This window comes from Rousettus aegyptiacus, unplaced genomic scaffold (genome assembly GCF_014176215.1).
Source record: "Rousettus aegyptiacus isolate mRouAeg1 unplaced genomic scaffold, mRouAeg1.p scaffold_m13_p_13, whole genome shotgun sequence".
Classification (NCBI taxonomy): domain Eukaryota; kingdom Metazoa; phylum Chordata; class Mammalia; order Chiroptera; family Pteropodidae; genus Rousettus; species Rousettus aegyptiacus.
In genome coordinates, this window is record NW_023416288.1 from 28,479,616 (window position 1) to 28,623,479 (window position 143,864).

The 143,864-nt window shown below is 33.2% G+C and overlaps 1 protein-coding gene and 2 pseudogenes across 5 annotated transcripts; all 3 read right to left on the reverse strand.

Moving 5' to 3' along the window:
• Positions 1-441: 441 nt before the first annotated feature.
• On the reverse strand, positions 442-113,116 carry SNX13 (sorting nexin 13). 5 transcript variants are annotated; one of them, XM_016139473.2, is made up of 27 exons: positions 112,898-113,116; positions 94,267-94,396; positions 75,065-75,177; positions 71,495-71,597; positions 69,766-69,855; positions 68,568-68,689; positions 54,098-54,219; positions 53,906-54,007; positions 52,570-52,658; positions 48,832-48,915; positions 45,349-45,487; positions 44,877-44,965; positions 41,635-41,734; positions 40,614-40,807; positions 35,703-35,807; positions 34,978-35,110; positions 30,888-30,925; positions 26,717-26,786; positions 22,479-22,651; positions 17,743-17,850; positions 15,893-16,003; positions 11,691-11,852; positions 10,306-10,377; positions 7,742-7,887; positions 7,421-7,489; positions 5,650-5,762; positions 442-4,676 (listed from the first exon to the last, which is right to left on the reverse strand). In XM_016139473.2, the coding sequence occupies exons 2-27, from the start codon at positions 94,288-94,290 to the stop codon at positions 4,429-4,431; spliced, it is 2,919 nt and encodes a 972-aa protein (XP_015994959.1). In that variant the 5' UTR covers positions 94,291-94,396; positions 112,898-113,116; the 3' UTR covers positions 442-4,428. The 5 variants fall into 5 exon arrangements, with proteins under 5 accessions (XP_015994959.1, XP_015994960.1, XP_036086285.1 ...); XM_016139474.2 differs by having other exon boundaries at positions 22,479-22,618; positions 112,898-113,115; XM_036230392.1 differs by lacking the exon at positions 53,906-54,007.
• LOC118611149 lies at positions 98,157-98,262 on the reverse strand (annotated as a pseudogene).
• On the reverse strand, positions 101,730-101,848 carry LOC118611065 (annotated as a pseudogene).
• Positions 113,117-143,864: the final 30,748 nt, after the last annotated feature.

A 143,864-nucleotide genomic window follows, 5' to 3' on the forward strand; every position in this document is an offset into this window, starting at 1 on the left:
CTAAACTGCACAGTATTACATTTTTCTCTCCCTCTTACATTTTCCTAGTTCTCTCTTGATCACATCAGCAAGGTCCTTGGCAAGTATCTCACTTGTCACGAGATGTACTCTATTTCCCCTGAGTTGATTATTCTGATACTCAGAGGCCAAATTCAACTCTAATATCTGCTATATAATTAGCTGGTGATTTTTCATATTCTTTTTCCTCCTAAAAAACTGATCTTTCCATTGGAAAAATAGGCTAAAAAAGTTTTAAAAAAATCTGTGTGCCTCAAATCCATTGGTTTTTCTAAAACTTATATTCTGTAATTAAAGATTCTTCACTTTTATTTCTCCCATACTGAGATTTTCAAACCACGCTCCTAGGGAACATTATCCTTAAGCTATTAATAAGTGTTTATGACAAAAGATTCTGTGGTTAACTAAGTTTGGGAAGTTAGGTAAACAAAGTTAAACAGATTTATTCATGATAAAACTTTTCAGAACCTTTGATACAATCATTTGAATTGTGAAGAACACTTTAGGATTTTCAATAGCATGCAGATTTGTATAAGTTACATAAAAGTATAAAATTATTCACCCAGTAACATTTAAAAGGACCAATGCTTTACAGTATGCATTTCGAGGAAGACTATGCCAGGCGCTGGCAGGGTAGCAGTAATCACACCTGATGTCTGAGAAATCTGTGGATACAGGTCCCAGGGGCTGCGAATATTATGACCAACCAGACCACAGCTGCACTGCTGCATACTGAGTCTACTGCTTTAAGAACTGACAAGTCTAAAATATTAGTCAGACTATGAATTAAAAATGAAATCAAATAAAAATTGTTAATGGATTATTATAGATCTCTATGGGAAAATTATAATTTTGAATGACAGGGAAGTATGTTTCTTTAACATTGTGGTAGTTAATTCCTTTCCCCATAAAAGAAAAAACTAAATTCAGTTTAGTTGTAAGTCAGTAATCACTCAATAGCTCATCTATCAACTTGTAACTTGCATTGCTTGATTTCTAAAACGAAAGGAAAGAAAAATACACAAGATATACTGAAAATAAGACCACTGAGCAAGCATTTTTTTAAGTAATAAAAATACATCTCTACTAAATAAAGTCAACAGAAAGGTTTGTTAATACTTTATTAGTATTTTCTAATGGACAGAAGATAACACAAACCAAATAAAATTTTTACTCTTCTTTTTAGTTCAATAAAAATAACTGACATTCTGATTGTTTCTTCTTTGTTAAAGAAGGAAAGTATTGACAGAATAGTTAGGCACACAGCTGACACTTACTGTACAATGATATGCACAAGTTACCTTTTAACAGTTATAATCCTAAAATGTGCTCTTTATATTTTTCCCTTGTAATACAGGAGTCATGCTCCTATAGCAAAATTTACTAACAACAAAAGAACTTTATAAGGAGTGACAAAAAAGACTTTTAAAACAAGTCCTTAAATAAAAGGATGCAGCAACAACGGAATGTAAGTTGTTGGGGTAAGAAGACAGTTTAAACTAGATGTGAAAACATTAAAAATTCATTTATTTTACAATTACTCAAATACACATGCATTAAATGAAAATATTGCACAAAAATTAAAATTTTAGATTGTGAAATTTATATTGTTCTTAATTTTTAAAAAATTGGTACACTTTCTGGTAGCACTTAACTGTTTGATTTTTTCCAAACACCAGCAGCACAAACTTAAATTGAGCAAACTGAAATATCCAAGAAAGTTGTTTTTGTTTTTTAAAAAAATTAAGGCTAACCAAGTGCATCCATTGGTCAATGGCACAATTGTTTCCAGCAACTATTCCAAACACCCTAATAATAGGAAACATCCATCTAAGCACTATATTTAAATCATACAATCAATTTTTTAGGTGAACGAACTATTATAAGTTAGTAGTGATGGTTTCTAAATAGTTTGTTACCTGAAAAATCAGAAAACCCAAACAAAGAATAATTAATTTTGATGGTTCCTGCCCAAAGGCACCACTGACTTAAAAAAACACATTCAAAAATCAAATATCAGAAGTCATAAAGCCTCTTCATGTATATTCATATATGCAATAAATGTATTAAATGTAATAATTTTATTAAATATAGTACACTGTACTTATGGGTTAAATATTTTACACACAGCTTGACCAAGTTATTCAAAAAGTATCTCTAATTTTGGCATAACCACAGCTCTCTCCGATGTAAAACACGGATGTGCATAGAGAGGATGCACAAACATTTACACAGACTACCATTTGACATTTCTGCTTTTGAAATATAAACTCTTTTAAACAAAAATTATTTTAAAAACCCATTTACTCAAATATTTTTTGGTATGATGCAGTTTTCTTGCAGGGCTGCTATGAAATTTGCAATTTTGCATGACATTCCTTTCCCTGATGGCCAGCATTCTTCACGTTATTTAAAAATCTTTCTTCACATGTACACGCTAGATTCTTACATGAATTCTTCTGTTTACTCTTAGATTTATTTATGTCAAAAATATACTTGAAACGGGCAGGGGCATAATTAAAAATCATTGCACTTATGGCCATGCTGATGCTTTTTACAGACACGTTTCACATAGCCTCACATTTAAAGCCTGGGGCATGGGGCATGGGGAGGGGCCAGGGCAGGGAGACACACTGAGACGAAATATTATTTCTTCCACCAGAGTTAATAAGGACCTTTTCTCATTTGCAAGTTGCAATGAAAGAGATTTCATTTGTGTGATTCTGAAGACATGCAACACACGCTGAATATATGCATACTACAAGTATGCACAACAGCGTTATTAATAAATATGATTATTATTATAAAGCTTTAAAGGAAGGCTTTATTCTGTTATTAGGCTTCACTCTATATGTAGGATCTCAGTGAACACAAGATAGTAATATCTTGTTCCAATCTTAAAGCTTCCAAATAACTGGATACCAATACTTTGTCCCTTTACCTTAAGCATCCAGCCGTTCTTTTAACACCAGGATCTTGGCTCAGTGGTCTGATAAGTAGCTTAACTATTTTAAGGTTTTAGTGTTAAATATTTTTAAAACAAAAAATGTTGACACACCCAAACCCTCAGTCCGTGGAAGTATTTACAGCTACGCAGAAATCCTGCATACAAGGGATATAAAGACTTCCAAGATGGACATACATGGAAAATGAGAAACCTATAGGAAATGCAGAGGCTCCAAAACTGGAAAAGGTATTTTGTTGTTGTTAATATAAAATTATCTTAGGGACTTAAATGTATACACTGAGGGGTTTTGCCAACTTGCTTTATTTAGTAGAATTTTACATTATGCAAAATATAAATAAAAGCATATTTTAAAAAATATTATAGTTCTGTTTTCATTATTTTCATGTATGTACACTACTATAGAATTAGGAATTTGTATGTTTACATATGACTAATAAACTCATTTAATCCTTTGATCTGCTATTTTTGCAATCACCTAAGGTATGTCTAGATCACACAATTTAAAATTATCATCTGGTAACTTTCAATAGAGTATTGTTTTTTTTTTTTTTTAATTTACATATTTTTAGGACAGAATTTATTTGGCAGTTCTTTCAACAAATTATACCCCCTACTGTATAAACAGTAATCTCTTAAAGGTAAAGAAAACTGTAATAATTTTGAAACTTATATGAGAGCCACCATACGCTTTTTTTTTGCATTCAGAATGCCAAAAGAAATCTTAGGATTGAGTATCATAAGAGCAAAATAGAGTCCTCAAAGCACATATGAATCAATTAAAATTTGTTTTATACCAATGAATAACAAATCCAATCAAACTGTTTCTGATTGGTTTTATTATATACTAGGTTTCATTTTATATCACGAAACTGTAATTTGGGTATAAGGTTACTTCATACTTTAAGGGTATTCTGTCACTTTCCCCAGACCCAGAACAGATGTTCCAAAGATCATTCACCTGGCTAATCCACACTACATCAAAATTCTAACACAGACCTATAAAATTTGTATGCAAAACAATCCCTTCAAATCGTACATTGCACAATCTCCCACTGTTAAACAAATTAGCCAATTTATCTGTGAACCATTGTTTTGTGCTTTCCTTAGCTCTCATACCTACACTCTGGCACTTTGTCTTTGCTGGAGAATGCTGATTAGTTTGAAACTAAAGAGACCAGCGTCATTCTTGCTTGAGATGGGGGCAGCATCCTCTCAATGTTGCAAAAATACGCACCAAATCATTTAAGACACAGCGACTCTCTTGGTAGTGGCTGATTACAGACGAGGATGAGAAGAATCACAGTCTTATGGATGTATTAATAATCTATTTTGAGACACTAAAAGATTGGTGCAGACACAACAGTATATGAGTTAAGCCCCAGAAGATGTGTCCATACCATTAGTTCTGGACAAAATGAACAACAGCTTCATAGATTGGAGTGTCACCTTTTCTGTAAAGAAGGCGCTTGAGTTGTTTGAAGTTTCTGTTTATATTTCTGCATCTGCTTTGATCGTGAATGCAGTTTGTTGAAAAGTTCACGGAATTTATACTGTGGAAATAAGGTTTCCAAAAAGCCTTCCAAGAAGACATAAACCATCCTTCTATTTAACTGGTTGTGCTGAAACATTTCGAAAACACGAAGAATACCTTTCCGTGTTGTCTCAGCCCCAATAATGTGCTTCAGTTCATCTAAATGAAGGGGGGGAAATAAACACAATTTGTTACTCAAATAAAGGAAACTCAAGGCCTAAATTATGCTCTAAGTTAACTAAGGTAGAATACACAGCAAAGTAACTGATACTCAGTTAACGTGTTTCGGCTATGTACCGTAACTGAGGCTTAATGTTCATATGTGCGTGTGCATGCATCCATCCACTTACGCAACAGGGACTGGGAGAACACAATCTGGCTTATTCTAATCATTTATTAAATAATATTCCGTTGTTACTTTTTTAAAATGTTACTTCCACAATTTGCTTTTATCTCCAAATGCAACAACATAGTCTACAGGGCAGAATTAATAGCCATGAGGCAAATTTCTAATTTAACTGACAGAAGAGAAACTTGATTATTAAAATCCATGATAAAAATGTAGTTTTAAATTATAAAAAAAATAGGAAAATAGGCATTATATGATATTAAAGAACTTAACAAATATTTTTTCATTCTCTATATCTACCATTCAAATGTGTAATGACGATATCTAGGTATTTTCAAAGACATTCATAACCAAAGAAGGGTCAAACCACCACCCTGCCGACACATTTTATTTATCATCAACTTTTTTCTCAAAATGGTTTCAAGGCAACAAAAACAAATGGTTAAAAGTACCATTTTTTTCCCAAGTGGCTGATAGCAGTGGCTCTCAAATCATTCAGAGTTGAGTTGGAATCCCGATAGTCTCTTACTAGCTATAAACACTGGGTGGCTTACTTAAATTCTTTGAGCTTCTCTTTCCTCACATATAAAGCTGTGACATTAACAGTGCCTAGCTTCATAATATTGTTATGATGCTTAGGTAAGAAAAAATGAGAAAGCCTTAAACAGTGTCTAATATATGGAAAACAATCAAATGGTAGTTATAATTAAACCAGCATGCTCAATACCAAAAATTCAGAAGAATTACAAATTTATGAAATTTTTAGCACACAGGTTCACTTACCTGGCATAATTGAAAGTAATTTAGTTTTCCCTGCAATTCTTGTTCTCATTCGAATAGCTTTATCTCTGCATGGAACGGTCTCTGCTAAAATGCCATTTGGCCAAAAGGCATCTCTATTTAAAAAGATTAAATAAATTTTGTAATCATTTTCATTTTCTAATGATAAAAGTTGGTAAAATTCTAATTTTCTACAGAAAACACAAATACAAACAGAGAGAGGAAACATTTCTGAAATTTATACAAGTACGACATTCAATTAATAGTAATGAAGTATGAGGGTTAATTTTAGGCATTAAAGGATATACACAAGAAAGATAACAGATGTATTCTGCCCTGAAATAACATAAACACTAACAAATGATAAAGGAAGCAAACTGAAATACATGGATGACTACATGATGGCTTCTCATCTCACTGAGATGGAACATCTCACCTAAACACAACCCAGATATCCTGAATTTGGATACCTTAGTGATATCCCTCAGTTCCCTTATAAATAAGCCAATATAGAGCAAATTCTGCATCCACGCCTTCTAGCTGGATTGATGACAACGTTCCTTTTACATATATATACACATTTTCCTTCACTTTCACAACATCGCTATTCCTTAGTTCTTGGGCCAAAGGCAGGAATTAGGCGTAATACTTAAGCTTCCATGTGGGAATTTGGTCTGAGGGAGAGACTCCCCAGAGCAGTTGTTCTTAACTCTGCATATAAGAAACACCTGGGAGCTTTAAAAAATCTTAATATCCAGGCCTTCTAACAGATTAATTAAGTTAGTCTCCCTGGAGATTGGGCCCAGGCAAGTGATTCCAATGTGCCGTCAAGGTAGAGAAACACTGCTCCAGAGGAACAGCATTTACCTGCCCTGAAACCGAGCCAGCGTGCAAGGGCAGGTGGTTCAGCTCTTGGCAACAGTATGGTACAGTGAGAAGGAACTCTGCTTCCGAGTAGAGAAACCGGCTGCTTACTTTCAGCACACGAGCCTTTGTGCAAGCTGCTTAATTCTCTAATCCTCAATTTTCTCATAACAAAATAAGATAAAAATCTCTATCTTGTGAAACATGATAAAATCAGAAAGTATACATACAGTAGTTGGCCCAGCACCAAGCAAATAGTGTTCAGTACAGATAGCTCCCTTCTTGTTTCTGTTACTTCGAAACACACAATGCCATGAATATTTATGCCTTGCTTATCTTTCGCTTCTAGAAAAGAGGTTTCTTTCTCTGCTATGTTGTGCTTTCCTTGAAAGGACTGCGTTGCTCAGTCCCCAGTGACTGGCAAGGGTCTCAGCATATTTTTATAAAATGAACATATGATTTGGAGTATTGCTGCCTTTTCAGAGGTTTAAATAGTTAAAAAATTAGTCTACGGCCAGAGACACATATATTTACAATTTTTTTATCATTTAAAATTAAGGTTAGCAAATACAACTGGGAAAAATTAGTCCTCAACACTAAGTATTCTATTAGACTGACCATGCCTTATCTATGCTAACATTTTAATTATTTTAAAGTCACATTACTATAATAAAATGCAGCTTAACATCTTAAAGAATTTTCTTCTACACTTTTTTTTCTGTTCTGGTTTTAGAGAAAACAAAGATCAAAAAGTCCATGGGACAAAAGTTTATTATAATTCAAGTCTTTTTGCTCAAGAGTGATGACTAAAACCAACTTTACAGTCAGGAAGAAAAGCAATCAAAGTTAATCAGCGATAAAAATGTTAAACTCTGTACTACCGGAAAGAAGTGACTGTCTTAAAATATACCTGAAACGTTTCACTAAGTCAGCTACTTGCTCAGGGGAGGTCATCCAATCAACATGGTCAACTATTTTTCTGAAAGTAAAGAAATTTAAATGAGTAAGGTCAAAATTTTCGAAGATGAATAAAATAAAGAAACATTACTTTCATGTAGTAAATAATTTGTATGTAAATTATCTCTAAGAGCAACAGACTGCTTAAATGATCTTAAAAGGCCCAGAGAAGGAAATTCTCCCATAAAGGCTGAGGAATCTACTTCCAGAAGTAAAAGTTTAAAAGCTAACTAAGACCAGCTCTAAGGGGTGGAGGGAATAAAAAATGTGGTACCTATTGATAGTATCACCATATGTGGCTCTAATAAGCTGCTGGAGTAGGTTTTTGATATTTCTTCGCAACCACTGATTTCTCTCTTTTAGGTCGAATACTTCATCCATGAGAAGCAGCATTACCCTAAGTGGGATATTGTCATCCACCTGACAAAATATGGGAAGAAATAAGCACATGTTTGAGTTACCTATCTATGGATACTTTTGCTGCTTTACAAAATAACTGCTATCATTTCACAGGTCAGAGAACGAATTATAACTTTCATAACCTGACATTTCATTCTAATTTAAGGAAGACATTTTTAATAGTCATTTTGACAGAATATGGAATTTCACAACCCTATAATGATGAGTAAATTCCTTGGATATAACAAAAAAAATTTCTCAGAGTGGATTCATAGCAATCTTAGAGAAAAATGATTTGGCTCTTTTGGCAGAGTCTGTTCTGGTTTGTCAAGAAAAATGCTAGTCCCTTGGCCTATTTCCGGTGGTATCTTATTCAGAACAACAAAATATTCTCAACATTTCTCCTTATTTAATACAATGGAGATATCTATATAAAATAATGTGTTTTGCTTCATTAGTGAATTGTATGTATTTTGGTATTTTTAGGAAAGACAACTAAATAAAATCTAGTACATGGCTAAGTTAACATTATAAAAGACATATTTCAATAGACCACTAGAATTTTCTTTTAGCTTTTAATAAGTAAAAATTTGAACATTTTTATTATGGGAATTTTCAATTAACGATGTAAAAAAATAAAGGAAGACAACTAGAATGCTTTGATGTGGAAAAATATATATAAAGCCAAAAACAGGTGCAGATTTAGAACTTCAACAAAACTGCACATAATTGCTAGTAAAGTTTATAATTCTTTCATCACTAAGATACTCTTTCCAATTATTTCTTCATCAGTGTTGTAACTTAAATACAGAGAAAACAGCATGACATATACGTTTTTCACTGTCATGTTCTAGACATTTTCTTAGCCCATCTTCCATTTCATATACTGAGAGATCATAGCTTCACCAAAGAAGAGGCGATGGGGACACGGTGGGGAGGGAGGGATGAGAGACACACTTCATTAATGAGGCAAAATAAATACTGTTTTAGTCTCTGATTAAGTATATTCATGAGTTTGGTGCCACAGGACAATTCTTATAAAGTTAAATTGTAAATATCTTTAACAAAAGGTATGATGTTATGGATATTACAGCAGCACGACTCATAATAAAACATTCTGAAATAGTCTTGAAAAACAAATAAAAATATTATCTTTTTAAAAGACAGTTTTATTATAAAGAAATTCAATGAGAAACCAAAGGGAGACAATTATAACTTTAAAATGAATCTGCCTAATAGAGCAAAATACAGAGTCCATACCCGAACATACACAATAATCTGATTTGTGATAAAGGAGAAACACAGTACAGTGAGGAAAAGAGGGCTTTCCCAGTAAATGGTACTTGGGTAAACTGGACGCCTACTTCACTCCATACACAAAAATCAATCCTAGATGAATGGCAAATCTAAATTTTGGCATGGTAAAACAAAGAAAATTTTAAAAGAAAATCACAATATCTTTATGACCTGGCAAGAGGCACAGATTATATGTAGAGCGAAAAAAAAAAAAATACAAAGAAGATATCTGCAATACATAAATACTTACATCTGACAAAGAACCAATATTCAGATTACATAAAGCATTCCTACTAATCAAAAGACAAAAGACAGCCAAGCCAACTGAAAAATGGGGGAAGGTACTAAACACAGAAGACAAGACACCCAAGTGGCCAATGAACATATGAAAAGGGGTTTAACATTTCAACAGTCATCAGAGAAATGAAAATCCACAGGATATATAATAACCAGAATGGCCCGAAGTTAAAAAGACACAACACTGGCAGGCTGCAGAACACTGGAATTCTCATGCATTGCTGGTGGCAGCGTAAGTGGAACAAACACTTAGAAAAACTATGTGATAACACCTATAAAAACTATACTTTTGCAAACCCTCCAACAAAGCAATTCCATTCCTCCATGTAGACCCAAAAGAAACACATACTTATTTTTTAAATCAAAAGACATGTGCCAGAATGCTCATAGGAGTACTCTTCATAACACAACAAATAAATTGTACTATATTTACAAAATGGAATACTGTAAGGGCACGAGAATGAAACTATCACCACACAAAACAACATGGACGACTATCACGATGTTGAGCAAAAAAGCCAGACTTGAAGGAGTACGTACCTTATCGTTTCATTTATATAAAGTATAAAAGCAGGGTAGAAGTCAGGATAGTGATTATCCTTGGTGGGGGAGAGGATAGTGACAGGAAGAGAGCATTAGGGGCTTTCTGGGGATATGGACAACAATCTGTTTCTTGTTTACAGGGCTGATTATATGGGTATGTTCAGTTTGTAAGAATTCATCAAACTTAACACTATATACACACATTAACTATATACATAATTATATTTCATTAAAGAGTTAAAAAGATCTGCCAAGTATGATCTGAATTACAACTCAATATTACCCAAAATAAAATCAACTCACAGTATCATCAAGTTGAGCTGAGACTCGACAATGCTCAGGATCTGAATCGGTCTTTGGAATTAAAGGAGGCATCTACCATTTTTAAAAAAAAAAGAAAGAAAAAAAGAACAAAGTAAACACACTAGAACGCAGTGAAAGAACACTGTATGACAATAAACCAAAATTAGGATCACACAAATAAACAGCATTTGATTTGATTTTTAGGACAATATATAAACAGAATTCTTAAATATTAAAAAATGGTAACAATCTATAATTAGAAACCAGATATAAAGGGCTGATTATTTCATTATCGAAAGATTTTTTTTCCCTTTAAAAAAGGATTAACTTTTGAGTTGAAAGGGAGATTACTCCCATATTTAAAGTCAGGAAAGGTCAAATGACTTAAAAGCCAAAAGTTAACGGCAAGGCCAGGGAACAGAACTCCGGTCTTCTTTCTTTTTTGCCACGGAGAGCTTGATAGTATGTTATCAGGCTGAAAGAACTAATTAACCTACTGCTATGTGTGGGGGAAAAAGACAGAAAGACCAGTCAGGGTTAGCTCATCATTTGTCAGCACAGGAAGAACCATCCAGATCACCTATTATAACCCCTTCATGTTACAAGAGAGGAAAAAAGAAGCCTGGAAAAGTTCAGTGACATCTGCATGAAGTCATATGGGTAATTATTGGCAGAAGTAGCACTGGAAAATCCTCATTTCAGTGTTAAGTGTACTTTCCCCACGATTAGAAATAAAATTGAACCATCAGAGAAAGTTAAGAGAATTGATAGAAAAGTAAAATTAACACATTATTTAAGGAGTTGTCTCTTATAGTACAGAAATTCTGTGTTTCTATACATTTCCTCTTCATTCAAACTAATCTAACAAATAGAAAAAATTCTAATAGCTATATGTTTTATAGTCTTGATAATAACCTTAAACAACTAGGTCAAAATTATAAAAAGTGCAAATTTAGGAAGCAACAAACTTTGTCTCCTACCTGTATTTGCTAACACAATTAAAAACTCCCAGGAAACTCTTCTACGCCATTTACAAGTATATATATACTCGCAAGTATGGCCACAGAGACATAATGGTGAAAGACTTCTCACTTTGACCATGTGACTCAGGAGAAATTAGACTTTATGTTTCCTAGTAAATACCAGTATAACTAATTTTCACAACAGTACTTACTTACTTTGCTATAAAATTTAATAGCATTAGAGCATAAAAATGACATAATGGAATAAAACAGTATAAAGAATGTTCATTTTACAAATTTTAAATGTTTTAAATGGTTTTTGGACTACTGGAAGGAAATAAGGTAAATCTAAGCAGGAGCTCAATAAATCTTAGTTGACTTAAAAATAGTTTGCTTTAAACATTACTGAAGACATCTTCTTACCTTGAAAAATGATTGCTTTATGTCTTGACCTAATCTTTCTGACATTTTGCCCATGTTGTCTGACATTTTAGTCATTCCCTCTGCCAAGCTATCAGGAAGAGATTTAACTGCATTTGAAACATTCCTCATAGAATTTCGAAGTGGATTTACAAAAGTGTCCATCTGAAAGGGAGAAGATATTATACCATGACTTTATTATATCAGATTTGTTATTCACCTGAGAAGCCTGGGAAAATATAGAGTATAACATATGAAAGATGCAAAAGCTCACTGCTTTTTAAAAGTATGTAACTGTTGCCTCCAATGTGTCTTAAAAATGTATTTTCACATGCAAATACATGATTAAAAAATGTGAGTAATAAGTTTATTGCTAGAAAATGAATATTAGCTTTGGCTGCCTTATTTTAAAAACTCTGAAAAAATGGTTTTCCAAAACAGAAATTGATGCCTGTAGAATTAGTCACAATATACTTCTGCCACAATTCAAAGCAATGAATCGGTATTTTAAGGAGATACTGAAAAGAAAACAAACAGATGAATAGAAACCTCAAATAACTACCAAGTAACTATTTTAAATTAATTTAAAAAAATATTAGGATTATTTTTACATGCTCAATTAGAATCCATGGAGCAAACTTGGGATCCATTATGAAGAAAAAAAAGAGAAGCTGCAAATCAGACATATAAATCACATTTTATAAGGGAGAATGGAAAAACTATAAAAGAAAATATGACCAGAGATGTAAAAAGAATAATCTCCAGAGAGTTTGGATGGATTAAAACAGACATCTGACTGTACAAATGTCAGATAATTCCAATTAAGAAAGAGAGAGACATTTAAAGAAACCAAAGTAGCTGAATATGGAACTGTGTGAGATAAACAGAAATAAACAAAAAAAGAAAAATACAAAAAGGGACACAAAACCAGTCATACCGAACTATAAGGATATTTTTCAAAAAGTGTTGCGTCTCATAAAAACTACCACAGAAACAAATTATGCTCCAAGTTAAAAGAAAAAAAAGTTAAAAAACGGAACCCCATTATTTAAGGAACATAGCAAAATGTTAATAGATGACATCAAGAAGACAAAACTCCTTCACTCTAATATTCTTTCATAGTTTTCATCAAGAAAAGCTTTCTGAAAAGGAAAAATAAGTACAGTAATAACAACAAAAAGAATTTCGAAATAACCCTAAAAGGGTTGAGAGTTTTAATTACTCCCTGGCTTAGGCTGAGCCAATAGTGCTACAGATACACTTGACAGAATATGCAACATATGTGGGAACACTGTCACAGTATGAATCAGAGGACAGAAATGAGGATGAAGAAGCATTTGAAAACACTACCACTGGTGAAGAGAGATAAAGAAATAAGAAGGACAAAAAGATAAAGTCAACTCTTGTGTGTTTATACACGTGTGTGTGTAAAATTACATATATATGTGTGTTTGCGTATGTGTGTGTAATTCTAATTGTATATGTAGTTAATTTTTGGTTAACCAGAACAGTGTTCAAATCAATCAGAATATTATTTCCAACACTGACATTTTTGCCAAGTGGTTTTTAAAAAAACTGTAATAACATTATAAATGAACTAAGTCATGAGAAGACAAGCAGATTTCTTGAGAGAGATAAACATGAGAATACCACATTTAATATGCACAGCTTGAGGGAAAACTGCCACCTCTCTATAAATTATAAAGTTCACAGAAGAAGAAGAATTTCAGCATAGAAGGCATGAATTTCACTTCAATCCACAATCTACATTAAAAACCATTGGAATATCCTCAGAAATATTTTAGAATTTTATATATCTTACTCTTCACAGTGGAAATGTGGGTTCAGCTAATATAACCTTTAGAGTTGGTTAAATGAATACAACTTCACATGCTAGCAAGGTTATGTGGCTAAACTAACACTGATATTCTTTTAAGAATTAGATATCATGAATTAGATATTTAAAATAGTTGCCTGTGCCCCATTCCAGACCTACAGAATTGATTTCCTTTTCTTTTCCCTTTTCCTTTATTTTCTCCCTTTCCCCAACTTCTGAGGGTAAAGCTCAAGCATCTGTCTTGAAATGGGGGGTGGAGGAGCCACGGAGGATGGAAAACCTCCACAGGAGATTCTGATGCCTAACACTATAAAGGATAATTTTAGAAGTATAAAAGCAGAGTCCATCACCATATGATAACTTCTCTAAAAACAGGATTTGTCTTAAAATAGATATTTAAAACAAAAAAAAAAAAGGAAAAAAAAAACGTGCAAATCACCAAGCAAAGGAGTGACTCATGAACCGCTGGCCCAAGTACACACTTAGCTTGACTTACACAGATGTGGCCTATTCATTCACTTCCTACCCTAGTTATTTGTATGGGTAACAACAAAAACAAAGGGATTTTAACAAATGTAAGCCTCTAACTACAGCTTAAAATGCCTTCACACCATGACATAAAATTTGACAGATCCTTAGTGTAAAGGGGAAAGCTGCTTGTTAATTACTTTTTCTAGGAATTGGCCCATAGATTTAACAAAGCTAGACAAACTGTGTAAGATAAAGTATTATTTTATATTGAAGCTTTTCAATAGTCACTGATAAAATGTTTACAGATGATTTTCTCTAATAGCTATGTAATTTCCATTGAAATATAATTAAGAAATACAATTAAATTATAATTTAGCCAAAAAGAAAACCCTAATTTTTGATATGCATATAAATAAGTTATTCTGACAGTCTAAAAGATGTCAAGATGACCCTGGTAATTACCAAGATGATTTATGAAAAACATATGTTATTGTGGATTTCCAGAAATAATTCAGAAGGCACTTTAAGACCAGCAGTAATTTTTTTGAAAAGTGATATACAACTATTTAGATAGCTGTATACATATATATATATAATCTACTGTTGGTTAGTAAAAAGATATTCTGTACATTTAATATAATGCTTCTTTTATCTCAAAAAGCTATATCAATTTATCAGTTTATCTTAAATTGATACAATCTGGAGAGAAAATAAGATAAACAGAAAAAAGATGAAATACTGAAATGCATCTTTTTTGACAATAAAATCATTTAGTGTTAAAATTTAAACTCAATCACTTCAATCATGAAATACAATGACCACCATATTTTTTTTTACCATACGGCATATAACCTAGAATTTGTTATTAAAACATTTCACTTAAAATGTTAATATCCACTTGGATGTTAAAAACTAACATCTTAGAGAAATCGCATAAAATTCTTATGCGTAGAGTTGTTAATTCTTATTTATTTTGTACCAATTCTTTAATTTTTTTAAGTTAATTTTTTAGGGGGAGAGAATAGGCAAGGGAATCTTTTTAATTTTCATTCTGAAATAACTTCAGGCTTTTAAAAAGTTGCAAAAATAACAGTTTGTTTCTACATACCCTCCGCCCAGCTTCTATTACTACTCCTGCTACTAGTGCTCCTTCTACTACTAAGACCCAACATTTATTCAGAAGTTAGTTATGTGCCAGACACTGTAATACAGAGATTATCTCATGTGATTCACATAATGCTCTAAAATGAGGATTAACATCTTCATTTCTTGATAAAATTAAAGAATCAAAAATGTTAAATAACATGTTGCAGGTCACAGCAAATGGCAGAGCAGGGTTTTGATTCAAAGGTTACTTGATCCCAAAATTTGTGTTCACACCCACTAAGATATCTTACCCAATTTGGGCACTTATTTATTGTCTTAATCCAGTATGTTATTCCAAGTAAAGATATTGTATAGAAAAATTAATTTTAGATAATAAAGATTTCACTTAAGAGGCATAAAAACAAAACCTATTTAATACTTTTCCTATCCTCACTCCCAAAGTAAGAGACATTTCCTCCTAGTAAGAACTAGTTTCTTCTGCAGCTAATGAAAAACTTGTGACCTGTCACAGGCAAATCTTCCTTAATGCATCATTTCAAAGGTTTTTTTTTCTTTCTTTGAAGCTACTGCTGGATTTTAACCTACATGTAAGGACAGGAGTTTATATTTGTTAGATATAATACCTATCAACAGCAGGCTTAATAAAGCATAGAAGATAAACATGCCAAGGAGCATTTAATAAAATTTTCTAGTTTTAAAAAACACATACAAATATAAATTAATTTTCTTTTATCAAAAACAAAGTATGAAAATAGATTTGTAAAGAAAACCAACACAAAAGTCTGCTTACCTTGCGAGCAAAATCCCCTTTCCCTTTACTGTAGGCTTTGTTCTCGAGGAAATCATATACATAGTGAGCCAAAGCTGGGGATGCTTTCATCATTTCAGGAGTTAATAGTAACTAACAGCAAAAAAAGAGGTATCTTACATTGATAGGATACTGGAAAGTAACTACTACTTATCATTTCATATGGTAGAAAGTTAAGACTGTAAAAAAGTTTTTCTTTAAAAAAACAATTATACAGGTAAAATCATCAATAATTCTATGACGATCAACAGTTAAGTGTATATTCTCCCCAACTGATATTCTGACTTTCAACGCATCTAATAGGAAAGTTGTCCAAATATACTTACTATTATATTTTTCACGTAATAGTTAGTAAAGTTACATTATTCACATTCTATTTTAAAATTTAACATTAATAGAAAGTACATAAAGTAATCCAGACAAAAACTTGTAAGTGTTATAAAACAAAATATTGCTTTTCCGATTGTTAATGATATAACCTAACATTCTAGCTTATTTCCTTCAGTGTAACATGTTTTGACATATTGAGTTTATTAGCTAAGAAGTATACAGTACAATCACATTTAAAATATACATCTATAGCATCCAATTTGAGGAACAATGGTTATTTTCTAAATCTTATAAATGACTGATACAGATTTTAATGCAAAACATTTAACAAATCAATTAATGATATCAGACATTGAGATTTAAGCCAGGAGATTAAGGTGAATAACAACAGAAATATATATGTTTTTGCTATCCTTTCAATAAGTAATAACGCATGGAAATTACAACCATAAATAATAATACCACGAAAATTACAATTATGGTTGTAAAGAAACCCAATCAAACATACGTTTAAAAGAGAGAGAAATCTTCCAAACAAAATATCTAGTATAATATTAGCTGAGTTATACTAAATGCTATCAGCAAACTTTTCTGTAAAGGTCCAGATAGTAATTATTTTAGGTTTTGTGGTACAGTTTCTGCTGAAACTACTCAACTCTGCTATAATAGTGCAAAAGCAGTGAGAGACAACAGTGAACTAAATAGGTGGCTGTGCTCCAGTAAAACTCTTAATAAATACAGGCGGCGGGCTAGATTTGGTCTGCAGGCTTTAAATTGTTGACCCTTGTTCTGGAGAAGGGAGTGAGGAGCTAAATAATGAAACTATCTGCATATCTGGGCCTTGTCTAACAGATGAGAAAACTTTATAAATCATTCATTAGTGTAAAAAAACTATAATAATAATATTATTATTATCTGGCATCTGGACACCCTGGTCTAAAACAAAGTTATTTCTGGAGGTCCTAACAGCTTATGTAGTTAAGTAACTTGTGAGACATGTTTTATTATTCCACGAGAGAAATCTATATGCCTAGAATGCTACACATTAGAAATAGTCCCTCAGATCAATTCCTTTCTTGAATTATCCTGTAATTTTAGAATTGTTAGACTCATTATGCCATAGGAGGCAGCTACACAATTTACCTAAGAATTAAAATCAGCTAACTTTGGATATATCATAAAGAACTACTATCTACTAAATTAGAAACATTTATCTGTTAGTCTACTACAAAAAACCTAGCCTTTCCAGTTATGTAGAATGGACATGTGTGCCTATGTATGCGTATCATCTAAATCCAAACAACCAAAATTCCTAGCACTTCTTATCAATAAACAGAAAAATATTATTTATAAATTACTGAGTAGACTGCATGTCACATCTGACATGCTACTCAAAATTACTACCAACTATTATAGAAAAACATTCTTTAATAAAGAAATCTGCTATATCTGTGTGCTATATTAAAATGAAAACCTATGAGTAATAATAAACATGAACTTACCTGCAAATATGCATTTAGATCTTTTTTTCTCTTTTCTAAAAAATCTCTATCCATATTATTAAAAGTCTTTTTACCAGGAAGCTTCAATATACTTGACAAATTTTCAAACTAGAAGGCAAAACATTTGATAATCTTAATTTTTACATAAAGAGAAAAGTATTTTCCAAGCAACAATTTTTCTACATATCAAAAGAATCTTGAACAGGTCTTTCTGCAATATATTTTACTAATAAAAAATCAAAAAATAGAAAAATATTATCCAAATATGTCTAAATCACAGTTCCAATGTTATTTGTTTTGAAGTATTTTCAATTAAGAAGGACAAATATACATAACTGATGAAGATGGGTAATGTTCATATGGGTTTCATTTTAATACTCTAATTTTAAGATTGTTCAAAATCCTAATACCAAAAGTTCCTAAAAAAAATTATCCTTAACAACTCCTTGATTTGTGAATGAAGTATTAGCAAACAAATCTTTAAGGATCAAAGTTATGAGTTCCTGGCTTGTTTAAAAATCACATAAAGAAATATTTTTTATATTGATGACTTCAATTCATCATTGTATTAGCTAATTATTAAAAGCAGAAAAGAAAATTTAAAATATAATTTACAGCTATATTACAACTCTGTAAATATACAAGTGTAGTACAACACTAATATTTCTTCCCAACCACATGAAAAATAAACTTAGATTACTAACCCTCCCACAAAAAAAAAAATTAAGAGCCATCAGCATACATCTTACTTTTGTAAAACCACAAACACAAAGTAAGTGTTCATACTCTTAAGGTTAGCATTTATAGACTTAACATTTGGGTGTACCTTCAAAGGTCCAGATATGGAGTGATCTACAGATGTGCCTTGCTGAAGTAAATATTTTAACAATACTAGCTGCTAACAGTAAAGTCATTTAATAGTGACTGTACCTGGCCAACAGCCTAGAATCTTAAACTTCAAGTAGCTTCACTGCTTTTCCTATGTGATACTTATTCCAAAGTGAAACAAACTTTCTAAAACCCTTCTTTGTCTAAAAACTCATTAGTTCCTGGTGCAGAGATTAAAGAGAAGAGAAAATGGAAAGGTGCAGGATAATTTTCATCTACAATCTGGAAGATTCTGATAAATTATTACATGGAATGGCAAATCGGATGGTTGCTTGGAGCTATAATGTGAACGAGTTTATGTTCCATGTAAAAGGTAAAAGCAATTCTTTTGCCCAACCCAGAGCAAGGAAAACAAAAAAGTTGAAAAGCAATTTACAGGGAATTGTATGCTGTAGTGATATTCACACCTTTGGTGATTCACACAAGTATTAGAATGGATCCCCGCCTTGGACAGCAAATACCCAATGCAGAACACCTGGTTTTATGAATTAAAAATTTTTTTTAAATCGCACCTTATAGAAGTAAATTCACATTTTCAAGGTGTCCTAAAAGATATTTCCTGGAATATTACTTATCCACATTATCTTAAATTACAGACTCAATTTTACAGAATTCAGAATTTATTCTGGTGTTACTAATATGTTATAGACTGAATTGTAGGCCCTCAACAAGAAGCCCTAACCTTTAGTAAATTCAGAATGTGACTGTATGTGAAGATAAAGTCTTTGGGGCAGGGGGAGGGGGGTGATTAAATTAAAAAACCCCAAACCCTTAGGATGGGTCCTATCTAACCTGCCTGTTGTGCTTATAAGAGGAGGAAATCTGAATACACACAGAGACATAGAGGATGAGAGCACACACAGAAAAGGCCACCTGAGGCCTCACCGCAGTGAGAAGGGCAGTCAACTGAAGGCCTCAGGGGAAACCAAAGTGACGGACACCTCGATCTTGGACTTCTAGCTTCCAGAACTGTGAGAAAATGAATTTCTACTATTTAAGCCACCCCGTCTATAGTATTTGTTATGGCGGCCCTAGCAAACTAATACCCTAAGGGAATACAACAGTCTCCAGCAAAACAACATTTCAGAAACTTTAAAATGTTAAACCTTATTAATAAAAATTTTTAAAAAATGTTACAATAGAGTTATTTTCTTAAAATCTAAACTCCTTTTTAAATTATCTGTCTGGAACAAAAGCATGTATGATTAATAGTTTTATCAAATATTGTTATAAAGAAATGGGAAATGTTTACATTCAATATATATTAACTCATAAGCTTGGTATTTAAAAGATTATTTATAAGTACAAGTACAAGGTAGCCTATTCCTGAAAAAGCAATGTATTTCCTCTGCCAAAAATTCATAAGTTAGAAATTTACCTAAAAAACTCACAAAACTTAAAACAAAGTATCTCCATGTTTACAAAGGATTCAAATACTTACATGTAAATCACAGAAATTCTAAAATCCAAGACTTTATCTTTCTACACTGACTATATCAAGTTTAGATTCCTAATACACCTCTAGAAAATTTTAAAAGTGAGTTTGAAATTTTATATTAGATTCAAAATGCATTTCTAACCAAGTACATACTTCTACTCAGTTACTTCAATGCACATTAGTATCTTTTAAGTCACTAGTATTTTATGTAAACTTACACACATTCACCCAGTAAAAGAGAAGTACACAGTATCTACTGGAATGCAAACTCCTAGGGGCAAGGCTTGGGTCTGTCTTGTTCACTGTTATACTCCCAGCACTGAGAACAGTGCCCGGCACATAGGAAAAGCTCAATAAATATTTGTTAAATAACTGAATGGGTAGTTCAGGCCACTTCTAAAATAACATGACATTTAACATTTTAATTATTTTCTTTTAATTTTATAAATCTTAACCGTAAAATACCCAATTAGACTATTGAAAATCTTTAAAGAAAATGATAGTTCATATATTTAAATTGGACAAAAGTTTACACCACAAAGTTTATCAATAAAATGAAACCTGTTTTAAAATAAAACTAATACTTTAAGAGCTCTATGGAGTTAAAATTTGTGTCAAAGGGCTGTACTGTTACCAACTGGTGCATTATAAGTCTCTACATTTTCCTTCTGCTATTTTATAGGGGATTTGAGTTTAAAAAACACAGGTAAGGCAGAGCAAAAGGGCAAACCACCTGAGTCTTATTTATAAATGCTTAGTATTTTTCTTAAACCTAAATTTTAATTCCCAAGTTTAGTTTTTAATTTCTTAAGCTCTGTGAGCAATCTAAATACTTAAGTAATCACAAACTACTGTGACTTTATAGGAAATACACAGTCAAAACACTCGCACTTCACCTGCATGGAGCCCTTTCAAAAATCAACTGTGCTTTATCAGTTTCATTAAATTTCTGGTGCTGTACCGAAAAGGGAAATTTCTGTATGAACTGTTCTATTAATAAAGCTTTTAAAAAGTATGTCCTTCACTTATATTTGTCAATATATAAACATCATATTTACATTCCTAGCCTAGAACATTTCAATTAGGCGATGATCATTCCTCTTAATAGTAGAAATTAGACCTATTCACACAAAGAAAATTTTGTATTACAGCAAATCCCCATTAATTTTTAAGTAACTAAAATTACTCTTAGCGATTCTTAAAATTATCTTAAAATCTGTCATGTTTGCTTAAAGTGAGGATGAGAAGAAATATATGAAATATGAGATTTTAAAATTATATCAAACAAAATATTTGAAAAAGTAAAGCAATTATTTCTTCAATATGGGGAAGAACATTCTTTTACTTCTGCAAACAAATCAAGTGAAGCATGAAAGATGTACTCAATAAGAACAAAAAGACATGTCCAAATTTATTAATTTCTTTCTGAATATAACTCAGTCCTTTCAATATGAGCTTCTGAAGTGAGTCAACGCTAACTTTCTGTTTTTAATTAGTTTTAAGCTATTAATAGTTTATTTCACACTCATTCGAAAAATATTTTAATGATATTACCAAGCATATTTTTCCCACTATCTTAACTGAAAAAAATATTTTCTGATTAGTAAGCTAATACAATGTAATTTCATAGTTGTAGACCATCCAATCAAATGTCATCATTAATTATAATTTTTGTCAGTTTAATACCATGTGTATATTTACAAACCTTGAGTAAAATCGAAACTTCTCAAGAGTTAAAATAAATTTCATAGATAACCTACTTCAATTCATCTGTTGATAGTTTATTTTTTTCTAAGGACAATAAAAGATATTTAATAAAAAAAAACAGAAGTAATTTGCTTATATTATCTTTTTATTTATGATCTTTATACTTCTATAAAACAAGATTGTTGTACTTAGTAAGGATTACAAACATGATTTGGTTAATGTTAAATTTAATTTAGGTTGTGGTTCTTAAAATAACTTAAAGAATCAAAAATTTAACTGTTACATTATTGGATAAGACTGCCGTTTAAATCAGAATTACATTGCCAAAAAAAAAAAAAAAACCCACAAAATGTCCAATGGGGATCTCCATCTTTACTTTAAACCAAACCCAAATACCTTGCAACACATGCACACACACATGCACACGCACAAGCACACACTGTTACAATGAGAAATATACAATCATTTTAATTTTCCAAGGTATGCCACTGATATTTTGTCTAGTCCACAATGGTTAGGACTTGTCAGATTTACTGGTTATATGCTCAAAGTCATTATAACATTTATGCTGATTACACAAAAATTCTTACCTAATTTTCTTTTATTATCTTTGACCAGTACCTTAGCATCCTCAGAACTATGTGGAATCAAATACTGAATCAGAAAACAATTTAAAGTACATGAACTTTAAAAACCTCATTACCTGTTCAGTGATTCTCATGTGGAAGTCATGGAAGTCACTGTAACGACGATAGGTTTTCCACATCTCCTCACTGTTTAGATTACGCCGATGTACAGTGATGGCATATAATGCATATGTCTTGCCATGATCGTTACAAACGCCTGCCACAGCATATGGGTCATAGTCAGCATATACTAGTCATTTAAAACAAAATGAAGAGGAACAAAAGACACAAAAAGGAGGAAGATGAAGAACAAAAACAAAACGGACAACATGAAATGAAGAATTTGAAATGACAGACTGAGACAAAAGGATGTCACCATAGGACAAAATAGATCCCCATCCTTTCTACTCGTATCCATAAGGTGTTATAGATGATGGCAACATTGCAAAATAAACTACATGTTTATGACACTACCAACCACACATGGTGATGTCTACTTTGGACTGTTATCTCAAAGAGCTTTTACTTATTATTCATTATGATACCACAGTACTCCTTCACAGTATAGTTTTAGAGTCTTAAATTTAATAGAGGAAAAATAACAGAAACAAAATAATAGCCTTTACTATTTAGTTGTATTTCAATTAAAATCTCTTCAACTAACCAGAAAGCAAAAGCCACAGGATAAGATTTATCCACTCCTTTGGCAAGTCTTTCTCACTTACAATAGTCAACGCTTTACAAGTGCAGTATCTTCTGGAGATTTTTTTTTTTAAAGACATTCTTCTACAAGCCTGCCACAAACCATCCAAGTCTGGGGGTCTCTAAAATCAAAACCTGTTCACATTTTGTACTAATCTTAAGTAAAGAGATGCCCTTCGAATCATTTTTTTAAAATTTGTCTTTCCTATTTTCCATTTTCCAGTTCTTTGTATTGTATTCTATTCTAGATCATTTCATCAAGTCTCCAAAAGTTTAGTGAGTCTCCACTCATCAGCATTTGGTCTATTTTTTAATCCATCCACTGACCTTAATTTCAATCACTGCATTTTTTGATTTCTACAATTTTACGTGGTTCTTTTTTTTTTCAGTGTTGCATTCTTATCTCTGTGAGTATGGAGACACAGCCGCAGGCTGGGAGACATGTGGACTACACTCACCCAAGGACAGCTGAGCCTCGGCCTCCCCACCTCGGTGAACAAACAGGCATTCAGTTTCCATTCAGATTCCATATCCAACCTTGATCTTTGCTTTCTTTGTTTTTTTTTTTTCCCCCTCAGACAGTAGGCTCAAGTTCTTTAGTTCTGCTTTTCACAACAAGCCACCCTTTGAGACTCTGGACTTTTAGTAAAGAATTGGGTTCCAGCTTCCCATGGCCTTAGCCCATCCTGCCTTTTCTAAACTCAAGGACATAAAAGTGCTATGGAGATGAAGACAGTAGTCCTCGCACTCCTATGAGGCCTATGTTTCAACAACTCTTCACTTCCCTAAATTTGTTTTTCCTTATGGTCTATGATGGTCTGTAGATTTCCCTCTTTAGCTATTTTTATTTTATTGTTTTCGCCCTTTCCACATGTGGGAGATAGTATTTCCTATACCAGTTTAGCCTCCACGTTGACCAAAATTACTCTTCTAATAAAAGATTACATTGATCCACACTGTGAATAAAAAGGGGGCCACGTTTGAAGCTGACTAGATTTTTTCTATTTCATATATAATTAAGAAAAGAACGGTCTGTTTAGCTTCTCAATAGATTATTTTAATCACATAAAAGCTAGAAATCTTTACTGGCAAATGTAGTTGGATAGAAACCTTTCTCAGGCTTCATCAAAATTTTTCTAAGATGTGCACTTTCTACTCAAAATTGCCTTCTTTATCTTCCCATCTAATATCAGTGTTCCCTATTTGACAAAGTATAAAACTAGGAATAGACTTTGTCATGTTGCTCTCAGGGGCTTTAACTATAGGTAACACTAGTTTTCACTGTTTACTTCTTCCAATTACCCTTCCCTCGGAGACCTAAGCAGAGCAAACTGCACACTTTCATCGTGTCAGAGAATGGACGGCTACCACTCAATGGAGTCAGCATTGCAGCCAGGGAATGGCATTACCAGTTGAGTTCAAAATACGTTTGGAGAGGAAAAATAGAAAGCAGAAACCAATAAGGTAGCAAACCATACCAATTAGGAGTTAACAAGAGCAAAGAGAATAGCAAGGAATAGAAAAAGAAAGAAAATAGGAATATAAGAGAACATCCTGAAAAAGAATAATCAGATTTGTCACAAACGTAAGCGGGGGAGATCATGACCAGAATGCATGCACAACAGGAAGAATAATGAGGTTATTATAAAAGAAGTGGAGAAGACAAAAGGTAATTTAGTTCTAAAGGAAGATAAATGAGGTTACACATATTGATTTTGAGATGATGACTGAGATAGTATAATGGAAATAGGTTCTGTTTTCATTCAGACAACACAGCAGGTGATGTGCAAAATACCTGTGATTAATCCATAACCAGATAAGAAACAAGGACCAGAATATAAATCAATCTCATCACTAAGCACATTGCTTCATTTAGCCAATATTTTTTTAAAGCAAGGTTTCTCAAGGAAGGAAGCAGTAAGCACTAGTCCATGGACTGACCACTCCCTGAGTAGCGCTGCACTAGATTCTCAGTTCTACTTCCTTTAATAAAGATATTAAGGACACGGGATCTAGACTCAAAGAGATTCTGGAGTCCAATTGGTAAAATAAATGTTTATAGAATAGTTATATATCATACTTACCATGTAATCACTAATGCAATGAGTCAATGAGTCCCATAACAACCCTATGAGGTAAGTATTATTTATTATTTTTATTATCCCATTTTATAGATAAGGAAATTGAAGTACAGAGAAGTTAAAGAATGGGTCCCAAGTTCACCCAAGTATTAAGTGGTAGAACTGGAGTTTGATCTCAAGCACTTTGGACAAAATATTGTGCTCTTAACCACTATACCATGCAGCTTCTTTAGTATTTATACCTATTTAACAGAAATAACAATTTACTAAAAATGCTTAGCATAGTGCTTCCATACATTTTAAGAAGCTAATAAATACTTGTTAAATAAATGGAAAAGGCAGCTAGAAAAATCAGAACCGTTAGAGAAGAGAAAGAGCCACCTAACAAATATGGATATGACTGTCTTCCTCTAGACATAAAAGTTTAAGGTCTTTAAGAATGAAGTAAAAGGAAAATACTAAACGTTTGTACTTTAATAAATGCGTTCACATTTGGAAGACAGGTCAACAAAGAAAATAGAGGTTTTTAAAGGACTTAAAACTTTAAGGGAGGTAAAAGTGAGACAACTGTAACAAAAGCTAGAAAGAAAAGAAACAAGACCTCTGGTGTTATTGACAAGGGTGTTAGGTAATGACCTTTAATAGCAGAATAATGTTTGTAAAAGACAAAGGAACAACTGAGACAGCAATTATAAATAACTTATTCCAGAATTTTGCAGAGAACAGAATGTAAAATGAGATTCCAGCTCCAGTAAGAAGCAATAGAAAGAGAGTAAATAAAAACAGATGCAAATTATCTTTCAAACTACACTATAAATCTCATTTCCGTATCTAAAATGTAAGCAATGGAATTGAACTGAGGTATATACCTCAGTATGTTTACACTTTAATATGTAATCTGACAAAACACTCCTACATTCTAGGATTAGTAAGAGGCCAGATAAGAAAACCATCATTATCTACTACATATTGACCTTCTCTAATAACCCAATGATAATGATAATAAAAGTTGTTTTCTTTCTCAGTTCCCTAACCATTTTGCACATGTGTTGATTGAGACACAAAATTTTAGGTTTCTTGCCTCATCCAACCACAGTCTGGAATGTCTGTAAACTCTTATACTTAAAAGCTTCATTTACCCAGTTATCTAATCTGGCTTTGCATGCATAAAATAAATACTGAACTAAAACTGCTCCAAAATGATTTAATGAGAATTATGCAGATGATTTTCAGCTAGACGCAAAGAGGAAAAGACTGGTTTCAGAGTTTATTAGCAACTGACAAATGTTTAGAATTTGAGCTTTTTAAAATGTTTAACAGTGACAACTTTTGAGAAAGGAAATACCCACATACACGAGTAAATCAACATCATAGAATTTAATGAAGAACATGCTGCAGGAAAAAAAAAAAAGTAACTTAAAAATACGACTACAGAACAGAAGAATGATTTTTAAAAATAAATGTGAAAAATAATGTAAGGGTAATAATAATTAATAGTTTTTAAGTAATAAATATAACACAAAGTCTCTTACCAGTGTCTGAGATGTAAGCATGAAGCTGTACTAAGTCATCAGAAGATACATTTGAAAGGTCATCTAAAGACTGGGGGGGAAAAAAAATCAACAAACATGTTTTTTTAATTTTATAGGAAAAAAGAGTTTAAAGAATCCTACATCATATATGCATTATTCATCTTTGCCCCATGTAAGCTTTATAGTATTTGTATCCTTACTCCTCAGCAATAATCCCACTATTTATAGGGACAGAAGAGAGAAAAGCCAAGATGAAGAAATTATAAAACAATTTAGAAATCGACTTAATAAATCAGATTATTTCTTCATTGCTTGTTCATATACTATAATTTGCTGCTTCTCAGTTATAGTCAATACATGGCAAAAAAAAATGTGGATAAAAATAAGTGGATATATTCTTGTTAATGTTTCAATTTTTTAAAATGTTGAAATAGAGCCAACTCTGTATTAACACTTTTGTTAACTTAGAAATCATTTTAGTTAATTTGACTAATAATAGCACCTACATCATAGGGTTATGTGAGGTCTAAATGAGAAGACATGTAAAACATTTAAGACTGTCTAACTCAAAAAATGTTAGCTATTATTTTGATTACTTAGTAAATGAAGTGAATCTATAGCTTAAGACAGATTTTACATAGTTAATTTATAAAATTAATTTCATACAATTATTACTGATTGATCCACAATGAATCTTTTGTAATTATGGCCTTTGGGTCTAAATTTAATTTTTTTTTTTTTTTTTTTTTTTTGCCACGTATACATACACCCACACGTACAGAGAAAAGAACATAATCATATAATGAAGACAGAAAAGGGTCAACACAATAGGCTTAAAACTGCTTTCCTTAGAAAGGACAGCTTGCAAGGCTGGCCCCTGGATGGCATCTGAGAATTCAGATTTAGGGAAGGCTGCCACCATTCCCTAACTGCTAAGAGCAGCTCGTATTGCACAAACTGTATGTACAACGTGGTTTACGCTGAACATTTGCTTTCCTTCTTGGAACCTGGAATTTTGGTACATGCTAGGCAGAGGGTGTCTATGTGACCTGGTTCCAATAAAAACTCTGAGTACTTAAGTCTCAGGTGAGCTTTCTCAGTGGCCACATTTCACATGTGTTGTCAAATTCATTGCTGAGGGAATTAAGTTTGTCCTACATGACTTCCATGGACACTTCTTGGATACTTGTGCCTGGTTTCCTCTGGACTTTACCTCATGCACCTTTTTCCCTTTAATGATTTAGCTTTATATCCTTTCGCTCTAATAAGTCCTAGCCATTAAGACTACGCTAAGGCCTGTGGTTCCTTTTAGTAAACCCCTGGACATAGGAGTGGTGTTGGGGAACCTCTGACACACTGACATTATGTGATTCGGATACATTTTACAGTTTAAAAACCATGGGATCTGAATGAACTTTGGAGTTCTCATGTAATATTACCACTTATACTAAAAGAGTCATCTAAATGCCTTTTATACAGCCATATTTATGACATAAAGCCACTTAAGTTAAGGCAATTGCATTCTAAGAAGAAAGCCAAAAGTGTATCTACTGAAGACTGATCGTTAAGAGAAGAAAAATGTGTTAATTTCATACAGATAACCATAGTACTTCTCTGGTCACACCTGGTCACATCAACTGGGAGAATCATTAAATTAAATCGGACCTACGCCAGGCTTGACCTCTGAATACCATATGAGACTTTAGCCATATCAATTAGTCTTTCCTGCTTTTCTGCATCTCAGTTCTCCCAGTGGTATAATGGTATAATACCTGCTCTATGACTCTGTCACAATATAATGTAAATGAAAATACATTGAAAAGAAATAGAAAGCACTATTTTTAAGTGCTCATATGACCTACAATAAAACATAGGGATAGAAAAAGCCCAAACACTGCTTAGATATTATTTTTATGTGAAAGAAGATACAGAGGAAATAGAGTAGTCTACCAAATTTAGATTATCTACTCTGATTTTCTTTCAATTACAAGCCAGCACAGGAAACAAAAAACAATCAACTTTTTCACTTGATCTTAGCCAAAAGGCTGAGAGGTGATCACAATCAACTTTTTCAAAAAGGTATTATTATTCTCATTGGTAATCTTCCCTTGTAAGTAGCATTTAAACAGCTAAATGCTACTTGTTATTTTAAATATGTCAGCATCCTACACTTTGCAACCCAGAAGTTAGAAAACTTTGTATATAAATGTCTTTTTAGCATACTTAAAATATATAGTGAATATTATTTTCATTAAATATAATGAAAACAATGTGATAAAATATCTCTTAAACATCGGTCACATAGTTATAATCACATGTAAGATCAAGTAGACTACATAAAGTTACAGTTGGTGAAAGAATTATTAACTATAGAACTATGTTCTGATTTGGTACTGTTAAGTATTGATTAGTAAAAGAAAACTGTGATTTCTAAACAAGTGCATTAAGGCTGTCCAGAAATAAAACGCAGTGTGTAAAGTAACCCTTGGGTTATGAGGTGTTGAATTTGAGAAAAAAGAAAATGAGAAAACTGTTTGTTTTTATATTATCCTAAGACAAAAACAGAAGATTCAAATTTACTATGATTTCGGCAAACACCATTATAAAGGCGTTGCTACAAAAGCCAATCTCAATTGCAAAATGAGTAAAGCACCACACATTAAATATTTTCTGTGCTTAGTATACTGAAATAAACTACATTATCTAAATTATAATCTTAAAACTATTTTTTAAATGCAGCTACCCACTAAAATTTGTCTATGTATTAAAAAATGAATCCAAAAATCTCCACCTGCTGAAAGGCTGAATTTAAGTGATATATCTGAAAAACAAAATATCACAAGTCACTGACTTCAAGTTTAACTTTTTCGATCCAGAGATTGTTCTGGCTTATATCTTAATGTGACAAAATGGATTTCTCTCATTTGAAAAAGTATTCCAGGTAAGGAATAAAGAAAAACGTATGTTTCACTAAGTCAAAAACTTGTTTTACTAGAAAACTGCAAATCAAGAAAAGTTTTGTCACATTGGAAACTTTCTATATAATGAACACTATTGCTCTGGTATTTTAAAACGACTGATTAGTGCTACTGTAGGCAGTAAATTTGTGACATAAAAATGTCACATTTTCTTCATGCTCTAGGAGCTTTTCCTTTTTGTTATACGGCTTTGGAATATAACAAGTAAATAGTAATGATACCAAATGATTTAGGAAAACATTTTAAATGTTACAAAATATCTGATATAACACTATGGCTGATATGTGTAGTATTCTGTTAAAGGCTATAGTTTCAACAGTAATAGAACATTTAGTCGATAAGATTATTTTAGATGTAAGTATAGTAGTACAGAAAACATAAGATAATGGACCTCTAAACCACTTAACTATTACAAAAAGTCTGAAGAATAACTTATATAAGTAGAAGGAAAAATGAAGCAAACGATCTCCCCCTATATCCTGCAACTCTGGACTAAAGCTTCCATAAAACATTAATATTTTTTCCTGGAAGCGTTTTATGAAATGTTATTTAATGATAAGGATGGATATATACTATAAAAGAAATGAAATGTTTATTATTTCATATTTTGCCTTGTACATATGAAACACCAATGACAGTTTATATGCTAAGGAACATGTCATTCTTAAGGCTGTAATCATATGATTTAGCTGCTCAATTGCTTAATTCACTGTAAAACTAATGCTTAAATTTTTTTTTACAACCAGCTGAATTTATTAGTGTAGCCTTTAATAGCTATAAATTTTCACATATCTTAATTAATTTTATATTTCTTTTCTAAATACAAGAGAAAAAATAATGTAAACAAATTTACAAGAGAAAAAATAATGTAAACAAATTTACTGCTTATAGCACTACCTGGTCATTTTAAAATACTAAATTTTGAGACTGAAATAATGAAACCAATTTTTTTATTGAATGTAACTGATGTTGTGACCTATGCTCACTTTTAAAAATGAAAATAAGTTTCCTTTTTAAGTTGTAATTTACAGATGCCTAATATGTGAATTTAACATTTCTTTAAAAGCTTAATTTCTTAGAACATGAAAGGATGATTTAGGGGCTTCTAATATATCATTTATTTACATATGTTAAGGCTCAGCCTTTCATATTATTTTCAAGTCACTTTAATAAGTAATTATAATAGTACTTACCAAATTTATGCTTCCTGTAGGAGACCCATTAAAAGATTCTGTAGGAAGGGAAATTCATCTTAGTATATAGTAAAAAACTTTTGAAATGGTTGCTTTATCTAAGTTTCAAACACCAAGAATGAAAGTCACACAAGCCAAGACATAACAGAACGGTATGGAAAATTGTGGTACACTACTTCCAACCACCTGTTCCCCTAAGGCCTATGGTTTACAAAGCCAGGAATTTCAGTGAAAAAAAAATATACATGTGCATAAGTTACCTACATACACACGTATGTGCACATTCATGTACAAGCAAGCACTTATTAAATATTTTATCCTCGTAGTACCACATTAAGTTGTCTAATACAATGTAAACATGAGGAAAACACTGCAGAGTGAAATCCATTAGGATATGACAGATATTTTGTTATTTCTGTCTCAATAGATAAAAAAATTTAAAAATAAAATTATTATTTAGTGTGAAGAACAGGTTGATTTTTGATATAGCTATTAAGTCTATTTATCCTTGGTAGATTTGGCTCAAAAACATTAAAAGTCTAGATTCTTAAATCGATATATAACTAATAGAACGACAGATATGTAAAACTCCATATGCAATTCTATTTGATTAAAAAGCAACACATACTATTTTTTTAAATGAATATTAGAGAGTAAGTCAATTATACATTATTAAAATTAATGTCTTTTCCTTCGAGGGTTTACCTGTATCTGAGCAAATTAAGTTACCAGTTAAGATGCCCTTCTGTTAAAACGACAAATAAATATATAGGAAAGCAATATTCATATAGTTTTAATGTTAATGTATGGTTTCTAAGCACTTAACAGATTATTTATGAATTTGGATCTGTAAGGGGGTCTTCAAAGCAAATTTCTATGACTTTCAGAAAAAGCAATTCTACCCAAGAACATTTCCTGGTTCCTCAGATCTTTGGTCACAAAAGGTAAACAGGAAATTTCACCTAGGATTACTCCTTGGTTAACAGCAAAGTGATAATTAAATGAATAAACAAACGGTACTCTACTCTCCTTATTCAACTATCTGCCTCCTATTTCTGTGGCCCATCTCTTAAAACTTCCCACTAAGGACAAGTCGAATTAAAAGAGAAATCATAAGTAAAAAAAGGCACAGTTTAATTTCTTGATCAGCAATAAGAACATGCAGTAATAGAGTTTAAAATCAATCTAGGTCCATACTTAATAAGAATTTGATAACTGCCTATATATATTAGAAAATTTTTAAAAATTACATTTTGACATGGTGAGAAAAATGTGATTGAAATAAAAATTTTAAATAGAAAGCATATTTTCAATATTTTTAAAAGACTATAATATCTCATTTTCATAACAAAAAGAAAATATCTTCTTTTAATATAATTTAAAACTGAACTAACTAAAGAAAGCAATCACAAATAAAGAGAAAGAGAAGCAAGGGAAAGAGGAAAGGAGATAAGAGAGAGAGCAAGCCTTTTAACTACCTACCTATTGAAGTTTGGTTAAATAGGAATGAAATTTATTCCCCAGAAAAGAAAAACCAGCAGAGGATACTATCCATCACACATGATAAGACTTGGCCCATTAATTTTAGGCTCAGTTGTGGCCTGCATCTTTTAAAAATGAGCTGAACATTAAACACTGGATTATACAATTATTTTGAAATGTTTGAAAAGTAGCCAAAATTTCGGAATGTCTAAAACACAAAGTGTCAGGAAGTTTCATTTTAAAAGTTAGGAAGTGAATTTATAACATTTTTGATTAAACAGTCTTATAAAGAAAATCATAAGCATTACTATCTGAAAATGTTGTCATAACTGTCTAAAACCTAAACACTGACAAAGACAATAAATCTAACAGCTATTTTTAATAATGTTTCATATTTTACCCATCATTCAATGTACTTTTTTCAAAGGGTTTGAAAAAAAAAAGGCTAGGTAATTTCTCAGTGATAAAACATATAAAAGCTCATCAATTAGAGCACTGAATATTAAAAAGCAATGTCCTAGAAAAACAAAAGATGCATATGTATGTAATTCCAAACTACAACCAATGATTCCAGTGTGAGGGGTTACTCAATGACTGATGTATACAACAAGTACATTTTCTTCAGATCAAAATCATTTGCAGAAAAATTTTTAAAAAATCTACTTTGTGTTTTAAATATGAATGAGGTTTTGGGAAGTTTGAAATGGCTTGTAAGTAATTTGCTTCCATTAGTTGCATACAAAAAGACTGGCTAGAAAGATATTAATGGAAGCTAAAGGTCAATTTAGAAAACGGTGGAAGAGTTCTTACACTACAGCATTAAAAGCTACTCTCGAAGAATACATTGCTACTATCACCATTTTAAATTACATATTACTTAGAAGTTCATAAAATTAGCTGATTATGATTCAATTTATCTTTTTTTTATTCTGGATCATATAGCGAATACATTTTACAATACCAAGAAATCTCTGAAGTAAATAAAATAACTAAAATATTTATAGTATGTCCTTTCTGGAAGTTGCTACAGCAGATTTCATAGTACTCTTTCAAAGATATTTCCACAGATACTAAATACAGATATACTACATAGTAAATTTGTGGGCCACTGAATTTTACTATTTAGATCCCACAGAAGTAGTCCTTTAAAAAAAAAAAAGAAAACCTTCCTTTATTATGCAATCAAATTCGGTTAATAAAATATTATTCCAATTTTACAAATAAATAAGCCAGAAAGAGTATTAATTTAAAAACCTAAGATAGTAGATCGATAACTAATATAAAAGTTATTAAACTCCAAATGCAAACTTCTGTAACTAGATATCTTAAGTTATTTGAAAAGTAAAATCTCACTAGTGTAGACAACATGGAAGGGGATAGAGAAGGGAGGCGAGGAAACTTCCAAAATAGAGGTATTTTTTAAAACAGTACTCACTACCTAAAAGATCTATTGTATCTCCAACTCCAAATGGCCCTGTTCATAAATCTATCATAAGTAAATGATTATAATTAAAGTACTTTCCTAAAATATTAGTCAAATTTTTCTCATTAACTTTTTATTTACATTACTTATTTGCTTGGTAGAATATACCAGAAAGTTTATCAAACCCTAGATATTTAACCAAAGATTATGTACTTCTGAATTGGATCACAAGTAAAATGGACATTGGGCTGAAGAACCTGGAGACCCAAGGGCTGCCTTTCTCACTATTCTTAGATAACTGATTATTTACTACCAATAAAACGGATATTTGTGTTTTAGGTTATAAATCATTTTCATATACGTAATTCCGTTTAACTCTGACAATGACCCAGAGGTAAGATATTATGAGAGAAGAATATTATTCCAGATTTACAACTAAGAAAAATGAGGCTTAAAGAAATTAAGTGTTTGGGCACTGTCAGACAGCTAATAAATGGTAGACCAAGAGTAAAATGTAAACACTCTTGACTCATCTTCATTTGAAAATGAAAGATTGGAATAAATGATTGTTATAGCTTCTTCCAGCTTATACTGTACAGGATTTGGAAAAGGCTATAATTAAAGAGAGGAAAAACTACATATATATTTTCTAACACTTTTATAGCTGATTGTACACTCTCAGAATCCTTTACTTGTTATTCACATTTAATCTTCTCAAAAATTCTATTGTTAGTCATAAACGTTACTTACAATAAGAATATCTCGGTGACAAAACTGAAGAAAACATTCTTAAGAGTTCAAGCTTTTATAGTTATACATTCTAATCTGTTACTAAATTTTCAACATTTTATTTTAGTATGGTAATTACACTATCATTCATTTATAGTTTTTTAAATGTATTAAAATTTATATTTGGGCTTCAAGAACATCTTTTGGGCTTCGATAACATCTACATTTATATCGATCTATCTATATCTATATCTATATCTATACAAATATAAAATATGTATGTTCCACCCATGTCCATATTTGGGCTTCGAGAACATTTTTTGTCTTGTCTGAAGGTTGTTTTTTTATTTTGGTGATACATATATGTCTCATACACAAAGATATAGATATAGACAGACCTGAATATATATGTGTATATATATATATACATAAAAATGTATTATATGTGCCACCTACCTCCATCACCATCATCTGAGCCTCTGAAACTAGGATCTTTTAACATATCCAGCTCAGCTAACATGCGTACATAAAGTGCATTTTGTCTGAAGGAAGGATAAAATCTTTCATCTCGTAGCATCAATTCATATACCTATTGAATAAATGAAGATATTCAATCCGTAATACAGATAATGTACTGATTTACACTAATAAGATTTCGCCAAAAGCTAGATTGAGGTCTTGGCTATAATGAATCACAGGCTTCAGATTTACAAGATGTCAGCAATAAGACGAAGTCACAACTAATGACTTCTTCTGGTTCCTCCAGTACCTAAATTGCACTGAAAAGAATCCTACTGCAACACAAGTAACAAGACAGCAGTAAACAATGTTCTAGGAAGTAGTGTTCTCTAAGAAACAAGGCCACATAAAGGCTCAAGGCACATTATTAAAATAAATTTAAGTGATGTTATTTACACATCATCAATTCATGAAATTCTAAGGTTGTATATCTGTCTCTTCATCAAGTTTGAATAAAACAGCCCAAAATAAGCATCTTCCTCATTTGTCAATTAAATAAAAAAAAACTGGACTACCTTTTTGTAATTAAGATTATTACCACCACAACTCATCTTTTTAATCACCTTTCTTTTATAATTTGCAATACCTTTTTATAAAACTAATTACATACATATAGATACACTTCTTTTCAAGAAAGGTCTAATAATAAATGTATAAAATACCTTTCTTTGAATGTCATCAAAGATTTCAGGAGTTGGATCTTCATGATTCAAAGTATCTGCTAATTTTGCTACCAAATAATCATCAACAGTAACTCTTGGAGATGCCTAATAAACAGAAAAATAATAGTAGTAATTATCTTTGGAATTTTTAAACACAAATTAAACCTTGCTAGATAAAGAATTAAATAATGGAATTATATTTTTGAAAGTAAATGGCAGAAAATCTTTCCTTTTTAAACGATACCTTGATGTTTAAGAAGGCTGAAACGAGCTAAAACCTTCTTATCATCTGCTATTTGGCAGACTGGTAGACATTTACTCAATATGCAAAATGGAGATACTACTGCATAAGGTTATTATAAACAATAAAAGGCACACAAGCACAATGTCTGGGACACAGGAAATGCTGTCAGTAGGAGTTAGTTTTTAGCACTCAGCAGTCATGGATGTGTATTTAACATAATAGCTAAAAGAATAAGCCATATTTGTTACTTATCATTTAACATCAGAAACGATTGTTTTGAATGGCCTTTAAAAAGACTATGCTTATCCTAAATTTAGTTTTATAACACTGTAGCAAAGTTCCAGTGTGATACGAGAAGGAAAAATCTGAAAAGTTAATCTTTCCAATAACTTCTAAAATTTAATGTTCAAAGTGAAAAATTACTTTACTGAAAGAAAAAAAAGACTGAAAAGCTAGGAAAATGGCCATCTTTAGTAAGTCAACTTTTGAATTTTCTGAAAGCTCTGGAAAGTAAAAAGGTGATACGGATGGTAACTCTTAGAGAAAATACCAAAAGAATGCATTGTTTAAAATTACTCCATGCTATTCAGTATCTAAGGAAGAGAATAAATCAAGAAAAGAAAAGAAAAAAAAAAGAAGTAAACAGCAGGATATAAATGCGTATAAAAGAGTTACGGAACTTCTAATGCTCCCTTGTTAATTCAACATCCTTGTTAGTAAACCCAAGGAAGTTGTGTAGTGGTTTCATTTTGGAGGGGGAGAGGGGACTTATTTGTTGTTTGTGTAATGGCATGTGGTTTATATGTATGTTTTCCCCTGAAAAAGGAACAGGAGAACTAAATAACTCCAAGTATGTCACAAAGATTAAGAGAGGAAGATGATTTTAGTTAGTTTTGTCCTTTCATTTACCCTCTAAGCTCGCTAAACTCAATTTCTAATAAGAAGAGACAAATTTGAAAATAACATTTTATATATATTTAATTTTTCTTATGAACTCAAGTGCACAGATTTGTATTAAGCATCCCTGGTATAGAGTAACCAAGGTATTTGAAGCACTATCATGGGTCACAACTTACCAGACTTCCTCACTATAAAAAAGTAATATAGAAGAAATGTTTACATACATTTATTATTTTCACATAAAAATACAAAAATGGGTGTTTTTCCTAAATTATGTATTAATGGAATTTTTGTAAATCAAAGTATGTAAGAGCTATGGAAAATATACTCACATTGCCTCAATTTGATATAACACAATATACTACAGAAAACATGATTGCTGGTAAGATCTGAGAGATAAAGTTCTAAACTTTAAAGGGCAAAATCATCTGTTATTAAAATATCCTCTCTCATTTACCTACAGGATATTTCAGTTGAAACCTCTGAATCACAAAATATAACTACTAAGATTTACAAAACAATCAAGAGAAAGATAGGCCAATGTGTGTTCACTTGTGTAGTATGCCCAAGCTAGGTCGATATCCACTATTTTCAACTGATCATTGGGGTCTCTTTGGGAGATGAACTCTTTATTGATTTATTCAGTTTCCATATATGCTTTCATACCCCTTCATCACCATGAACAATCCCAAAATATGTTTTGCACATTGTGCAGTATTGTCTATTTGGTTATTCACTCTTCCTAATCCAGTTATATGGTTCCTTCAATCTGCCATTAAAATCACTCACTCATCTAGTCTTCTTTTTTGGTGATGTCTGGTGTTGGTATTGTAATCATTCTCATTTTCATTATCTTAACTTTTAGAAAACATAGCTATAATATTCATAATGTTAAAAATTAAACAGTCCTATCACAATACAAAGCACAGGATTGCATGAAAGATGAACTGTTAACAGTCATGACAACAATGCATTTAAGTTGTACTTGGAGTGATACACAATGGTGGATCCATTATCATGAAGAGGAAATAATGGTTGTCAACACTAGAGGTCAAGGGAAAAACAGCAATGACTACAGAAGTGCATCATCAAAGTTATAGTCATTTGACACAAAAACATGTTGCTTTCAACCCTTAAGTTCTGGAATCGTACGATAGATTTTATACTTTTTCTCAACCTTCTGCATCCATAGCTAAAACCTGGGACTTTTGGGGTCCCAAGGAAGGGTTTCCTGAGACATGCAGTATCTCTCAATGCTAAAAACAGATTACCTTCAAAAGAATAACAAACTCATACTGAATTTCTCAATGGAAACAATGAAAGCCAGAAAAAATGAAATGGTATCTTTATAATGCTAAAACTGATTTAATTTTCTGATTTTTCCATTATAATTGTAACCCATACTATTGGACAATAGAATTTATAATTTATTTTAACAATTAACATGAAAAAGACTTATGATATACACTCTTGAAGCAGTGTCTTCAAACATCAGCAACCCCTGAATATGTGCACAAAGAAACATGAACAACAATATTTATAGCAGCAATATAACAGGAATAAAATGGAAAGAAACTAAACGCTCATAAACATTATCAATAGTAAATAAACTCTTATATACCTGTGCAATGAAATATTCAGTGAAAATGAACTGTACCTGCATGCATCAAGATTATGGATTTCAATATAATGAGGAGGAGGAGCAATACATATAATACCATTCCATTTATATAAAGTTTAAAAACAAAGCTAAGAAATATACTGTTTAGAACATACATGTATAGCAAAACTGTATGAAAAAGGAAGTGAATATAGGAAATTGGCTTCATAGGAAGTAAGGAAACAGATAAACCTGATACATGGGGACACGTGAAGAATTAAGTAGGGATCTTTAAAAGTATAGTGAATATTCTATTTCTTAAGCTAAATGGGTTATATAGGTGTTTGTTATACTAATTCTTAAAACTGTTCACTATTTTAAATATATATTTCATAAGGCAAACATGTAAGCAAATACATGAGTTTTCAAATAAAATTCATATTTAAAATTCAAATACAATTTTTGTGCTAGTCAGTATAAATTAAAAGGTATTATAGCATTGCCATTAAAGGTACTGGAGTATGAGTAATCTTGAATTTTGGAGATTTTTCTGTTCATACTCATGGCATTGGTTTGTAGTTTTCTAAACAATGTCTTTGGGTTTAGTATTCCAATGACATTAGCCTCATAAAACAAGACGGAAAATGTTTCTTTTTTTCCTCTATTGTGTGGAAAAGTTTGTAAAATACTGATATTATTTCTTCTTGTAATGTTTGATAGAATTCACCAGGCCTGGGCTTTTCTTTGTGAGATGATTTTTAATTACTAATTAAATTTCTTTATTTATTATGTTATTCTTCTTGAGTCAGTTTGGCAATTTGTCTTTCTAAGAATTTGTCCATCTCCTCTAAGTTGTATAATTTGCTATCATAAAGTCATTTATAATATTTGCTTATAGTCCTTTTAATTTCTATAGGGTTGGTGGTTTTTCATTCATGACTATGGTGATCTGTGTCTTTCTTTTTTTCTTGGCCAACCTAGCTACAGGTTTGTCAATTTTGTTGTTGTTTACAAAGAACAAATTTTTAGTTTCACTGATTTTCACTAGTGTTTTTCTGTTTTCTATTTCACTGATTTCCATTAGAATCATCACTGTCTCCTTCCATGTGTCTTAGGTTTATTTTGCTTTTCTTTTTCTAGATTTTTAAGGTGAGAATGTAGATTGATTTGTTTTATTTTCTATTGAGGTATGTAAAGCTACACTTTTCCCTCTAAGTACTGCTTTAGTTGTACCCCCTAAATTTGATACTGTTTTTTCATTTTCAAAATTCAAAATAATTTCTAATTTCCTTCTGATTTCTTTTTGACCCAGAGGTTAGAAACACACTGTTTAATGTTCAAACAGTTATGATTTCCTAAAATATTCTTGTTGTTTTCTAATTAATTCTGAGAAAGGACATACTTTGTATGATTTTTTAATACTTTTAAACTGAGAATTATTTTAGGGCCTAGCAGATGGTCTATCCTGGAGAATGTTCATGTGTATTTGAAAATAATGTGTATTCTGCTATTGTTAAGGGAAATATTCTATAGATGTGAAAGGTCTAACTGTTTTAGTGTTCTTTAATTCTTATATGTCCTTAGTGATTTTTTAATTGTTCTATCAATTAATGAGAATGGGTACTGAAGTTTTCAATTATTATTGTTGAATTGTCTATTTCTCCTTTTGATTTTGTCAGTTTTTGTTTCATGTTTTTGGGGCCTTTGTTATGTTTATAATTGTTTCATTATTCTAATCAACTGACCCTTTTACTAGTGTAAACGTTCCTCTTCTCTCTAGCAACAACGCTTATCTTAAATTCTATCGTCTAATGCTAGCGTAGCACCTCCAGCTCTGTTCTGGTTCTGTTTACATGGTTTATCTTCTTCCATTCTTTTACTTTCAACTATTATGTCTTTGAATCTAAAGTGTCCTTGAACCTTGACTTTGTCATTTAGTATTTTTATGACTTTGGCCAAGGTAATGCAATTTTCTAAACATTATTTTCTTCACCTATAAAATGAAGATAATAATACACAATAAAACTGTTATCAGGATTAAACGAGACAATGTTTGTGAAGCAGTTGTCCCTAGCATGAGTAATGGATATTTACAATTACTATAAAAATTATTATTAATGGTACCACCAAAGAAGATAAAAACACAGTAACCAAGATATACACTAACCTTTTCTGATAAATACTGTTCATAAATTCCAACAGCCGCTGCTCTTAAAAGTCCTTTGGTTTGGTTGGTTTGATGTTTTCCATCTTTCTGACGACTTAATAAAACTTCTAGCTGCTGTTGGGCTGTAACTCGGTATCCTTCCACTGTCATCCAGAAGAAGAGATGTGCTTGACCTCCAGTTTGCTGCATGTAATCTACCAAACAAAATACGTAGATGCTAATATCACACATTTCTGGGTGCATAGACTGTGTGATACGTAAGAAGGATTAAAGTTTCCATAACTTAAAATTCTACATTTTGAAATGTTTAGTAAATTTGTGAGGTGAAAACACAGTTCTATCATAAATTGATTCAGCTAAAAAGACTAGTTATATAGGAAACACAAATAAAAGCACTTTTTCAAATCTCATTTTTCATGATAAAATCTCTAGGAGATAAAACTGCTACACAAGGCTTCGTCAGAAATAAACTACTTTACCAACATTCAGCTTTTCTTCTCAATAAAAATTAGTAATCATAATACATATTAATATTTCTTTAAATATTAAAATTAAGAACTGAACTTTCAACAAACCATGCAATTATGTTTTTGATCATGAAAATGAAGAATCAGGGAGTTTTGCTAGACATATCCTCCAACTGAATGTAATTTTAAGAGTAATAAAATTAATAAATATGTATATATTAAGATGGCATAAAAACAAATTCCCTCTCTCTTTCATACACAAGACTGATGCAAAAAGTTATATACACAATGTTATCCTCATAAAGTACTCTTTCTCAATTTAAATTCATAGTAGACTCTCCTAAGGTTTATTTTAAAAGCGTTTAGCATATGCTCATTAGAGTTATAAGCATTTATTTCTTTCAAAACAAAACAAATCTCTACATCTATGTTTTCCAAAGAAATGGGAGTAGAGGACAGATTTGGCATGTTGAGCATTATTTTAAATTTAATAACATTTACGATTATTAAAAATTTCAAGGACCATATTATTTTCATAAAATAGATTTACATACCCATAAAAAATTGTAGTGCAACATTGTCTACAAGAATACTGTCCAGAGGGACTGTGCAAAGTTTCCCAAAGTTTGCCGCCAGTTTCACAGTATTTATTTCCTATACATAAAAGTGAATGTAGGTTAATGTTTCATCTATTCACTCATTAGGTTAAAGATCTTTATATAGGTCTAAAAAAAACACCAAATTAAAGTGAAATAAAAATAAAGTTTTCCACTCTTGTACATGTGGGTTCCCAATAAAACAGTTTCAGCTCAGTGAATGGTATTTTCAGAGTTGCTGAGTAAATACACATTAAAAGTAAGATAAGCATCATTTCTTCCAACACAAAATAAATGTAAATGACTGTATTTTCAATTATTCTCTACGTACTCTAAATGAAAATGACTATTTTAAGGGCTAACGGAGATGTTTAGATCACTTAATATGTACAAGAATAAACAAATCTCTACATTTTAAAGTATAGATTACGATCTATCCACCAGGAAAACAGAAAATATTCCCAAAGAGTAATTTTGCTAAGACAGTCAAAACTCTTATAATGTATTTCATAGAAATATGAATGCTGAAAATATATTTCTTCTCAGACTATGTAAATAATAAATTATACATACTTTTCAACATTATAAAGTACAGTAACTACCTACATATGAAAAAAAATTTTTTTTTTAAAGTGTTCAAAATTTAGAGAATCTACAAGTCAAGCACTGTGCTAGGTACATTACACACATTACTTCATTTACTCTCTTTAGCAATTGTATTAGATAAATATCACCAATGCCATTTAACAGATAAGAAAGCTGAATATCAGAAAGGCTGCCTGTGATCCCAAAGCTGGTAAGAGTAAGTCTGTTTGCAAAGCCTGCTGTCCTTTCCTTTAAAACCCGTGATTTTTCTAAGAACTATTTTCACTAGTGTCTCCGTATATATTCTCAAATCCATATCTCACCACCTTCTACTTAAAAAGGAAAGACAGTTAAGTTTCTGAAAGTTAGACAGGCTACCTTATTCAGGGATGGATAGTAAATTAGGCACAGGTGATACATAAAGGAGAAGGAAGATAATTTGGAGGAAAAAAAACTTCTTCTGCAATTAGTATCTTCCTTCATGTAAGTACTGAATAATTAAAGGTAGCTAACTTAAAATGTCTGGCATAAAGCAACCCAGTGCCAGCACATGAAGTGACTACATTAAAAACTGAAGGTAATAAATAATGTTTTTTTTTTTTTCTGTTTTACAGCCCCAAATCTCTACTCTCCCTTATAGCAAAACTCGTTCAAACAGCTAACTATAATCACTGTTTCTGATTCATTTCTCTCCATTTTCTCCTGAACTAGCTCTAATCAGGGGTTCTCTCCACTGTTCCTTTCCATCAGAATGCTATCATCAACCCCCGTGGTGGTCGATAGTAAGTTTCACCTTACTCAACTTATTAGTAGCCTTTGACATACCTGATCTCTCACCTCTTTAAACACGTTCTACATTTGGCTTCTAGATAGTACGTTCCTAGGTTTTCCTTCAATCCCACCAGCCACTTACCCTGTATCTTTGGGGAGACAGTCTACTTTGCCTTAAAGTCTAATAACTAAAGTACCACAGGACGAAGTCCTTGGTATCTTCTTACTTACTTTACACTCACTCTTTTAGGTAACCTCATCCAGTCTCTTAACTTTAAACAAACATTTGATAAAGCTGAGAATTCTCAAAGTTTATTTCTAACATTAACTTTCCCTTGAGCTTGAGTTCACTAATTAGCATGTCTACTTGAATGTCAAACAGGGATCTCAAGCTAAAATGCCCCAAATTAGATTCTTCTTTCCAAACCTCCTCCTCCCTGTTTTATCCATTTTATAGTAAAAAGCAACACTATTCACGCTAGCCTAAAAACCTACAAATCATCTGTGAGTCCTTTTTAAGTTTCTCACCCCATATTAATCCATGAGCAAATCCTGTTAGCATTATTTCCAGTCTCTAACTACTTCTCACAATCTCTGTAGACATTTCTTACTGGATTGAAGCAAGAGTCTCCTAAATAACCTTAGTTTCCATTCTTGCCCTCAACACTCCATCAAAATCTATTCATCATAAAGAGTCAAAGTCATCATTTTAATTCATAAGTCACTCACCAGAGAAAATCTCCAATGAATTCCCATTGCAACTAGAATCTTTAAAAAATCTTACTATGGCAGGTAAAACAGTATATGATCTAATCCCCAAGGTTCCTCTCCAATTTCATTCCTACTAACAACCCCGTCTGAGAATTCATTCCATACTAGCCACACTAACTAACTGCCTCTAACTCACTAATCGCTTTCTTATCTCAGGACCTTGCTCTCGCCTTGTCTGAAATGTTCTGTATTTTCTTTTTTAAGAACTCATAGTTTCTACCATAGGACTTTTGCATAGACCATCACCTTGCTTGAAAGATTCTACTAAAAAAAAATGTACAGGACTCTCTCATGTTATTCAGGCTCTTTATGCTCAAATGTCACCAAATCTCTCGGCACCTATCTACAACACTCCTAGACATTTTCTATCCCTCTACTCATTTTTTTCACATTTCATTTTTTACTTTCTTTCTTTTTCTTTTTTTTGTTTTTTTTACAGCATATATCAATTTACTTATTGGCTTATTTTCTGACTCTGCAACGAAAACGTAAGCTCCATGAAGACAGTCTGCCTTTCAGGTCAATCTAACACAGTGGCCAGTGTATAACATTCAATAAATGCTGAATCTGAATAAATAATAGATGAATAAATAAATCAAAAAATTAAATAAAGTCTTCAATAACTTTCGTGTTTTTCATGAAATGTTTTAATCTAAGTTGGTTAACAAATACTAATATTACATTGTAAAAAGAAGTTTTTTCTAAACCTTTTTTGTACAGTACTGCACTAGTTAATATCTTTTCTGTGATTTGCTAGACATTTTTACAATTTATTTTTACATTACATTTGATGTACTGTATTATTAGTTTCAAATGTACAGCATAGTGATTAGACATTTACATACCTTATGAAGTGATCACAATAAGCCTAGTAACCATCTCCCCATACCGAGTTATTACAAATTACTGACAATATTCCCTGTACTGTACATTATTTTTCCAAGACTTATTTTATAACTGGAAATTTGTACTTCTTAATCCTCTTCAACATTTTTGCCCATCCCCCTAGACTGTCAGACATTTTAAAGAATATATTTATAAATAAATGTTAAGTTCAAAAGTACTTTACTTACTTTGCCTGACTGCAACCGTTGTATTCTTGAGTCACATACTTTCTTTACAAATAATAAGCTATTTATTTGATTTTTGATAGTGTTGATATCTAAAAACAAACAAAATGATTATGAGCTACAAAATGGTAAGGTTACTTTGAAATGTTTTAAACATGCACTCACTGTAATTTAACATAAAAACCGATGCAGAGCAATTATTTACTTAAATAAAGTTACCTAAAATTTCATAGTGAAATTACTTAATTAAAATTAAAACATGCCAATTATCTTAACTTTTAGAGATAATTTCAATAATAACAGTCTTAATTCAGAAAACTGTAATACTTAATTCTTAGCACACGTTAACATGTTAGGAAAGATTTAAATTTAGTTAAGGTAAAAACAATTAATAGCATAAAATGATATTTAGGTAAATTAGTTTTGTTTAAAGACACAGTAATCAATAAAACAGTCTTATACTTAAATAAATTACCATCACCAGCTGTATCTAGAGATCGAAGATACTGTAATTCTTCTGCTGCCTTATCTCTGACTGCTTCTAGCTCTCCAATATTGTCACTCAATTTAATAATGTTCATAAAGGCCTCATAGTTGCAATTAGAATCACGGATCTGAAAAAAAGTTTAAAAAACAGGTGAGAGGGGGACTTGCTTATTAAGGAAAAACAGATTTTTGCGTGACTACCCTGTAACAGGCACAACTTGCCATATCCCCAGTGCTGCAACAAAACAAAACTACAATTTCTGTACTCATGGTGCTTACATTCTTGTGGGTCACAAACTGTTTACAAGGTAAGTGAAATACACAACGCACTAGAAAGTAAAGAAGCATGGTCAGAATGTTTGATGACAGCAGAAAGCCAGGAGCTATACCAAGAAGAGGCAGAGGAGTAGAAGACAAGATTAGTGGTAACATAGGGTGAACCTGGTAGGGTATAGTAAATGTTCTAGCTATCACTTTGAGTGGAATGGAAAGTTAATGGAGGGCTTTTAACACAATAGTAGAATTCTCTGACCTAAATTTAACAGAATCATTCTGATGATATAAATTACTCTGTTATTTTGTTTTTTTCTTCAGCCACTTGTTTAAGAATAGGAATAAAGTAGATAGCTAAGCTGGATTTAACCAGAGTGTTGTTTCATCAAGCAAATAAAGTGAGAGAGGGAAAAAAGGTAGTTGAGGACATTGTGAAGGGACAAGTCATTATGACTGCTCATAAAATTTAAGCCAAGTAAAGCAGTAAAGGGAGCTATGAAAAGGAAACAGTCTTGAAACATTTTCCATCCTCAACGAGTCAAAGAACTCGTTGGGGATTGTATAAATCCTGAACTATAAACTGGCCAGTAAGCACATGAAAAGATGCTTAATATCATTAGTCTACAGAGACATGGATGTTAACTACAATGGATTCCTATATCTATACTAAAACGATAATGCCAAATGTCCAGAATACCGAGAAAACAGAACTTTCAAACAGTGCTAGTGAAAATGCAAACTTGTAATACAACTTCAGAAGACCATTTGGCAGTTTTTTTCACTTTATACAAATTTTACCTTAATAATAAAAGAAAAAGGTTGTTAAAAACTTAACTTTTCTAAAAATACATAAAAAAATAATAAATTGCTCTTCATTTATCTTCTCTAGTTGGAGATAACAATATGAACCAATTAGGTAATCTATTCCACAGTCAAGAAATTGGACTTAACATGAACTTAATAAGAAATGAAGGAGAAGTAAAATGTATATGTAGAGATGACTAATACAATCCATTCAAACTATTTTTAGAAATGACTTAAAAATTTAAAACTATTGTTGGGTAACACTAACACTTTATATAGAGAGAAGATATGTTACTAATATACTGTCTAAACCTTTCCTTTCAAACAGAAATGAACTATAACTTAAATATCATTAATATGATAATTTAACTGAGTGAAAAAAATAAGAACAGAACTCATTTTAATCTTTACGATACCTATGCATAAAGAATTTTCCATACAAATAATGTCAAGTATAAACTAGACAACAAAGTAGGCTAAAAATCCATGATTAAATTTTTCTCCTTTAAATATATTTTTTTGATATTATATTGCAAAGTACGATAGTGATCAATTCCTGTTCATTAAACAGAAAAACACTCAAGCACCATACATAATAGTAGTACTAGGCTAACTATGGGGAAAACAAGTAAAATTTGGTGGTTTAATTCTTTTTAGAATATTCATTAAGTCCCCTCAAAATGTTTACACTTTGTAACTAATTATTACAGTTAATGTAAGCTCAGCGAAAAATTCCTGAAAACTAAAGAAAGCTGTAACAGAAATGATTCCTAATCCCATGAGTAAGAGATACCTATAACATTCAGGTAATCATGCATCCTTTTTTGTAACACAGGTAAGATTATAGAGTACTGTATCCTGATTATTTAAGGTTAGTATACAATATCCATTTGTGTGTGTGTTACAAAAAAAAGTTTTACCATTTACCCTTACTGTATTATTTAAATTTTTTAAAGTTTTATCTGTTTCCTTTTTTAAAAATTACTTTTTATTATATAATCCATACTCCTTGTAAAGTGAAATATATAAATGAGAGAAAATTAACTTTCATAACTCTATCTCTCTATTAACATTTCAATCAGTATATATCCTATCAGAATTACGGTCATTCATAAATTATATTTATATGTGTATTAAAAGGATTACATATCTATACACATCATTTTCCTTATCCTTTTCACATAAAATATAAACATCTTTTCATATTCATAAATATATACTATCATCATTTTTTAATGGCAGCATAGTATTCTATTGTATGAGTATGCCATAAGTTATTAAACTAATCTTCTACATTAGACACTTACATTGATTTCAATTTTTTAGTACTATAAGCAATGTTTCCATTAGAGGACTTAAATATTGTTGCAAACTTGCTTATTTTCAATTTAGAATATATTTCAAAGGTAGAACTCTTAACCAAAGGAAATGAATTTTTAAAATTTTTAATTATGCAAATATGCATGTTTTAAAGCTCTTGGTAGCTTTAAAGCCTACTAGGACTCTATGAAAGTTGACAAAAGAAGAATCAAGTTCTGTGACCTCCATGAAAGGGTCTAGAAATACAAAGTTAGGAAATTAATTTCTGCCTGCAAGTAACCCACAATCTAGTGGGAGAGATGAACACTGCAGCATCAACGATGGCAAGTCTGATGATGGTTATGGAAAAAAAAAGAACATTCGAGTAGTTCCTTCTTGGGAAAGCTAGACTGAGTTAATAGAAGACAACTGTAGAGAAGAAATTCCAGATTCAAGAAAATGAATCAAAGATCTAGAAGTATTAATCAAAATATCCCTGGCAATAGCCCATTTACAACTCTTCTTGGACATGAATTTACTGAGGAAAACCATAAATAATCGAAAGCCATGTATAACAAGCAAAAAAATGAGAGCAAGTAAACTTAGCATGCACTAACACTTCGATATGTCTGATGAATGAAAAACTATGAGTTATCTGCTTATAAACACTAAGCAACTTATGAAAATAGATCTAGAACACAGATCTTCTCATTCTCTACCATGCAGTGTAAAATGTGAAGTACATATATACTATTTAAGTAGTTCAGGTCACAAGTTGTATTTAAAACCAAATAGCAGCTTTAAAAAATATTCATCATCTATACATACAGGCAGTAAAATATCCTTTTTTAAATTTAAATAAGTAGTAACAGCACCAAAACTGTAAAGATTATTTTATCAACACACTTCTTACAGAGAATCTGGATAGCACATTCAACATATTAGCAAACAGAAATACTGAAAATATAAAAATTATCTTTAGATCCATTTTATTTAATTTAATAAATTATTGCTTACTCATCCTGATCTCCAAATCATATCTCTATATTTTAAAAAACCATTTTAAAAATAGAGTTGTAATTTAGAAAGTACATACCATCCATATGATATATTGATTAATATAATCAGGATCACTGAGTTGATTTATTAATGGAAGAAGAATTCCTCGTGCAATGATTTCCTGGACAAAAATTATAAAAAAAAAAAAAAATTAATCTAATATATTTCTCAAATCAATAGCATAATGTTAACTTCCTAAAACAATACTGTTATTTAAGAAAAGTATAACACATATAAACGTAAAACTTGAAAACCAACATAAGCTTATAAACAGATGAGCTAGTATGCCACGACGACAACTAGAGTTGAGTGGAGAAAAGCAAAAAGCTACCTGTTATGTGTTAGCATTTATGTCAGTTTTTAAAAGGCAAAACATGGCAGTAAATGTGTTTATGGATTCCTATATCTATACTAAAAGTATAAAAATAAAGAAGAGAAGGAAAAGATACACACTGATTTTAGAATAGTGAGGTTACCTTTAAGGGAGGAACTGAGCAACTATGGTAAAATATTAACATTGGTTAAATTTGGGTAGTTAGTACATAAATGTCTATCATATTATTCTCTGTACTCGTCTGTTTGAAAATTTTCCTAATAGAAAATAATACAAATAATAAATATGTTAATGTAATTAATTATTCACCATTCTCTAGAATATACCTTCTCATTCTTTCTAGCTGTTTATGCTCCTATTAAAATTCTTCCCTTCCTTCAAGGACTACAGAGTCAATTCTCCAATTATATAAACCCTGACCATTCCAGCTGAACACTTTTTTAATTTATATGTTTAAAATACACATGCCTGTATTTACGGCATTTATCACTTACCATTCTCTATGTAATTGTCTATCTTCTACTTCTCTAATACACTACAACCTTCTAGGAACCTTTTGTGTATGAGTGAGACTCATCAGTTCTATCAATTAAACATGTCTTAAAATTTTTATTTAGTATTTACAAAATTCCTTCCTTCAAATTATGTCTCTGGCCCCAGATGCTCAAATTTTAAAATGTACTTTGTAAGGAGAAAGTTCACAAACAAAAAACCATTTTTTTTTTTAAGTTTCTTTTTCCGAATTGATTTAAAAGAAGAAAAACACATGGGGAAGAATTTTAAATAAATTTAACGATTCTTATCAGTAAATGCAACTGGTTGATCTGTTTTAGAAAACTACTTTGATCTCCTAATTAGTCAAGATGTAATCATGACACAATAATTCCTCTATAAGTATAAGTAAGGCAAAGGATCCACATAAAGAAGTCTTTAATCTGTTATTTAAGCTGAACAAAATGTCTTTTGAGAATACTTTTATTTAATTAACAACAAAACTTATAAAGACCTATGAAGTTAAAAGAAAAAAAAAGTAATTTGCTGAATTATAGTGCTCTACAATTATGCTCACTCGATTAGATTCTACCAAAAAGAAATACTGGTCTCAAAGAGCAATTTATAGCAAAATATATTTGGTCTTTAAACAATTCTAATTATTCTAAACTATAACCTAGTTATTATAAACTATAACAAAGATCGATCCTAAGAGTCAGCTTAATCTTCAGGGAGCTACAGTAACATGTGCACTGCAGTGAGCAGGGGGTCAAACAGGTTTCCTCTTACATTAAAACTGGTTTTCTAATCTATGTGCGCACTCCTTTGATAACCACCAAGTACCAATGATGTAACCACCAATGATGATAAAGAGAGCTATATGGCCTCTGTTGTTACGGGACTTACAGTTCTATTAGAGGAAAGCATCAAGTAAGTAAACACAAAAACCACACTATCATCTTAAAATACAATAAATGTTATGAAAGAAATTAAATGGGTACCTACCGACGGTAATAGGAAATAATGAGCGGGCTTTGAATTGGGAAATCAGGGGAGGCATTTCTGAGAAAGTGAGATATGAGGGATGAACACAATTTAGCCAAGAGAATAAGGAGGGGAGAAGACGGCGCTTCTGGAGAAACCAGTGGAGAATACTAGCTGGAACAGAGTGACCACATGGCATGAAGGCCAGAGAGGTAAACAAGGCCATGTCACACAGGCCTTGTCAGCTTCTGAAATGACCGGAGATCTGAAAATTCTGCTAGATGGTCATACCATTTCCTGGGATGGAGAAAATATTTAAAAGGCAGACAGGCTATGGAGGCAAGAAGATTTCCATTTTGGATATTTGAAGTTTAAAAGGGCTATGAGTCAGTGGGTAGCTGCTGAGAGTAGCCTGGAGCTCAGAAGGGAAGTCTGGACTACAGATAACAAATCTGGAAGATATTAATATTTGGTTGGTGTGGTGTTAAAGCCAAAGGGATGAATAAGCAAGAAGGCCCAGGTCTGAAAAACTTTAAAGTAGGAGTTAAAACATGTAAAGAAGACTCAAAAGGAGACCAAGTGAGAATGATCAGAAAAGAGCAATAACATGGAATCTAAAAACAGACAGAGTTTCAAGAAGTAAAAGATGGGCGGCCACATGAAATGTTGCTGAGACACTGCCTAACTGTGGCTGTCTGGAGTACCAGGTAGGCAAACTTTCTGAAGCCAAACAGATACATACTCAACATAAACGAGGGCTACAACTGATTAGCAATCCCTTCCTACAGTGGTAGATGTGAATTTAGTAATAGATATGCCAGGTATTTACTTCCCTTGAAAATGACTAGCCCAAATAATTGGTCTTAACAATATAGAACCTATCGGACTCTTCCCATCAAAACCAAGCACTTTTTATTTACTTCACAGTACCATTACCCGACCTGAGAAGAGCACTGAACTCAAGTTAGGTAGGTATTAGGAAGTTATCTGGTGTTGCTTAAGCAATAGCATGCAAGCATAAAAGCACACCTCAGGAATTGGAATCTGTTTTACAGGATCTCTTTAGTCTTAAAGAGATCATAAGCTTTCATTTTTAGAAAAAAACAGATACTTTCACTTTACCCATTTATCCAGGATGAGGACTCATGTAGCTACCATTTCTCAATCATAACCAACAGCCAAAGGCAGACTATTAGTCCTTTAACTCTAAAGGTTTATAGTCAGGGGAAAAAAGTCCAAGACCATTGTTCTCCTCCAACTTATCCATTTTCCAATTACAAGTAGCAAAAACATAGCTACCAAGTTTTTTTTAAAGTTTCTAACCAGAAGTATTTTAATTAGCCTAATTTAGGTAATTTTATAGGTATTGCTATATTAAAGAAGATTTTAAACACATCTTTGTTATAAACAAAAATCCAAGTCCTTAACTCTACATAAGGCAGTTCTCAAAATGTTGTCCAGTGATAGGATGAGACACGCATAGAGTAATATTTTCAAGAAGAAGCAAGATACGATGATATCCATCAACTAATAGAATGTGTGCTATGTATTGTTTCAAAATTTCCTAGTTTTAATTTGTAATAAATCAAATATTAGTAGATAAAATAGACAACAAAAAAGCTCTTGGAGGTCCTTAATGATTTTTACAAGTGTAAATATACCTTTTCCTATTTCTCCTAAAATTTTGGTCAGTCAAGAGCTGACTATATTATAGTCACTACATTAGCCTGCTACATTTCTTAAATTTCTTTCTCCCCACTATATTATTTAAAGTCCCCTTGAGGAAGAAAATATTTCTGTTCGAGTATGCATCCCTTGCACCTAATATGGAACTTATCAATCATCAATAAATATTTTCTGAATGGATAACAAGCAGCAACAGAATGGGTCCTGAGACCAAAACTTTTAAGAAATACTACTCTAACTTTCTTTACAGCCATTTATTTGGTATGAGTTTAAGCTTACCCTGACAAAGTATCGCATGATCTTGTTCTGGAAATCTCCAGGAGGTAGCAATAAATATAATAAGACCTCACACAAATCCCTTAGGAATCCTAGAAATAAAAAGGGTAGCTATAACAACATTAGAAAATATAAAATCTCCACCTAATATAAAACACATAAAGGTAGAAATAAGCAGTTTCTTGATTATAATAGATTATGATTTGAGTAATACATATTCATTAAAAATTCCTTCACTATTCTCCAAATAACTATTCATTAATCAAACAAGTATTTTTTAATTCTATTTAGTTTTATCCCACGTTTTGAATCATTGAGAAGTTTCCATTACAAATGTGCCCACAGAACAAATTCAGCTGTATCCCTGTAATATGCACTCCTACCACACTAATTATCTTTGCATACTTAAAAGTTATTTGTACATCTTTAAAAATATATACTGGAAATTCTTCTTTCAAGAAAGAACCTCCACTAATTTGGCAGGTAACAACATAAGGAAAAAGAGTATGTTCTTCTATTTCACTGATTTATGAGGTCTTGATTTACATAAAAGTCCTGCACATCATGGTATCTATTCCTCACATTTAGTTATTTCATATCAGTGCTAATGAAATGACAATTAAAAATTGAACTGCACAATAAATATAAAAAGGAAAAAAGAAAAAAAAAGGGAAAAAGGAAAGGAAAGAAAAAAAGGTTAAGCACGTTTTAAAACTCAAGGAAAACAATTTCCACAACTTAGAAATGCTTTTCGGTAGTTGTGCCTATGCTGACACTTCATGGGACTATAATGATACAGCTGATCCTGTTCATCGAAAAATGTGCCAAGCAGGAAAGAGTCTTAGTCATTGCAAAACTAGGAAAAGACAACATCTTCAGCTAAAACCTACCCGGTCTAACCTCCCACAAAGAAGATAAGTATATTCAACTCTATAAATTTTATTTGACATCATTATAATCATTCCCTTAGAAAATATTTTAGGGTAACAGATGTATTCTTAAAGTAAAATTAATAAATTAATAAATTCAAGGTGAAGATAAATTAACTATAAAATGTTTATGCCTGTTATATTTTAAAAGAAGCCAAAAGAGGTCATCTTTAATTACCATCTTTAAATTTTAAAGATGACCTTTATAACAGGAAAAAGAACTGGGAAACTACTTTTAGGAATTAAAAATTAAAATAAAAAGAATAGTAACAGAGTCTTTACTATGCTACCTGTCCTGTAAAATTTCACTCTTAGATTTTACCCTCATATTTGTTCACTGTTTCCTACAACTTGTCTTTAACCAATGTGAACAGTCACTATTCTCAAAAGAGTTAAATTGAAAATAAAACCTTCTTCATCTTTGGGAGAAGTGCACACTAGATCACGGCAAACATCCTTCTCCATTTCAACTTCAACTTCAAAAAAGGTATCTACAAGATCTTCTGCTGTACCTGGACCAAGAAAGGAAAAATACAAGATACAATGAATGATAAAGAAAACAGATTTTAAAATTCTGATTTTCAAATGGAAAGAGATATTACCTGTTACTTGATCATCTTTCTCTGTTATCTTCTGTTGAGCCTTTCTGAATACTCGTAGGTGTGTGCCAAAATCATCTACAATGCGTGTAGTAAAATAAGGTTGCCAGTCTATTTCTTTTGACCTTATGAAAAACACATTACACAAAACATTATGTAAATGCTTTTTAATCAAAAGATATAAATTCATTTTGAAGACTATGGAAAGACAACATGGTTATCACAGAGACTGAATTTATTTATATTGAGGTTTCCTTTAATTAGCACTCCCTTTCACAAAACCTAAAGTGTATCAAATCTATTTGACTAAGTCTTTGAGCAATATTACTTGAAGTATTTTATGTGTCAAAATTTAAGATAATATTTAAGTACTTAAACAGAAAAAAAAAAGTTTTTTTCTGCTTAAATCTGAAATGAGTCTAACAACAGGTATATCATGCAATTTCTCATCCCAGACATAAGAATACATTAGGAATTCAGAACATTTTTATTTGCTTTTCAAAGAGCATTTGAGACATTTCTTGGTTCCTTCTCAACCATTTCTGAATTCTCCACATACTTCTTTTTATAAGCCAAGTTCTGAACTAAACATGTTAGGTATGAGTTTGATTGGTTTCTGTTTGCATATACTAGCACTTAAAAACTTTATCATTTGAAATAATACAGAAATGGTTTAAAGAATGTGGCTACACTTAGCTATGAAAAAGGTGATTACCAATTTTATTAGGTTATTTAGTACTCTATCTCAAAAGCAACAGAACAGAGACCTCAAGAAACATTGCTAATTTAGACACTCATGGAACTGATAACAAATACAATAAGCCAAAAACACTTTATGCCTCTCTTTAAATTAAGTGATATCTTTAAACATTTTTTAATGCTTTGTCCTTAAATAAGCACTAAAATTAATTCACATTTTTAGAAACATATCAAGTAGATAGAAGACAAAGAGTCTATTCATGAAGATACTAGGCGATGCGAGAACCAAAAAAAAAGTACACCATAATTCATTATGTTAATCACCCACATAAGTATACTAAAGAAGCTAGTGAAGAAACTGACTTGACTACTGTCACTTTTTGAGAGAAAGCTTTTAAAGGTGGTGATGGCATTGAGGAATATAACAGATAGCTGTTTTCATATAAAAACATAAGTTATTAATACTCATATACTAATTTTTAAATACATAATTATGATTGTTATATACATGAAAAAAGAGTAAATTTTAAGTATAGGAACAAAAAACAAATTGACATTAAAAAGTCACTGGAGCTCAGGGATCTGAGGGGAGGTTAATATTATTAGAGTATAAGAGCCATGTATATAACTTTATACTAAACTTGATAACAACATTCAGCCTCAACATAAAAAACTAAAATAAAAACTGAAACCTAGCAGTCTCTAGAGTCTTTTCTTATTTAAAAAAAAAAAATCACAATCTGTATAAATATCTTTCAAAGATCTTTAACATGAATATTTGAACAAAACCATACATACTTAAATAAGCCATTACCTCATTAATCCATCAAAAGTTCCTTCTAACAAATTTAGAAGAATGCAGAATATATAATCTTTCAAGCTCTGTTTCACAGTACAATACCATACATATAATTTACTGACATTTTCGAACAAAATAAAATTTACTAATTTTAGAAGGCATTTAAAATCCATCTCAATTCCCTATAGAGCGGGAATCCCCAATCCCCAGGGGCCAAGGTCTGGTGGTATCAAGGGGGGGTGGGGTGGGCGGGGGCACACAACACAGCAGGAGGTCAGAGGCCTGCAAGCCAGCAAAACTTCATCTGTATTTGCAGCCACAACCCCAGGGCGAGCATCGCCTCAGCTCCACCTCAGATCATCAGGCACAAGATTCTCAACAGGAGTACCAGTCCCTGGTGCCAAAAAGGCTGGGGACCATTGCTATAAAGGATGTAATGACATTTAAAATGAGTGAAAATTAAAGAGCAATGCAAAAATATAAAAATATAAAAATTATTTCATATTTTAAGTATAGATTTCCATTTTTAAAATACAAATACATAAAGGGTGGGGAACACAGTATTCTCTCTCTCTATCCAAGGTCACTATTTTCCCTCTGCTTGACTCATTTCCTTCAAATACATGCAAACATACAGTAAATTTCAACTCAAAGGAACTTTTCTAGGTTAGGAAGATAAGAACAATGGTAATACATTGTTCCCCATTTATAAATTAGGAAAAAAACTACTACCAACTTCTAGTAGTACTTGTATTAACAAAATTTGAAAATATGTTGATGTAAGTAAAGTACTTTCTTAATTGTGATGTATGATAAATATGTAATAAAGGAAACATGAAGATAAATCAATTTAAAAAATCATTCAATTTATGTAACAGCCACATTTCCTTCTATTGATACACATGTAGCTTTTTAGAGCTCTTAATATCAGTTATTCTTAAATTATGCCTAGTCAAGGCCCTTTTTCATTTGTTTAAAATATTCCCTCACATGATTCCTATTCTAACACCTGTATTATTACACAATGAATCCTATTATGTACATTTTTATTTTATTATTATTACTTATAAGCTTCATCTCTTAAATTTAAAAATAAAACATTTCCTATATGACCAACAGAATAAGTCAACCTTACCTTGAAAATATAAAATTTATAATAGATCCTGAATCTTACCTATCTGGACAGTATGGTTGCAAGAATTACAAAGGTTAATTAAGAATGCAAACAAACCATGAAGTTTAAATTTAAGCACAAAAGCAAAAGACAAACTATAAAGTGTACCTCTCTGAATATACATTTTGTATGCTTTTATCTCCATCTCAAACACCAGCATCCTACTTGCTGCCTTTTACTTGGTCTCCCACACCTACCCTTGTCTTTCCTCCATTCTATTTTTGATAGAATAGCCAGAGTGATCTTTTTAAAATACAGATATGACAGTACAAAAGCTTGAAAAACCCTTCAATAATTCTCCATTAACCTTAGGCCTAAGCGCAAATACTTTTTCTAACATCTTGCATACCCAGGACACTGGTTACTTCCTCATCATCATCTGTTCCACCCTCTTCCTTCCTTCTGTTCTGCAGACTCACAGGCTTTCTTTCCATTTCTCAAACTCAAATATGCCGCTTTTTATCTCAGTGCCTCTGGACAGACTCTGCCAAGTTAGCTCATCCCTGCCCTCTTTCCATAAATTTCCCTTCTCTTCTCCACACCCACCCCCATTCACTTGACCATTGCCACTTATATTTTAGAGTCCATCTAAAAAGTTAACTCCACACATCAGCCTTCATTGATCTTCTCCCTTATTTCTTCAGACAAGGTCTGGATATCCGGTTATATTTTCTCGTAGTACCAAAATTTTCATTTTTTATAGCACTTACAACCTGCGGTTAAATAATTCAATTGCAAAAATAAAAATTGCAGGAAATCAGGGACTTTGTTTTATTCTATTGTGTTCATTTTATTCACAGTGGTAGCCCCAGTGGCTAATGTGTTAAACATTGGAGGCTCTCAATGCATATTGATTTACTGATGCCTTTTTCAGGGTCAGAGCATTGTTAACAGATGTTTGGAAAATGGCCACATGAGACACATAACAGTTACTTCTTTACTCTTAAAAGTTCTAAAATAAAACATAAACTGAGAAACTTTTTTTGCTTCTCTAAACCCCAAAGTTACTTAATGCCAATGCCTAAAAAAGGTAATGAATGTCCCAAATATGTGGGCTGAGATTATATAAACTGCTTCACTGGGTTCTATCTATTCTAAGCAGTGTACAGTTAACCATCGTAAAAAAAAAAAACACACACCAAAATCAATTAAGTATTTCTGTACAGAGTCCTGGACTAGCATATATGCTCTTGATGCAAGTAACAAATTCACCATTTTATTAGTTGTGAAATTTAGCAAGTCACATCACTCACCAGGGTTTGTTTTCTCTAAGGACACTTAAGCTTTATGAGTATGATTATATAAACTAAATACCTATCCCAACAAATACACACACACACACACACACACACACACACACACACACACACACAAATTGGTAAGTTAAGAACCTGTAAATCAAAATGTTTGCTCAAAAGAGAGAATCACAAATATATATAATTTTAGCTTAAATCATAAACCTTTAATATAAAGGCCTTTTATTTGACTAAGTTTTTCCTCAGTGATATTAATGTAGTCTTTGTCTTGAATAAACCATTCTCACACCATGAAAGTTATAGCTTCCAGTTTCTTTTACATGGCATGACAACTAAAGACATTTGTGAACAAATATGAAAAATAGTTCTTCAAGACTTTTCACCAATGTTTCAGAGTTGTCTTTTATATACCTAATTCAACTGCAATCTATTTAGCAACTAGCTTTGAGTAAAATTTCAAAGCAAATGACTTACTTTTCATAGGAATTACCTTGCCATACTCATATTTCTTCATTCTATGTAGTATTTAAATTATATGACTATATAAACAGGTTCAAAAACAACTTTTTAAACACACTTGATAATCTTTCTCCTTTAAATCACACCGAACAAATGTATCAGATTATAAGAGGCAAGGTTGAGGCAACATACAACTGACTTTTGATAAGCTTAAAACTCAAAAAACAGGAACAGAAGTGGACAGAAGTACTAGAAAGTGACCTATTAGCCTAGCATTAATGTTAAGGGCATGAGTCAGTATGTTTTACGAAGGGAACAGAGTACTGGCTAACTAAAGGGAAGTTAAGCAAATTTCTACTACAGTAGTACACGATTGGTAACATTCCAAAAAATAGCTTAAATTTCTGTTGACAATAACCATACACAGAAATAAGTACAGGTTAATTAAGTGATATGTTGTAATTTAAATAGGATTAATTAAAGAGGCTACAGATCTTCATAAATGAGTAGTATTTAAATGAGGAAAGAAAGGATGTAGGAATGAGCAGAAGAGGGGAATAAGCATGTTATATGCTGGGTCATCATTTAGATTTGCCTGAATAGAGAAGTGAGTGACCATTTGGCAGTAAAGCTCAGCTTCGCATTCTTGGCAGAATATTTTCCTGGAACAGGTCCTTTACGTCAAAATGACGAAAATAAAAACCGATTTTCCCATAGAAACCATCTTATAGTAAGTGTTATGTTCCTAATGACACATTATTTTTTCTCAGAAACGACCTTATTTAAAAACAGTTAAGAAGAATGGCACAGTACACTGTTTACTGCAGAGTGTATGTATATACATACAAACACACACACATACACAAAGGTTTTTAAAAGATATCTTAATAATGGCAATACAATAAACAATCACAGAAAATTAAAATACTATGTATTAATTTCCTATATAAAGTTTTTTTTTTATGTAGAAAAGATCAGATTTTTTAAAAAAACCATTCGTATAATAAAATTCATAGGTTTTTTGGGGAAGATTTTGACAAGCACCTTTATAGAAATTTTGAGAAAGGTTTTATTCCACTAGAACAAGTTTTGATCAACTGACCCACAGATGTTTTGTTGAAAGCGGGTAACCAATCTGTGAAGAAAGTCCTTCTTCCTTGAGCCGCTGAATCAGGCAGTAACTTCCCCCTCATAATTCACAATTAGAAAGGTAATACTCTTTAAAATACAAAAACCATTTTTTTAATTTATTTTTTTATTATGGTGACAATGATTAACAAAATCCAGTTAAGTTTCAGGTATACAATTTAGCAGTAAGGCGCGCGTGTGTGTGGGGGCAGCAGCCTGCGTTCACCACCCATCCTTAGATTTCTTTCTGTCACCACATATTTGACCTCTTTCACCCCATCTCCTCCCCCTCTTCCCTCCCCACTCCCACCCTCTGGTAACCACTGGTCTATTGTCCACGACCATGAGTCTCTGTTCGTTTGTTGCTTCTAAGTTTAATTTCCACATATAAGTGATATCATGTGGTTTTCAACTTTTTCTGTCTGACTAAAATACATAAGCTTTTACTTGTTTCCACTCTTCTAGAGTCCTTGAGGGACTACTTTGTTACAGTGTCGAAAGCTTCAACCTAAAATTGAATTTGAGCAAAATAAAGGCATAGGATCATAAGCTGGCTCCTAATTTCATTAAAGTCCCCCCTTTCTCCCAGCCTCGATTCTCTCATAAATACTACACATTACATTTCTCTAGAGCGCCTTTGTTTCCCTTTTAATATCTACTTTAAGGATTTAGTTATAAGTATAAAAAAATGATTTTTTTTCCCAACACTCCTGAACTTACTTACATGAAATTCACTATTACTCTCTACCAAAATCCTTAAAAAATATATGGAGAATTCCTATTTTATAGGCACTAAGTTAGCAACCACACAAGGAAACAAGTCTCATTACTTAACAGTCACAAATCTGTCTGCTCCCTTTGCTTGGCTGCACCTCTTCCCAGTGTGTGCACAGCTCTTTCCTAACTTTGTGTTCAGTGACTTCATGCTGACAGTTTAAAATTTACCATGGTGTGAGTATTTACACCTCGCAAAACTTACAGTAGTGGACTTATAAAACTACAAATTTATTGTGTTTTCAGCATTCTATAAAGAATAGCAGTGGTCTGAATAATCAAAAAATTTTAAAAGTTTCATTAATATGAGATTTTTTAAACACTAAGAAAAGATTAGTCTAGTACATCTTGTATATCTGAGGTTAAACATCCTTTCTGACCATGTAGGAATATAATAAAAGGTTTAAATAAACTTTATTATCATCCTACTCTAAGATCTCCTATTAGTAAAACAATAGACCAGAGGAGTACTTTAATCCCAAAGTAAACTAAATCTAATTAGCAACCCTACTCACTATAAAAAAATAACTCCCCAAATGGTATTCAAAAATGAGGTGTACAGAGTATGTGAGAGTTTTCAGGAGAAGGACCAACCTGACAGGGTATCTTAGTATGTTAAAACTGAGGGACCTGAAATAATTACCATAAGCCCCTATAAATACAGTGCCAGGAATTAATTCACTTATTCTAGATTATAATGTGAGATGAAGGCCTTTTAAAATAATCAGGGTTCCTAATTTTCAATTCAGTGTTTTCTACACTACAACTAATAATATGAAACCTCCTGACTCATAAAAGTTATTTTAAAAAATGGTGGAAATGGAGAAAAAATTAGGCATGCAGTTTTATGTAACCATATTAAAGAAATAGTATTTGGTGAACTAGAACACTGAAGAAGTCCAGTCCTGTGTCCCAGTGCTTCAAAGTGGTCAAACATCCAGATGTTCTAAAGGACATAGACATCAGAATGTAATTAACAACCTACAAGAACATACATGAAGAATGCTCACCTACTGTGGGGATTTTAGTATAAAGAATATAGAACTGAAAGCTTTAATTAAGCTACAGGAAAAGAAGAAAAATTATCTAGGGTTAAGAGCACAGTCACTTAAGTATAATGTTAAATAAGGTATTAAAAAATTAAATTCATGCTGTTAACTATTTTAATAAACAAAATTTTTGGTAAATTTTTCTTGGTAAATAAAACATTTCATGGTCCAACAGCAAAATATATTAAAATGCTGTGAAAAGAAAATTAACATGTAAGTCATAAATGGGAATTTGATTAACAAGAATTTGAGTATTCATTATTCCAACACGTATAAAACAGTAGTTTTAAGATCATGTACCAAAGAAATAAAGAGACAGAGACTACCTATACAAAACATGTTGTCTATAGTTGAAAAAAAATGATTCTTATATTTATTTGTTCATAAGAACATAAAAAACAGAGAAAACAGGAAAATAAATTTATTTTTAAGAAGTCATCCTAGATATCTTAATTGCTGATTATCGATGTTTCTATCTGTCTCTGGCTATAACAGTAATACATGACTATATTGTAAAATGTAATTTCCTTCTTTAGATTTTCTGCATCAGCTATAATCAGCCATAAATCCAAAATCCAAAGATCACTGTTAATATTTTAGTGTATTTCTTTTTAGTCTCTTTGTTACGCACACATATTCATAACTTTTTACACCACTGAAATTGCATAGTACACACTATTTTGTATAATTTTTATTCTAATATATTTCCTACTTGTTTGATAATGCTTCTTAAGTATTTTGAACGGCTACAAAATTATCTATTGAGAGGGCAGCAAATTTTTTACTTAAAAAGCTAAATAGCAACTATTTTAGGCTTTCCAGAGGCCATAATCTCAGTCACAACTAGTCAATTCTGCCATTGTAGCACTAAAGCAATCATGGACAAAATGCAAACAAATGAGCACGACTATGCAATAAAGCTGTATTTACAAAAACAGGCAATACACTCAATAATAAAATGACAAACAACTCAATAATAAAATGATAAAATAGCCTAATTTAAAAATGGGAAAAGATCCAAATAGACATTCTCTAAAGAAGCTATACAAATGGCAAATAAGCTCAATATCATTAGCTATTAGGAAAATGCAAATAAAAACCATACTGAAATACTACTTTACACCCACTGGGATGGCTAAAATCAAAAAGACAGACAATAATAAGTAAAGACAATTATTTGGAGATGCTGAAACCCTCATACATTGTTGGTGGAAAGGTAACACAGTGCAGCCACTTTGAAAAAGTTTGCAGTTCTTCAAAAGGGTACACAGAAATTCCACTAGAAATGACAACACAAGTCCACACAAAGAACTTGTGCACAAATGCTCATAGTAGCATTCTTCATAATATCCAAAAGGTGAAAACAACCCAAATGACACCAACTGATGAATAAACAAAATATGTTATATTCACATTATTATTATTATTCAGCAATAAGCAGAATAATTTATTACATATTCGTATAATAAATTATTATTCACCAATAAAATATATACTGTGGCATCGATGGACCTTGAAAACATTATACTAAGTGAAAGATAGTCACAAAAAACATATTGTATTATTTCATTCACATAAAATGTCCAGAATAGGCCAATACAAAGACATAAAAAGTAGGTAAATGGTTACTTAGAGCTAGAAGTTTTGTTGTTGTTGTTGTTGTTGTTGTTGTTGTTATTGTTGTTGTTTTGGTGGGGGGACAAGGGGAGTGACTGATAGCAGATACAAGGTTTCTTAGTGGGGTCATTAAAGTGTTCTTGAATTGATTGTGATGAAGACTGCACAACTCTATGAATATACTAAAAATATATTCCCACTTGACTGTAGGTGAGTAAATTGTATGGGATGTGAATTATATAAATATACAGCTGACCCTTGAACAATATAAGCTTGAACTGCATGGATCCAACAATAGGTGAATTTTTTCAGTAAATACAGTCAGCCCTCCATGTCCCCAGGTTTCAAATCGGAAGATTCAGAGGATCAACAATACGCATTGTTCTATGCCACTTCATATATATAAGGGACTTGAGCATGCATGGACTTAGTTATCTGTGGGGGTTCCTGGAAACAATCCCATGTAGATTCCAAAGAAGGACTGTAGTTCAGTTCTGGAGAAGTCAGAAGTTATATGCAGATGTTCGACTGCACAGGGGGTTGGCGCCCCTAATCCTCACATTAGTCAAGGGTCAACTATACGATTAACAACCCCATCTATTCTACAGATATAAAAACATTAACTTTTTTCTCCTTCTTTTAAATATTCAAATGGTTCCCGTTTTTGCTCAATCAGAGTATATATGATAATAATCTTTGAGCTAAGTTTTCAAATGGCAAAGAATATAAAATGGCTAAAGAGTGTAAAACTTTACTGTTGCAAATGTCCATTATTTGAACTGGGCTTATGTTTTGAACAAGTCTAGGAACATATGATTTATTATATCTAAGCAAAAGGTAGCGATACAAATGATAAAACTTTCAGAACATTCTTCCTGCCATTCCAAAAATAATGATACCATTACTGTCATAACCACTGAATCTTGGAACCTGGATATCCATACCTCTTCCCCCATAGGAAAACCCTTCAGGAAGGAGCAGTGGCATTAGAATAGCTCTCCTATCTGCTAACCTTGGGGTGACGGGGACCAAAAAAGGAGTAACCCCCTTTCACTTTGGAGAGCAACGAGCTTGTTCACATGTATCTCCTCATGGTTTCCACCACACTAACTTTATCCCCCCTCTTAGAACTTTGCTCATATTATTTCTCTTTTCTAACATGTCCTTTATCCTTCTCTATCTCAAAATACCCATTCTTGAAGACTAATTTTGGCCTCAATCCACACTAGGTGTTCACCAGCTACTCTGGTCCATTCTATCTCTAGATGAAAATTGCTCAGTGCCATACAAATAACTACTTCATTTCTCTCCATTTCATGTGGTTTAATTTTGCCCTCCTCCCCCAAAAAAATCTAAAACAAGGTCAAAGAATCTGTATACATATCCTAGAAACATAACAACAAAATAACAATGACAAAGTTAATCTTATTTGAAAACTTATGTTCCAGACCCTGCGGTATTTTTCATGTACTTTTCTCTCAAATAATCATCACCATAACCCTTTGGAATAATTACTACATTTTACTGATGCAGAGATGAAGAGACAGAAAGTCAAGTAATTTGCTGACAATGTCATTTATGGGTTAACAAACACTTTACGAAATGTTTCACACACATCATCTCATTTGCCCCTCACAACTCTAAGTCTGCTACAAGTATCAGTATTACTATTTTACTAACAGATGTTAAGAAATTTTCTTTTAAACATACTATAACTTAATGGTATAGGCAGAATTACGATACAGATCTCCCAGGGCTTTCTGTCACAATATCTTATGTCATAGTATCTTATTTGAAAGGGGAATAAAAATATAAGTTTTCAAGGATTCATCTCCTAAGGATCCAGCCTAACTCAAGCCCCAGTTCCACAAGGAGAACTCAAGAATGCTCTAGAAGGTTTTCCTTCCCCAAACTGCTGTCACAGGAACAGACACCGTGCTAGTGTTAACACAGGTGTGGTCGTTTAGAAGTACTCTCTCAAATGTGATGTTACTTATTCCTAACAACAATCTGATAAGTACACATGGGTAATCCCTAAACTCAAAGAATTTATGTGTTTTGCCTATTAAAGACCATAGAGATTAACAAATAATAGATCTAAAGCTGAAAATCAAGACTTCAGACTCTAAGTATGGCCTTTTCTTCCTGTTATGTCTCAAAATGAGCATTTCATTTTATGCTGATATTCTGTAACTGTTTCCCCGAGGTAATGAGTAAATATGAACACCAGAATTAAGTGATTCTAAATTTTTTCTAGGTTTATAGACCCATTTTAAAAATACAATCTATGGAACCACTTGATAGGAAAAAAAAAAACCATACAGCTTTAGACAGTTTTGCATACATTTTCAGGACTTCATGAGCCCCTGATTAAGAACCCTATACAAGATTATAACTTGTAGGACAGGGGCAATCACTTATGCTCCTGTCATATGCTTCACAGTGCACAGCAGACAGCATGGAACAAGGATTAAGAAGTATTCAAATGATTGTAAACAGACCTAATTTTCTTGATTTTGGCTTTGGAAATAGTCACGGAGCCTCTATTAAGACATACATTTTAGTAGCAATAAAAAAAAAAAAAAGACAGGCAAAAATAAAGTCACTCACAGAGAAGGTACAATTATTGAGCTTTACTGTTTGCTAGAGGCTTTACTTCATATCATTTTTGGCTTGAAAGCAGCCTCTAAAGTAGTTATCATCAGTCTTTTAGAAGATGAAACTAAGGCTCAAGAGAAGCTGATTAATTTGCCCACAAACATAAGGCCAATGGCAAAGCAAAGAAACAAATTTGGGTCAGTGTAGGATAGAAGAAACCTGGTTCTTCCTGTAATAATCCAAATATTTAGCTTGATAGCATAGAATGTTACAGAAGGGAGAGAAAGAAACACTTACAACATGAAGTTTTAAAAAAAGGTGATTGGGGATCAAAAACAAGAAATACATTCAAAGAGAAGAAAGAAAGGTGGGGGACTAAAACAAATAACCTAGATCATAAAATACATGGTAGGGAATGGGGAGAAAGAACGAACACTGGACTGTTAAGAACAATCTGATTCTAATTTTTACTCTGTCCCCAATTCACTTGATAATCTTGGACTAGCCACTCAATCTTTCTAGACCTTAGCTTCTTAATGTGTGAAATTACAGCTGTTGGATGACATAAACTTAAATTTCTACACTCCTTCACAATCTCCAAAACATTTTCACAAGTATTATTTTCATTACATTTCATGGAGCAGGAATTTTGTTTTATTCACTGCTGTATCCACACCACCAGGTTGGTACAAAGTAGGTGCAAAATATTAGCTGAACAGATGAATCTTATTCTGACAACAACCCTGTGAGGGACACAGAACAGGATAGGTAATATTATGTTTATTTTACATGTGAGAAAAACCAAGGTTCAAACACTTTAAAATACTTGCTCACAGTTCCACAGCAAAGTGGTAGAGCAGGATGCAAATTCAAATCTTCCAATTACTAATTCAAGGTTCTTTCCAGGTCTAAAATCTGTTATATTTTAATATATTTTCAGTTAGTCAGATTCAAGAATAATGAACTCTTACTCATCCTTTTAAAGAATTCATTAGGATGGTATAACTATAGAAAGCAGTGAATGGCTGATTCAGAAGAATGATTCTGAAAGAATACCTAATATTCGATAACGTTACATACATTAAAAAAAAAAAAAAGAAGAAGATAAAATCCAATTCCTGACCTTCTCTGATTATACTTTACTATATTTTCTGGGTTCCACAGTAAGTTTACTCACTGTGCCTCTCTGCAAATTTTGCTGTTAATCATAGGGGGAAGGAGCTCAAATCTATTTCGACAAGGAAGGTTATTAATCAAACCATAAACCTTGTTGGCAGGCTTCTCTAATGACCTGAGATTGAGGAACTAACCTCCTATTCTAAAGCTTAGGATCAAATGAGTTACAGGGGAAATGTCCTGACAGAACAGCATAAGCTGGAAACAGCTATGTGCACAGAATGTGCTGCAGAGTAAATTAAGCCTGAAACATCACTGGAGGCAAAATGACAAAACTGAAGCTGTTCTACTTCCGGCACATCGAGAGAAGGTTTCTTTGGAAAAGACAATAATGCTGGGAAAAATGAAGGCAGAAGGAAAAAGAAAGACCAAATATGAAAGGATTGACTCCATAAAAAAAGCCACAGGCACAAGTCTACAGAAGCTGAGCAGGGCAGTTGAGGACAAGACATGGTAGACGTCACCCTTTCACAGGGCCCTCAGAAGTTGGAGCCCACTTAGAGGCAAAGCAGTTAACACACACACAATAGAGAAAAAACACAGGAAGAGCCTTAGAGCAGAGATCTATTTTCCAAGACTCTCAAAAGTACAAGATTGTATTTCAAGAACCTGAGTGGAAAAGAAGAGGGGCTGGCTAGAAAAGAACACCTTCAGACTTGAGGGCACTCATGGCTAAGGCATGCAGCCTCATGCTTTGAGGTTACAGGACAGCAGGAAAATCTTTGTGTTTTGGGAAGCAAAATCTTTTGATTAAAAATAAAAGAAAAAAAGACTGCAAACTTATACAAACATAAAATCCTTGCTTTCAAAAATAAATAATTTCTGGATAGGAAATGCCACCCCCTAATATCAGTAATTTAAGAATATAAAAATATTTTGTCATATGGGAGGTAGTCTATAAGTAGGTATTTCTTAAAGCAAAATCATCAGAATAACTTCTCTTCTAAAAGTAAATAAATAAATGGAATATTGTCCACTGACTCGTGCTCCTTTGGTTTCTCCTCCCTCTAAGGACTTCCATTACATATGTGCCAAAACTAAGAATGGTTTATACTAAAACTAATTTCCATAGCACTCAAATAAAATCGAATATCTGGATAAAAAGGTAAATAAATTATCAATAAAAGGGGTGAAAACCTTTGAAAAGTCATGACTGGACCCAGAGGAAGAAACTAACATACAGATTGAGATAACAGGGCTTAATTAAGATAAACATTCTGTAAATGTAAAGGATAAATTTCAAGGAGCAATTTAAAGGTATTTAGGTCTTTAGTTCTATAATCTGAGTTATCTCACAATAATAACCTACCATTCTACTTACCTTTTAATACAGTTGACCTTTCAACTCATGGGTTTGAATTGCACTAGCTTCACTTATATGCAGATTTTAAAAAATAAGTTCAAAGAGTACTATAAATATATTTTCGATTTTCTTAACATTTTTTTCTCCAACTTACTTTACTGTAAGAATACAGTATATAATACATTTAATATATTAATATGGTAATCATTTGCTTATGTTGTTGGTAAGATTGCAGATCAACAATAGGCTTTAGTAATTAAAGTTTGGAGGAGTCAAAAGTTACATGTGAATTTTCTAATGCACAGGGTCGGCGTCCCAATCCCTGTGTTGTTCAAAGGTCAACTGCAGTTAATTTTCCTCTCCCATTTAAAAGTTATTTTCCTTCTTGGTACAAATGATATATTTAAATTTTTCTGCAGAAATACAATTCAGTTACCTTACCTAGTAGCGAACTGAATGAGTGCATTTTGAAGAGTCTGCCTAATTTCAAGAAGAAAAGATTCATCATCACTTAGTGTATAATACCAATACTGGACATAATCTCTCAAGGAAAACTGGATAACCTAAAACAAGAATATTGGGGGGGGAAATACATCTATTTAGGATTTAAAAAGTAACAGTAGCGAACTAAAATCTAAAAGGATGATTTTCAAATTGATATTTACTTTCCATACACTAAACTGTGGTGGTAAACAACTGCCTTCATGAAATAAGCATCAATATGCCAAAAACCATTTCAAAACTTTTAAAATTATTTTGGTATCCCAGGTCATACATTGCCATATTTTTTAAAAATTAAAGAGTTCTCTATGGCCAAGTCCACTACAAATTCATAAAGATGGAAAATGAAGAAAAAGTAAATTTTCAATGCTATAAATATAATGAAGAGTTTACATCCGTTTAATAAAATAAAATGCAAAGTAATGCCAATGGATCCTAATTCTCAAAAAGAAAATCATTTTTCCAAGATTATACCATCAGATTTATTGCAGCCAAACTACAAAAGTGACACAGTTCATTTAATTCTAATGCCTTTGATACTGCCAACAGTATTGTTAGCCAATAGCAAATAATATAACTTAATGCATAAAGTTTTTATAAATCAGATAATCCCAGCCTAACTGTAAGTTCATCTATAAAGTAAATGTTAGAATTTTAAAGTACACATTATTTACAATAATCTATATAATCAAGCAAACATCAGTGAAAAATACTTTGGGGAAAATAACTTTTTAATTTGAAATTTTTAATGTTGTTGAATCAAAGCAGGTATATCCATTTAAAATAGTAATAAAACTAGTAGAGAAAAATGTCTGATTTACAAAACCACTAAGTTTATTCATCAGCTGAAGAATAACACTTAACTATAAAATAATTAAAAACATTTTTGAATGTGTCATTAAAAAGGTTTTTTCCTTCTAAATGCAAATTCAATCAAAAGGCTTTAATATTAAATCAAACACCTCATTATATATTAGTTCGTAAATAAGGAAGCATCTTTTAAAGTATAGAATCCAAGGATAGCACTATAATGTACTTCCAGAATATTACATAAATAGCAAAACTATTTCTTAGTATTTTCAAAAGAAATACACCTAGCACACGATATAAAATTCAAATACCACATACTGAAACTCACTTGCTGGAGAGGTTCATCAATTATATTGGCACCCGTCAATCTTCTATCAATCTTTATAGTCCTGGCTTCCCGTTTCATTTCTTCTAAGCACTTAAAGAAAACCATCACATCTTACTGCATAGTTTTCTTGATTTAAAATCTCTGTAGTTTACTTCCTGTCATTATCTTCAAGTAAATATATAACCTTATTTTTTGAGACTCTAATATAAACCAAACACTATTTCTCAAATTAATAAAAGTACACATCCAGAAAACAACATTAACTTCAAAAATTTACTAAATCAGCAAACATTATTTAGAATGTGAGAAAACTGAAAATGTATTGTTGCCATATTTCAATGAAACTTTAAAGCCATAACTTAGTGTTTCAAGTGAGTTAAATTATGAATTTTTTCTATTAAAAGCAGTCCCTCTTCCCTTTCCCCATCCCTAGCCCAAGACAGAATACTGGCTGCCAAATAAATATAGATTTTTAACTGATTTTATTTAGGGATAATATTTAGCAACTAAAGAAAATCAATTTCTCTCTTTCTCTGTAGTCTTGAGAAAGATCAGTTACCTGAAAATAGGTTGAAAAGTCATGTGACACCCTTTAATTAAAAATACAAACCAAAGCAAGTGCAAGCATGCAAGCACATGTGTGCGCACACACGCATACACACTCACGCATACAAACACACACACGTGCTTCAAGTGATTGCATGCAACCTCTAAGATTTTTTCCACAAAACATGCTCATAAGTCATTTGAGAAAAGCAAATCAATTTTTTATACCACTTACTAAAAAAATAGATTATAAAGACTTAATCAGTCTTGATTAGAATTTATTACTGTTTGAGGTCTTAATCATTCAAATGAATGGAAACTATGGATGGCTAAGAAATGACTCAAAAAAAAAAGAAAAGGTTCATTTCCTTATAAAGTTTTGTGAGCACACTCAAAGAATACATATTAATATGAGTCCTAAATGAGGACAAAGTCTCAATTATTTTAAAAGTATTAGAAAAAAAGTACTTATCAATATGAAAGTCAGCAGGACAGAGTGTTAATTTCAGTAATGTAAAGTAATACTTTATATATTACTTTCTCTACATCTCCTACAAACTGAACAAGGTAATTGTAAAGTTAAGTCCCTATCAAGTCCAGACCATTTGTCTATGAAAACGTGAAACCATCTTAAACCCACAAGAACTGAAGGCAATGCAAATCTGAAGTCTACCTATAGTACTCAATTCCAATTTTATTTATAAAATATGACTAAAATAAAATAGAAAAATAGCAATATCCAACATCACATAAAATTGGCCCCAAATTATTAAAATTATATATATAGCCTAACTGCAAGCTATATTTTTCAAGTGAGTCAAAGAAAAAGTACCCATTTTTCCCTCTCTGGTTCCCATGCAATTTATTTCATTCAAAACAGTGTATTCATTGACACAAATCATACATGTAATGCTTTCAAATTGTAAGATAGCAGGGGAAAAAATCACATTTCTGTCTTTCCCTCAAATCTGCATTACCACTTTTTAATATTTAACATTAAGAAAGTTTACAAGGTAATCTTTTAAAATGCATTTTTAAAGCACGATCAGAAAGTCTCCCAAAAATTTAAAGTGAGCATTAGTAAATTATAAGAAAATCTGTGAAGTCATATAGATAACCATATTATCATCATTGCACAGAACAGGACTTTGTTTGAGGTTTCACATTCCTTTACCCTATTTACCTTGGGAATTCCAGTTGATGTTGGAGGAAGAAATGAGTGTTCACACTGCTCTAGGTACTTCTCTGAACTTGTTTTTCCAAACAGGAGAGTAACCACAAAACCCCTGAAAAAAAATTTAATTACAGAGATAAAAACAAAATTTTATGCATAATTTAATACATCTATTATTAAATATATTTTTAAGATTTAATAGACAGATTTTGCTATGTTCTGAAGTTTAGAACAACTATAAACATTTAAGAATTTATACAATAATTCCTTTCAAAGTTTTCATCCAGTGTATTTCATTAAAAAATCTCAGGCAATATTTTCAAGCATTAGGAAAATCGACCCTCATTAAATAAATAGGCTGGCTAATAACCAAGGACAAAGACAAATGAAATCTAAATCTATAGCTTAATTATATATCTTTATTGTTAACTAATTAACATGAGATATTAATATAACTTGTCACTATGAATACAGATAAACGAAGGCTATACAAGGAAAAAGTGATCTAATTTAAGATTTATTTTAAATAAGCCTGAAATTAAAAGAAGAAAATTAGTCCAGTATGATAAACACTGGTTTAGAACTGTTTTACTATAATTATTGACTAAATGCTATCAATATTTCATAAATTTAAAATTTATCAATTAAATCTAAGTACTACATAGGAAATCCATAAAAAAAAAGAAAATTGAATTTTAATTTTACAATGACCTTATAGTAATCTTACAGTAATTCAAAGTTTGCAGTGACAAAAAAAGAACAGTAAAAAAATAAATGTGGTCAGCCTCAATACTGAAAGGAAGATTCTCAAGGTTCCCTGCTGCTTGTGGCTCTCTTGCCATTTCACTGCTCTCCAGCACGGGCATCAGAAAAGCATGGAGGAGGGCGAAAAACAGATAAAATCAAATCAGCTCATCATCAATTCTGTTTTTGTTTCTTTTTAAAAAGGCTGGCCTCAGAATTATCAGTAGATTTCACCTACTGATATTATAATAATATTTGATATTATTACTAGGAATCAAGTTGGCTCTGTATTTCATTTTACCTGGTTATAAGCACATTCATTTATAGACACAATAAAATGCTAATATTAACAATGTATTCCTAAAAGTATCATCATGAAAGAGACTAATAAAATACTAACCTTCCCATAACCAAACATAACAGAATGCTATTAAATAACACGTACATAGTATGCCAAAAGAAAAACCAAAAAAAAAAAAAAAAATGAAAACAAAAATCTCTGCATGGTTTTCTTTCCAAAAGTATTCTTATACTAGAAAATAAGGGATTAGCTTTGGCTATAAGCAAAAAATACACATTCTTCCACATTATAGATAGGTAAACTACAGAACTTAGCACCTTAAGTTTTATTAGCAAAAAATAAAAAAGTAGTTTCCCTAGAAAAATGTATTGTCTCAAACTTGCATTTTAAGAAAAAGAATATAAGCATATCTTTAAAAACTTACACAATAAAAAACACACTAAGAAATTATTTAATTACATGAAATGTTTTTACTTGAGGTCGATATTTAAAAGCCTATTTTTACTTTTAAAATTCATAGGGCATTAAACTATACTAAGTTACATTAAAGAAGGGATAATCATTCTTCATAATTAGAGCCAAAATAATAAGAAAGATTTAACTCAGGAATAAAGGTACTCAGTGACCATAACTGAACAACGCAGGAGTGCTTAATTAACTAATCTCCATGACATGATTTTGGGAGGCCTGCCAGTATATAAGTAGAAGACCGTTACCCTTTACTGTGGCAGTGAGTTTCACTGGCATCAATAGTCTGGAACACATCATCAGATCAATTTATGACACAGAATGAACTTGGAATTTCAGACCCTACTATGTGACTCAATATTATCTAAAGAGACTTTAGTAGCCTTCTCACACCCTCAAATATCCCATCTTATCTAAAAATTTCTACAGAACTTTACGACTATCCAAAAAATTTTTGAAAATCATTCCTTGATAAATTAGCGCATTCAAAAAGGGAACAACGATTCCTGTGACTTTAAAATAAACAGACTCATCACCCTTCTCCCTTCCCCAAATGTTATATGAAAGTCTACTCTAAAAGAAATAATGCTCCACGTCTTCCATCTTCCGAGAGTTCCTGGGGCTCTCCGACCTTCATCTATAAAGTGATTTCCTCTCTCTCTAAAGTACTGGGAAATCCTTCTCCTTCACTTTGCTAAGGGCTTATTTAATTAGTAAAATAGAAGAAATCTTGCCTTTCAAAGAAACATCTCAAGACAATCTCCTTTGCAATCAGTAAAAGCAGCCATGACCATATGGGGGAGAGGTGTATCTATGCAGCTCTGCCCTGAATTTGTGACTGAAGAGTGTAATTTAGAAAGCCAAATGGCTGCGGACCTGTAGTCTTCAATCTTTATAATCGAAGATATTCAGAACTCCATTTTTCTGATTCCTACCACTTATTTCTTAATTGTTCCGATGTGCAATATCACATCCAAGCAATTCTAATGGAAACACTAAATTTAAAATAAAAAGTAGTTTTATAATAGCCCTTAAGGTAGCTGCTCAATTTAATTACTTTTCACTTGTTCAATAATCGGTGGGTACACTGCCTACAAAAATGTCTACACATAATTTTCAAACCCATAACCTGAAAGAGGTAATAGTAGATATATTTACAAGCTGCCCCTTTAGTGTCTTATACAGTCTCTTATGTCACAGTTTATTTTTTTAATTCAATTCAGCTAAGTCCTCTAAACCTATAAGCTCAAACAACTCCTCCAAATTTGGGGACTTCAAAAGATTTTTTTTTAAAGAACTCAATGGTATTTGTTCTACAGATAATTACATAAATGTATCATACACACACACACACACACACACACATTAACAACAAAATACTAATTTCAGTTAAATTACCTTGGCTAGAGTATGTAAACCACAAATATCTCTTTTGTCAATACATTTTCTAACATATAATTCACATCTGATACCAAATGCTCTGCACAGGAAGTTATACTAACTCATGACTGAAACCCCTCTTAAATAGGTTTATCAATGCAAGATAAAAAAGCAAAACATTGTAAACCAAATAACCAAGTAGAAAAAACTGTAAAATGAGGCGTTTGGATATTCTAAAACAAAATGACAGCATTTACTAAGGGAAATAATTATCATTATTGTCTGAAGTCTAATCAATGACACAATAGCTTACTGTAAACTCTGATGCATCATCTCAATATAACTTAATATTATCATAGATAAAGAAATGTCAACTTTAAAAGAGGAATAACACTGAAAAGAATAAAATATCTTTTAACTTTCCTTTTGCCACAAAGAAGTTTAGGTCATTGAAAAATTAAATTTTATTTTTAAAGATGACTAACCACATTTCTGGTACAAATAACAACTATCACCATTTTTATTTCTATACGTATTTTAATTTTATTTTTAAACTTTGGTAAAAACAATTTGTAAAAACAGCATTCACAAATAAATCATAATTTCATTTCTCTAAGTCATTTGTTTCAATTTTGAACAACAAAACATGACATATGACTTATAAAATTATCATTGAGCATACTCACCCACCCACAAAGCAGAGGATATAAAATGCCAAATAAAATATTACGAAGGGTCCAAAGGTTATTAGAGAAAGGACAATGCCAAGGCTTCCCCATCCCCATATGGATAAACTGGTCTGAAATAAAGCAAAAAAATTAAATTCTTTTTAAATAAATATGAATTAGAAAAGACTCAACTAAATTTTTACAGTTTTAAATTTCACCTTTTTTACATTTATAATATTGTTTTAATAATTGCTAAAATGTTTACTTTTGACAATGTTAATTACGCTTTTGGAAATTTATCTCCAAGAAACAATATACAAAATCTTATGTAGAAAGAGGTTATAGAACATCAGCAATGGTTTTTTTAAAACCTAGTGAAAATGTAAAGGTACAACAAGAAATAGACAAGTTGGTGAATGATACACTGGCATGAGAAGTGATAACAAAGAATTTATATACACAAAAGCATATATAAAATGTAGACCATAAAACTGTGCTTATTTAGAATATTTAATTTTAAAACTAGGTTCCAACATAACTACAGTATGGCAAAACATGTTTTAAAAATTAAAATTTCAGGGTAAGAAATCCTTATCTCATCAAAATTATATTTTTTTATTAAAATTGTGTGCAGAAGTTTTTAAAATTATAACTGCAAAACTCTCAACTTCCAGTTACCAAAATTTACCAAGAACTCAATGAAAAAAATCTCCAAAAATTCTCCATCATTAAAAATAAACAAAAAAAAACACCCGTTTTGTTTAGAATTTTACTGTATTATCTAATAAAAATACTCCTTTTAATGAAGGCAAACTGGATTTTAGCAATTTCAGTCATTATGAGTAAATAAAGGTACTCAATTCAACAAGCTCTAACATCCATTTGCCTTGTCCTGTGAGGTATACGAAGTGAGCATTTGTCCCACTCCTGCCATCAAGGAGCACAGAGAAGACTGTCTTAAGGGAATAAAACAATCACACTGAGCCAAAAAAAAAAATAGAGAGCATTATAAGATGCTAAACTGAACAAAATTAATGGCCGAAAAGCTATAGAATACATAATAAGTACTGTGGATTATGAGAGAAAGGACAATTGTATTCATTCATTCATTCATTTCATTCATTCACAAGTCATTGACTGCTTCCTAAGTGCTGTAAGCTCAAGGTGCTGGGGAAACCGCAATGAATAAAACATCCTCATTAAGTCTATGTTCTAGTAAGGGGAGAAAGATAAGCATACCTTCATAAATTTACATATTCTCATAAGTTTACATTCCAGAAGGGGAAAAAAAGGCAAGTAAGTAAGTAAATACCAGACGGAGATAAGTGCTATGGAGAAAAAGAAAGCAACTGTTGGTCTAAGAAGCTCTGAATGATTAATACATGACACATGAATGGAAATCTTGGACAAGATTTACTTAAGGAGAATTTATAAGAGTGAGTCTTCCTAGCCTAAAATAATATTTTCCATTTATTTAATCTTCTTTTATGTCACTCAGTAGAGTTTTTTCTTCTTCTTCTTCTTCAATATAAGAAAACTATATAGGCACAATTCTCATTCGTTTCTATTTTATTATCCTCTTTTCTCATCCAGGCCACTCATGATCTCTGCCCTCATGATCTCCTCCCTGAATTGGCTGGAGATACCATTTCACCTCACAGAAGTGGTCTCCTCTGACTTATTTCTAAGAGCTAACAGTAGGCTATAGTGGTTTAGAATAAAGCACAGAGCAGTCCAGTCCCTCTGACAATACTTCTGCTGAACATCCAGTACCTGATCCACACTACAGCACTGCCAGATGACCAACTATGGGAAACAGATGCTATTTCCCAAGATTCATTCAAAATCTTATCCACTGACTTCCCCTCAAAAGAGTTATTGTAAACTCTCAGGAAAGCAGAAAGCAGACTATGACCCAGATACTTTATTCAACCTACCTCCTCCAGTGATATTTGATCTAATATTAGCACTATTACCCTTTCTTTACACAGTTAGATTTATGCTTGCTAGTCAGTTTTTCAAAGCTAAGCAACTTATTAAGGATATATGCAGATATATTCAAAGGTTTTAAAAATGAAACCAAGCAAGTAGTTATCCCTGGGGATACAGGAAGGTAGCACACAACTGCAGAAAAACACATAGGGGGCTTCTCAAAATCTCAGCAGTGTTCTATTTCTTAACCAAGTGTTTGCTTTAAACTGCATAAATGTTTTATTCTGTTTGAATCTATCTTCTACAATTAAAGAAATTTTCAAAAAAGAATTACAATTAGTCAATTAGTAACAATGGGGAAGATTATTTAACGCAGCAATTAGTTAACAGAGGGAGACATTTAATTGCCTGAAAACTTGTTTTCAGAATCTTACAAGTCTTACATATTCATTTGAAAATGGTAGCAAAATCACCCAATATAAATTCTTATTCATGCAACAAATATTTTGAATACCTACAATGTACCAGGTGGTAGTGATTTCACAGTGAACAAAAGACATTACTATTACATTAAAAAAAAAAAAAATCTACAAGACCTTTTCCTTAAGTTTGAGAGAAATTTTTATATTCCAGAGACTAATAAAATTAAACATTTCCAATCAAGCAAATCAGGTGCTCATTTGCTTTGTAAGTAATCTCTTACAATAATTAACTTCAAATATTAAACTATTCATTGAAACAGAACAGTGAATTGTCCAAAAATAAGAAAGTTTTGTTATTCTTAGTGTTATCATATACATAATTGGCTGATATTACAATCTGATTATTTGGTAAGATTAAGAGAAACATTTGGCCTAATACTATTTAAAACTCTCAGGTTCTAATTATTTCCTAATATGACACAGAACGATAAAATTTAGGATAATTTTATACTATGTCAGAAACCTTTTACTAATTCGAAGAGGTATTACTTCAAGAGTGGACTTAAAATGAAAGTCAGAAAATAGAAATAAATCTACATTACAGGTTTACATTAAAATAATCCTTGATATATTACCACTTTTTGCTCTACATATAATAAACACTGAAACATCCACACTGGTTGTTGCTCTAGAACCACTGACCCACCTACCATGAGGTGGAAGAAACTCAACATCATCTACTGCAGCCATTTAGGTTCTCAACTGCAGATTATTAAAATGCAGATTCTGATCCAATATGTCTGGGGTAAGGTCTGTGATTCTTTCATTTCTAACAAGCTACAAGTACTGTTCAGAACAAAGGAAAATGACAAATTTATAATTCTCCCTTAATTCACTTCTAGGTCCACGAAACTTTATTCACAATACTACAACCCAAAGAGCTGTGAAAACTAAAACTGTACCAAGCATTCCACATACTCTATCATTAACTTGTCGGAACTTACCAAGTAATCAAGACATAGCATAGTGCTCAAAAAATGTGGACTCTGGAGTTAGCCTTATCTGCTTGCAAATCATATCTTTGCTATTTATAAGCTGTGTAACCACTACATGCTTTCATTTCTTCACTTATGTCATATGGTTGTGGTGAGTAAATAAGTCCCTGGTCCAGTGGTCAAATTTTTAGCTTAATCACTACTATTATTCCTAGTTAACAACGGAGAAACAAAGGCACAGAGAAGTTTTTAAAAACTGCCCTAAGTCACACAACTAGTAGGTATAAGAGTGAGAACTGATCCTGAGCAAAACCTGACTCCTTAATAAACCTTAAAATTTGTCAGCTGACAAATGCCTGAAGAGCCACAGTAAGAAAAAAATACTAAAATCATAAATGTTTTCTTTTATCTGAATACTAATCAGCTTAATATGTCACCTGAGAAATTAGTCAGAAAACTACTTGTAATGAATGTAATAAATCCCAAGTGTGAATATAAAGTATGTAATTTTTATTGTTAGACAATTAGTTTATCCATGTATACCGTACATAAATGGAAAAATTTGGGGTTTCAAAGAGTGTCAATTTTAGTGTGATGAGATAACTACATGTATTGGTTTGGCCGAAAGTACAGGGACAAAGACATAAAAAATGACCCTTGCTGTCAAGAAGCTTAAGGATCAAAAAATGACAATGCAAAGGTTCGTATATGGCTCCTGACAATAGAAAGTGGATATATTTTACTTTATGATATTTTATGCCTATCAAGTCATAATGACATTTATCTCCTTTGATTCTCACAGACTTTTATAGGAAAGGTACTATAACAGAGTACTAAGAACACAGAGTCAGAAACGATAGGTTTCAGTTTACCGCTAAATTTCTGTGTAACCTCTCTTTGATCTAAAATTTCCATTGGCACAATGAGGGAGCTGAGCTGTGAGATCAATTCTCAAATCAAGTGTAGTCATAGTGTTAAGGTAGCTAGTCAGACATGAGCAACAGGGGGGAACAAAGAAATAGGGGCCTGGCCTAGAGACCGCCCAAACGGTGTTAGAATTCTGAGTAAGCACATGTACACTAGGCAAAGAGTTATATAGCGGCCAAGTGTCAATCAAAATGACCTCACTTGCCAATCACCTAAGAACGCCTTTGGAATCACCCATCTCAGCCCAAATATAATGCAGACATTCCCACTTCGGGGGTGGGGATCTTTGTGGTTGTTGTTACAGCGCTGTTACAGCTCTTCGCTAAAACCATGTGCCTCTTTAGGACGTGCTTTGTCTTTCTAACATATGCTTTTAATAAACCTTTTCTAAATCTCACTGACCTGTGATTCTTCACTGCGTCAATAAGGAAGAACCAAGGAAAAATACTAACTGCACTTCTGTGCCGTTATCCCCCACCCCATGCCATGGGAGTGACACCAAAGTTCAAATTGGTCCCAACAATAACAACAGCAGATTGGTTAAGTAACTTTGCTCATAATGACACAACTAATTCAATGCAGAGCCAGGCCTGGCTGCATGTGGAGAGTAGGGCTCAGTGGAAACACCTACTTTAGCTCACATGAAGAATAGATTGTCAGAGCTCCCACAGAACAGACCTTGGACCCTGATATCAGTCTTACTAAAGTGAGTCAACCAATTGCAGAGTTATATTCACTTGGTGTATCTTAACATATTACATGGCGCAGGGCAGCCAGAAAGATAAGAGCTGAGAACCTTAAAAAACACCACTTCAGTGCCAACACAGGTCAAAGAAATGACATATGAGTTCAACGACAAAAATAAGTACCCACAAGAAGAGTGGCCTTATTGTAACTATAGATTATTTTCCTCCTACCTTATTTGATCTACAATAAATGGAAGTTCTCCAAGTAATTTCAACAGACTGTGATCCTGACATGCAACCCTGTCTATTCAACATTATATAATAAATTAATCAAGACCTGGTATAATGAAGAAGCTCACTGAATATGTTAACTAATTAATTTACTAACTAGAGAACTGAAATGTGCGAGGGAATAGGAAAAAAAGGGGAGGAAGAAAAGAGGAAGATAAAAGGCAAAGGATAAGAAATGGAAAAGATGAAGAAAAAATGAAAAGAAAAGGACCCTAAATTGAAGTGTTCCTCCTCATCGCCCCTCCCTCTTATGGCTTTAGGAGAGCTATATGCTCCTATCAGCACAACCCATACCAAGCCCCATTCTCAAAAAAAATCACCCCAAGAGCTTGGTCCTTGTTCTCCCTGAGGCTAATATGAAAGAAATAGTGCTTTCTGGCTGTCTCAACATGCGCTGACACCAACTGACATCATCACTCCTTTCGGGGAAGGCAGCCAGAGGGGCAAGCTGTACATGGATCATCAGTACATCTGCTGGGCCAGCTGGCCCTATATCTCTTTCCATGCTGCAGGGACAAGAATAAAATTCCTCTTCCTCTCACCCCTATTAAGTTACCTAGTACATCCCAGTGAGGATGACTAAAGACCAGTGATATGATACAAGTTTGCAATCCAGCTGTTGAACCAGGAGGGACAGATCGCCTACGGAAATGGTAAACATCGCAATCAACTACACTTTTCTTCAAGCAAGCTAACTTCCCAGTTGGCACAGATAATGGCCACTGGATACCTGCAGGTTTTTCTTCCTTCTCACAACTGAGGGTGCCCGTAAAAATTAGGTTATACACATACATACACATATACTGTGCCCCGCCCCCGCCCCATGTATTTTTACCTCTTTGGTAATAGAGCCATCTCCCTTATAACAGAAGTCTATTTTCCACTTTTATACATTTTCGAGAAAGAATTACATACATATATGTAGGTGGCTACCTGGACAAACTCTTCATTTTTTAAGTTAGAGGAGTAATCACAGACTACCAGATAATTAGAACTCCCAGCTCCCAATGATAAATACAAGAAAACAAACAAAAGCTACAATGAATCCAGTGTTTTTTAAACTAGATTCTATCATTTACAAAATATTTGTATAGTTTGAAAGAGTAATACATTCATAATATTTATTTATTTAGGAAACAAACTAAGTTAGGCTGTGACTCCTCGCCCCATCCCCATAGCCATACTAAGGTAATCACTGAATTAGGGACCAGAAGCAACCCCAATATTGAAAAAAAAGATCCTATATACTGAATGTTTTCCTTATCCAAGAAAAATAACAAAGTTTTTAAAATGTGAAGGGGGCAACAGCAAAAAACAATCCTGACAGGCTTCCGATAAATACTCAAAGCCTCAAATTGCAAAACTGCTTTACCAAGGTTTCATGAATTCCTGATAAAAGGTCTACTAGTAGATATATAAGACTAAAATACATAAAATACATAAAAAGAGCTTTTTAGAAACTATTTTTCTCGTGCCTTAGTAACTTTCAAGAAATAGATTTTTTAATTATAAACTTTCAATCTTAATTAAAAAGAAAAAAGATTATTTTCCTTATAAATGTTTCCATCTGACAGATAAAGGCATGTGTGTACATATATGTCTCATTTCTAAACAAATATGTATACATGTATATATTACATACTAAAAAGTATTCCCTTAAAAATAAATGATTAAAGCAGAAATTTTAAAAGATACCAAAGACAGTTAACTTTCTAATTATGTGATCTAACAGACTCCATCATAGAACTAGCATCAGAAAGTACTTATTCTTTGTATTTTGAACATATCATATTTTTGTATAAGCATATTTATCCTGAGATTTTTAAAAACTCAACTACATACTATTAAATATTGCAATCAATCATCTCAGAAAGTTATAAAAAAGTACACATACACAGAAACTTTAGAAAACAGTGATCTATAAAGAATGGAAAAAATGGGGTAGAAGGGACAGGTATAAGAACTAGACATCTCTAAAAATACCTGGTTCTGTAAATCTGATTTTGTAATGGTTTAAATATTTTATATATAAAAAGTAATCTCTAAAAATCAAAAGCAAAGTGAAACAAATCTAACTCTACTATATACAAAAGTGTAGGATAATTAAACAGAAAAAAAAACATTTCAATGATTTTACAATATAACGATTTGACTATGAATCGTTAGTGGTATGTACCCTAAGAACAATAACAACAACAAAAAACTTCCAACAAAAAAAAAAATCTTAAATTGCCTCAGTGAAAAAACAGTATAAACAGTTCCACTAAAACAAACCAGGAAAAATGGCTGCTTACAAGTATGGAGTAGGAAATGAGTTTAAGATGGGCCTGGAGCACCTTGACACACCAGAAAGACTATTGAGTATATGTCAAAATGACGCAGAAAACAAACTGAAGAGGCTTCTAGTGGCTAAAGATGAAATAATTAAGAATAATCACTGCAGTAGATTGAAGCACTTAAAACATTTGTAGTTTTTTTTTTTTTTAATTCTACTGATCATTTTTTGAAAAGTGATGGAGAATTAAACATTTATCCAGGTAGAGAGCTGATGAAAATTCAGTTTCTCTTTAAGGAAATATTCCATGTAATAAAGAAGTGACAGAATTAGACTATCACCATACTGCAACCCTTAATCTATTAAGTCTAGCAGTTGAGAGAAGACATGAACCAGACATTATACACCTCTTGGGGGAAAAAAAAAAATACACACCACCATCTACGAATGAGTCTTGGGGTGAAGGTGGGGGCGGGGCAGAGGGTATAAATTGAACCTGAATCTGATTTAGGAAATTCAGAAGACTGAGAAAATGTGACAATACATTATCAAGATGAACTGCGCAAAATTCAGACAGTGGGAAACACTAAAGGGTGAAAGACCCAGTTCCTTCAACAAATGAAGGACAAGGAAAAACAAGAGAAGAAGGGGGCGGGACAGGGCAATCCGTGGGTTAAAAGTGCAACATGAATAGCTTTTCCAACTTTTTTTTTAAAAAAATACAGCGGGAAAAGGAGAAGGAAGAGAAGAATGAGGAAGAAAAGGAGAGGAAAAGAAAATGGGTAATTCTAAACATTTTCTGAATATTTAATGATATTAACATGTCACTGCTTATTTTTTAGCTGGTGTAATTGTATTGTTTGGTTTAATAAAAAGAATACTTATATTTTAGAAATGCATAAAATATTTACAGATGAAATATCTGGAATATATTTCAAAATAATTCTGAAAGTAGAGTCAGCAAAAATGAAAGGGATATCGATGAAATATAATTGGCCATGAGCTGATATGTCTAAACCGGGCATGAGGACAGAGAGCTCATTATACTACTCTTTTTACAATTAATGTTTGAAATTTTTCATCAAAAAACCTTTAAACACACAAAAAAATCACAAAATTCACTTACATAGTAAATGGACTTGCATTTCCTAAGCAAACACTGCAAGAAATAAACAGGCCACAAATGAGCTACATGTTTACAGCCTAGGGAATTAACCTGGGGTTAAAAATGAAAAGTTTCTTATGATGAGGTTGACAGTAGAGCAATCAATATACACTTGGCTATTCAATTAAGAAAAAGATTCTTTTAAATACAGAACTAAGTGATGAGTTTAAATATCCTATTTTATGTGTGAGTATGTGTACATTTTATATAAGAACTACTGTCTTTCAAAATAATTATTTTGGGAATTTTCTCATTAATTCTGTAGTAATTAAGGAGCTATGTATTAGGCCTTAATCATACAAAGATGAATCAGTTTCTACCCTTGATACGCTCATAAACTAAAAAAGAAAAATACACATGTAATGATAACATAAATGAGATAAGTGCCATAATAAAAAAGATTTATGAAGTGTTTAGAAATACAGAAAAGATAAAGCCTCCAGAGTTTAAACAGTATTGAAATTCCTTTTACATTGTCTTCAAAAGGCAGTTTTTCAGTGAAATAAGAAAAGGCAATCTTGTCTTCACAGTCACCTGCTTCTTTCCATCAAAATGTTATTACCCACAAGAGATTAAAAACGTCATTATTAAAATTTTTATAATTTTCAAAACTAAAACCTTCACGTGAACAAAGATTCACTAATACTAAGGCTATTCAAAAGTGTGACAACAGAGAAAGTGCCCTTTGATTAAAAAGTAGGACAGAGAATATCATGTTTATTGAAATTAACATTAATATTCAAGGCTATTTATACTTTTATGTCTAAATATATTTAAAGATTCCATTTATAAATGGCAACAAAGTAAACTGTGAAGGATAAATGCACACTATTCTAGAGTTTCCAAAAAACAACATATAACTGAACATAGTCTTTTCGATAAATAGTACTGGAGAAACCAGACATCCACATGCAAACAAACAAACAAAAAAAACGTATCTAATACACAGATCATATATCCTTCACAAAAATTAACTCAAAATCAATCATATGCCTAAATGTAAAACACAAAAAATTATTAAATTCCAGAAGATTACACAGGAAAAAACCTAGATGACCTTGGGCATGGTGATGCCCTTTTAGATATAACACCAAAGACACAATCCCTGAAAGAAATAATTGATAAGCTAGACTTCATTAAAATTAAAAACTTCTGCTCTAAGACTGTATCATAATAAAAGACAAGCCATGGACTAGGAGAAAATATTCACAAATCACACATCTGATAAAGGACTGTTATCTAAAATATACAATGAAGTTTTAAAATTCAACGATAAGAAAACAACCTTAATTAAAAAATGGGCCAAAGATTTTAACAGACACCTCTTCTAAAAAGATATACAGATGGTAAATAAGCACATGAAAAGATGCTCCACATCATATGTCATCAAGAAGATACACTAGATTCTTATTAGTATGGCCAAAATCCAGAGACCGGAAACATCAAACACTGAAGAGGATGTAGAGCAACAGTACTCTCATACACTGCTGGTGGGAAGGCAAAATCACATCACAACTTTGCAAGACAGTTAGGTGATTTCTTACAAAACTAAACATACTCTTGCCATAGGTGTGTAGCCATCACGCACTCCTTAGTATTTACTCAAAGAAGTTGAAAACATATGTCCACACAAAAACCTTTACGCAGATGTTTATGGCAGCTTTATTCATAACTGCCAAAACCTGGAAGGAACACAGTGCCCTAAGGTAGCTAGGTGAACGGATACATTCACTGAGATATATCCACACAATGAAGTTTTATTCAATGCTAAAAAGAATGACCTATCAAAACACGAAAAGGCATGGAGTACCTTAAATGCATATTACAAAGTGAAAAAAATGAATGTGAAAAGGCTGTGTGTATGGTGTGTGTGTGTGTGTGTGTGTGTGTGTGTGTGTGTACTGTATGAATCTAACTATATGACATTCTGGGCAGGAGGGTAAGATGAAACCAAGCACAGAAAATTTTAAGAGGAGTGAAAATATTTTATATGATATCATAATGATAAATATTATTACACTTTTGTACAAACATATAGAATGTTGAACACCAAGAGTGAACTCCAAGGTAAACTATGAACATTGGGTGATTATCATGTGTCAATAATAGGTTCATCCTTTGTAAAACAAACAAACAAACAAAACATCTAACCATTCTGGTGAGTGATGTTGATAATGAGGGAGGATCATGCATGTATCCGGCAGGGAGTGTACAGGAAATTTCTTTACCTTCTTGTCAATTTTGTTGTAAATCTAAAACTGTTCTACAATATAAAGTTTTAAAAAATTACACCTAAATAATCACAAGTACAAGATTATTGTACAAGGGGAGAAATGATATAATAGACTGGTGCCAGTCATAAATTAGAATAAACTGATACATAGTCAGTCTTACCACCCAAAAGAACAAATGCTAAAAGTCAAACTGCTTAAAACTGATTCAACTTTTAACCAAATGTTAAAAACCATATTTTTACATGCTGTTAAAATTAACTTAGATTCATTTCAGATTTCATAATGTCTCATCTTAGTAAAGGAAACTAGAGATCAACAACTTGGATACGGAAAACCTTAAGAGAAACTATATGCATATATAAAACATGTATCATTTAATTAAGGAAAATTGTTAGATGATCAAAACTTTAGTTGACGTGATGTATTAGAACATATTTCCACCTGTCTCCCCTCCCCCACCCCCCACCCCTCAACACCCCACACAGAAAATCACATTTTCTTTATTTGGGATGCCTACTGGATAAATTCCTCATAATTTAATCTGATGTGGTCAAAAGCCAGTTAGATCAAGAATCAACAATCACATTCTAACATTTTATGGCATACTTTTTAAAATATAATTTTTAATTGTAATCTTTAATTTTTATACAAATAGAAATTATTTACAAGGGAAAGGTGTTGCTAAAAGGGAACACGCACAATTGAAACTACAAAAGTTCCACTTGGAAGAATCATTACTCTTTCCTCCCAAGGAAAACAAACAGGAAAGCCAAAAGTCAGTTTCCAACATATCGCCCTGATTTTCCTATGGAATGAGTAGGAGCCTTTCTATAAAAATTCTTTACTCTGACTCAATAAACAAATGAAGATAAAACAGTAAGTCCTAACAAATCATCCTGACCTCATTTAGTAAGTCAGGTGCTGAGCACTGACAAAACATCACTCATGTGTGTTACATTCTTGGGACAAAACACCAAAGTGATATCTGTGTGTGTTTTAACTTTGTACTTACGCATGCAGGATAAAATAACAAAAATATTCTCCCTAACTAACCACTCTAGTTTCAAGTCACTGATCATGGTGCCCAGGATCAAGACCTCAACGAACAGAAAGCTGAAGGTGGTGAGATTCACTGCCAGAATACTTACTGCAGATGGGCTAGACCTCAGCCTATCTGACTTCATGAACCCATTATTACTCAATTTTCCCAACCAAGGAATTGAGCCTGTCTCCTTTTTCCCTACAATCTTCTGTGGCTCCAGTCAAGTTTCCTCTATTACCCTAGTATGTGATAGAATGAAACACATCTCAAAATTTCAGTAGCTGATGCTGGTTGGTCTTTGTTACAAGAAATTCTAAGGTTTGAGAATGGAATAAAATCTGGTTTTATTAAACCAAAATATATTTTTTAATTCTGGATAAACATTTTAAAAATCATATAAAAATCAGTTCTGACTTTTCTTGAAAAATAGAAAAATCTGAATCAGTAGAATGACATCTTGACAAGGCAACAATGGGATAAAGCTGAGTGGCAACGCTACATCTCCCACCCCCTCACCGCATGAAAATGAGCCAGGAACACTTCAGGATTGTCCCAACAAAACTATACAGTTTACCTGATGAGTCCAAAGATGTGATTTATCATCATAATCTTACAGCTGTTTTAGTGAAAAAGGCAAAATACTTACCTGGAAGTGGAAAACAAAAGATAAACTGATAGAGTAACATGTTTAAAAAACAGGATGCAGCTCATTTCTTACAGGAAGTGAAGGTATGCATATGCCCATTTCATGAAGAGATTTTAATTCACATATCTGATTTAAGCATTTTCTTTTCCCTAGTTTAATCTGACAATAAACACTTAAAAAGGAATAAACTACTGGCCTCAAGAAGAATCCAGTGGAGTGAAGAGGAAATGAAGAAAATGAGGAAATCACAAATAGGGGCTGTAAAGAAAAAATTTCCAAATTCTGTGAAAGTGGGAAAGAAAAAAAGGAAATGAGAGGTTGAGGAAAACTGATACTGCTTTGAATATATATCCTTGATTATTTGTTGCAAGCAAAAGAAAGCCTGCAATTCCCAGAGTTCTGTTTTCACTCACCTATAATCTATTTACACTCTCTGAATTATGTCTTATTTTCTAATCTCCCACTTTTAACTACCTCATGTATACTGTCAACTTCCAAAACTGTACCTCCGGCCCAAATACACCTCCTGAATTTCTAAAACCTAAATACAACTGCATACTGAACCTTTCTGACGGGTACCTCAAATTCATCATGTGTAAAATTCATTCATTACATACCCCAATATCTCCTACATTCTCTAATTTAAAGCATCAGTGCCTATCCAATTACTGAAAAGAGAAATCTGTTATCTTAAACTGCCCTCTTAGAACTCTTACATCCAACTAGTTATAGTCTAGATCCTAAATATCTTGGGGGCCCTCCCTTCCTCACCACCAAAGCCTTAGACAAGACAAACCTTCATTAAAGCCTGCAAGATAGATTCCTGCCTCCCCTCTATTCCACCTTCTTTACTGCCAAAACAACCTATGAGAAAAAGATTCTGAAATACCTAACTTTTCCATGAGCAGGACCTGTTCTCTTGTTTCTGTTATTTAGGATGGATTACCTTTCCTCTCCAGCAAGAATCTCTATCAAGTTCCCTTTAAAAAGCAACTCAAACTTGTATATTCCATGAAGCAAGCCTTCCTATTTTCCAGATAGAATGTTCCATCCTTGCATTCTCTGCCTCCATTGTATTATTTGAAGATCTACAGTAGTTATTTATGTTATTCTGCCTTTTCTAGACTAGGAGCTTCTTTCATGCATTGATCAAACATTTACTGAAGTCTATCATGTGCCCTTTATAGCCAGGCTCTGCCATTTCAAAGATAAATAAAACAATGTTCCTAGCCTCAAGAAGCTCACCTTCTTGTGGAAGAGAATGATGTATGTAAAATATTTTAAGTAAAATAAAGACATACATCAGCTATTACAAGGTACTAGAAGGAGCATGTGATCTGACACAACCTGAAGGGGAAGGGGGGAAGCAAATCAGAGGAAGCATCCTGAAAAAGGTGACACTTAAGATTAGTCTCAGAGGACAGCAGAGCAGAGCCAGGTGAGTAGGGCAACTGATAAAGACAGCAGGAAGCATGAAACACTGTTCCAACTGGAAGTTGTTTTTAAAAAGTAGATTGTGAGAAGCATATGGGACATTCAAATGTAAACCATTCTATCAACTATCGGCAAGATTTAAAGTATGCAAGCCTGGGGGCAGGAAAATGTACCTATAAAGAACAATTACAGTCATATTATCTAAAAGCTAAAAATAGGGCAGATGTGGTGGAAACGGACAGAAGTCTGCAGATTGGAGAAACATCTAGATGGCAATCAACAGATCTTGTGATTAACTGCATGTTGCATGAGAAAGCCTTACCATACCTTTTTGAGCTTGAGTAATAGCTGACTGAAGAGCTGGTCACTCTAAACGATAAAGAAGAACAGGGTTGGGGGACAGTGTGTTTGCTACTGTAGATACATACAGACCTCAAGTGCAGAAAGCCAGAAAGCAACTAGATATAATAATATTCTATAGAATACTCTGAGATACAGATAAAGAATTTGAAATTACTAGTACCCACAGATGCTAATTAGTATTCACAGATACTAATCTAAAAAGTGAGAATGAAGTAGATCATGAAGAAAGCAGTAAGTCAAGGATGAAATATTGGTAACACTATTATATAAAGGGGCAGAAAAATGAAGCCAATGAAGCCCATTAAGACGACTGAGAAGGCCTGCTTAGAAATCACGAACAGGTGGTATGCCAGAAGCTAAGAGAACAGTATCTCCGCAAGAAAGTGATCAGCAGTGTCCAAAAGCAGTACTGTTCAGTAAGATAAAAACCAGTAAATGTCCAGGTGATTTTGACAACCAGAAGGTAGCTGCTGATCTTACTGAGAGCAGCATCACTAAGAGGTTTAGGAATGAGTGATAAGAGATCTGCATACATGTCAGGCTTTAGGGAAGGATCCAGCAAAGGTGAGAACAGGTGAGACAAAGTATGACTAATGGAGCAGTACGTGAAAGATTCAAAGGTTCAAAGAGGGTTTGACCTCTAACGATCACAAGAAGGAAAGCTCAGTTTTCAAAACATAAAGTTAAAGGCAGGGAACATACAATATTCAATCTTATCTCCCATAACAAGCAGAATTCCTGGAACATAATGCGTACTCAATGCTTCTGTGATATGCATGAATGAACTCAGGAGTCTCCCTTTCTAATATACCAAACACCGATTCATAAAATACTGCAAATAAGCATTAACATAAACAATCTAATTTAAAAAATAGAAATATTCCCTAGCGGTATGTATATCCACCCTTGAGAGTTATTCCTTTAGATTCTTTTACAATTTATAAACTTAACAATGCACAAATGTATGGGATACAGTGATGTCCCATGCTAATGTCTGTTCATTCTTTACCACCCAACCATAAAATAAATTTAGGAGTTTACTAAACAAACAATATGAAACTAATCGTTATACACTGTAAAAGGCAGGTTTCATGTGGTTATCCCATCCCTTCATGGCACAGTCCTTGAGAACCACATTATCCTAACTACTTCCCTCTCCTAACCCCAGCCTGGCCAAGACCCGACACAAATGCTGCCAACTTACTGTTTGGCAGACAATGCACACCTTGTGAGACCTGGCTCTATCAGTGATCTGAGCTAAACTCTCTTTCTCTGTAACTTGAACAGCTATAAATTGTTGCCAGCCAGTGGTGGGCACTCAACCTGAAGATGAATATGTGTATTTTGGGGCTAGGGCAGCCATTTTAAGGAGACATACAGGCCAATAAGACAGACAAATGAGAGAAAAACTGAAAATGAAGCAGATATACTGAAATGCCAAGATGAGAGACACTGTGGTTGAGATCTCAGCTTATCAGTTCCCATAGGACTAGCTGCATTCCATTTCATGCCACTGGATTCTTTTTATGAGCTAAGTAGAGTATATTTCTGTTCCTTACAATCAAGAATCTCAAGGGGAAAAAAAATTCTAAACAAGATTAGATAAATTCCAGGAATACAGAAGTCATTTTTTGTTTTTATGTCACTAATAGCCACTACACATTATAACACAGAAGTAGTTAGAAATCCTGGTTTCCAATCCTACCTCTGCGCTGACATCATTTGGATGTGAGAAATCAAAATCTCTCAAAAATTGTTTACCCTAAACAAGCCCAATCCCATCTGATCTCAGAAGCTAAGCAAGGTCGGGCCTGGTTAGTACTTGGATGGGAGACCACCTAGGAAGACCAGGTGCTGTAGGCATAAAAAAAAAAAAAAGAGGATCTTAAACTGATAAGGTCCTTGCAATCAGTGAGGTCAACCAAGGGTTGCCTCACCTAAAATTTTAAAAAAAAAAAATTTTTTTTTTAATTGTTTACTTACTTCTAAAAGAAGGAATTGAATTATAGATTTCCTATAATGGCTTAAAAATTAACTTGAGATGATAGTATGAGGGGTGTGTGTGAATGCACAACAAATTCAAAGATATACTTTCTTTTTCCGTTAACCCTTTATTACAAGTCAGGCTCTTATAGGAGTATGTGTGGACTTAGGTGAACAAAGATATACTCTTAAAGCAACTCTTTGGAAGTCTCAAGAATTTTTGTTATAAGAAAGATATAAACTTGCAGTATGCAGACAAAAAAAAAGGCACTGTAATAAATCAAAAGTAATCTCACAAGGTGATCTGATCATAAATTCCTAACTCCGCAGGTCATGGTGAGTAGTCACACCACAGGCCTATAATTTTTTTAGTAAAATGTTTAAGCCAGCCCTGTCCATTGTTCTTGTGCATCTAGATTATCACACTTTTGACATACTGGAAGTTATCTTCTTTTCCAGATACCTGGAGGGGTAACCCACCCTCAAGGGAGCGCATAATCTTGTTAACTATCCTGTACCTTGTTTCTTCCCAGCTTCATATAATTTTAAGTTCCCTCCTTAATTCCAAAGGTATAAAAGAAACTACAAAACCATCATTCTCTGGAACATTAGAGATCCTGCTTCCTGGCAATTGCTGTCAGTTTCACTCAAATAAAATGTTATAAAAATTATATCAAGTGTAAAATGGCTCTTTCCTAAGACCCTTAGCTGGGTTATATGCAATAAATTATTTTGCTATTAAGATCATCCCTAAGGCTACTAGAATTCCAAGCAATACCTGAAGCAAATGTAGTATCTATGTAAATACATAAAACTTCCTTCCAGGACAAACAAGGTACTCACCTTAAAGACCTTCTTCCTTCTTGGACTTCTGGGGAATGCTTGCCTACCATACTTTAACCATTTTCTGAGGGATTTGTTAAGTAGTGGTCACCATGCTCTGATTCACATGAATGACCCCCACCACCGTGGCCACAGCTATAAGGGTGGCTTTCTATAGCTAGTTTAGTGGTCTGTGAGATGGCCTGGCAGAAAAGCTCTATCAAATCATATAAGTAGCCTACATAGTGTAAAAGATAACTCTGATCTAACCCACAAGATCGTGTCTTGGGACTGTCAGTTGGCAGTGACAGGAATAAAAGAGCAGTAAGATTAACAGAAAACAAATTATCATGGCATTAACACCAGGACAGGAATTGACAAAAGCCTAATACCAGCAGGGTCACAGGGTCTCCAGGTAGCTAGATCTGTATGATATATACTGAATTACCTTCTAGTGGCCAGATATGTATTGAATCCATAACCCCAACCTACATCTCATTCTATCTGAAATCAGGCCTGGCAGCCATTCAGTGAAGCCTGACTAATAACGCGCTTGTTTTATTGATTTCACCAAAATGCTTATCACCTAAGGTAATTCCTGAATCCCTTTGTAACTTGCACCTCAGATTCTTTCTTCAGTTCTACAAATCTAAGTTTATAGTCATCCCTCAGTATCTGCAGAGGATCAGTTTCATAAAAGATTTCAATAACTGTTTAAACTATCTTAAACGATTTACTTCCGATTTTCAACAATATCTACTTATGAAGTATAATACAGGCATTGTTTTAATAAAGATGTTATAGTGACAGGATGGCCTCAAATTTTAAGAGATTCAAAAGAACTGCTAAACTCTTCTAATTGACACTTATAGTAAAAGCAGAAGACAAAGAAATCTGACCTGCACTTAAGTCAATTAAACCTTATAACTCCTTGAAAATACCCAAGTCTATTTGTGTTGCTATTTCTCTTCTTTGATTATTTTCATTATTTTGTAAAATAAACAGATTGATATTACTTAGACTCCCTAAAACCATTCTCAAAGGTTCTAAGAACATAAGTATACTGAGGGAAAAAAATGAAGAAAGGCAACTTCATCTCAGTTTGAATGAAAGGAACAAACTAAAATCATATTCAATAAACCAATAAATCATTGGGAAAAAAGATAAACCTGGCTGAAAAAATCTATTAAATTAAGATGTTTTAAATAAGGGTTCATACTTAAAAAAAAATAATCTTTGCTTATTTTCTCTTTCAAGTCACTGTGAACTTACCATAGTGGAATAGAGGAGAAACCAACCAACCAACCAGGGATATGTAAAATGCTGCAGGCACTGTATAAAACGGTTTCGTGGTTCCTCAAAATTTAAACACAGAATTACCACATGACCCAGAAATTTTACTCCCAGGTATATGCCAAAAAGGACTGAAAACTCAAATGTATGTACATACATGTTTACAGCAGCACTATTCACAATAACCAAAAGGTTGAAAGTGACCCAGATAACCATCAATGAGTGAATGGCTTAACAAACTGTGGTATCATCTACATACAGTAGAGTATTATTCAGCCATAAAAAGAAATGAAGTAATACCGATACACACTATAACATGGATACATTTTGCTAAGTGAAAGACGCCAGACACAAAAGGTCCAATATTGTGTGATTTCATTTATATGAAAAATCCAGAAGAGATAAATCCATAGAGAAAGAATGCAGAACGGTGGCTGCTAGCCACCGGGGGAGAGAAGAAAATGAGGAACTGTAATAGATACAGTTTTCCTGTTGAGGAGATGAAAATGTTTTAGAACCAAAGGTTACACCACATTATGATTGTACTAAATGGTAATGAATTGTTCACTTTAAAATAGTTAATTTATGTTATGTCAATTTCAATGTCACCTCCATTTTTTAAAAACTTAAAAAAAAAAAAAAACACTGGGTCCGTTGTTAGAAGACACAATTTCAAGACCCGGGTTCTAGGCCAGCTGCTTATAGCTGACCTCTCTGAGCCTCAATTTCTTCATCTGTAAACAGGTTGGGAACAGATGATATCCAAGGTTCCTCTCATTAACTGGTGCTCTATATCTGCAGCTCTGAATTTTTAAAGAATTGTATCATATAGGAATTTATCTGAAAAACAAAGCATGAAGTACTGGTTAATGTTCTCAGCAACAGTTTTATAGGAAAGTCATTATAAAGTTTAACAAAATTGCTTCTCATAATGACTTAAAAATAAAAGTGGACATAAACGTTAAAAAGCAATTCAATGAGGGCAATTCTGCAAAGAGTAAAACTAATGTATTCTAAGATTATAGTTTTCTAGCAGTCAAACTATATCTAAGGATAGAAATTAGAGATTCTAACCACAATAATAAATAAAGTAAGTACGTACGTACATATGTACATATGTAAGTTTGAGACCCTAAAAGATTGGATTAAATAACTCTTGGGCATTTTCCCCTGGTACCAATTAGGCTTTGAGAGGTACTGAGTATCATATAATCTGAGGTCACTGGGTGTTGCAGTCTATTATTTCTGATTTAGCGTTAATCCATATACACTTAAAACTCTGATAAGCCACAAAAACTGAAGAACCTAATTAGTGTTCTCATTACCCTACTTTTATAAGGCGGCAAACTATAGCAAAGTCAAATAAGCAAAAATTCTCAATAGCAGCTTTGTATATATTTCAACGTAACAAATGTTGACCTGAGTTATCAAAATTCCCCATCAAATAGTATACTACAAATAACTTGGGCCTAGAAAATTTAAGCCAAATGATGTCAGCTGCCACAGACAAAGAAAAATCTTAGTAACATTCCTATGAGCAGTCTGGATCTGTACAACTACACTGTGAAATGTATCACAGATGACTGAGACAATTGATGTGCTGTGTTTTTAAATAAATATCAATGGAGTTTTTTTAAAAATAAATATCAATTGACTTTTAGAAAAATGAGCATTATTCACATCCACCTAAATGAGGTAAGTTAATGAATGCAACCCAAAGTGAGAATAGGAAAACAAGTACCATTTAGCATTAATTGCTCCTCAGTTTTCACCTTGCTAAAGCACATCCAAAAGCTTTTAATACAAAAGATACATGTAAAAATGCATGTCACAACCCAGCTATTACAAGCATCCATTTGATGCAGCCCAAATCCCCATGACTTATGACAGGCTTCATCTACTTGGTGTCATAGCTTCGAAAAGTTATTTTTAGTTTCACAGTTCAAACACATGTGAAATAAGGTCATTGTATGCTGAATCATCTAATTTTGAAATATATGAAAGCTTTAATCATGACATGTATTTTGCTTAGTAAAAGCAATGGGTTTTAGTCACTAGAAGACATGATATACTATAATCATTCAAAAATCTTATTTTCCACTAAGCATGCAATTTTCTTATTTCTACATCAAGCTGTTACCAAATTTACTACTATACTACTCACCCTTATCAGAATATATTTTGAAAAATTTTCATAGTGTTTTGGATAAACTCTTCATTCAAAGGTAATTTCATAACTCATTTGCATAACTAGGGTAGCTCTTGAAGACCAAGTATTATACTTTAAAAAGCTCTCTTCACTTTTAAAAGAAAAATAAATTTGCTGTACCCTGTTGACAGTAATGTCTGATATTATCATTTTCCAAGTTTAACGGTATAAAAAAATTGAGTTACATGTCAAATTAATTAAATGAGTTGCAGTTAAGCGACTTAGTTCTACAACAAATCTGAATTCATGTAACAATTATAAACCTCTAGTCCCATATACAGTTTACACTTTAGTTAGTCTAAACTGAGTGGTTTCTTTGTGCCACTCATTTTGATTCTCTTTGCATAAAACTGTACTTTATAAATAATGGCAGTTTGCCTATGTAATAAACAAGGTCCCTTTTCAGTACCTAAGTCTATACCATTTACTCCATATTGAAAAAATGACACTTATCGGTAATTGCTCACAAATCTGGAACTGGGCAATTAAAATTGTTTCTGAAAAGCATCACATGTAAAAGTAAGGAAACAGTAAAGTATGTTAAGTACAGCAAGGTGTCAGACTCAGGCAAGCGGCACAAAGGAGTGGAGCTATGCTGTGCAAAACTGACCAAGCCTTGACACTCCAGAGCCTCTTCCTGCCAGTGTCAGTCAGAACAGACAGACAGTTCTCTCTAACCACTCCCCTCGGAGCCTGTGGAACATCAACCTGGAACTCCTGGCCTCTCCATGGATCCTGAACAATCAATCTGAACCCCTTAACAAAGAGCAAGATACAAGGCTAGGACTTCCAATGAAGTTCGATTCACCAAGGTTTTTCATCCACTACGGAACTGAATGTATTTTCCAGACTAATTCTGAACCCACTATGTCCATTCTTTGGTCACTTCCAAGAGAGAAATTGATTGTTATCAGTCCTCCCAGGTACTCTAACCAATTGTGTTGTCCTTGCTTTTTCCTCCTTTATCCAACTTCCCACAGCTACCATCCTTCCCTTCCAAAGTTTCCCTCTAGGTTTCCATCGTCTGTTCCAAGGAAAAAACAAACCCACTTATATCGTCAAAAACTTCATTGTTTGCTTTAAGTAAAAGTTGCTTATCCTGTAGCTCTCTCAAAGACTGCTTATTCTTTCGTTAATTATGCAACCCAACTTCATGATGCAGGGTCACACACAGTCCCCATCATAACTCCCAGCTAGTTTCCTGTAAAAACCTCATCCCTGTGCAATTCCTACACATTAGAATTACCTGAGGGACATTTTAAAATCCCATTGCCCAGATTATAATCCATACAAATTAAATCAGAAAAGCTGAGGATGAGAGCTAGCCAATAGCAACTACAATGTGCAACAAAGTTAGGATAGAGCATTAGTAGTTGGTAAAGTTCTCCAGGTGATTCCAATAAGCAGTCACAAGAGCTAACCACTCTCCAAGGCATCCTACTTATTCACTCAAAACTCTTGAGATGCAGCACACAACATTCTTCTCTATGCTAAGTGCTGCATAACCTGAATTATTTCAAAATACGGGAGGATAATCCACCCAACAGTCTATTTTTAACATCATAAGCACTTCACCTCCACCAACTTTTATTTTAACTCCACTTTAACCACTACAGACCATACTCTAACTTAATCATCACCTTGTCTTCTCTCTGAAGAGGAAATGTGAAAATTAACTATCTTTTTCTCTGACCACCAATCTCCTAGTTCTAAATTAGTTACATCAATCACTCTTCATTTTCATTCAGAGTTGCAGAGTAGATTCTTCTTTCTCTTTACTTAGCTCACTTCTGTATGCACTTCCCTATCAAGACTAGACTCCATAGTTCACCATTTCCACCACTCTCGCGCTGATATCTTCATTTATAACATTACATTAGAACTCCGTTTTATTTTCCTGCATATACCATATGGAATAAGTTTCATGAGGACATAAACTGTGTGTTTTGTTCAACGATGTAGTCCTGGTGCCAAGTATAACATTTGGCACATACAGTATGCTCTCAGTAAGAAGATATTGAAAACACAGATCATCTCATTAATCATCTAAATCAACGTTATATAAATCAAGATTTTTTTTTCCCCAGTAATAACCTTTACCAGTTTATCTTCCTTTCCAATCATTAATTAATTGGCATCTTAACACCTAAGTTCCACTTGCCTGTGGTTTCTGTGTAGAATCAGTTCATTGAACAACTACAATCTTGGAAAAATTAAATAAACACTTGAGAAACTTATCAAAGCAGAGAAAAATAATTCACATCACTTTCATTAAGAGCAATTCTTAAAAATTTAACGAAAATTCTCTCTCATGTGTGTCTAAATGAGAAAGGTATAGAAGTACCCAGATGCATTTATTTAGTTAGTTATATATTTGTTTGTTTGTTTTTATGCCTACAGCACCTGGTTTCCCATCCAAGTACTAACCAGGCCCGACCCTGTTTAGCTTCCAAGATCAGACAAGATTGGGCGCATTCAGGGTGGCATGGCTATAAACCCCAGACTGCTTTTAAAAAATAGAAATCAAATAATACTTTTACTTTTTACTAATTACATTTCTACTGGGTTTACTTTTCAAGAAGTATGTAATTTTTTTTAACAAAAAATATATTGCAACTACTACTATATTTAGAGTGCATATACCACTTTTCTTACAAAAGACACACCATATCCTTAACTCATTTTATTAACATTCAATTAACAGGCATTTTAAATATTTAAGTGAATACACCATTACTAACATTCATTCTATCAAGCAATGATCATAAAGGCTGTCCTAAAACTATTACTCCACCAAATGAAAAACATGAAACTAACACCCTGTTTGAGAAATCAAAACAAAATAGTTGGTCAAATTATGATAATAATGAAGAAAAAGCTTAACACACACATGACCTTTAAAACAGATTTGCATATGGAAAATCTTAAGATAAATAGATATGTGTTTGTATACTGTCAGGGTTTAATTATTCAAGTACTAAATAAAAAATGTTAAACATTAAATAATCATGGAGGTGTAAAAGCAGACAGATGGCTGCAAGTGACTGTGAAGAGGCAGCTGGACCATAAACAGAGATGTCCTCAAGAATATCATGATCTGGGCTATAATTCTTGAACTTGTAGTGCTCAAAGAACAAGCCAGCCTAGGAAGAGATCTCCAGAGTTAAGATCCAGAGTTTCAGAACGTGCTGGAAGAAAAAACCATGGACAAGCACTCAGATAATCATGAGATAATGCAGACAGAAATTCAGCAAGGAGGCATAAGCAGATTACACAGGCAGAGAAGGGCAGGGTTGGAATGATAGGTCTCTGCTTTCAGAGGCGTCTTCTTCCCCTAGTAGGTGTAGCTAATATTAGGATTTAGGTTACTGTAGTTAGCTTCTCCACTACATAGCATAGTAGTTCTTAGTTACCCCAACACACTGCTACAATGTAACCCCAAACCCTCTTGGCCCTCAAATTCTCAGTAGTCTTCTACACACACACACACACACACACACACACACACACACACACACCCCATCTAGATGTGATAATAAATCCATGAAAAGTTTTTTTTTCAAAATTCAACTTGGGAAAAACTGTAATGGCTTAATTTCAGCCCTACTTTTATCTATTTTGTCTTGTTATATACTACTTGAGACCATCTCTTAAAGCTAAACAAAATGTACTGCAAAATTTAAATATCTTTTGACAGCAAAGCACAATCGACAAAAGAAAAACAGATAAATTGGACTGTGTCAAAATTAGAAAATCTGTGCTGCAAATAATACCACCAAAAAAATGAAAAGTCAACTCACAGAATGAGAGAAAATATTTCTAAATCATGTATCTGATAATGAACTTCACCTAGAATATATGAAGAACTGTTAAGACTGAATAAGAAATAGACAAATAACCCAGTTTTAAAATGAGCACAATGGTAAGGGTTTTTCTACCTGAAATAACAAGTTCTAGAACTTATTGTGGCAATAAATGTATTTTGTGTATTTTGGAATATACCAAAAGCCACTGAATTGTACACTTTAACTGGATGAATTATATGCTATGTGAATTATATCTCTATAAAGCTATTTTTAAAATTACTACTTACTAGTTAAACAACAGGAAAGTATAGATACAGAGGTTAATGAAATAGAATAAATTCAACATAAAAACAATTCTAAGAAATAAGTATCTCAAAAAATAGAGTACAGAAAAGGTACCACCTTAACACAGTGGTTCTTAGAGGCAGTTTAGCCTCCTAGGAGACATTTCACAATGCACAGAAACATCTTTGGTTATCAAAATGGAGGGAGGAGGTGGAACACCACCATAGAGGCCAAGGATGTTGCTGTGTGTACCTACACAGCATCCTGATGCACAAGACAACTGCCCACAATAACAGAGGATAACAGGAGGAGGAGGAGAGATGGGGAGATTAACTATTTTTGATTAAAAAGACATAATGGTATTGCTAAATTAGGTCTTGCTTCAAACTGGAGAAAGTTGTATACACTGAATATTAGACAATAATAGAGATTTTGGTAATTTTATTAGGTATGACAATAATGCTGTGGTTATAGCAAAACACATCCTTACTCTTGGGAGATTCAGGAGAGTATTTTGAGGAGAAGTGACATAATACCTGAAATTTACTTTAAAATGGTTCAGCTATAACAACAAAAATGACACATAGAGAATCAGATCTAAAGCAAGTAGGACAAAATGTTAGCAAATCTAGGTAACTGGTACACAGGTGCTGACAGCAATATTTTTCAAGGTTTCTGCATGTTTGAAATTTTGCATTATAAAAATCTGATAAAAATTGTATTTTTCTCCAACAAAATATGTCACAAATATACTAAAAATATGTAAAAAAAAACAGCTTAGAAATTCCGATTAAAAAAAAATATAAATCATTGTGTAATTCTGGGCCAGGAAAGGTCTTTTTAAAAACGGCAAAATATGTAGAAAGGATTCACATATTTAACCCTTTGTCGGTTTAGGAAAAAAAAAAAAAGTGCAGTTCGCTGCCAGCGTTCACTTAACACCACACGTACAAATGGTACATTTTCTAAGATTTGACATTTTCAGCAATCCAGATTACTATCTTTTGTAAATGGAAATATCACTACTAAAAACAGAATGCTATAAATAGAATGATGTCATTTGTTTCAATATACTAGAGAAATGCGAAAATAAAAATAAAAGCGAGATATTTCATGGCAAACCTTATGAGGTAAGGTTAGGACTGTAATCTGCAAATTATCTCATGGTAAACGCTGCAGCAGCAAGTACTCTTGGGGCAAACAGGAAATGGGCTAACAATATAAAACTTATTTATATTAATAGAAAAAAATCCATAAACTTAAATATATGTACTTGTAAAAAGATATGCACTGTATACAACAAAAGGTTAAAAAGCCATGAGATGTTATAAATTATTAAGAAATAGACCAATACTACAAAAGAAAAACAGGATAGGAACAGGAAATTCAAACAAAAAAATACAAACGGCCTGACATATGAAAAACTGTCAACCCTACCAGCAATCAAAGAAGCCCAAAGTTTTAAAGCAAGAATATAATTTTCACCAATGTGACAGGCAAAGATGAAAAATTATAAGCCAACTTTGTTTGTGATTTTTTAAAGTTAAATATAAGATTAAAAAGTATAAAAAGTATAAATAAGGTATAGTATTCATCTATTTCTATTTTATTGAATCAAGATAAAAGCTGAATTTTATCAAATGCCTTCATAGTGTTTCCTATAATAGTCCCAATTTTCTTCTCCACTGACAATCTAAATAATCAGTTGTAATAACATATTTCTACACAATGAGCCATTTTTGCATATCTGTAATGACTCTTTAATTGTAACAGAATCTTCTTTTAGTGCACAATTGAACATTAACCATTTTACTGATAATTTTAATATGAATATTCATAAATAAAATTGTCTTCTATTTTTTTTTTTTTTTTACGCCTACAGCACCTGGTCTTCCTAAGTGGTCTCCTATCTAACTACTAATCAGGCCTGACCCTGATTAGCTTCCAAAATCAGACGAAATTGGGTGTGTTCATGGTAGTATGGCCATAGATATCCTGTAAAGTTTATATTAAGTGAAGGCAGGAGGTTACAAATTTGTTTGTATATGTGATCCTACTTTAAAAAGTGTACAAATATAATACAGAATACTGAAGGCAGAAACTATTAAATGTGGTTATAATCGGCATGATAAAATTACAAGTGGTTAATATTTCTTTGTACTTTTGTTTCAAAATTTTTAAGCATGCATTATTTTAAAAACTACCAACCAAAAAAAGCTATTTTCATTTGAAAAATAATTAGTTCAGAATGCTAAGTCTCCCTCATACGTATAGGACTATAACAATACAAGAATAAAAGTCCCAATATTCACAACTCAGCTTCTACTTTTCCCCATAATTTAATTCAAGGAGAAATCGAACAACACAAGCCTATCAATCTAAAGAGCTAGATCTTCAATGAATAGCCAAACACCAATCTCCTACCTTTCCTTTCTTATGAAAATCATCCTCTAACACAATAGAAGCCATCATTTCTTACATGCTTAGTATTGTCTACGACCTTTGTTAACTACCTTATACAGTATAAATATATATGTTAATATATAGAGACTTTAAACATATATTACATATATCTAATTCTCACAACTCTACGACATAAGTTATATTATTAACTCCATTCTAAAGATGAGAAAACAGCTAAATCACAGAACTGGACCATGAACTGAGTGTGGTTTAAAATTCAAGCATGTTCTGAACCATTATTTAACACTGCTTCTCGAGAAGGTTTAAAAAAGGGGGAGGAAGGTAAAAAAAAAGGAGGGGGCAAAATTCAGCACACAATATCTGACTAATCAAATAAAAGTAATTAAAGATTAAAAAATTCAATTTATCAGAAAAACCTGAAGTAACCAAGCTAACATCTTAAAGTCCTTGGTACTCTTTGAGAATATGCTGAAAGTACTACGAGATCCCTTGGTTCACAATAAAAAAATAAAGATCAACAGTGTTCATTAACTCAGAAATTGTAAATTTAACTTTTAAATCAAGATAAATTCAGAAAAGAGGTATAAAATCATAAAAGGAAATTATACTGAGCTATGTGTTTTGTCATCTTTTAAATTAACAATGAAAAATATCTTAAACCCGTAAGTGGAGTATAACTTAAAAATCAAAGTTAAATACTCTACGGTGGCCTGTTTGATTTATTTGAGATGAGAGGAAAGGGTAATGACCGGGGGAAAAGCTCTGAGAGAGCAAGGTGCAGACCCTACAGACTAGAGGAGAATAATAAAAGACAGAGGAGGAGGAAAAGATCGACATACCCACAAAGTGACAGCAGCAAAAAGGAAAAATTAAGTGTAGAAAGAAAAAGAGAAACAGACATAGGTTCACCCACAAAGGACCCTGACAGCATATACGGCTAAGTAAAATGTTATTATAACATGAACACCCCACTCATTGAGTGTAAGAGTTTCCTATACTATTACATGAATGCAGGTAAGCAGCTGTTACATAAGGGATTGAAATCATTTATATGCTTAATATCCATATTTAGATTTGTAAGTACAAATTTTATTTGTAACATAGTCCTAAATCCTTTTCTTAACCCGCAACACAGTCCTACTAATACCAATCAAGCCAACTACATATTTTTACAAAAGGATTTCCTCACTTTTCTATTCCCTATAAAAGGAACAATTCAATAGAAGAGCTTATATAAATTTAGAGCTACTTTACATAAAACGTTATCAAATTGACAAGAACCATAGTTACTTCCCATAGCAGAAAACTATATAGCACTAGCAGTTTTAAAGCATAATATGAGATTATACTACAATTAAAAGCTTTAATAGCCAGAAGAAATATATTGGTTAGTCAAAAGTTCTACTTACGACCAATTCGTATTACACAGAATTGGCCAATATCAACTCTCTTTATTTCCTCCTGAGTTCAGTCTAAATCTAGATCTTAATGAAATACATAAATTAGAAAGTTAATTAAAAAAAAAAGAAGAAAGAAAGAAAAAGTACAGGAAGAATTAGATCATCTGGGTCAAAGAAAATGACATTGTTTAATTTGATATTTTAAAACTTCCTCAATAAAAGAACACAAAAAACAACTTCAAACATGGAATTCTAAGTTATAAAAATAAACCACTTGCTATTTACATGTAAGGAAATAATAATAAAACCTACTATTTATTGAGTGTTACTGTGGGAAACACTACACACAGTACTTAACATGTGTTATTTCACTTAATACTTATAACACCCGCATGGGGTAAGTACCATCAATTTACAAGTGACACAGAATAAAAAAACAGGCTCAAAAGGTTAATAACTTTCCAAAGTCAAGATGCTCTGAAGTGACAAAATTTAGATTCGAATCCAAATAATCAGATACTAGCCATCACTCTTAACCAAAAGCATACACTCTTCTTCAGGAATTAGGAATGTTCAACTTGTAATTAGAAGGGGTGTGTGTGTGTAGAAAGAAATAAAGAGAGATAGATATAGATATATAGATACAGATGATTAACACTCTGCATCCCAATGGAAAGACAATCTCACTAAATGGCAGTCCTATAAATTCTAATTAATGCCTATTATTTGACTGAATAGTCTGAGCTATCAGATATTAACTTGTAGAGTTTTTTGGTTCATAAAATCCAACACTCTATAGCCTAATTGATTTTTCCAAAATTTTTATATAATCAACACATCCACTATTTGTAAAGTAAAGTACGTTATTGCATTTTCTTTTTCTTTGTTGTGTTTTACCTTTCAAGTTCCAACTTCCCTCCAGCCTATTTCCTCTTATTTTGCTAACTTTTACCAGGAGTTGACTATTCCAACAGTTTGAATATTGAGCACTTGGGTACAATTACTCAAGAAAAGGCATCAGATGTTAATAATTAGCATCGGATGTAAAAATAGCTGATTATATTTCATAGTGGGATTAAACACCAGGAGAAAAAAAAAAAAAAAAAACGAGAAGAAAACGCATGTCATTCTCAAACTCTGGAAATCAAGAACAAATTCTGAAGTACAATATTATGACTTGGAGAAACACTGGAGAACACATAATGTTTTAAAATCAGACCATTACTCCCCAAACTAAAATGAGGTGAAATTTTACTTCATACTTAACTCTTCCACTAAAACTGTACAGCTTCAATCCGTTTTATAAGTTTTCCAAGCTTCAAATAAAAGTGAATTTAAAAGCCATTCTACATACATGTATGTTGTCATCCAACTCTAGCCTGAAAATAAAAGAAGTCAGAATACAAAGAATCACATATTCTCTAATGTGCCAAACCACAGCCAGGCTAAAAATAGCTCCAGGGTTCCAGGAGCAAAAGGAATTCAGGTTTAAATGGATTAACACCCAAGGACTCTCCAACAATGCACAGCTAAGGTCAAAAGCAAAGTAGGATTCACCCTAGGGATTTAATAGAAGCATCAGACCAAAGTGGTCCCTCAGCAAACTGGAGAAAGTGCAATAAGCCAACAACTGTGAATTATTCCACTTGATGTCCATAGGCCTCTCATACTAATTTAAATATCATTAAACCAGTTTAATTTTCACAGTTGAACAGAGAAAAATTACCTTATTGAACTTTTCTGGCACATACTATGTCTAAACATACAATGGAATTATCGATGGTTGTAAAGATCTATCAATGCTATCTTTAACCACGACACTGAGAGGTATTTTGGTCAAGAGACTGTGGTAGCAGCTGCCCTCCTTGAAAATGTGCTCCCAAATTTTCCAACTTTTTGAAATCCATGACTAAATTTTTACTTATACTTGAAAACTATCAAGACAGCATTAAAGATCATACAGACTGTTAAATACTCAACAAAGTACCACAAAATCAGCATAATTGGACTATTATAAACAAAGCTTTATCTAGTTCAGGAATACATTTTTAAGTGGTACACATGAAACCATAATAAAAATTTAGTAGTAAGAGATACAAGATATAATTCAAGTTGTTCTTGCATTTATAATTGGTTATATAAAAATAACATCAATCTAATAAGATTTTTCCTTGTAGGAAAAATTGAGAATTACATTCTAACTAAAAGCCCGTTTTTTGTTGAACTTGGGGAGGGGAGTTTGTGATCCCAAACACAACATCAAACCACAGTATACTATTAAAAAATGTTTAATGGCCATATACAGTAACCAACCCTTGAAGGGTAATGTGATAATATAAATTTACCATAGACATTGTATGGTAAATTTTTCACTTTTACTTTAATTTTACTGGAGGGAATATTCAACATTCATTCAACAGATACTTAATGAGGACTACTAAGTGTCAAGCTCTATTTCAGGCACAGGGAATACAACTGTGAGACCCACCTTCAGTAGTTTACATTCAAGTAGGGAAAAAATGTAAAATAAGCAACCAGGTATTACTTTCATCTGGTTAATGGAACTTAGCTGGGTCTTTGGGTAAAATTTGGTAGACGTCTTAAGGAAATTTAAAGAATCTTTTCAAGAGAAAAAAAAAAACATGATTCACAGATTTTTCTGCTTCTCTGACCTCTCCCACTTCCACCCCACCCCCTCTTCTCATCGTGAATTAGCTTGGAGCAAATCCGGACACTAGAGAGATGGGCTGACTCCTGTTTTAAGATGCTCATTTTAGAGCTGCCATCTCATCCAAATTGGTAGCTTTACCTGGAGTTATAAAGCTAATTACTTTAATTACATGCTCCAACATTTTCTTCTTTATTTTTCACCCTTGAATTATGCTACTTGTTTTATTGACAAAAGACCTCAAGGCTTCAGGTGAAAGATGGCCAAACTGGCTTAATTTAATTCTGATAGTGAATTTCCTGAGGGCAGGTTTCAGGTCCGACTCTCCACTTCAGCACCAGAATTTAGCATGTGCCTACCACACAGTAGGTGTATATCTGTTTGGTGAACAAATTAATCCACAAAAATTAATATTCAGTACAAATTACAATCAAAGCCTTATAAAATCATCCTAAACAACAGCTTTTCCTTTTAAGAATGGACCAAGATTTCAAGAATTTACCAGGTTTGATTAAAAATAAAAGATTTCCCACAAATATTTCAGAATACGTATACACAAATGACTGCTAACCTTCAAATAAATAATCTTTTTCAAAATATTTTGTAACTTCCCTTTCCAAAATTCTTTGGAATCAGTTTGCCAACCACACAATAAACTACGCTTGTTACTAGTTGCAGAACATGCTCTCAGTCCTTTTTTCCCTTTCACTTCTTTTAATCTATTCCTTGCATCTCCTGTAAGTACACCAAGGGTCAGGGGAGCCCTCTTTCTCATGTGATCCACTTACCCACTGAAAAGCTAGTAAGCCATAAAGCTAGGTGGAGCCCAGGACTTAAATTCATATTATTGCAAGGCATATATGAAATAAACTGATATATTAACCATTAATATTTGTATAATAATTGACAAATTACAGAGTTATAGATCCTCTTATTTTCTTCAGTCTTCACAACAATGTGAGAGCAGCTTAGGAAGGTGCTATTATTGTCCCAATTTACACAGAAGGAAACTAAGAACTCTTACACAGAAAGTTCGAACAACTTTCCCGATATCAATTCATAAACTAGTGGTGAGGTTGGGACTTGTCCTTATAATGCTTAACATACGGGTCATTTGTGTGTTAACCTCACTACTGTGGTAGGTATAATTTGATAGATGTAACTAAGCATCACCATGACTCCAGCTTATTTATTCACTTAATTTCAACCACTTTTTCAAATGGTATCTTTAAGAGCTCTTCAAAGTTCCCTCACCACATAAACATTTAAGGCATTGTAATATCCACCTTAAACTGACTCAGAAGTAGAAAATCAACTTTAGATTACCATCAATTGAGGGAACACTTGATGGTCTGTAAAACTACAGAATTTCAAAACACAATTTAAAAAACCACACCCTGAGAACCTCACTCTGGGAATACCACAAAGACATTCGGCTTTGTCAACAAATGGCTAGTTACTGAGTGGCCAGCACTGGAACCTCTTCTTTGTGATAGGACCTATTTGATTCTTCCTCCGGAAGCTCACGCTCCCGCCTTTTCCATTATTATTCAGCTCACACAGCTTAGTTGCTACCACCTAAAGCCATCTATCTCAAACATCCTCTCATACCCTTCTTCTTCTCCTCTTGCTCTTAAAAGAATTCTCTTTATTCCATAGTTAAGCTAGAAATAACAATAAACATAAGTAAGCATAAGCACAGCTAACAATGTGATTAAATTAAGAAATAAAGCATCCTTTATAATTTGCAAAAGTCTAACATACTGGTAATTACTACATAAAAAGATGAAAAGCCGTATGTTTTGCAGTGGCCTTATGATACACAAACCAACGTCTTAATGTTTAAAACTATACACATTTCTACTTATTTCCCAGTCTACCAAATTTAATTCCGTATTTCCTCAAATCAAATAATTTCATAAACTTGTAGCAATAACCATAATACAATAGACTAGTTAAGAAACTATTCTTTATTCATTTCTACAGTAAACTGATCAACAAACCTTATAACAATCCATCTGAACACTAGAGTCATATATACTGGTATCTCCCTACCTAGCACTGCCAAGAATAGTTATAGAAATCTAAAACCTCTACTGTAATACATCAAAATGCCTAATGGAGGGCATATATTTATCTAATATAAAGCTTTGGGGTTTAACTTAAAATATCACATATATTAGCTTTTGTTTGCAGTTCTACCAACTAGCTAGCTAGTTTCTGATCAGAAGTGATGAACAAAAGGTATATGTGTGCTAGAATAATACAATACGATGAAAATAATTACTAAGTATAATTTACTTATAACTCTGAGAACTTGGAATCAATGGAGAAAAAGAAAGTCCCTTTAAAATGCTGGAGAAAAGGTTGGCAATATTTAACTTGGCTTGTCAAAATATGCTAAACAATGTTGTTTGTAGAGTGGCAAGCCAGCCTCATTCTAGATAGTAATGTCCTTCCACTTCTTTTATAAAATTTTTTTCCTTCCTCTTAACATCCTTTGAATGCTAGGAAACCAGGAATCCTAACCACTACATGATATGGGAACACCCTCTGAATGCCAGTGAACCTAAAGTTCTTTTTCTGGTTAGTAGTCCTTACAATGACATTAGCATGCAATTAAAGAAATAGCTCATATAGTTTTAAGGATTAACTCATCCCACGAGTATTTCCACTAACAAATACATTAATCAACTAAATCAATCACAATTTTTTACTAAGTACCTATGAGCAAGAGTGTGTGTTTAAAAAGTGCCATGCAATTCCAGATGCCCTTCCTTGATGCTCACTCATCACATTTCAGGATTTCCTAAAGTGATATACAAGAAATTCTGCATGTTTCTATATTAGTCAAGATTCACCAGAGAAACAGAACTGATAGGTTAAACAACTTGGCAGTATGACACAAAATTCTATCACCTTCTTCAAGAGTAAATTATCTATGAAAAACTAGGAACAGTCCTCCAGAGAAGAAATCTATTTAATTTCCTTTAGGTAAATATCTTCTAAATTATTTTGAACCAAAAAATTGTACTCCCTTAACAACTATTAACCTGGGACTTCTAAAAGTGCTGCAGTTTACACCTTTTCCCACCTGTAGCGTATTTGTTCACTATAAAATCAAGAACTAGTGCTAATACATAAAAATCATTAAATCTGGATGAAAGTAACACATAAACTATTTTATTTAACATTTACTAACGTCCCACATTTGCACACAACCCAAACAACAATTAAGTTTAAATAACTACAATTTTTATTCACTATTTTTAAAAGCATAAGACAACTGTCAACAGGCTGGTAACTTGTTTTTATGCAAAAACAACCTCCAGAGTATGCCACAGCACTGGTACAAATTCAGCATGTTTCTATATATCTTCTATAATTGTAATTCTCTGTAATAATAAATACTCGAGTAATAACCTTAATAACTTTTGAAACATAAACAAAAATGTATTTAATGAAAACTCATGGATACATATTTTATTATATTCAATGCTGTTAAAATTCAGATTAATTGCAACAAACTATCAGGTCAACATCCCATACCTAATTCTGACATATGGAAGTTTACTTTTATTTTAAAAGCGGGAGGAGGGGAGAGAGTCCATAGAAGATGAGTTGGTATTAAATAATTTCCAAATAGGCTACGACAAATTTTTTGCCAAATGTTTTAAAACTAACATTTAGAGTAAAAAGTCCTAACAGGGCAAAGACAGCAGGAGGAAAAAATATTTAACAGGATGGTCATTTAAAAAAATCTAGATGACCTACTGGAGCTATATATTCAATTCACACTAATCTATCATATTTCACAGGTTTCAAAGTTTAATGTACATATAAGCTCAACTGAGTAATTCTCTTTTAGCTTAACTTAATATAGCCCTTAGCTGATCACTTGCATGGTTTCTAAATTTCTGAAAAGGTTTGAACCTTTATTTTGACAAAACGCGAAATTGAAGTTTCATACAAATGTTTACCATTATCATGTTATTGTTATGTATTTACATAGTTGGAATACCTACCTTGGTTTTAAAAAAACTTTAAAAAGTATACTATTGATTACCAGCTACAAAATATTAATGATGCATGCCATACTGAGCCACGAAAACAGCATACAATTTGGAATAAGAGAACCTAAGTGTGACTACTTGGCTCCGCCACCTGTTACGTGATTGCAAGCAAGCCTGTTTTGGTCTTCTCATCAGGCTAATGGAAAGAATATCATGTACCTCAATGTTGAGAGGTAAAAGAACCAAACAGTACATTTCACCACTTTCTGAGCACAGTTTTGCTTGAAAATCTTTCATAACACAGTTCATCATTATACATTTTGATAATAAACAAATTAAATCACATCTCCTAAATCTTGCTGACTAAAGTAAGCACTAAGAGAAGCAATAAGAGTTCCACAATACTAATTTTTTAGTAACTAATATTGAGTAAAATTTTCTAAAATATTTCAAAATAGAAAGATTTCTGAGCCTTGTTTAAACAACAACAAAAACTAAGGTAAAACAAAAAGTCTTTCTTAAGTAATGATAACTTACTTATCTACTGACCATTTTCGGCCAAGAAAGTAATATATTTTAAAATCTATCAAATGAGCTGAAAACTCATTGAGAGCAAAATGGTCAGAGTTCTGTATCTTGAGAGTCAGGAGATGGGATTCTAGTTTCACCTTTACCGTTAATAATTGTTTGCCCTTGTACAAGTCTCTGGACCTCAGTTTTCTAATCTATAAAATGACTACTAAAAATCGTAGGTAATATCCAAGAACCATTTAATCTGGACCTTACTTTGAAGAAGTGATCCAATGTGGTGGTTAATAGACTGGACAGTGAATGCCAAGGTTGGAACCCTGATTCTGCCCCATAAAAAGCTGTACAGGGTGCATATAAAAAAGCATTAAATACATCTTACTATTACCATTGACTTATTGTTTAAAATATTACACAGAAACACAAAATTTTTTAAAATACAAAGCTTGGAAAGTTCTATCTGTCCAAATTAAGACACTATCATTTTACTAGCAGACACAAGTTCATGTGAAAGAACTGCAATTCTTTAAAACTTGCTAACCTAAGCCAAATTTAATCAAAAGATCATCTTATAAAATATTCTACATTAGGGACACCACTGGAAACTTATTCTCATCAAAATATCACACTGAAGGTAAAAATAGAACAACTGCTACTTATTAGTTTTTTTTTTAACCTAATACTGATAATAACAGAAGCTTATGATATGCCATAATCTCCGAGAACAAAATAAACTCCAGAAATGAGAAGTAAGTGGAATTTAGAACTATAAAGTAAACTACATACTACTACAAATAAGTAGTTCATGAGTTAAAATCAACCAGTATTTACCAAACACATCATATGCCAGGTTCTATGCATAGGTTCTTAAGTATAAATACAAAAGTAGGAAAAGCAAGTTAAGTCCTTTATCATCACATTTTCACACAACGAAAGCCACTCATCTACAAACTTTTTTTATTTCCTTTTTGGCCCAAAAAAGAACACTTCCCACTGCCCATTAAAATGTTTCCTATTCTTAGTTCAGCCCCAAAGATGCCCATACTAGTCCCTGACAGCTGACATTGGAATCTTCACAGGACTTCGAGTAACTTCTAAAATATTTCCTTAAACCCACAAGCTTCAGAATTCATCTTCAATGATGCCTACACCAGCATATACCACTACTCATAACTCTTTTAACTGTGTCAAGTACCTAATACATCAATTTAGTTCTTCCCCTTAAAGTATTGCTAGTCAAGGCAAACTCTACTTTAAAAACTCTGCTTTTTTGCAATGGACATTGGCACCAGAAAAGGGAAACTGATTGGCTAGTCAAAGTTGCCCTACTTCCATTTCAGGACCAAAAAAAAAAAAACCTGTTCCACAGAAGAGTACCAAGGGAGCCTTAAGCAAATCAAGAGAGTAGATACTAAACAGAACTTTCTTATTCTCACGATTTAAGCGAAAAGGTGACTTGGGTGATTGTGGAATGGCAGGGGGTATCCAAGTGTCACTGTTAAGAAAAAGAAGGTTCATTTCACCAAGCAGTCAAAGGTGGGGTAGGAAACAAACCGGTCTGGCTGAGTGACAAGCCCAGGATGCTAACCGAGCTTGGAGGTGGAGGGCCCTAGAGGCCAGGGACTGGAGAAGGGAGACCTCGGGCAAACCGTAGGAGAACAGAAACCAGGGAGGGAGACCAAGGCTGCCACAGAGCAGCGTGTAAGGGTACACCACGAAGGAAGCGATGAGTTAGAAGGCAGCGACAGCAAGAGGGAGACCGGTGCCAAGGGCGACAAGCAAGTGGCAACTGCGAAAGAAGAGGCACAGGCAGCAGAAGGCGGTGGGACTCTGTTGAGTCAGCACAGCTCTTATTCGGGGAGCACTTGTAGGATCCCCGCTGCTCCTCAGGCCCCGGGGCCCGCAGCCGAGGGTCCGGCCCTCGGGCAAAAGAAATGATGTTCTCTGACGGGTTAGCGCCGGCCCCTTCCCCATTTCACAGGTAATACTGGCCGCCGGAGCCGCTTACCTCTGTTAACATTATTACACCCCGGGGAAGTGAGCTCCTCCCTAACCTCGCCGCATGGCAACAGCCGTAGCAGCAGCGAAAACTGCTCGAGCCGCCGCCGACAGCGGCAACAGCTCCTTCAGTCCTTTCCCGGGCGGCGGCTTTACTCGACTTCGCTGGCTTCCCCTCGGCCCGGCTGCTCGCGACGGACGCGCCGCCATCTTGGAAGAGCGACGTCCGCGTCTCCCCGCGACGTGCGCTCCTATTGGCGGGCGCAGGAACCGCCGGCGTCTCGTGACTGTCTCCATAGCGCCGGCGCGCAGGCGAGCGGAGACGGGCGCCCGGTGGGCCAGTCGGCGCCGGCGGCGCGGCCCCTGGGACTCGGTGCCCAAGGAGCCGTGGGACCGAGGGTTGAGAAGAGAATCCGTAACGCCAAGCTAGCCGGGGCGCCGATGCGCACGCCTGCGGGGTCCGCTCGCCTTCCGCTGCACGCCTGGAGCGGCCGGGCCTGGGGCGAAGAGAGACCGGCAGAGGCCGAGCCTTCGGCTGATGGCCGTGTGGAGCTCGCACGTCTCGGGGATGGGGCGGCAGAGGTCCAGTGGAAGAACTTCCCTCTCGCATTTCCCTGGTTCCCACGGCGACCAAAGGAGCGAGCGGGAGATTTCGGCTGCTTCTGCGGTCTGGGGCTTAAATATACTCTGAAACTGCTCCCCGCTCCATCCCTCTCTCTCCTAAACTTTGACGGAAACTTTTCTTTGCCCTTACCAATCCTCAGCGAGTTCTCTGCTGGGGTGCGCGGCACTTTGTGGAACTGATACAGGCATATCAGTTTTACCCTGATCCCGGCAGTTAGGACTGTCGCCGATTAGGTAATTGTTCGGCCCCGGTATAACAATGAGAGCTTAGAGACCTCTAAAAAAAAAATTTTTTTTTTGAAGCCACTTTTGCTTTTTAACAGACGTCTCTACAGCTTTAATGGCCTCTTGATCCAATGTATGTATCTGAGTGAGCAAATTTCAGCGGGTCTTGTAAACAGTCCCAACTTAAATGGGACTGAACTCTGGAACACAGTGCGCATAGAAGCTTTGAGACACCATTCTGAAGCTGCCACTGGTTTCAGTGTGGGTTTGGAGGCGGTCTCGTCCACCTCAATTATAATGCAAGTAGTTTACCTGAACCCTTGCCAAAGTGTGTTACCCAGTTGTAGAAACCAGTTTCCAAAGAAACTGAAGAGTAAATTTTCAGATTCGACATACAGAACTTTCCCATCTCTTTTACAATGGGTACAAAGGCATTTTGATAAACTAAGGCCAATAGTTCCTGCTGCTTTACTAAAGAGTTATCCCTCACCTCCGCCTCCCTTCCTTAACAATAGTACTATTGGGTAAGATTAACTTAATACATTACTCTTACAATCTGAAAATATTAAGTAATGACATTACCAACCTTGTATTATCTTTGTTGTTTTGTATCCACAATGAAACAAAATGGTTCATTTAGGTAATCACTGGGCAGAATTTGAAGAAAAATCCTAATTTTACTCAATTCAACTAATTGAGGCCAAGTAGTTATTGTTTTAATCTACATCTGATACATAATTTCCATATTTCTGGGCCAGCAAAATTCTGACCCCTGCAACTCCACAAAATGTGTTACTGGTATTGACAGATAAACCAGAACAGGAAATGAGACTAGAAAATACTGCATGGACTAAAATATTAAGGGCCTAAGGTACTAAGAAATGACCACCAACCAGGAAAAAGATACTGTTCCAACTTGTAAATGAGAAAACAGAGAGGGAGGCTCGTTAATATTTAAGTTACTTGCTAGTAAATTAAAACTAATTTGGATGTCTGGCCTCTATTTCATTTTCATCATACATTTTCCCATTTCAGAAACGAGGCATTTTCACTTATTTTAAAGGTGATAAGTATAAACACATGGGGTTTATACCAACTTGTAATCGGGGTATGCTTCTAATATTTAGAAGTTTGTCAGTAGAGCTCAGGGCAAGCCAAAATCAGCTCCCAGTTTTCTCAGCCAGAGTCCTTTCTGTGACCTACAAAACCTGGCTTCCCAAGTCTCAATCTACATCCACCTCCGTGACCTCATTTCTACTAAGCACTTTGTTCCAGTACCCTGCTCCTATGACAGCAAGGCATCCTCTTGCACTGGGGCCTTTGCGCTGACTATTTTTATCAGGAAAGATCTTTCTCCTAGATATCTGCATGGCTAGATCCCTCACTTCTGTCCCATCTTTGCTCAAATGTCACCTTTTTCAAGGAAGCCTACTCTGACCATCTCATTCAAAATAACTGTTGCCCCAATTGCCCCAAGCCCAGCACCCTCCCATTCTTGCTTCACTTCATAGCACTTATACCTTCTAACATAAATACTATTTTGCTGTCTTTCTTCCAGTAGATTATGTTTCATGAGGTCAGGGATTTTTCAGTTTTGTTCAATGATGTTTTCTAAGCACCTAGAATTCAAGAACAGTGCATAGTAGTCACTCAATAAATATATCTTAAATGAATGTGTGAATCACTCCCTAAAAGACCCCAAAAGAAAAAGGTCAAATGCCTAATTAAAACAACAACAAAAAAAATCCTTGCTATTAAAAGATTAATTTTTAAAAACGGTGGGCATTATGTGTTCTTATCGTGCAATTATGGGGGAATTACTTTTACTAAAATGCTGGAGAAAGTTTATGACAGAACTGTGAGCTACACCTTTTCCTTCACCTTATGTCACTGCTGATATTTTCAATAGTAATGGGAAAGGAGATATGTTAAAAACAAATCACATATGTACACATATATACATATATATCTTAAGCATGCATCAAAATTAATATGCTAGCAAGGGAAGCAACAAGGTGAATAAGGTATGTCGTTTCACAGAGTTAAGGAAATTTAAGAGTGATGTAGTTGAGAAAAAATGCTTACAGAAGCAGCTAGCTTTTAAAAAAAGGAATCACTAATTTAGTACAGAATGCAGTTTCAGTCCATGTGGTCTTAAAAACATATCAGTAATTGCAGAGGAAACCTGGGAGAGGCTGATCTGAGATGCTGGATTCTTTGGCTACCAATCAAATTTAAAACAAAATGGAACAATCCATCTTAAGAAACACATGATAAGGATACATCTGTGGCTATCATTGCAAAAGGTCTAATTTTTCAGCAACTGTCCCATCTGTCCAATTAACACAGGAAGGGATGACAAAAAGAGTTCGGAGGCAAAAATCAAGTGTCTGATGCTTTTAAACAGGCCACTGCCAGTGATTTCTAAACCTCCAAGCAACAATTCACAATATCTATTTTGCTTATTTTTTAGTTTCTTTAAAAAAATTCCACCACTTGTTCAGGTTGTCACAAATTGACTATAACCCCTTTTACGAAACTGGAAAAGTATAGCATTGACCTCCCAAGCAAATTGCATCTATCAGACAATTGTCACATTTAAGCTTTTGATTTCTCAAGACCTTTCCTAACTCCAGTTTCTTCATAACACAGTGCCATCAGTGTCACTATCACCAGCACTGAACATTGAATAGTACTATATGTTCATTAACAAGATCCAGTGTCAAAGCTAGCGAATCAGTTTTGAAAGAATGCATTGCCAGCAGAGGAGACACATTCTAAGAACAGATGACAGCAGGAAATCCTAATTATTTGTTACAGCTTTAGTAGGGCAACAGTAAGCAGAAATTTCAGGACATTTAGGAGTGATCTGATGTCTAGCTTCAACTATCCCAGCATGTGCTTTTTTCATGAATGGTATTTTTTCAGGAAATACTGAGGCAACTCGAGGCTAAGAGGCTGAGACAAATAATATGAAGCTTCGATAACAACAGACATGGCCATAACGACAACATTCACAAATCTCTTCAATGATAGCATAATAGCTCCACAACATCAATATCTATATATATTCGTATTTGTGCGTGCGTGCGTGTGTGTGTGTGTGTGTGTGTGTGTATAAAGATCAATACTAGATGACTGGTAACTCCAGTCAATTGTTTTTAAAATAAATATTTTTACATCACAAAAATTAGACCGATAGTACTTTTCAAACCTTTAATTCTCAATTATGAATACTAGTTTTTGGTACATATTATGGGCCAGGTGCTATGGGAGACATTTTGCATATATTTAACAATTGAAAAAGACCAGAGGCCACGAGAGGTTTAGTAACTTGTCCCAGGTCACCTATCAACATGATTTATCACTGTTAGATATTGACATTGATCACCTGGCTGAGGCAGTATTTGCCAGATTTCTACACTGCAAATTTAACTCTTTTTTTTCCTCCTTTTCATATTATGCTCCTTGGAAAGAAGACACTGTGTAGCCCTCACTTATTGAGCAGGGATTTTACATTCCTCCTCCTTGAGGGTGCAGTTATCCACATTAATTATTGGGAATTATTTTTCACAGAAAATTTTTCTCATTTTTTATTGATTCAATAATTTATATATATGAGTATGACTTATTTATTTTATTCCTTGCGTTAAATTCAACACTATTTTATTTTCTTGTTCGAATTATCCCAGCTCTGGCCATTGGGAGCTCTTTTGGCAGTCTTATATTCTTTTAATAAATTTCCATCAATGCAAAGTGTTTGTTTGTTTGTTTGTTTTTGTTTTTGAGTACTTCCTCACTTTCTGGTACTACAAAATACTCTAGGTTCATCATACTCCAGTCCTAGACTCAGCCATTTCTCTAAGGAACTTTGGTTCTTTTGTTGGAGAATGGTATTAGAAATCAAGATCTAGGCACCAGATGTGTTCTTTACGATCCCAGTGTCATTTCTTTTTAGACCTTGCACTTGACAAAGCAAGGGAATATATGCATGTACATTAATCTATTTATACACACCCATCTGTGAATATTTCTGTATGGAACAATCTGTGTTTATATTAAGCTAAACATGCATTCTACTTATGTGTCCAACTCTAACCCATTACCAGATGGATTATTCTAGGATATGTCATCTCCCTTTTGCTAATATGTAAATTCTCACTCCAACAGTGAGAAACCTGGCTCCTACCATCTGCCATTCATTTACCTAATTGTTTCATTTCAGTACACATGTATGGAATACCAGAATTGTTCATCAATATCCCCTTGCAATGAGAACAATGTCTAGACACAGTTCCCTTTGTTTTACAAACTTTAATCATTTCCGAAATTGCTTAGTTCAGCACCTTTTTCCCTAACCCCTTCAGTGAGGTTGTTTCATATACTTGTAATACTGTTAGATTCTCTTGTTGCAATCCACTTACTTTCTTGAGATTCTCTAACCACCTAAATTATTTGATTTTTTAAAATTTGCAGACATTAATTTTCACTCTTTTTGCTGACTTTTGACAAACGTATAATGTTATACGAAATGGATTCACAGCCTTCGAATATAGAGAAAAAGGGAAATGTACAATGAAATTACATTTTCACCTATAGACCCCAAAAATTGACAATTTTATAGAAGAAATTTCACTTGTATATAAAGATATCAATAAGTATATATATATGTATATATATATACACACACACATATATAATATATACAGACACACACATATATACACATACGTATATTATAGTAGATATAAAATTCTCTATAATACCTATCATTATATTTTTATCATGTGTCGGACTCTGTTTAAATGCTTCACAACAATCTTGTAAGATAGAATCTGTCATTATTCCCACTTTACAAATGAGGAAACCGAGGCCCATAGAGTTAAATTTTTTTGCCCAAATGAACAAAACTAGTAGTAGTTAATATTGAATGAAAAAAGTGAGATATATACATATGTATATGTATGTGTATAGTTATGTCATTCAGAATTATGTGTGTGTGTGTGTGTGTGTGTATCATGTCTTCGAGTATATTAAATCAGTTCACTTTAAAAACTAAAATTTTTCAGTGATCTTGTCCCTAATTTCTTATGTGAATCATAAGAACTATGATGGACCTTTGAGCTGTTTTTGACTTTAGCCAAGGAGGAAATGAGAAAAGGAATCAGTACTCATAGACAAAACCTAATACATCCTCATATTTAAGACTTACCTCAGCTAGTTCTATTTTTACAGAGTACGGGTGAAATCAAAGTCTTATAATATTGCTTCCTACTTTACTAGCTTAACAACTATGGTAAAATAATAATAATAATAATAAGATTAGTTTAAGAATCAGTATTGTTTTTAAATGATAATATATTTCAGAAATTGACACAAAGTTACTTAGACCTGCCTTCACCTTTGCATATATGGTGATCTTTTTGTTTTCAATAAAAAATTTTAAATTGAAAACTATTTGTAATAGATGTACACACAATTAAGTGGAAGAGCTGTTAGACATTTGCCCCGTAATTTTGGCTGTGGAATGAAAAGAATAGAAGCCTGAGAAGGTTTGTATTGTGGTTCTGTCTTTGTAATTAAATAAGATTAAACCTTAGCATGAAAATTTATCATCTGTTAAGCTTCAGTGTCTTTTTCTGCAAAGTTAAGAGGTTGAAACATATAATTAGATTAACACTAATATGCTGTGTACATTAATACAGTCAGTTGTTATTGGAAGCATTGGGCAATGCCCTGTGGCTCAAATTCAAATGCTCTTTAAGGTTCCTTTCAATTTAAAAATTGTGGTACTTATGATAGCAAGTAAGTTGCAGTTCATTTTCCTATCACTTCCCTTCAAGAAGTATCTTCATCATTACCTTTTTTAAAAAACCTTGCAACCAAGCGGAGACACACTCTGCTGTGAACTGTTTTCATGTATGGTAATGAACTTAAATTACCACCTTTTCACTTAAAATGAGACACCTCCTACATTATCATGGTCATATGCATAAATACTCATGACAAGAGATGTCGGCAGAAATGTCAAGAAAAGGTCTAGTGTATAAAAACCAAAGTAAATAATCAAATAAAAAGCATGGAAAATCAGGCTATTTATTCTTGAAATCTGTAGGACATTCACCTAATTTAAATGGATAAGAGTTATCTTGTTCACTAATTCAGCAAAATGCTGAGGGCTTCACATTTTATTTTTAAAAATAGATGTCCTTTTCGGGTTTTCCTGTTGCTGGGGAAGTGTTCTTTCTGTTGCTAACAGAGAGCTAAATGTTCTGCCTTGAATGGGACGTGTTTGTTTTTATTGGTAGGTGTGGCAGAAGAATGAATGAAGGAATCCATTTTTTTAAATTGTATTTCTGTAACTGAGATGTCTGCCTTCTGGGTAAAAGCATATGACTGGCTATTTACCAGTGAATCCTTTAATAGAATCGTGGAATTTGCTCATTTGTTTACACATTATTTTATTCACTAAACTTTAAAGGCACTAACTATTCACATTTTTGAAATCACAGGGTTATAGAATTCATATTGAAACATCTATTACCACTCAATTGCTAGTGGTTAGAAGGTACAAAGGGGATATTAATTATCTTTACATTCTTATCTGATATAATTTAACCTCAGAGAAAAGGGGGGAGGAGAGAAATAAATAAAATCTGACTTTCCCTTCAAATCTTATGATCAATACAAGCCATCTTGCTCTTCATCTTTATATATTATCATTTGCACTATCTAGGAAACTGATGGAGAAAATATCATAGGCAAGCAAATCTATACAAAATATTGCTATGGTATATACTATGCCTAAAACTGTATTTTTAAAAAACAAAACAAAACAAAACAAAAAAAAAGCCATTCTGACTATCTCTAAGCTTAAAATAAGAAATATAGAATTATTTTTAATGTAATATTATTCATCTGAAATTAAGTTATTTATTATCACCCTCTTAACTTGTGTGGTAGTACTTTGTGAAAGACTGTTAATTTCTTAAACAATAGCTTTGATTTTGTTTCAAGCTGTGCCTCTGGGTAATTCATTAAATTTATACTTATTGCTTATGCCAGAAGTTTTGGTGACACTTAAACTTTATGCCATGAAAATATAATTGAATTTCTGTCTTCCAAATTTCATTTTTGTGTTTAGAAGCAAGTTTTTAATCTATAAAACATTAGCTCTTGGGAAATAGGGAATATTTTATAATGTTTCTCTACATCATTCTGTGGTACGATGATGTTACGTTGATCTAATCATTTCATTTTCTCTTTTGGGTGTTGAGGGAGATTACAAATCCTGGCTATCTAGGTAGGGTAGGGTAACTAGCTCAGATTCACAGAATGTAGCCAGCCATTCTCCTCCCGGTTGAGATAATAGAGACTCAAGACAGATCACACAGGAGAACCTGAAACACCAGATCAAAAGAAAAGAGTTTTGTAATTTACCTGAGTGATGAATCCTTTTATTATTGTGAGTCGTTGCTGCAGCAGGTAGCAAAACACACTCTGAATAAAACATGAACTTTACTTACTGAGGTTAGAAAGTGTCTAACTTGAAAAATCCTCAATCTCTCTGTCCCCTCTCCCAGAACAAGAGGACTGTTTCAAGGGACACTACTTAAGCAGATCCTCAATAAATACAGTTTTTTAAGTAGAACCATTTTAATAATTCACAGCCTCGGTATTACAGATTAGACACACACATAGACACACAGAGCACCTAAAGATTTCTGGGGGAGAGGAACAGGCTGAAGACCCTGCTCCATTTCGTCTACTCAGGGAAGAAAACTAGGGAAGTTAGTGGAATAGAAAAAAGAGCAAATAAGAGACAGGAATGAGCCAGAATCCAAGACCAGTTGCTCTGAAAATCCTAGGTCTTCCCAGAACTATAATAGCGTTACCAAAGGGTGTGACCAAATAGGAAACAAAAGAGGAATACAGTCAGGTGTTTGGCTCAAAAGATGGATGAAAGAATGGCTTTCTGGTCACCTGGAGTGTGGGGCAGGTTTTGCCCTGGGGATATCTTACAGGTGCTCCTTACTTCAGATGAAAGTTTCCCACACTGAATATTTCATTCGAGAACAAGGGAACTAATGTTTATCAAACACCTCTTCTGTGCCAGGTGCATCATGTACCTGGTTATCTTTAATTCTCAGGGTGAGCGTTGTTACCCCCATTCTTAAAATGAGAAAATTAAGGCTCAGGGGGTTATTTAATTTGGCTGAGTTCTCTACTTATAAATAGCAAATAAATTTGACTGTAGACTTTTCTGATTTGAAATTTAACTTTTTTTCTGCTATATCTCCCACAAACTCAGCCTCAAATCTAGCAGTTAACCTACTCTTTGGCCAATAAAAGCCTATCTTCCCTCCCCCCACCCCAAGCATCTCCTGCTTTTCACAGTCCAAATATTATGAGAATCTCTTGAAATAAACCTGATGACCTGTTTTTCCAGTTTATCCACTCCCCTCCCCATGTCTAAGAAGAGACAGAAATATGAGTCTAGTAGAGTTTCATCTGATTTCTTCTGTTCATTTGTCAAAGTCTAACCATAGTTATATTCTAGCATAAATACGCTTTACTTATCCTGCCTATAAAAGGCCCATCTCATATATTTTTTTCTCACTGATTCACATACATTATACAGTGAGCTAACCTCACAGAGCCCACACCAAGGCTTCTTTATCACTGACATCACTGTAATTTTAGAAGTCTCCCTTGTGCCTTTTGGCCCGGGCTTCAGACCATGCCCATACTGTAATTTAAGGGTATCTGGTCCATTTCTTTTACTCTGCCTCCCTTTCTGAGTGAGGTGGCAGACTTGAACTGTGTCAGTTCTGTTCTCCTTCACTTTTCTCCCTCAGAGGACTATGCTTTTCTGCTTTCTAGACTAATTACATCTCCTGCTCCTCATCTGCTTTGGACATTGATTTCGTCTGGCATTAATCAACTCTTCTTCCTCCTTAGGCTAATCCCTAAAGTATCCTTCATGAGCATGGTCATAGGCTGCCTCTGAGCCCCATTAGAGCAGAAAGGGATGACCCTATGATCTGTAACCACCAAAAAGAAATACTGTAAAGTAAGAATTATATACTAACTTCATCAGCAGGCCTATTTTGCTGTGGCACATGAACATTTATGAGAAATTAGGTCCAGAGTTAATTGCAAAGTCTTCCATTCTTGACATTGCGAATGACCGTTAAATTATTTTTATTATTTCATTATTTTCAGTCATTTCTGATGATTTTTTTCCTAAGGTTCTGACTATCTTTTCTTTATTTGTCTCATTTATTATTCCTTTTCTTTTTAACCAAGTCCTTAAAAACATGTTTGGTATTCTGTATCTCACATAATTATATGTTTTCCTTTGCTCATTTTAAGAAATAAAGGCACTAAAATTTAAAATGTATACTGAGAAAACTAATAGGTTTTTATAACTGTGCAATGTTTAAAAGCAACAAGTCTGTACTCAACATAACATCAAAGACTAAATAATGACAATCCAGTTTTAAGCTTAATTTATTCAGCAATTACTCTCATTTATCCATTTCTTTTATTGCTTAAAGCACATAGAGTTTAAATTGCCAGAAAACTAACAAGCAGACACTTCTGCATTCAATGCTAAGTACATAAAAGTAAAGTAAAATACCAAAAGTGTTTCACACTGTTATTTTCCTTTATTCATATTTCTTAGCCAAATCATATTCAATATTCACTGAAAGACAGCAGTATATCTGAGATAAATAGCATATTCCTAGTGTTCATTGTCCTACTTTATCTAGTACAGTTTTTTAAAAGATTATTAGAGTGTGAAAAAGATTCTGACAGAGTTTGTAATGCAAAGAAATGGAAGTAAGATTCTAATCACACACATCAATGAAAGAGCAGAAAAGGCTTTTAGAGATTCTGCTTGCTTCCTTTTCTAACTAAAAATAAAGCTTATGGAAATTATACTTTTTTGTCAATGTGATAAAACAACCTCTCAATCACTTTCACTAACAAAAAGAAAATGAATTTGAAAAATCCAAAATGGTGAATAATCTAATACTTGTCAAACTATAAAGTAAAGCCATTCAAATTTTAGCGAATCTAGTACTGGATATCCACCTAGCTATATTTATTGACTATATTGTTTTTGAGAAATCATAGAGATGCCATGGCAGAACCTTGATTTCACATGTCAGCTCTCTATAATAATTTCAAGTTATTATTCTTAACTCCTCATAGGAATCATGCAAACCATCACAGGTGTTAGGCTAGAGCTGGTTCAGACTGGCTCATGAGCTAGGGGCAATTGTTAACATTCTTGGAATTTTACTAATCAATTTTTGGATATTGTCATTATTAAAAAATCAAAGTATATAAACTTACGATTAAATAAATTATATATAAAAAGGTAATAAATATTTAAAAATCTTCACTTCCTAATTATTTTACTATTTTTTACTGCTACCTATGTTTTTATGCTTATTTTTAAATTAATTTTTTGTGGTGATATTGGTTAATAAAATCCAATAAGTTTCATCTGTACTCTTTAACAGTAAGGTGTATATATATATATATTTACACCTGTGTGTTCACCTCCCATAGTTAGATTTCTTTCTGCCACCATATATTTGACCCCCTTTACCCCATTTATATCCCCCCTACTCCCCCAACCCCAACCCTCTTGTAACTACTAGTCTATAGTCCATGTCCATAAGTCTCTGTTTGTCCTGTTTATTTGTCGCATTTAGGTTTATATCCCACATATAAGTGATATCATGTGAATTTTGACTTTTTATGTCTGGCTTATTTTGCTTAGCATGATTATCTTGAAGTTCATTCATGTCGTCACAAATGGCAGTATTTCATCTCTTCTTATGGCTGAGTAATATTCCACTGTATATAGTACCACGGCTTCTTTATCCAATCATCTGTCATAGGACACTTCAGTTGCTTCCATGTCCTGGCCACCGTGAATAATGTTGTTATGAACATCAGTGTGCAAATATCTTTTCGGATATGGGTTTTCAAGTCTTTTGGGTAAATACTCAGTGGAGGGATTGCTGTGTCATATGATAGATCAATTCTTAGATTTTTGAGGAACCTCCATACTGTTTTCCATAGCGGCTGTACCAATTTGCAGTCTTGCCGGCAGTGTGTGAGAGTTCCTTTTTCTATACAACCTCTCCAGAATTTGTTATTACTTGTCCTGTTGATTATAGCTATTCTAACAGCTGTGAGATGGTATTTCATGGTTTTGATTTGTGTTTCCCTAATAGCTAGCGATGTTGAGCATCTTTTCATATATTTGTTGGCCTTTTGTATGCCCTCTGGTAAGAAGTGTCTGTTAAGGTCTTCTGCTCATTTTTTGACTGGATCACTTGTGGGGTTTTTTTGTTGTTGTTATTAAGTTGTATGAGTTCTTCGTATATTTTGAATATTAGGCCCTTATCGGAGACGTTGCTTACAAATATATTTTCCCATTCAGATAGTTGTCTCTTTACCTTGATGAAGATTTCTTTTGCTGAGCAGGAGCATTTTAATTTGATGTAGTCTCATTCATTTATTTTTGCATTTACTTACCTTGCTTTTGTGTGGTGATAGACAACAGTTCAGTTTAATTCTTTTGCAGATGGCTTTCTAGTTTTCCCAGCACAACTTATTGAAGAAGCTTTCCTTTTTCCACTGTATATTTTTGGCATTTTTGTCAAAAATTATTTGTCCATATAAATATGGGTTTATTTCTGGACTCTCGATTCTGTCCCACTGGTCCATATGTCTGTTCTCTGCCAATACCATGCTGTTTTAATTACTGCTGCTTTGTAGTTTAGTTTGAAGTCAGGTAGAGTGATGCCTCCAGCCTCGTTCTTTTTTCTCAAGATGGCTTTGGCAATTTGGGATCTTTTGTGCTTTTATACAAATCTTATGATTTTTGTTTTACTTTTGATGGGAATTGCAGTAAATCTGTATAATGCTTTAGGTAATATGGTCATTTTAACTATGTTGATTCTTCTAACCCAAGAACATAGAATTTCTTTGTATCTTCTTCAATTTCTTTTAATAAGGTCTTGTAGTTCTCATTATATAGGTCCTTCACATGTTTTGTTAGATTTATTCCTAGGTATTTTATTCTTTTTGTTGCAATTGCAAAAGAAATTATTTTTTTACTTTTTTTCTGACACTTCATTACTAGAGTATAGGAACATTATGGATTTTTGAATGTTGATTTCACATCCAGAAAATGTACTGTATTTGCTTATTGTTTCTTTAGAGTTTTCTATAGAGAGAATCATGTCATCTGCAAATAGTGACAGTTTGACTACTTCATTTCCTATTTGAATGCCTTTTATATCTTTCTCTTGTCTGATTGAACTCTCTAGGACCTCCAATGTTATATTGAATAACAGCAGCAAATAGTGGACAGCCTTGCCTTGTTCCTGATCTTGGAAGGTTTTTAGTTTTTCACCATTAAGTATAATGTTGGCTGAGGGTTTGTCATGTATGGCCTTTATTATGCTGAGGTTTTTCTTTCTATATCTATTTTGTTAAGTGTTTTGATCATAAATGGATGATGTATCTTATCGAAGGCTTTTTCTGCATTTATTGATATGATCATATGATTCTTATTTTTTAATTTGTTTATGTGGTGTATCGCATTAATCGATTTACATATGTTGAACCGTCCTTGTGCCCCTGGGATGAAGCCCACTTGATTATAGTGTATAATCCTTTTAATATGTTGTTGTATTCAGTTTGCTAGTATCTCATTTAGGATTTTTACATCTGTGTTCATAAGAGATATTGGTCTGTAGTTTTCTTTTTGTGTGTCATCTTTGCTAGGTTTTGGTATCGGAGTAATATTGGCCTCATAAAATGAGTTGGGAAGCACTACCTACTCTTTGAATTTGTGAAAGAGTTTGAGGAGAATAGGTATTAAATCTTCTTTGGATGTTTGGTAGAATTCACTAGTGAAGCCATCTGGTCCTGGACTTTTACTTTTTGGTAGGTTTTGATAATTGTTGCAATTTCCATCTGCCTGATCGGTCTATTTAGATTTTTCAGTTCTTGATTCACTCTAGGAAGGTTATACTTTTCTAAGTACTGGTACATTTCTTCTAGATTATAAAATTTGGTGTTATATACTTTTTCATAGTATTCTTGTATAATCCTTTGTATTTCTTTGGCGTTTATCATAATTTGCCATCTCTTATTCCTGACTTTGTTTATTTGTGCCTTTTTTTTTCTTTAGTGAGTGTAGCCAGTGGTTTGTCAATTTTATTAATCTTCTCAAAGAACCAGATCTTCATTGCATTAATTTTTTTTTCTATTTTTTATGTTTGTTTTCAATTTTATTTATTTATGCTCTAATTTGGACTATGTCTTTTCTTCTGTTAACTTTAGGCTTCATTTGTTCTTCCTTTTCTCGTTTTTTTTAAGATGAAGCATTAGGTTGTTTATTTGAGCTCGTTCTTGTTTTTGGAGATAGGCCAGTAATGATATGAACTTTTCTCTTATGACCACTTTTGCTGTATCCCAAAGGTTTTGATATGTTGTACTACCATTATCATTTGTTTCTATGTATCTCTTGATCTATCTTTTTATTTCTTCTCTGACCCAGTTATTCTTCAGTAGCATGTTGTTTAAGCTCCATGTATTTGTGGTTCTTCCTGCTTTCTTTTTGCAATTATCTTTAGTTTCAAAGCATTATGATCAGAGAATATGGTTGGTATGATTTCAACCCTCTTATATTTGTTAAGGCTATCTCTGTGTCCCAGTATGTGGTCGATTCCTGAGCATGTTCCATGTGCACTAGAGAAGAATGTATAAGCAGCTGTTTTGAGATGGAAGGCTCTGTATATGTCAATTATGTCCAGTTGGTCTAATGTGTCATTTAAGGATGTTATTTCCTTTTTGATTTTCTGTTTGGATCATCTGTCCATATCCGACAGTAAGGTATTTAGGTCCCCTACTACGATAGCGTTTTGGTTTGTTTCTCCCTTTAGTTCTGTTAGTAATTGCTTTACATATTTCGGGGATCTCTGATTGGGAGCATAGATATTAATAAGGGTTATGTCTTCTTGGTGCATGATTCCCTTTCTCATTATGAAGTGTCCTTCAATATCTTTCTTTACCTTTTTTATTTTGAAGTCTATTTCATCTGATATTAGTACCGCTACTCCCGCTTTTCTCTGAATGTTATTTGCTTGAAATATCATTTTCCACTCTTTCACTTTGAGTCTATATTTGTCTTTGGAGCTGAGATGTGTCTCCTGAAGGCAGCATATGGTTGGGTTTTGTTTTTGGATCTATTCTGCAACTCTGTACCTTTTTATTGGTGAGTTCAGTCTATTTACATTTAGGGTGATTATTGAAATATGAGGTCTTCTTATAGCCATTTTATCTTCTGCTTTCTGGTATCTCGGTGTTTCCATTGGTTCCTTGTCCTTGTGTATCTGTTTTCGTTATTTTGGTTGGCTTTTGTTGGCTTCTTTTCTGGTTCTTCTTGTTTTATATTATATACTTCAGTTCTGAATCTTCTGCGTGTAGTAACCATTATGAATATGTAAAGGTTAGCTATATTTTCTTCTGTGTGTGCCTTATCTCCATTCCCTTTTGCGAATTTGGATCTTTGAATTCTCCCTTTTTCAGTCATTGTTATCTCAATTTGTCCCTGTATACTGAACATTCATTACTATCTTGTTATGGTAATTCTTTTCTTAATATTTAAGTTTATAATTCCCTGTTCCTAGTAAGGGTTGCACTCCTCTACTTCTATTTGCCTTATAGTCACCTTATTCCTAATTATGTATTTTATTTTTTTGTCATTTTGTTTTAGGTGAGCTGACCCCTTTCAGTATTTCCTGTAGTGCAGGCCTCATGGTGGAGAATTCCCTCAATTTTTGTATGTCTGGAGAGGTCTTTATTTCTCCTTCATATCTAAAGGAGAGCTTAGCTGAATATGTTATTCTAAGCTGTGGTTCCTTTCACTTAACATTTTGATTATTTGATTTCATTCCTTTCTGACTTGTAAGATTTGTGTTGAGAAGTTTGACAATAATCTAATGGGGTTTCCTTTATAAGTTACCATTTTCTTCTCCCTCACTGCCCTAAGAATTCTGTTTTTGTCATTGACTTTTGATAATTTCAATACAATGTGTCTTGGTTGAGATAATTGGGTGTTCTGTTGACTTCTTGAATTCCGAGCTCCAGCTCATTCCTTAGATTTGGGAAATCTTCGTGAACTATTTGTCTAAAAATGCTTTCTAGTCCTTGCTCCTTTTCCTCGCCTTCTATAATGCCCATTATTCTTATGTTTCCTCTCCTGATGGTATCAGCTAGTTCTTGAATTTCTCTTTCATTATTTTTCATTCTTTGGTTTCTCTCTTTTTCCTTCTGATTTATTTCTAGATTTCTGTCTTTGATATCATGGATCCTTTCCTGCATTTGGTTGACTCTATTTCTTAAGCTTGCTATTTCGTTTTTCAACTCTTGCAGTGGTTTGTATTTATTTATTTGTTTGTTTGTTTGTTTATATCTCTAGAAGATCAGTTCTTTTTGAGGGTTTCAATCTCACTAAAGGAACTTGTTCTGCTCATCAAGTTGTCTTTTTCAATTCCCAAAACCGTTGACATGAACTCACTGATATGAACTCATTTCAGAACTCACTGAGTTTTTTCAGAAGTACCATTCTGAATTCTCTGTCATTTAAGTTGCATATTTCTATGTCTGTAAGCTTATTTTCTGGAGATATTTTTTTTTCTTTCTGAGATGCCTTGTTGCTTTGGTTGTTCATGGCGTTTAATGGACTATTTCTCCACCTGGGCATTAATGGAAGTATAGTCTGCTTTTTTTCCAGAAAGAAGATTTATTATATAATGGTCTCTCTAGCCTGTTGCAAAGAAGGCACTTTTCTCTTGATTTCCAGTAGGAGGCATCTAAGCCATTCGGATCTCTGTTTATAGAAATTCTTAATAATGCCTTTTTTTCCTATGGATGTTTAATCATGCTTGCTACCCTCAGTCTCAGTTCCTGTCAGTGTTAGCGACAGTTTCAGTAGCATTTGTTTAGATTCTCCTGGGGCTTGATGGTATTCTGTCTCAGAGGGTACGGGGAGAGTGTCCTTCTGAGTTGGGAGATAGGGGCTGTGGCACAGCCTCAGTTTTGCAACCATGGCCGGTAAAAATAAGTTGTTGTTTCTTTGCCTTCCCTGCTTTTCTGCCATTCTGGCTTCTCTGCCTTCTGCCCTGATGACTGGGCACTGCCACTGGCCATGAGGAGCCACAGCACTCTCAGGCAGGGCTGTTCAGGGAACTTGTCATACCTTCTCCTTTCCCACTCTTCTGGTGGCTGAGAGAGGCAGCTTCTTTTTTCTCCCAGTTCACTGCCTGGCACTCAGGTTTCTGACTTGTGGTAGCTCTTATGTGTATATTCCATGCTCAGATGTGCCGGTGTGCAGTTGGGTACTTTTTGTTGAGTTTTAGATGTTCAGCTTATTGTTGTTTCAGGGGAAGAGATCTGGGGATTTCTCTCACTCTGTCATGTTTCTGATGCCCTCCTCTTAATAAAGGCAGTGAGTACCTCCAAACTGCGAAAGAGACAGGAAACTGAAAGACAAGCCCTAAAACTTCTAGCTTTGAAAATCAACAATGCTTGCAGTTGTGACACTCACAAGGCTGTAGAGATCTAGAACATTGATATTCAATCCAGCCTCTATAATTTATAAGCTAATGTGACCTAGAACAATTCACCTAAACTGAATGTCTCATTATTCTCATATAAGAGTAGACTGAGGGAAAACGGGCAAGGAGCAGGCCCAGAATCCACAATGCTGGCACTCTGATCTTGGACTTTCAATCTAGAACAGGTACTAGCAGGTGTGATAAGGGATTCATAGGGTTTATCTAATGAAATCCTCCCAATAATACATGAAATGGGTTCTACTATTATTCCATTTCCCTCATTTGCTTGGAGAAGTCGAGCTTATTTATGTTTACCATGTGGTAAAAATCCAATAGAATAGTGTGCTAGTTCATATCTCTTCCTAAGTCTATGGTCAGTGATGTTGTGTTGATGGCTTAAACCGGCCGTGGTGGAAGTAGCTGCACTATAGAAACTGACAAATATTACAAATCAAGGCTTGAATTATTGTTTTGTTGATTTTCTAGAGTTAAGGAAGTGATCAAGAGCATGTTAATAATGCATATTAAACTGAAAAAGTGTCATGTCTAACTGTTACATTGTGAATAACACATACACAAAGAAACTTAGGAGCTAGTACTCAAGTATTAAAAAACTGTTATCCAATTCAGCAAAGAAGTTGCTCATACCATTGACAAATGAATGAAGTTCTAACATCTTACTTGTTAAGGAAAAAGAAAATATCAATCAACATTCATGTTCATCAAATATTTGTTTGTTAATTGTAACCATAGTTTAGCTAGAATACAAATGTTCAGCAAAACTCAACAAAAACATTAGAAGAGAATCAATTGGCTGTATATAAACAATACAAATATTGAACACTGTATCATTTTTAATAATCTGTATATCAGTCATTCTTTATATCAGTAAAATGCATAATTTATATGTGTCTATAAAAATATGCATACACTTTTTTTCCAGAGAGCCATTTTACCAGCTCACCACTGTTTACCACTGACACTCTCTGATACCCTTCATATAGCCTCAGTTTTCCCACTGGTTGTCAGTTTATTCCTCTCTCCTCACGTCTGATTGGTTATGACTTGAAAGAGATTTTAGATAAAGATTGAAAAGGATAATTCCTTGGCCCTTATCTCTATTGTCTTAAATTCTTGATACAAGAACCCATAGATATTGGTTATAGTATTTAAGGTGATCTATCCTCTTTTTTTCTAGTTACAGACATTGACTTCTTTGCCACAGTGGCCATGGAACTTGGATTCGATTAATTTCAGCTATAGCAATTAATGACTGACAAGTAACCTAAGCAGAAATAGAGTCCTCTGCCTTTGATAACTGGATACCCAGGGATATTGTTTTTTTCTGGGGTTGCTAAGCAGGATCTGCTGTGAAGTATGTTCCCTACCACATAAAGAAGGCATCTCTGCAGCAGGAGAAAATGATATTAACATGACAAGAGAAGTAGAGACAATCAGAAATGAGTGGCAGATAGAGTATGTCCTGGTGATGTCAAGTTCCCAGATCCAATTGCTTCCTATAGACATTTTTTCATTTCACTATCTTTCCAGCTCCATGGACCAATACATTTATCTTTGCCTTATGGTAACATGAGCTGTTTTTCTTATACTTGCAATATTAGAGTCCTGACTAATTCAAATCCTTATTCAGTTAATGGACAGGCTTCAGTGAGTCTGAAAACTGCCTAAAATTGTATGCAAGATTTTGTGTTTGTGTTTAAGTGCATTATCCCCTCAGAAACAGGATTCATAGCTTCCCAAAGAGTTGCTAAAAGACCATAAATCCATAACAGCTGACCTAAGTTAACGTGAATCAAAATAAACTAAACAGATAGCTTTCTGTGCCAGAAATTGCTGAGCATTTTTCACACCAACCTAGAGGTAGTTGCAGTCAACCTGAGTAGGCATTCGAGTCTGTCTTTGCCTGATGTTTTTAACCTAGATTTTAAGGCTTCCTAAGAGTTTGTAATCCCAAAAGCACTTAATAGTCATTTAATTCCTTTCTTGTTTTTACTTTCTTCACATCTTAGCCTATTTGTATATGTGTGATATCGTTAGCATATTTCTCAAGAGAGGCTAAAATGGGAAGCACTTGTTATTCACTTGACTCATGAAACTTCAAGGAAGATGAACATAATAAAAAGCTAGTATCTATATTCTATCGAAACTTTAAAAAATAACTTTTATCTATATTTAGAAATAACTTTCAAGGAAATAATCTCAGGCATTACATTCAAATTTGATAAATATATCTCAGATGTTTAAAGATTAGGATTCAAAACAGCTTCTGGGCTGAGAGGACAATGAATTTAGTACTAAGGTGTGAAGAATCTTTGGGACAAATTAAAACTGAACTCAATATGAATGAGAAAACAGTATAATATAAGAAACTCATCTTATTCTCTTGGGATATTAGCTATCACATGGAAAATAATTGTATTTGATAAAAAGCAAAATAAAGTGTTCTCATACTATGGATTCAATACCTTTTATTTCAGAAAAAGCTAAAGCAATTTCAGAGAAAGATTTTTGTCTAAAAAAGTAATTTATTGCTTGAATAAGCATGACACAGAGGCTGTTCAGCTTCCGCTCACCTAACTGAAGCAATATTTTGTTAGCCTTTGTAAGAGTTTTTGGTTGATTGTACCTATTGCACCAAAAGGAATTATTTAAATCTCATTTGAAATATAACAGACACCATAAAGTAATATAGTAAAGATTTTTTGGAAACTAATCTGTTTGAAAATTAAAATGTGGTATATTTATGTTTTTAAAGAAAGAAAAACACTTGTAATTGGAGTCAATAGACAACATCATAAATATCCTGTTAAGGCTGAAGTGAATAAACAATGTGTAAGGCTTATACTGAATATAACTAGACTATCAGGTTAATTGGTAAGTCTAGTAATGAGAACTCAGGAGCTAAAGTTATCAATTAACTAGACCATTTTGGGAAAAATTTACAATTGTTAAACCTTACTCCTAGTTGAAATTTAGTGTTGCTTCCCTAAGTCATATAAACCATCAAGTTATCAGCTGAAAATGATTAATCGATGCACAGAAACAAATTCTGTTTTTAGTTCTAAGGCTACAGTAGGTTACAACTATTTAATGGGTAGTTAGGCTAGTCTGATCTTTAAGGCTAGCTCACAGTCTCAGAATCTATAATTGCCTTCACAAATACTTCTTATACGATTGGCTATGATGTTAATCCAAACCTGCATACAAATGGATTGATAGATAAGCATGGCACTAAAAGCTATGAAGGCCTTGATCACCAAACAGAAATGCTATTTTGCTCTTCTTTAACATATAGATAAAAAAAAAAGGTTTGGGTACAATAAGATTCAGGAATTGGTCCTTGTATATTCAAGATTAGAGAATTCTGACTTTCATGATAATTTATTATACTAAAAGTGTAAAATTAACACAGCTCTAGGTGTTTGGCCCCAAGAAGGAAAATTTATGTGCAAAGAAATCTGGTTTGAAACAAGAACTACGTAACTTGTTATTCTTTATCATCTACTTATTGATATCATTTATTTCTTACATAAGATACCTTATCCTAATAATAAAATTAGTACCTTAAACTAAAATAATTCTGTAAAATTGAGCTTGGCACCTGTTTAAGTTGTTATTTTACATGACATATACACGGAGTTGAAAAAGTCAAAGTAAATGACCTATGGATCCATGTGGCAACTCCTCACACCAAAGGCTTTATAGATACTGAGGAGCATATAAAACACCACACACTCATGCATACATAGCATTGATAAAGAATTAGGACATTTTCTGTCAGGGAGAAAATCGCAAGCAGATAATATGCACAGTTCATTCATATGCTTAATATATTTACCCTGTGAAGTGTAGAGAAACTTTTAAAAAATTATGAATAGTGTTCCCTATGTTTAGAAAGTTAATGTTACATTTCAGAAGAGTAATAATCAAATATAATTTTCTATGTCATACAAGTTACTTAGAAAGCTGCATTAGTTCCCCTGCCCCACATATAAAAAGCCAAAAATAAATGGCAGAACAAATTCCAGAAGAAGGGCAAATAATGTGACATCTTCCATAGCTGACAGGATTTCTGTTAGCCGCCTATTGGATTGTCCTCTACTGGGTTTCTCCTTCCACCCATTTCTCATTTGCAAGCTTGTTCTTACAAGATAACAGCCTAGCCAAATTAATAATCTTTGTTTTTAAAAAGAATTTCTACCCTGAGTCTCTCGCTCTTATTCTGTTTTACTACACAGGGATTAGTAAACTAGAAAAAAAACCCTTAAAATCCTCTTTACTAGTCTCTCCTAAAATACAGCATCTAGAATTAGTCCTAAGCAGCCACCTTTGTATTTTCTCTTCTCATACTATTTCTTGACCTCTCTGTCTTTTCCAATTTATGAGTAATTCCCTAACTGAAGGATTCTCAGACCAAAGAAAGAGAGAGCCTGCCAGAGGGAGAAATACATCCAAATGTTGCACCAGTTCAAGCTGAAGTACATAGAAGGTTGAAAGTTTACCTTAATATGTCTAATTTTTAAAATTCTATAGCCCGTTATACATTCAAAATTTCATTCCATCTTCCAAAAGCTCTACTTTTATCCCCTACTCCAAGCATTTGGGCCATCTTTTTTACTTTCCACTAAATTTGAAAGAAGCTGAAAAATTAAAAAAGAATGAAGTCAATTGTCACTGAGAGGAAAAATATGGGTCTCAGAGTTGGAGTAGGTACAAAATATTTAAAATATTAGTGTAAACCCTTAAATGAAAATAAGAGCATTCCTTTATTTTCAAAAACATTTATTTGCATAACTTTGTTTAATAAAATCTGATTGGTCTTTGATGGTAAAATAATTATAAAAACACCATAAATTGACAAAGGATTTAGTTTGCTTGCCATAATCATTACAGCTAAAATTTGAAAATATTGTGTGAGATGAGCAGAAGCAGGGAAGGAAATCTAGAATTTCTGTGGGACATCATAATGTGTTAAATCAGTGATCGTTGGTGAAGTCCAATTTTGAATTATCTTATAAAGCGGAGATTAATAGATAGTATTATAAGATTTGATTTTGTAAAACTTATGAGTAAATATTTTATGAACTCTCTAGATAAAGACAGTTTTCAGCAACTACTAATAAAACACTTTCTATAAGGCAATAATTATATCATATACAATCACTAATTTGTAGGTCTTTCTCCTTTCCTAAATTGAGAGTCTTGAAGGAAAGAATCCTGTCTTTGTATCTATAGGTCCTATACAAAGTTTGACTCTAATGTTTGTCCAATTGATTAATTTACTTACTTATACCTTATATTGTTATGGAGAATATTCTAAAGTGAGTTTTATATTAGAATCACTTTTGAAGTTTTTATAAAACAGATGTTAAGGTCCCAATCCATACACAGGCCTAGGTATGTTTAAAAAGCTCTATAAATAGACATGCCTTTCCATAATATGATGAATGTATAGAGACCCATTAAAAGCATTCCCATCAAAATCAGGAGCAAAGCAAAAATGACTATTAACTCCATTGCTACTAAACCTAGACCAGAGGTATTGGCCAATTCAATCATACAAGAGAGAATAAGCAGAAGTATAAGAATTGAAAAAGAAAGAGTAAAACTATGTCTAATGACATATGATACCTAGAATACAAAAAAAGAATCAATGCTAAGACTAACACAAATAAGAAAAAAGAATTAATAAGGTAGCAGATATTAAATAGACATATAAAAATTAATAGCTTTAACAGATAGAAAAATAAACACTTAAATTATATAATTGAAGAAAGCATATTTGTAATGACAAAAAGATAAATATTTAGACGTGATCTTAACAAAAAGGTTAAGAAAATTTTTTAAATACTCAAATTCAGACAGTAGACCTGAAGAAATGAAAAGACATCTCTTGCTTTTAGATAGGATAACTCAATGTCATAAAGATGTTGTCTCCAAGTTAATATATAAATTTAATGTTATTCCCCAAAAAGTACCCTGAAGTTGTTTGTTTTGCTTTTGTGTTTTGATGATCATAGGTTCATCCTAAAGTTCACATGGAAAAATAAACTTGCAGGAATAGCTAGAGAAACTCTAAGGAAAACCTAATGAGTGGGGACTACCCCTATGTGATATAAAACATACTAAAAAACTTCATAATTTAAAAAATAGAGTGTAAATGCCTGAATAGAGAGACAAATGCAACAGAATGCTGAGTCCAAAAATAAATCAAAGTACATATAGAATTTTGTAAATGTGGTGACAATTTAAATCACTAGAGGGAGGGGCATGGACTTTGAAAAATTGTATTTGAATATATAGAATTTTTGAAAAAGACAAAATTAGATGCATACCTCACCCATAGAAAAGAGAAAAATTTGAATGCATCAGATATATAAATGTAAAATATTAAATTACATAAATATTAGAGGAAAATGTGGGTAAATTCATTGAGAACATGGGTGTATGGAAAGCTCTTCTATGACTCAAAATTCAGAGGCATTAATAGAAAATATTCAGCTTCTCAGTCTTTATTGCTGAAGGAGTTTCTATTCAATAGGAGCAAGGAAAATCGGCCAGAGGAATCTGGGCTGAATCCTGCAACTACAAAATTAGTATCTCAAGGTATCTATGTACCCTGGGCACATATCTGCCTATTGAGTGCAGCCTGCCTCTACCCCTCCCAGTGTTTCCCATTCATACAATTGGGAGTCTGCCTTTGTTTCCCTATCTGGAAATCCTCTAAGACTAGAGCCTCTAACCCGCTTTTTTAATATCAAGAGGCTGCATAAAATTTACTACCATCTTTCCACCAAGAGGCTGCATTCTATTTCCCAAATCCTCACATCATTTGTTCTTGACTGAAGACTGTTGTGAAATAATATCTCAGAATCAGACTGTTATCCAACTGACTTCTTCTAGTATTTACATTTCTCTCTATATATGGTTTATACCCCGATGTGACATAGACTCCTTGTATTGTGTTTCATCTCTATTATTACTGCACAATTATCTCTTCTCAAATAGTGACGTATGTTAGAACCAAGCCTAGGGCTTCTTTCAATTTTGTATTTTGGACTACTGCCCTGGCTTCCTAAACCCTACTCAACAGAGAAGTCACTCTTCCCAGTGATCATTTTCCCATGCAATCCTGTCTTCCTTCTTCCCCATGTTCAGTCTTTATTGATAGAGTTAGATAGCTTAAGCCATGCCATTTAGTCCTTAGTTTAATCACCAAATTGCTTTTTATTATCCTGTGGTTGACTCTACAGTGCTCACCTACATCAGTTCTCTTTCTGGAAACAGCATTCATTACACTTCTCCGCCTACCTGTTAGTTAGGTGACACTATCTTAGGTCGATTTCCCTAAATGCAGTCTCTAAGACAAGAATGTGTGTAAGTGGTTTAGTAGGAACATGTTCTTAGAAGGAAAATAGACTTTGGCTGGTGAGTACAAAATAGAGTATACAGATGTCAAATTATAATATCGAACACCTGAAATTTATATGTTACTAACAAATGTTATCTCAATAAAAAATAAAATAGAAAAAGTCATGAACAGAAAAAAAATTTTCCCTCTCAAATCAGCATTTAGGTCACTTGCCTTGGGAATGGTTGGGAATGGCTCACTCCTGTGTTAGGTGGTAGTAAAGAAGCTTTTCAGGCTGTTATCTGGGATTCGTGGTAAATAACAGATGAGCAGTATGTGGACTATGTACAGAGAAGACTCTCAATGTTCTCACTGCAGTGATTTTATTGTTTATCATGTGGTGGAAATCTATTACTATTTGTCATTTTGTAACACTTTTCTATTTTGCAATAAACACTTTCAGGGACGGTGAACTTTAAAAAATGCATATCTAATAAAAATGAAAAGAATCTGAAAAAAAAAGAAGGAAATGTTCTTAAGAGATATTGGTAAAGAATGAGAGGTACAAAACAGGAATGTGAAAAAAGTTAGACAAGAGTATAAGCTCAGGCAAAAGTCCTTTGGGATAAGGCAGGCTCTAGCCCTATTCCAAAGGAGAATACTAGAGGCTAAGTGACTCCTTCAAGTTGTCCTGAGCTGAGGAAAGTGAGTTGAGCTTATACTCCTGCACAACACAGTCACTAATCAACAGCCACTTGAGGGTATCTTCATGTGAATGCCAAGCATTTCTGACTTTCTGTGCCAAGAGGTTTCAGTAGCTCAAAGGCAGGCTGCCGAAGAAGAGCCATGGGTACTGGCCATTGAATGCTCACAGACTGGAGTTTAAGGGGATAAACCAGGGAAAGATATTGTCAATCTTAGGTGCTACATGAGTCATTCTAGTAAGTGATTTTTGGGTGGAAATTGCTAGCACAGGTACATTTAATTTCTAGCATGTGATCCTCCAGTATTTTCTTCTCCTATCTTGGCAAGTTAGAAGTCTACCTGCTTTGGACTATTCAGCCTCACAACAGCCTGTATCCTGGAGTTATTAGGGCAGAGCCTCCTGATCTGTGTTGAACGTTTCTACTAAATGAGAAATAAAATGAGGCTATGGCTGTTATTCTGACATATCTCCTTCTATCTTAACTAATACATGTCATTTATTCAGTCTTCATTCGAAAATGTTTGTTGAGCAAACACCGTGTGCTATGTATTGTGCTAGAGAATATAAAAACAAAAGGAGACATGTTTTTTTTTTCCTTAAACAACGTATTGTCACAATAGAGTGTAGTGAGTTCCATAATAGAAATAGGTTGTGAGATCCAGAGTGCTATATGAACAATGAATAGGAGACTCTAAATCAGGCAGCAAGGCAGGAAAGGCTTCTTAGAGGAGACTATGCATGAGTTAAGTTATAAAGCATGAATAGAAATTAGCTAGAAAAATAAGGATATTAAGGAAAGAAGATCATCTCAAGCAGTGAGCAGTGAGAACATGAGATGCAAAGCTCAGATTTATGAAGTAAAGGTTACATGGATGACTTGCTAAATATAACAATATATTAATGAGTATTTTGATATTTCGTTTGTTATATCTTGGCCTATCAGATTGAACCACAGACTAGCTGACTAACAGGAAGTTAATACAAATTATGAGCTAGTTTATGACTTAAGGCAAATTATTATTTTACTTCACTGTGTCCTGTTTACCTACTCTGAAAGATGAAGTTGCTTTGAAAATATGAAGCTCTTCTTAAACGTGAAGAACTAGCATAACTTCCTTGAGAGTTGTGCTGACAAAAACAACATGATTCTTAAATCTTTAGACTTGGGTAAATGTAAAGAAGAAATAATTGTTGACTCCCTTTCACTAGTACTTCAGGACTCTCTACTCTTCTTCTTTAATGATCTCAGGCTAAAAAAATGATAAAGTTATGATCATTCCATGACAAAGTTGAAATGCTTCACAGCAGACGGGGGAAATTTTCAGTAACCATCACTAGAAGAAACTCCCAGGGAAAAAGTACTCAGATGCTCCATTTTAAAATTTAAATGCAAATAATGATGATGATATCTAGCATCCAATGAGCAAAGACTATGTTCTGGAACTGTTCAAAATGTTATTTCATGTATTATCTTTTTAAATTCTCTGGACAACTGTATGCCATTGGCTTATTACTATCCCTGTCTTATAGATAAGGAAATGCAGTCATGGAGTTTACTAATAACCTTGGTGGCTCATGGGTCTAGCAGTATTCCTGATACTCATGTGGCACTGAACTCCGTTTCTCTACATCTTTTTATGACACCTACAATTTCCCTGTAGGTCTCACATGCAGAACAATGCTATTAAGGTGTCAACACACTTGGGGCAAAACCTTTGTATGTGTGACTGAATTAATAAAAATAGTTACTTTAGAAGGTAAACTATATGTGAATATAATGTGAATTCATATTTTTCCTGATCATCCTTGATAACAGTATTTAGTTGCCTCATCTATTTTCCAATTCAACTTCTATCAAGAACATAGGGGATTTGACTTTTTTTCCTCTGCAACAATTGTGAGTATGCATTTTTTGTCATACAACTGCTCTTGAAACTTCTTCCATGTTTTATGCCACTTCTAAGAATTCAGAGAGAACCAGCTACTCTGCCATAGGCCCATTTAGTGACCAGATCAGTTCCCAGGGTTTTTTCTTTGGTAATGCTAGGTAGGATATGACGTTAGGCAATAATACACAACAAAATAATCCCCTAGAAATATATTGTTTTGTTTGCTGAACGCAGTGAACATGCATTCTCTGATAGCATATTTTCAGTGTTCTCAAATGTATTAATATATAAAAATGTTCTGATCTATATTTTTGAAATGATATTGGCATTGCTTTAAGTTTCTCCTTATAGGCTATATTTGGAAAGCCTAGAGCATAAAAAAAGCTAATATAGATAAAAATTCAAGTAAATTACAATTGGCGGTGTGATAACGGTATAATCTATTATATAAATCTGAAAAGATACAATTTTGGAAGTGGTGGTGCATCCACTTCTCAAGTGTGCATGTCCTATTACTTTTATTTGCATAGAATATTAACCAGGCATTTACTCATTAAGCGGTAGACTCACTTGTAGTATAGTAACGAAAACAATAGCTAATACTTATTGAACACTTACAATGTGCCAGGCTCTATGCTAATCACTTGACTTGTATTATCTCACCTAATATTCCCCCCAAATCTATGACCTGTATCATATATATATAAATATATACATATATATACATATATATACACATATATATATATACACATATATACATATACTGTGCATACTAATTGATACACTAATAGATAGATGGTAGAATGTATGTATATTTGCCTAACTTCCCATTGTATAGATTAAACAGCTGTCTCAAAGACATAATTTTATGAGAGCTATGAAATTTCTTCTAGGCACCTTGCATTGACATGCAGTTTTCCCAGTTATTGCTTATTTCCTATAGAAAATATCCTTTCTTCTCTAGGGGTTTACTTATTACTTCTAGTGAGTTTTATTTTTAAAAAAATAGCCTGTCAAGATGTTGACAAGAGTCAAAAATTACAAGAGTGATCAAGTAGGAGAGAGTAGAGGGGAAAGGATAGGGTCTGAGTACCAGATCTTTACCAGTTCAGAGAACAGCCAGCCAAAAGACAGTAGTAGATTGGAAGAGACATGACTGAGAGTAGAAAGGGGGAAGAAAAGAAAGAGACTTGACTTTGTATTAGAATCATAACATAGGCTAAATATAGATAAGTATTTTTACATAAGAGGAACTTGAAGGGACAAATAACCACACCTAGTCACACAGATGGTACAGCTTGAAATCAAATCCCAGTCTGTCTGATTCCAAATCCCTTCTGCCATTCGCCTATTTACAGTAGTGTTGCCTGGATTCATTGTGCTTTTTTACTGCAACAGTCTGAGGTGAGCTGACTTTCTTAGTCCCTTCTTAAAGCAACGTAAACCCTAGTTTTCTGATGTCTGTAGAGATTCATGGCTCACGTGTCGTGAAAATAGATAGGGAAGTTAAATGCTGAGGTGTGGAAGCAGCAGAGCCTAGTGATTGAGTCTGTGGACTCTGGAGCTTAACCTTTTGGGGTTTGAATTCCAGCTTAACTATTTACTGCTTGTGTTCCTTTGGAAAAGCTACTTAAGCTTTTTGTGCATAAGTTTTCTTATCTTCAAAATGGGAACAACAATAACACCTAGTTCACAGAGTTTTTTAAAGTAATAGATCCTGCAAAGTACATAGAATAATGGAGATAAGGGAGGAATGAGTGTTGAAAACAAATTTTATGGACAAAAATAAGGATAATATAAATGTGTGCTAGGAAAGTGGGTGGGGAAAATAAGAATGAGGAAGTACTGAGTAGGAGAAAGAGGTAGGACATCATGTGAGGCAGAAGAGTCATAACCTATTTTCCATGCACCAAGAGACTTAAAGATAAATTAGGTACGTGGTCAAGATTGAAAAATGAGGATAGCCAGGTGATAAACACATAATCAAAGAATCGTGCTAGCGAAGAGTTAAATACTTTACTTCCAAATCCTTATCTCACAGATAGTCTCTGCTTTTCACTCAGAAAACTCATACTCACAGTATGACACACAGAGAGTTACAGCTTAATCCACGTTACACATGAGTTGCTAGGATGTAGAAATCCTTTCGCACTTGTGGGCACATATAAATTTAGAATGAGAAAGTGCTGTTTACAATTCATTAAGCCAGCTAAGTTCTATTATGGCTACTGTGTTAATTTCAGGGGTTCTGACAAGAGTATGATTTTAGAGCAATCTAGTGAGTGAAGTGAAAATATCACCTTTCCATATCTTAGAAAAAATAGCCGTCATATTTAAATCTAAATAATTCACTCAGATTTTGACGGTGATCTCGTCATGCAGTAGCAGTCTTTGGCCCCCAGTGTGGCCGTAAGTGAGTCAGGAAATTGAATAGGTTATGAATGGAAGGAAGAGTTGGGCTAAATAGATTTTTGTTCCAGGGATTTATAACGTAAGACGTTCTAAATAATTTTACTTTTTGTCACATTGGAGCACTAATATATGTTCATACATTAAATATATTTCCCCAAGGCTCATTTTTTACAACTATAGCCAATGAATATCAACATATTTTACTTCTAGTAGTCACGCATTTTCCTCACAAAAATATTACCCCCTCCTTTCCTTTGTGGGACCACTCCGAGATATATAGAGACATTAACTTTCAGAAGTAAAGGACTCTTGCGTACATGTAAATAATGAGACGTTAAATGATCTCAGATTGATAGAATCGTTTTTATATTACATTTTTAACTGAGCTAAAATCTCAACTCTAGGTGGCAGTTTACTCCATCACTTACTTATGTTCATTTAATGAGCAGTAGATTCATTCACAGTTTTTTCATGAATGCATAATTTTGTGTAAAAATTAGTCCCTGGCTCTCAATAGCTGTTAAAAATAGATTTGATTTTAGGAATAAAATCATAGCTTGAGATGCAGGTTTTTCATGTATCTTGTCATTCTTGGTTTCATTAAGTTGATGAGATGAAGCAAAAAAAGAATAAAGATGAATGTTTTAACCAATTTTTTTGAGGAATATAATCCTCAAATCATGCAACAGTTCTATGTCAAGGTTGTGTTTCTATTATGCAGAATAGAATTTAGTATGAATAATTTTTTCATGAACAATTTTCAGAAGTATCAAGGATGTTCAAGACTGAATTTTTGAAATTGTATATAATAGTATTGATCTATCGAAGGAAAAATACCCTACAGAAAAAGAAAAGGACTCATATTTGTGTTTCTTTGTGTCTCATTGATAGAAATAGCCAAAGCTAGAATATAATTGGGTCATCAGTGACCAAAATACTCAGGCTGCCCAATTAAAAACCATGTTTTCTCCAACCCAATCACCCAAAACCACATCTGTAGGAAGTGTTGGTTTTATTTTATATTTGTAAGGATACTAACAATGGGATATGCAGAATAACTCCAGTCACTTCTTACCCAATTAACTTGC

Bases quoted from the DNA above. Each gene is read 5' to 3' on its own strand.
- SNX13 (XM_016139473.2), bottom strand. From the start codon at position 94,290: ATGAAGAAATTGAGGCTCAGAGAG. The intron at 54,220-68,567 runs GTAAGGTAACTG...GTTTTTCATAAG, and splicing joins CTCATTCAGTTCGCTACTAG to GTCAAAAGAAATAGACTGGC. The intron at 35,808-40,613 runs GTTAGTGTATAT...TCTGTTTATTAG, and splicing joins AACAGTATTTATCAGAAAAG to GCATCTCCAAGAGTTACTGT.